Source organism: Bos indicus, chromosome 21 (assembly GCF_029378745.1).
Source record: "Bos indicus isolate NIAB-ARS_2022 breed Sahiwal x Tharparkar chromosome 21, NIAB-ARS_B.indTharparkar_mat_pri_1.0, whole genome shotgun sequence".
NCBI classification, from domain to species: domain Eukaryota; kingdom Metazoa; phylum Chordata; class Mammalia; order Artiodactyla; family Bovidae; genus Bos; species Bos indicus.
In genome coordinates, this window is record NC_091780.1 from 14,819,551 (window position 1) to 14,963,729 (window position 144,179).

A 144,179-nucleotide genomic window follows, 5' to 3' on the forward strand; every position below is an offset into this window, starting at 1 on the left:
TTTCTCTCTCGAGCTGGTCATGTTTCAGAAGAAGTCTCTTCTACCCTCTCACCTAGGGAGTGAGGCATGGTAGCCCATCTCTGGAGGGAAGCTGGAACAGTGGGTGGGGAGTCTCAGGACTGAGTGTGCACAGGGTCACTCAGTCCCTCCTCCTGTGCCTGCTCTTTGGTTTCATCTGCTTTAAGTTTAGGTGTGTGTGGAGCCATCATCCAGTTTCTTAGAGGGGAGAGGGAATTAGAGGGTCTAATCACTTCTTTAAGGGCTTTAAACAAATTTTCCTGTTTTTAGCCTCATCTCCATCTTTGCAACCCCACGGACTGTAGCCCACCAGGCTCCTCTGTCCATGGAATTCTCCAGGCAAGAATACTGGAGTGCATAGTCATTCCCTTCTCCAGGGGATCTTCCCAGTCCAGGGATCAAACATGGGTCTCCTACAAAGCAGGCTGATTCTTTACCACCTGAGCCACTAGGGAGGCCCAATCACTTCTTTATGGTCTTTTAACCAATTTTCCTGTTTTTAGCCTCATCTTCATACCCCAGTTTATGCACACCTATAGCCACCTTTCCCGCTGCCAGCTTACAGCTTAGCCAAGTTAGTTCCCATTCACCCATCTGCTTCTCATCTTTCCAATTTCTCTTTTTCTCTCCCATTCTGTAGGTGCCAACAAATTTGTATCCCTTTTAAAATATTTTAATATTGAAGCAGGTAGAGGTACATGGATGCTTTAAATCCCCATCTTGATGCAGACTTGTTCTCATAGTTTTTAAAAAGCTCCATTTCTAATTGGGACACCCACACCTGGAATTGTGCATGCGTCTTACTTCAAATTGTTTTTATTGGAACTTGGGACAGCTCTGTCCGAGTATCATTCAGGAAGCAGAAAAGGGCATTTTTACTCACGCTGTCTTTCTCCTCTTTAGCAAGGGTGATAAGCAGATTTTTTAGCTTTCTGTAACACTTTTTGTAGATGACAGAACATAGTTAATTTAAGGAAGCTTGGTGGAGTAGGGTCAATGTATGTGGACATGGGTTTTTCCTTTCTCATTATCCAGATCACAAATTCATCCACCTAATATGCCCTCAAGACCCAAAACATAGCTTGTGCTATAACTGGCAATATAAACCTTCAGAGTGTGAAGGAGAAGCACAGCATGGCTTTTTAAAAGTGCTTTTCATTTTATTTCTTAAATTTATTTTTAATTGGAGGATAATTGCTTTACAATATTGTGTTGGATCCTGCCATATATCAACATGAATCAGCCATAGGTATATGCATGTCCCCTCCTTCCTGAACCTCCCTCCCACCTCCCACTGCCATGTGGCTTTATTACAGACTTTTTCAACATAGAAGAGGCAGAGTGTCTCTTAAGGTTTTAAGAGTTTATTTAATGGTTTATTTAAAGCTTGATGAAAGCCCCCTTTGTTCTCTTTCTAGGGAGTAATAAAAGAGCTGATTTCCAGCACACGTAATTTAGCCAGTTCTTTTCTTTCTCTTGGGGGGTATGGCAGAATAGAGGGAGACGCTGGGGAGGGCTGGTGTATGTGGAACGCAGGGATACTATGTTGAAGCCATGGCCTGGACCGGGCTCTCATGGGCTTTACTTTGTCTCCAGTAGAAATGAGCCAGTATATGTGCTTTCAAAGGGAAGACAAGCAAGTGCTTTTCGCTTGGAAATTAGCTTCTGAACTCTGGTACCGTGTTTGGAAGATTATTGATGGTGGTGGTTTAGTCACTGAGTTGTATCTGACATTTGTGACCCCATGGACTGTAGCCCATCAGGCTCCTCTGTCCATGGGATTCTCCAGGCAAGAATGCTGGAGTGGGTTGCCATGTCCTTCTCCAGGGGTTTATCCTCGACCCAGGGATCCAACCCACATCTCCTGCATTGCAGGTGTATTCTTTACCACTGAGCCACCAGGGAAGTCCTTGGAAGATTATTAGGACTCAGTTAATTGACACTGCTTTTAAACCAACTCTGGGTACCAGTAAGTCATCTGGGGTCTAGCCCTTATAAACAGATTTACATACGAATGTTTGACATCTTCCTCTTCCCTGGTGTAGAGCTAAGGCCCTTCTGAGTTGAGCTCTGATGGGAGTCACCTGATGTAATGCATAGGAACCAGGGGCTGGAATTATGGGTCTGAAACAACATCCTCCACACCATCTAGGCCAGCCTTCTGCCTCTAGCACATCCAGGAGTAAAGGTTTGGTTGGACTCTAACCTATGGTTTAATGTTTCCCTGGGATGCCTCATTGTAATTCCATAATAGAAGTCATTGCTCTTAAGAGTCTGTCTCAGGATTGGCAAGGGTGATTGAGTAAGTCATAAACAGGCAGTGCCTGCTTTTCTTTGTGCCCCTGTTCTAGAAAAAAGTTAGATCCCCCTCATAGTGTGTCTTCTTTTTAAATAGGCTGAGTTGAGAGTTCCAAAGAATAGCAAGAACAGATAAGAAAGCCTTCTTCAGCGATCAATGCAAAGAAATAGAGGAAAACAACAGAATGGGAAAGATTAGAGATCTCTTCAAGAAAATTAGAGATACCAAGGGAACATTTCATGCAAAGATGGGCTCGATAAAGGACAGAAATGGTATGGACCTAACAGAAGCAGAAGCTATTAAGAAGAGATGGCAAGAATACACAGAAGAACTGTACAAAAAAGATCTTCACGACCCAGATAATCACGATGGTGTGATCACTGGAATGTGAAGTCAAGTGGACCCTAGAAAGCATCACTACGAACAAAGCTAGTGGAGGTGATGGAATTCCAGTTGAGCTATTTCAAACCCTAAAAGATGATGCTGTGAAAGTGCTGCACTCAATATGCCAGCAAATTTGGAAAACTCAGCAGTGGCCACAGGACTGGAAAAGATCAGTTTTCATTCCAATCCCAAAGGAAGGCAATGCCAAAGAATGCTCAAACTACCACACAATTGCACTTATCTCACACGCTAGTAAAGTAATGCTCAAAATTCTCCAAGCCAAGCTTCAGCAATATGTGAACCATGAACTTCCTGATGTTCAAGCTGGTTTTAGAAAAGGCAGAGGAACCAGAGGTCAAATTGCCAACATCTGCTGGATCATGGAAAAAGCAAGATAGTTCCAGAAAAACATCTATTTCTGCTTTATTGACTATGCCAAAGCCTTTGACTGTGTGGATCACAATAAACTGTGGAAAATTCTGAAAGAGATGGGAATACCAGACCACCTGATCTGCCTCTTGAGAAATTTGTATGCAGGTCAGGAAGCAACAGTTAGAACCAGACATGGAAAAACAGACTGGTTCCAAATAGGAAAAGGAGTACATCAAGGCTGTATATTGTCACCCTGCTTATTTAACTTATATGCAGAGTACCTCATGAGAAACGCTGGACTGGAAGAAGCACAAGCTGGAATCAAGATTGCCAGGAGAAATATCAATAACCTCAGATATGCAGATGACACCACCCTTATGGCAGAAAGTGAAGAGGAACTCAAAAGCCTCTTGATGAAAGTGAAAGAGGAGAGTGAAAAAGTTGGCTTCAAGCTCAACATTCAGAAAACGAAGATCATGGCATCCGGTCCCATCACTTCATGGGAAATAGATGGGGAAAGAGTGGAAACAGTGTCAGACTTTATTTTTTTGGGCTCCAAAATCACTGCAGATGGTGACTGCAGCCATGAAATTAAAAGATGCTTACTCCTTGGAAGGAAAGTTATGACCAACCTAGATAGCATATTGAAAAGCTGAGACATTACTTTGCCAACAAAGATTCATCTAGTCAAGGCTATGGTTTTTCCTGTGGTCATGTATGGATGTGAGAGTTGGACTGTGAAGAAGGCTGAGCACCAAAGAATTGATGCTTTTGAACTGTGGTGTTGGAGAACACTCTTGAGAGTCCCTTGGACTGCAAGGAGATCCAACCAGTCTATTCTGAAGGAGATCATGCCTGGGATTTCTTTGGAAGGAATGATGCTAAAGCTGAAACTCCAGTACTTTGGCCACCTCATGCAAAGAGTTGACTCATTGGAAAAGACTCTGATGCTTGGAGGGATTGGGGGCAGGAGGAGAAAGGGAGGACAGAGGATGAGATGGCTGGATGGCATCACTGACTCGATGGACGTGAGTCTGAGTGAACTTCGGGTGTTGGTGATGGACAGGGAGGCCTGGCGTGCTGGGATTCATGGGGTTGCAAAGAGTCGGACACAACTGAGCGACTGAACTGAACTAATAGGCAGGAGTGGAGTTGGTGTCTCGATTTTACCTTGCTTCTTCCAGCATCTTTTCATCAGTCTTATTGATTTTCCTGTCAATTTATAATAAATTCCCTACACATGAATGAATTCTGTTCTGAAAGTGTGTTAAGTCCAACAAAGTTAGCCTAGGTACCTAACTAACACCATTGGCTATATAGGACTGTACTGTAATAGGTTTATAATACTTTTTACACAAATAATACATTAAAAAAAAAACAAAAAAAAGAAAGAAAATATTATTATTCTTACAATTGTTGTTGTTCAGTCTCTAAGTCATGTCCAGTTCTTTGCAACTCCCTGGACTGCAGCACACTAGGTTTCCCTGTCCTTCACTATCTGGTGGAATTTGCTCAAATTCATGTCTGTTGAGTCAGTGATGCTATCTAACCACTCTATCCTCAGCTGCCTGCTTCTCCTTTTGCCATCAACCTTTCCCAGCATCAGGGTCTTTTCCAATAAGTTGGCTCTTCGCATCAGGTGGCCAAAGTATTGGAGCTTCAGCTTCAGCATCAGTCCTTCCAGTGAATATTAAGGGTTGATTTCCTTTAGGATTGACTGGTTGGATCTCCTTGCAATCCAAGGAACTCTCAAGAATCTTCTCCAGCACCACAGTTTGAAAGCATCAATTCTTTGGCACTCAGTCTTCTTTATGGTCCAACTATTCAATCTGTACATGACTACTAGAAAAACCATAGCTTCGACTATATGAACCTTTGTGGGCAAAGTGATGTCTTTGCTTTTTAATATGCTGTCTAGGTTTGTCATAGCTTTCCTTCCAAGGAGCAAGTATCTTTCAATTTTATGGCTGAAATCACCGTCTATGGTGATTTTGGAGCCCAAGAAAATAAAATCTGTCACTGCTTTCCCTTTCCTCTTTTCTATTTGCCATGAAGTGATGAGATTGGATGCTGTGATCTTAGTTTTTTGAATGTTGAGTTTTAAGCCAGCTTTTTCACTCTCCTTTTTTACCTTCATCAAGAGGTTCTTTAGCTCCTCTTCCCTTTTGGCCATTAGAGTGGTGTCATCTGCATATCTGAATTTGTTATTTCTCCTGGCAAGTTAGTACAATACCTTGGAAAGTACAGGAGTACAGCACAACAGCTGGCATGCAGGGGCTGGCATGCAGGGGCTGGCATTGAGTGAACAAGCAAGAAGAGTTGGTGATGGAGGAGGGAGGGGAGGTGGGAGATGGTAGAGACGAAGGGTCGTCAGCGATAGGAGACGGAGGGCAAGCTGTGATTTCACTCACACACACCTGGTGTTGATGGAATGCACAGTCACATCTTTGCAAGTTTGAGACTTGCAGGTGTATATGTAGCGGACTTACGGTGTTACCTTAAATGGCTTTGAGAAGCCACCACTTTGTAGAATGGGCTTCTCTTCTGTCCTCTACCCTCATCTCTAGGTATGATTCAGAGGAGACACTCCTGTTAGTTTTTCTGCTTTTCTTTTTAACTGAGAAAGCAAATTGCGAAGCACCCCACTATTTACCAAACTGCATTAATTCCTGCATTCATCTCTTCCTCTTGTAAGTGGAGTGGGGGCTTGGATTTAAGAGTATATATACTTCATGTCCATGGGCAGGGTAAGAATAATGCCTTTGTTCAGGATGGGAAATTGGAGATAAACTCATTTTAGTGATATCCTGACTGATGATATCATTAGGTGCTGAGACCCTGCTCCTCATCACCGAGAATGGTCTTTTTGTCTCTAGGGCAGAAGAAAAATTATAGGCACCTGCTAGCCCAGCTGAGTAATTTATGGAGCTGCCACTTCTTTCCCCCTCAAGTCCTCTTCTCTATCTAGTTTGGCTCCTGTTAGAAGGTGGCAGGAGAAGGCAATGGCACCCCACTCCAGTACTCTTGCTTGGAAAATCCCATGGAAGGAGGAGCCTGGTAGGCTGAAGTCCATGGGGTTGCTAAGAGTCAGACACAACTGAGCGACTTCATTTTCACTTTTCACTTTCCTGCACTGGAGAAGGAAATGGCAACCCATTCCAGTGTTCTAGCCTGGAGAATCCTGGAGACAGGGGAGCCTGGTGGGCTGCCGTCTATGGGGTTGCAGAGTCGGACACGACTGAAGCAACTTAGCAGTAGCAGGAGCAGCAGCAGAATGTGGCAGGAGACTTCTATCATCTCTGAAAAAGATCAGGAGATAGCCAAGTTGCACCTGAATGGCCTATGTAATTGCCAACAATCTTGGGAAACTCTAGTATTTCCTGAAAGACTGTACTGGTGACTCAGAGATTTTCAGAGGTCATCACAGACCTTCTGAAGAGGTGCCTTAGACGTTGAAGTAGGGGCTTATGGGGACTCCCTTATGTACCAGCTTGGAAGTTAACAATATCAAGTTGAAAGTGAGCAAACCTCAGACAACTAGGGATCAGCTGAAATTGAGAGAGGTGGGGTTCAGGATGGGGGGGCACATGTATACCTGTGGCTGATTCATGTTGATGTATGGCTAAAACCATCACAGAATTGTAAAATAATTATCCTTCAATTAAAATAAATAAATTAATTCTTAAAAAAGAAACTGGTAGAGGAGATGTGGACATCCAGCATCAGGACCATCTGAGGCAGAATATCACTGGAGGGAGGGAGACAAAGCTGCATGGAAATGCTATGAAATAAGACATGTAAACTGGCTCCTGAAGTAGGAGAAATTTATTCCTGGATAGTTTCTGAAGATACACTGCAAGAGAATAGTATAGGTTATGAAAGTTTGTGTCCTAAACATATGAGACAGGAGAATGTTGTAGAAAGAATGTGGGCTCAGAAATGAGATCAATTCTCACTTGTTGGTTGTATGTCCTTGGACAAATTACCTAACAAATCTGAGCTCCATTTCTTCATGTGGAAAATGTAGAATAGCTGTCTCTATCTTTCTATCTATATCTATCTCCACTAACAGAGTACTTGGAAAAATGTGGACACTTGGTGTGTTTGTTGTGGGAAACTAATATTCATCCCTATTTCCTTATAAAGTCTCTGCTGTATTTGTGGGGTTGGATTCTGAGAACTACATTTCCCAGCATCCCTCATCAGCAGGATTCTGATTTAGACTCAGAATGGGAGGCATTCAATGTGATTCAGAAGCAGAAAATAGAAAGCAGACGTCATTACTGCACCTGCAGATTTTTGGACAATCACATGAACTTCAGAAACAGTAGACATGAGCTTTTGCCAGGGTCTTCTCAGACCACCCCCTGAAGATGATATATTTTATGGCGATGAGCAGCATAGATCACCCATGGCCATTTTAAGGGTCTCTATACTTTCTTATTTCCTGAATGTTAGTTTTGGTTTTCCCTGACTTTATCATCTCCGTTTGTCCAATAGTATTGCAAACCTCTAACTCCCTGCATTAAATCTCTTCCTGCTCAAAATACCCAGAGAGGTTTCTGTTTTCCTGGCTCAATCTTACAAACATATCTGAGTTTGAAAAATACAGAAATATTGGTCAGAATGAATGATCTTATGTTTTCCTAATAAAAAGAGGAACATTTGAAACTCTGAAAGATAGATGCTTGGGAAATCTTGGCTCAGATTTAACCAGGAGGGCTTGAGGAAGAGAGGATGGGAAGTCAGGCATCTAGGTAAGAAGTGAAATTTTAAATTATTTCTCTGTCGCTGCCACTGGACAAGGAATTCTTGACAGCAGAATGATCTCAAGCAGAATGAATTGAACAAAGAAAAATGTAATCTAAGTGGCAAAATAATCTTCCTAATACTGATGTACATGAGACTGTAGGTGGAGAAGGGGAGGTTGAAATAAAGAGATTTACTCCATAATAGACAGAGATGCACCCACGTAACCTGTGGTGGGAGGAAGAAACCTATAATTGCAATGAAATGGTATCTCTTTAACGTTTTACTGGGCAAACTTCCTGGCCCTCTTTAAAGAAATGTCGTCTGCACCCCATTCAAATAGCCCTTTCAGAGTTTGGCTAAATGATAAGATTTGTCTTTCTATTATGTGAAGAAAAGCATGAGCCTTTCCTCCCAGGCAGACCACAAGGCACTTCACGGAGGGGATCTCAGGCTGTAACTTGGTGTAACAGAAAGCCTGTAATTTTGATGCATTCAGCAGTGAACGTGCGGTTGTCATTCTACTTGTGTGACTTCACTTCACGCTCTTCTTTCATGCAGTTTTTCAGTAAAGACAAAGGCTTATTTTTAATTGAAGTATAGTTGATTTACAATGCCATGTTAATTACCGCTGTACAGCACAGTGATTCAGTTATACATTTTTAATATTCTTTTCCATTATGGTTTATCATAGGATACTGAATATAGTTCTCTGTGCTATACAGTAGGATCTTATTGTTTATCCATTCTATATATAAAAGCTTGCATCTGCTAACCCCAGCCTCCCACATCATCACCCCCTCAACCACCTCCCTCTTGGCAACCACCCATCTGTTCCTACGTCCACGATTCTGTTTCACAGGTAGGTTCCTTGGTGTCATAGTTTAGATTCCACATATAATTGAAACCATATGGTATTTGTCTTTTTCTGACTTATCTCGCTTAGTATGATAATCTCTAGTTGTCCCCATGTTGCTGAAAGTGGCGTTATTTCATTCTTTTTTATGGCCGAGTAATATTCTATTATATTTATGTACCACATCTTCTTTATCCACTCATCTGTAAGTGGACATTTTGGCTATTTCCATGTCTTGGTTGTTGCAAATAGTACTGTTATGAGCTTAGCGTTGCATGTATCTTTTTTGAATTATAGTTTTGTCTGGATTCACGCCCAGGAGTGGGATTAGTGGATCATATGGTGACTCTATTTTTAGTGTTCTGAGGAATCTCCATGCTGTTTTCCACAGTGGCTGCACCAACCTACATTTCCACCAACAGTGTAGGAGGGTTCCCTAAGACAAAACCTTATTTTAAACTCTGAGTCTGTTATCTTATTTTCCACACACACAAAAATCAATTAAGATAAAGAAGCAAATATGAAGAGAGACTTCAACAAGTAACAGGAGTGTGTCTCTTCCATGATTTGTTCATGGCTCCCCATACCAGATTGGGGTTGAGAGAACAGTTTCAATATTTTGAATTGTCCGGGTGGCTCCTTTGATCTGAGCTTCCATTTTCCTCTGCAGCTTGAGTGCAATTTCCTCCAATGCTCACATCTGATTGGTTGAGAGTAGAGTACCTAAGGGTTAGGCCCAGGAATTTCCCATCTTTACGCACCTAACCCACCCAATGCTTCCCTTGTGGCTCAGCTGGTAAAGAATCTGCCTGCAATGCAGGAGACCTGGGCTCAATTCCTGGGTTGGGAAGATCCCCTGGAGAAGGGAAAGGCTACCGTCTCCAGTATTCTGGCCTAGAGAATTCCATGGACTATACAGTCCTTGGGGTCACAATGATTCGGACATGACTGAGCAACTTTCACTTTCACTTTAAGCCACCCAAAGGGACATTTCTTTGGAGAGAGTCACAGATGAGCCAGGGCGCTCAGTCATTCTGGGGTCCACTCAGTGTACCAGATGGAAGAGAGCCATAATGAATGGACACGAACTAGGGAGGATGAGGCTAGTCAAAGCCATAAGGAGTGGGAAATGGAGATGCTGTAGCTAGAGCCTGGGCACAGTGATGCCAGTGGCTCCTGACGTGACGGGGAGCAGACTCAGAGCTCATCTTGGACATAGTCAGAGGAGCTTGTGGTTGCTGGGTGGGGCATCTTTCATGTATAATTTTGAATTCCTATGCCAGAATGCATTAAGGTGTCTGGCTATTTCTCACTCCAACTTCTACCATTGGGTCGATGTGGTCAGATAATCTATTGCTTCGGAGGACACACATATATTAGGATAAGTAATGAACATGTTGATAATACTTGAACGTGTTGATGATAATTTCTTAAACTATTCAGGGTGTTTGTAAAGACTTAATATTGTCCACATATATACATGGATGTATTCTGCCCATTACCTGGATAGAATTAAAAGTGTTAAGTAAATCAGGACAGCAGATCCCCTACAGCAGGGACTGGGAGAAAGACGGGATTAGGAGGAGGGCGCCACAGTGCGTGGCCACAGTGAGGAGGCCAACAGCCCAGCTGACTGTTACTTGGGTAGAGCGGAGGGTGCAGCCAGGAACAGACTCAGCAGTCCCCTCTTCCCCCTCCTACCCCCAGCCCACTCCAGTTGTATGGTTAGAGGGTCTTCTGCAAGGCAAAGAATGGAGTCCTGCTCACCCCCTCCCCCAGCTCATGCAAGAGGTGCCATTACTTGTGTCTTTAGTGCCTCCTTTCTATCCACGTGACTCCCATTGGTGAGCAGCAAAGGACTGCCATCCTCCTCAGGAAAGACCCAGAGAGGATGGGGCTTCAGCAGCTTCTATGGTTAACTGCCACTCTGGGAAATGCTGTAGCATTTCCTCAAGGACTGGATGGGTGACAGGTTCTACGGTGAGAACAGCTGCAAACCAACCAAGGAAACCGTGACTAGAAGTGGAACGCTGAGGCCTTGGTAGCCATACCTCCGAGGAAGGCACCGTGGGAAGAGGACGAGGGCATGAAGAGTGGGCTTGGATTGCAACAAACAGGCTCACTGCCGATGGAGAGGGCAGCTGCCTGTCCTTCCTCTGCCTGGCTCGGCGGAGACCATTACCCACACACGATCGCGGATCTCACGGATCCAGGTGGTCTCTCCAGGGACAGCATCTGGGTCTAGAGGGGTGGCTGGACCAATGGTAGCACAGCTGGTGCCTCCGGTGGGTTTTGTGAACTGGCGGAAATTGGCAACAATATGGCAGGCGGCGGCTTGAGTCATCCCTTGTCCTTTGCTGTCACCAAGGAGGGTGACAACTTCCTAGAGTGGGTAGTCTTAGAGTCTGTCCATCTCTCAAAAATTCATTCAAGGCCCAGCTCATCCACCATCTCCTCTGTGAAACCTGCTTTAAATCCCCCCAGCTTGAATAGGTGGTTCCCTTTTATCTCATTCTGCCATTGCCTGGGCTTCCCAGGTGGCGCTCGTGGTAAAGGACCTGACTGCCAATGCAGGAGACAGAAGAGACGTGGGTTGGATCTCTGGGTCGGGAAGATCCCCTGCAGGGCACGGCAACCCACTCCGGTATTCTTGCCTGGGAGATCCCATGGACAGAGGAGCCTGCTGGGCTACAGTCCATGGGGTTGCAAAAAGTCAGACACAACTGAAGTGACTTAGCAGGCAGGCAGACCATTGGGTGTGCATAATTGTTCCGTTAGACTCGAGCCTCCAGGGGCGGGGGCTGGATCTCCCATCATGCCCAGAGCAGGGCAACTCCTTGCTGGTGCTCAGTGTGTTCCTGAAATTGAATGAATGACTGAAAGCAGACGTCCTTGGGCACACTGGAACCTACTTGCCTGTTCCTGTTTGCTCCATCTGTTGAGTGGCCCTTTGTTGGGGGCTGGGTACGGTGCATGTGGACTACACCCAACAGCCCCCCCAGGACTGGATGGTCACCAATCTTCGGGTATATGAGAGGGGAGGGACCAGAGTGAGTGAGTGTGTGTGTGTGTGTGTGTGTGTGTGTGTGTGTGTAGACGAAAGGGGAGCTGCCTTCAAAGGTATGTGGACTCAGTCCGTGGGGCTTCTTTCCAAGTTCCGCATCCCCTCAGTAGTAGAGGTTGTCACCGAGAACAGACAAGTTGAAGACGAAGAGGCGGATATGAGTGGACTAGAGACCTAGCCGCCAGAGCTCAGCTGAAGGGTTTATGCTGGCCATCCACCCGGGGGACCACAGGGACTAAGTGTCACCAGGAGAATTCAGAGCTACTCTGTGCCTCCTCAGAGGGCCAGGAAAGTGGTCACATTGTAGTCTGTTGCCAGCACCCCAAGAAGAGACATTCGCCATAACCCTGGAGGGTGGCCACTTCCGTTTTCCAGGGCACAAGAAACTGCTATGGAGAACAAGTGCCCACTGAACACTTTAGAAGGGTAGGCAGACAATAAACAAGGGAGCAAATAGCAAATGTGTCAGGGTTTCCCAACCCTGGCTGTGCACTAGAAGTTTTTGTGTGTGTTTTTTTTTTTTTAATACTGAGCCCCTCATTCATTTCTAGAGATACTGATTAAAATTGTCCCCACCATGGCCTTGGCAAGGGCGTCTTTTATGAATTTTCTCCAGGGTTGCATGCGTCGTGTTAAGTTGTTTCCATCGTGTCTGACTCTTTGTGACCCCATGGACTGTAGCCTGCCAAGGTCCCCTGTCCATGGGATTCTCCAGGCAAGAATACTGGAGTGGTTATTGCCATTTCCTCCTCTGGGGGAATCTTCCTGACCCAGGGATAGAACCCAGTCTCTTTTGTCTCCTGCATTGGCAGGCAGGTTCTTTACCACTAGTGCCACCTGGGAAGCCCTTGCCCAGGGTTGAGAACTACAAAATAAGTGAGATGATTCAGATGGTTTATAAGGACCGCTTAGCAGGACAATGTGTGTGTAATAGAGAGTGATTGACTCAGAGACCAGGGATGGACACTCTGGGAGGTAACATTCAATTTGAGACTTGAAAGACAAGGTAGAGGCATCCTGCAAGGATCTGGAGAACAAGTTTTGCAGGCAGAGGACACAGAATGTGCAAAGGTCCTGAGGCTGGAATGAGTGTGGCTAGGCAAGTTCTAGGAGAAGCAAAAAAGCCTGTGTGGCTGGAATGTAGTGAGCCAGAGGGGAGAGGAGCATTCAAGACTACATGAGCAATGAAAAGATGCTTTGAATTTTCTCCCCAGGGTGAAGGAAAGCCACTGACAGGTTTAAGCAGGGCAATTGCGTGAGCAGAATTCTGAAACTCAGAGCTGCATGCATTTCATTTGCTCCCATCTACCCTCACCGGACTTCTTTCTCTGCCTCATCCTTTATCTGCATTTTCACGATGACTCCTGCAAGGAGCTAGTTAGATGTAGTTAGATACCTTCTCCATTTTACAGCTGAGAAGGCACCAGTGTCGAGTGGCTCATCCATGTTCCCCGGGCTCTTGAACTGGATCCTCTGGTACCCATCCCAGAGCTCTTGCCCAGAGATACTCCTGAGCATGAGGAGCTGCCAACAGTTGCTACACTGAGTTACATGCGCTCCAACCCTGGTCGTCAGGATGTGAAAGCACAATATTGGCTTTCCTTGAGTGAAGCAGATCACCCCCAAATGGTCTTCTCTGCAACAGCCAGCTTCCTTTCAAAAGGTGCTGAGTCAGCCATCCCATCTCACAGGCAGCTCCAGTGTGACAACCTTGGTCTAGAAAATGATGGTGCTTTGAACTAAAACGAAGAGGTGTTTTGCAGCATCAATCTCACCCCGACTCACCTGGAATCTGCACTTCTCGTTGGCTGGGCCTGCCCTACCTGCTGCACACAGGACATGGGGCTATCTCCCAAGAGCCTGGCTGCTAGCTCCTCATAATCTATTACTTCCCAAAGGTCTGGCTGTGGACAGCTGGTGCTGGATCAGTTTTTGAGAAGCATGTTTAATATTTAACGCTGGATTCATCTTCATGGCTACAGTATTTGGGGTTTTCTTGACACACTTCTTGGAACCCCTTGGGAACCCCATTTCCCACCCCAGGTTCCAGGGGGACATGGGATGGATTGGCTGGGGAAGTGGCAAGGAAGACCAAGAAAGGCCACCAAGGGCCTTCAGTGTCCTTGTTGGGTGGTTCTGTTGAACTTTGCCTACAGATCTGGATGATCTGAGGTTTGGCAAGCTCGATGCACTGTATGTAGAAACTGGCCCCACCACCTAAGGATGGAAATAAGACTCCTACCCTCATCATGAGGCTCAAGGGCAACGAAAACATTGCTTCTCTACAGTAACCATGGAAACCTCCCATTGCTGTGGATGCCCTGCCCCCACAACCAGAACAGCTCATTGTTCAAGGGCATTGAGGGCCCCTCTGCCACCTCGATCCATTGCTCCAGGCCAGGCCTCAGGTTCCCAAAAAGAGCTGTAACTTGGCTCTCCAAGGTTCATCTTGATTTTGGTGGGTACCAAGGGAAAGAGCCCCGGAGAGGAGAAAAGAAAAGGATGGGGATAAAGATGGGAGGAGGTGATGACACCCAGCAGTGCTGACGAGAGCCGGGCGGGCTGGGGCAGGCCGTCAGTGTCACTGGGGATGCGGTGAGGGCATTCAGGAGGCAGCACGCGTGTCTGCAGCCCCATCTGACTGGCATCATTCACTCCCCTTCCTGTTCTATTCATCCTGGAAGAGGAGCCTGAATGAGGCATGAAGAGATTTATCACACAGCAGCCCCCTGGAGCTGGTAGTCTCTTCTGCCATCTGGACGGACAGTTTCTACCCTGTGACAGCAGCAGCGGGAATGATTTACGAGGTCCCACAGCTCCACCCCCTGGGCCTGGTAAAACCTGAAGGGCTCTTATCCTTTCCAAAGCAGAGCGGGATTTCGTCTGTGCTGAACACAAGCCGCGGTTCACACTGAGGTCTGCCTGACTCTCTGACTGACGCCCAGACTCACGAGAGCCAGGACTGTGCCTCAGATCGGTTTTCAGTTTACAGTGACTCAGCTGCACTGATTAACAGAAAAAGCCCTCAAGTGGGAACCAGAAGGCCTGGATGCAAATTCTTTTGGTGACCTATGTGGCTTCATGTGGTTTTTGCCTCAGTCTTATGATCTACACAGTGGGGATAATGATTTCTGTATCTTCTCAACTCACTGATTCTTTGGAGGTTCCTGTGGCATTATATGAGGCAAAATGATTTTCTTAATTATACAGCCCTTGATAGGCATTAAGGATTTAATCCAACAAACATTTATTGAGCAACTGCTGTGTGCTATGCACCACCCCCGGTGCCATGATGGACACAGATGGATAAAACACGGTCCCTGCCCTTGGCGAGCTTACAGTCTAAGACAGTCATAGGACAAGTGCACAGTAACTATAATACAAGGCAGAATGTGGTAAATGCCGTGAGAAAGGGACAAATAAAGTGCTATGGTGGTTCAGCGGATGGAGAGATCCCAGTGGCTGGTCGATCGCGGGAGCTTCATGGAAGATGTGGTTTCTGCATGGGCCTTGAAGGAAGCAGAAGAGAGTGTTCCAGGGGATGGGAACAGCAAGACCAAAGGCACAGAGACAGGAAGACTGGGCACCTTTTTGAGGAATGACGACTATTATAGATGGACCAGTGCAGGGTGTAAGGGAAGGATGGGGCCTTATTGGATGGCCTGTAACGTCAGGACAAAGACTTGCACATCATTTTAAAAGTTTGTGAACGGCTGGAGATTAAACAGATAAATCTCTATGGATGTTTAGGATAGATGGAGAACGTGCAAGCAGGCCCAGAGGAACCGGCGAGAGGAGACCGATGTTGAAATTGCCAGAGCAACCAGAAGGCAAGGATGGTGCAAGAGCAGCAAGGGGATGCGTAGAGAAGAAACCAAGATGACTTCAGGGTTTCAGAACTGGGTGGAGAGACTGTGGAAGAGGAGGAGGCAGAAGTGATAGATTTGGCTTCAGAGATGTTGAGTTTCTGGCGCCACCAGAACAGATGGGATGAATGACCAGTGAGCAGTGTACAATCGAGCCTGGAGCTTGAGGGAGGTGCCGAGCTGCAGGAAGTGGAGGATGACTTCACAGGAAGGCGGGGGGTACTAACAGAGCATGCAAAGCTGTGATGAAAGGGGCCCGAGGAGAGGACGCCGCGGTGCGGAAGGTCTGAGTGTGGGCCAAGGAGGAGAGAGGGATACAACAGTCAGGTCTACTATGGCTACTCTCTAGATTAAGGTGAGGGTGTCAATAAATAAGTCATAAATACATAAATAAATAAATACATAAATAAACACTGAAGGGGTAATGGGCAAGGGGAGGAAAATCATGAGAATGTGGCCTCTGGGCACCTTGGGGACAGGGAACGTCCAGGAGTCAGTGTGGAGCTGAGCAATGCAGAGAGCTTGGTGATGAGAAGGGGCTTTTGACCTGAAGTCTCTGGTCCCAGGAGCGTGGAGGCCAAGAGGGTGTTGAGAGGAAAGATGGCACCAGCACCAGAGAGCCCCTCCCGGGCCTGGGGATGAGGGGATGAGGCCATGGGGGTCAGGACGGGTGGCTGGGTGCCTGCTGGTGGACACAGAGCACAAAGCGGGTAGAGTGGCTAAGGACCAGCGAGGGGATGGATGTTCCCTCAGAAATGGGAGGAAGACAGTGAAAGGGGAGGACAGAGGTCAAGAGATCCGGAGTAGACACTGCATTTCAGATGGCTCCATCTCTGCGGCAAAGGAGGAGGCTGAGAGTGGGGCTCAGTTGGGGGCTTGAGGAGAATGCAGAAGGGCGGAGGGGCTTCAGGGTGGGTGAGGACGAGGGGACTGGGGATGACCGAGGGTCAGGGGGAGGTTGGTTGACTGCACCTGCTCCTGGAGGCCTGTGGCCACTGTCGTTACAAGGCATCGGATCAGGGTACCAGGTACCAGGTACAGACTGGGACTCCTTGGGGCTGCCCCAGGCTAGCCGGGCTGGGTCAGACGCTACAGTGGACTCTCAGGCAAACTGAGCTCTAAGCAGGAGGAGAAGACGGCTGCCTCCTGATCGTGGAAAGGTGGCTGTGGAGGGGAAGCCAAGGCCTTGGAGCTCCTGCCATCACGTAGCTGCTTTGGCAGCACAGGGCGTGCAGGTTGGGAGTGGTGACGTGTGGGCTGTCCTGGGCCCCCAGCACTCTTTAGAGAGAGCCCAGAGGCTGCTTTGGCAGCACAGGGCGTGCAGGTTGGGAGTGGTGACATGTGGGCTGTCCTGGGTCCCCAGCACTCTCTAGAGAGAGCCCAGAGGCAGATGGTCCCTGCCCCCTCAACTCTGTTAGTTTCAGTTTAAGGAACCAAGACCGAGAAGAGGCAGAAAGAAAGCCATGTTTTAAAAAGAGCTCTGGCCCTTTGATTCCCCTGCAGGGAGGGGCATTGACAGGTACATGGACGCAGGGCTGACTCCGGACCTGACATGAGGCGCCTCTCTGCACTCGCCACTGGAACCTCCTGGAACCCAAGGCCTTGGCTAATCCACTGAGCCTGGAAATTCTGCCTGTTTCCCAGGATGCTGGAGGCTTCAACAAGGGAACACCTTCCAGGGCCTCTGAGATCCTCAGGGTGAAAAGCCCCTTGGAGAAGTGTAAAATACGAGACGTTAATTTCCACTTCTTTCGAGAAGTCCAAACCACTCTGTTCCCACAGAGGCTGTGAGGGCTGTTGCTTTTTAAAATACTCACTTTACAGTGCAAATCCCAAATCTCAGACTTCAAGTGTCAACAAGAATAGCAACGAGGGAGGAAACACAGGGATGCAGATGTGGTTCGGAGCTGGAGCGTCCGCCTGTGGGTTTAAGAGGTTCCGAGCATCCTTCCACCGCCCCCACTGGCTTCCCATCAGGCATTCATTTCGAGCAAATGTCCTGCTCTGAATCATCATTGATTATGTCTGGCCTCCTAGGCTTGGAAACAGATCTTGATCCCTTTTCTTAACTCCCTTCACCTTCAAGACAATGTTGTTGTTGTTTTTAAACTTATCTTTTGAATAGATTTTAAAACACTTATTTATCAGGCAAGAGAATGAGCTAACAAATCAAGCTGGCTAACGCTCATCTACACATGACCTGTGATTCGAGCCCCACGTTATCCGCATGGAGCCCAGGTTTCCCCACAGAGATTATATCCAGTATTAGGATACTGCATTTGGATACTTGGGTTTAAAAAAAAAAGTCTGAACTCTTCATCTTCATAGGGTTTGTGTCAAATTCTAAAATCACTGCCTCTGTGAAAACAGGGAGGTGGGGATGGACGTTGAACCCTCTCCCCGGAGGGCTGAAAACCTCAATGTTGGAGCTCAGTGCTGGCTAGTGTGACCATCAGGATAAGAAAGTGACAAGAAAGTGACGCTGACACAGCAGTCTAGCTGCAGAGGCCCGAAGCACAGGGCAGAAAGCAAACGCAGGGGCTGCAGGCAAACGGAGCGCGGCCATGGAGACGCTTACCATTCTTCCCGGCCTCGCATTCTGGGGCTCCTGAGGCAACCAGAAAGGCAGTTTTAAAAGCATGACATTTATCTTTGCTGTGCCCTTTCAAGCTTTTGCGGCAGCTTCCCTGGTGGCCGAAGGGAACAGGACTGTCCCTCTGGGGACATTCTCACAGGGCAAGGAAGGAGGCTAACCCTGAGGATGAAAGCCCAGGCTCCCTTCCTCCATGACAGACTCAAGTTGCTTTAAAGAACCACCACCACACTTGGGACCCTCTTTTGCCTTATTCTGGGCCAGAGCACCAACTCTCTTGGTAGGAAGTTGTGACTTTTCAACAACACGCTTTGGGACACCCTAGCAATTGGGTGTCATCTGCCTGCTCCGTGCGAGGTTCCTGGGGGTTCTTGCAAAGCTGGACTATGACCTGTCCACCGTGTCTTCTCCAGCCTTCTCCTCAGATCTATGGAGGCCAGTCTGGGACAGGCGGGTCAACCATGGTTCATCCCGTGGGCAGTTCAACTCTAAGTTCACGGACCCAAGTACTCAGCTCTGACTTGGCCTCTGCTCCTCAGGGACCATGTGCTCCTTTGCTGGGCTGAACATTCCAACCTCCCTCTTCTCTAAGAACAGCATCATGTTAGACATGGGTCCAGTTGTCCCCTCTGGGTCTTGGCTCACCCAGAATCCACATTTCTCAGAGGCTCGAGGCAGCTGTCCACAGGTGGCTCTCCGATCACCCATGAGCCCAAAGACCTCTCCAATCCAGGAGGCAGCATGCCATCCCAAGTCGTGGGACTGGCTTCTTTTCACGTCGAGTCCTTCTGCCCCCAAAGATGCACCGAGTCTCAATCTGGTCCAGGTGGGTTCTCCACACCTTCTTCTTGTGGCTTATCTGCCTAATGCTAGATGAACACCACACAGTTATAAATACTCAGGTCAATATATATATGCAGGAATAGATATATATATTCTGGTCACTGTTTTACACTTGAACAAAGAAAACCACTAGCCTGCTTGTTCTAGAGTCTGTGCCACCCCGACTCCCATCTGCCTGTGGTGTAGCTGGCAGCAAATGTGAGCCACTGAGTCCCACCGGGCGCCCACCTTACGTGGCCCCGTCACACTGGCCGACAGTCAGTTTCAAAGCCCCCTGCTCGTGGAGGCTCTTCAGGGCCTTGAACTCCAGGGGCATGGTGTGGGGGCTGGCCTGGGAGGTGTAGCCATACTTGAGGCTGTCGTAATAGTGGTACTTGACAGGATTCTGGTTCTGATCTAGCGGAAAGGGCCAGAAGCCATAGAGGTAGATCTGGTTGCAGAAACGCGTGGCCAGGGTGTACATCAAGAGGCCCGTGGTGGGTCTTTTGATATGAACTTTGTTAGTCAGCCAGTATCTGGAGGAAAAAAGTGGAAAAAAAAAAGAAACAGACAAAAAATTAACATGAGTTTATGAATTATCCTTTACAGGAAGGAGGAGACTTTTATCTTGCTCCACAGCCTGCCTCTTGCCACTCCGGCAACTGTAGATACCAATCGAGTGGCCGATTCCAAGGTCCTTTCACAGAGGACTGACAGCCACCATTTAAATTAATATTTTAATTGGAGGATAATTACAATATTGTAGTGGTTTTTGCCATATATCAACATGAATTGGCCACAGGTATGCATGTGTTCCCCCCATTCTGAAACCCCTCTCCCGCCCTCCCCATCCCATCCTTCTGGGTTTGGGTGCCCTGCTTTATGCATCCAACTTGCACGGATCCTCTGTTTTACATATGGTAATATACGTGTTTCAGTGAGATTCTCTCAAACCATTCCACCCTCTCCTCCCACAGAGTTCAAAAGTCTGCTCTTTACATCTGTGTCTTCTTTGCCGCCATGTATGTAGGATTGTTAGTACTATCTTTCTAAATGCCACATATATATGTGCTAATATATAGTATTTGTCTTTCTCTTTCTGATTTACTTCACTCTGTATAATAGGCTCTAGGTTCATCCATCTCATTAGAACTAACTCAAATGTGTTCCTTTTTATAGCTGAGTAACATTCCATTGTGTATATGTGCCACAACTTCCTTATCCATCCATCTGCTGATGGACATCTAGGTTCCTTCCATGCTCTAGCTAATGTAAATAGTGACAGCCATCATTTATCAAGTACTGGAACTGCCCTTAGGCTCTGTGCTTTCATATATGTGATTGGATGTAAAGAACACAAGCCTGTGAATACATGCAGATGCAGACACGAGGTTCAGAGATGGAAGTGGCTTGCCCAAGGTCACCGAGGTAGAAAGGAAAGGACCTTGCCTCGAGCTCAGTGCATAGCAGTGTGTGTGTGCTCAGTCGTGTCCGACTCTTTGCGAGCCCATGGACTGTAGCCTGCCAGGCTCCTCTGTCTGTGGGATTTTCCCTGCAAGAATCCTGGAGAGGGCTGCCATTTCCTGCTCCAGGGGATCTTCCTGATCCAGGGACTGAACCCCAGTGTCTTGTGTCTCCTTTATTGGCAGCCAGATTCTTTACCACTAAGCCACCAGGGAAGCCCAGGCCTGTTGAAATCTAAAGCAGGGGCTGGCAAACCTTTTCTATAAAGGGCCAGGTGGCGCCACACTCCTGGCCTCTGCTGTCATAGCATTAAAAGCAGCCACAGACAATACACACAGGTATGGCCGATCTTGGTGCTCTGGCCAGCTCTGATAAGGGGCCGCCTCTTGCATGATCCCACTGCCTAGCGCCATGCCTGGGTTTGGCAGGGGTTGACGTCCTTGCCTCCTAAGCGTCATCAGATTTCCTTCCCATCCCTGCCCACCAGCCCCACGACCCTCTGATGTGAGCTGCCCATCTCTGAGCACATGTGGCTTCCCTGGAGGGCTGGAGGCCGGGGGAAGGCAGCAGCAAATAGTGGCCTGCCCTATGCGGCTGGGTCCCACAGAGGAGTCTGCCAGGAGTGTTAGAGGAGACACGGGCGGGGTGGGGAAGAGTGCTTGCTGTTGTCTAGTCTCTAAGTCGTGCCCGACTCTTTGCAATTCCATGGACTGTAGCCCACCGGGCTCCTTTGTCCATGGGATTTTTCAGGCAAGAATACTGGGGTGGGTTGCCATTTCCTTCTCCAGGGGATCCTCCTGACCCAGGGATCGAACCCACGTCTCCTGTATGGGGAAGAGTGGAGCCTTAGGCTAAGGGCTTCCTGTGAGTGAGGCACTGAGCTTCCTCCATACATAGAGGGCCTCAGTTTACCTGCACAAGAAAACAGAAAGGAAGAAACCACCTCCATTGCACCGACTAAGCGACAGAGATTGAAAGGGGGTTTCAGTGACAGTTCTGTCAACAGCCACCTGTGTGTCCTTGAGCAAGTCGCTTCTCCCTGCTGAACCCACTTTTCATGTTTATACAATGACGGGGCACAGACCGAGGGACCACCAAGACAGCCTCCAGGGGCTTCCCAGGTGGCTCAGTGGTAAAGAACCCACCTGCCAGTGCAGGAGACGCAGGTTCTATCCCTGGGCTGGGAAGACCCCCTGGAGAAGGAAATGGCAACCCACTCCAGTGTTCTTGCCTGGAGAATCCCATGGACAGAGGAGCCTGGCGGGCTACAGTCCATGGGGTCACAAAGAGTCAGACACGACTGAGCGACTAACAACAACAAAGACAGCCTCCAAGTTCCATATAATCCAGAGGTGGGAAAACGGCCACTCTGGTTGTCCTCACTTTTGTTTCCCATCATGGTTTTTCTCCTGCTTGGATTTAGAATGAGAGTGTGGTCCAACCTCTTTCTCTCTAGTAAAACCTTCCACTTACCCTATGCTGAGCCCCTTTATTTTTTTGATTTAAAAATATTTTTTGGCCACATCACATGGCATGCCGGATCTTCCTTGATCAGGTGTCAAACCCGTGCCCCCTGCACTGGAAGTGTGGAGTCTTAATTATTGGACGGTCAGGGATGTCCTGAAGCCCTGTAAGTGTAATGTGTGTGCTCAATGACACTGAGCTGAGCTTGGGGGGACCCTGTGGGGTGAAGGCAGGGCGAGTGCAAGGAGAAGAATCCACAAGAGAGCAGCTGGTCCCTGCTAAGTGCTTATCTACGTCGGCTTAACCACCTCTAGCAACAGCAGCTCATCCCCTCCTGAGCTAGTCCATTGCACTTTCAGCTTTAACTCAACGCTTCTCACCCTACGCTGCCCACTGGAATCGCCTGCAGCTTTAAGAGGACCGAGGCCTGGTTCCCACCATCCAGGTGCAGCCTGGACACTGAGATTTTTAAAACCTCCCCCAGTAAATTCAACTGTACAGCCAAGGCTAAGAAGCCCTGCTCTAACTGGCAGGCAGTTCTGCCACAAGAACCTAAGAAGGAGACTTGTTTAGAGAAAAGAGAGGGGTAAAAGTAAGCATGAGGCGTAGTCACAGAGCTTTAAAGACAACTGGGCCTGGGGACCTCATCCAGCTTAGCAACCTGGCAAGGGGATATAACTGAACGAGCTGGGACACGTATGGAGGGAAAACTGACACTGGCCTCTGTATTGCCAAGGCAACAGGGAGCAGCATGGTCTGTAGCATCTAATAGGGTGCCCGGTTTTACGGCTGTCCTGTGTGCTGGTGTCAAATTTTCTAATTTTTTCAAAGCTAACCGAAATCTGGATTTTCAAGCAATTTCTCCAAATTTTTAAATGTTGGCAACTAATTTAAAACATTAAAAAAAAAAAATCACGTGCGTCCCTCTTGAGTGAGTTAATAGACCACATCTGTGAGTAATCCACGGGTCTCCTGGATCGAACTCGTTTCCGTCTCTCAATTTACAGAGGAAAAAATGAGAATCCAGGGTGACCTGCCCGAGAAGAGGCAAACTTCTCACGCAGCTGGTCACATAGAGCTCGGATAAATGCGGCTTCCCGCCTCCTGTGTCCCGGGCTGTTTGCGCTCCATGGTGATTCTGCGGGGGAGGGTGTCAGGGCTGAAATGAGCTAGCTGCAGCCGCTGTTGATGGTATCCAGAGACACACGAACCACAGGCTGTGTCCCCACATGGGAGCATCTCACAGATTGCTCACTTTCTGAGATATTCAAGCCTAACAACAGCCACATGCCATATTCGGGATTTGTGGTTTGTTTATTTTCTGATCGCAAGGCTTTAGCAGGGTAAGACCTTTAGAAATTCCTTTTTTTTTTTCCCTGGCCATTGATGCTTTGCCCAGAGAGGGGCTGGGAAGAATGAAATCAGTGGGGAAATGTCCAAGTAGCTCCTAGGTGGGTCTGAGGTTACCCAGACCTGTGCTGTGCCCTCCTCATAGATACGCCTGTCCCCTACATGTCCTCTGGGTGAACCCTCCCTGCCGCCCCCAAACTAAGCTCATGAATCACATCTTCCTGGAAACGCTCCCTTTGTTCCCCTCTCTTCTCCTCTGCTCAAACTGAGTTCGTCATTCCCCTGTTATTACCATGAGTTTTATTTCCATGTTTCCTATTGTGCTTCTCAACCCGGGCTGATCCTTCATGACTGTCTGGGTTGGACTCCCACTACACTGTGATCTCCCCACGCCTTACCCTCCTTTGTGGGTGATCAGAGGCCCTTGGCTCGGTGTGTGCTGCAGCCAAGGCACCGTGGCAGAGACAGCATCACTCGACCAGTTCTCCGTGGGCTCGCCTAAGTCTCTCAGCATCCCTTGTCAAAGAGCTGGGGTCACGTGACCAGTTCTGGCCAATGGGCTGCAGCTGGAAATGCCCCCTGCTGGACTCAAGGTTCCTCCAGTGCTTTTTTTTCCTGCCTTGGATAACCTCAATGACTCCTGGAAAGATGTCAGCCTAAGATAGAAGAATCCTAGGTCCTTGAATCGCTGGTTGGAAGAGAGCCCCCACCAACCCACATCACACTTTGTGAGGATGGGAAACTTCCGTTGTGCGAAATCACAAGGGCTCCGGGGATTGTTATTGTAGCATAAACTAGAATTGATTATCCTGGTTTCCACGGTGCTCGGCAAGTGCTGGACTTAAATGGAATTGCAAAAGGGGAAGTGGTAGTAAAGGAGGCGGGTGGCTAGCAGTGCACGAAGCTTTGTGAGTCTGACCGGCTGGGACAGGAAGAGAAATGCCCAGCCTCTCAAATCTGCTGCACAGGATCGCTCAGCGAAAGGTATTAGGAGCAAAAGAGGCTCCACAGTGAACTGAGCTCAGCGGCAGGAGGGACCCTCTCATTTCCGATTCTGCCTCTCTGGGTAAACGAGAACTCCCGAGCGAGGTCTGACAGGGACATGGGGCCACCGTCTAACGAGCAGCTTGTTCTAGAAGCTGGTGGAGTTATGCAGGGACAAATCACTCTCCATTTCCTTTATCTCTCCTTAGCCACCCTGGCCAATTTAGAGACAGTGTGCATGGCCGACTTGTAGACGATTTCTTTTCCTTAGGATAACAGCTGGGTGTTGAAACACAAACTAATTAATTTTGCCTTCCCAAATGAGGTTAGCTGGGTGTATCTGGGATGCTGCATTGACAATGCACCTTTAAATATACCAGTCTGGAGGTTTTAATTAGAAGGCAAAGTAATCTCCAAGAAGGCAGTAATTATTTTTCAAAGCGGTTACCCCAATTGCCAAGACGATTAAGCACCATGTTTTACGAGCGTGGACGGCAATAAATGAGGAGGGCCAAAAATCATCGCCAAAGCGCCTTTTTTGTCTGTCTCCCTGGGTTCCTGTGCTGAGTACATGGCAAGCACGGTGGTTGCCACTTTCAGAAAAAGTGGCCAAGAGGGCTTTCTCTAAGCTGAAGGCACTTTATGGGATATGGCGCATATCATCCCTAAGGAACAGCAATGTGTCACAGGTGGTCGCTGAGGGACTCTTGGTGATGCTTTGCACAGATCAGCAGCAAAGCCAGGAGCAGGGCTCTCAGACAGCCTGGTCTCTCATCGTCTACATCGGCAGCCAGCGGTGGTCCAGGGACCCCACAGCTCATCACTGTCCTTTCTTTGGGAGTGCATGAGAGCTCTGGCATCTTGGGGGGATCTCAGGATGTGGCTTTCCAGGTTTGTGGAAGTGGAGATTGGAGATTTGTTTCAGAGGCTGGGGTAAACCTGCAGAGCTGGGCAAACCCTGGGGATTCTTGAGGCCAATGCCTGGTCCCCAGGCCTCCATGCTTACCCAAGTTGGTGCTCTCAGTGAGCCAGGCTAGCCTCAAGTCTGACCATGCCACCAGTAGAGCCCCCATGACTCCTGGGGTCCACAGGAGGACATCCAACACCCTCAGCCCGACTGGTGAAGTCCTTGAGATCTGGGCTTGAAATCCCTCCCACCATCTGGCATGCACAGCCACACTATTACCAGGGACTTCCGGCTTCTTCCAGGACACCACTACCTCCTACTTCTCCTGGCTGGCAACTCCTTCTGACAGTCTCAGCTTCAATGCCACTTCCTGCAGGAAGCCTTCCAGGACCTGCCTGGATGCTTCTGTGTCCTGTGTGCTGTTCTTTTCCTATCCTAGCACCGACCATGCTATAATGACTTGTTTACTTGTCTTTCTCCTCCCCTACCATTTAAATTTCTATGACAAGTGGGTTGACTTTCTGCTTCCATATTACCCCAGATCCAAGTATAGCTCATCTACAAAGTGGGTGCTTCACAATCTTTATTTAATGAAGCAATGAGTGAAGATGAGCAAGTAGAGGCTAGTGTTTGCCTTTGGGGGAACTGGCAGGAGAGGTGAAGGAGTCCAGCCTTACCCCAAACCCTTCTAGGCAGACACTGGATCCTCACGTGTGAAAGGTAGGCTTACAGCATCCTAGACAGTATGTTGCCCAAAGAAAGGAGGACAAACAAGATGCTGGTTACTTAAGGGGTTCTTCCTGCTACATACGGGTCGGGGAGCTCCCTGCTCAGGGAGTCAAAAGACAGCCACTCTCGCACAGATATTGCATCTGTCCTAGGGGCCATGCAAGGACCTGGCAAAACCGTTTCCTGGGGGTTTAAACCTTCTGGCTAGGGCTTTCCTGGTGGCTCAGTGGTAAAGAATCAGCCTGCCAATGCAGGAGATACAGGCTTGATTACTGTTTCGGGAAGATCTCACATGCCTTGGATCTCACAACTATACCCGTGTGCCACAACTACTGAGCCTGTGCTCTAGAGCCCCGTGAGCCGTGACTACTGAGCCCATATGCTGCAACTAGTGAAGCCCGTGCACCCTGGAGCCCGTGCTCCGCCACGGTGCGATGAGAAGCCCGCGCACCACAACTTGGGCGTAGCCCCACCCGCTGCAACTACAGAAAAGCCCATGCAGCAACAAAGACCCAGCACAACAAAAAACAAAACAAAACAAAACAAGAAACACCTTCAGGCTAGATTCTAGAATCTAAACTGCTGCTGCTGCTACTGCTAAGTCACTTCAGTCCTGTCCGACTCTGTGCGACCCCATAGATGGCAGCCTACCAGGCTCCCCTGTCCCTGGGCTTCTCCAGGCAAGAACACTGAAGTGGGTTGCCATTTCCTTCTGCAATGCCTGAAAGTGAAAAGTGAAAGTGAAGTTGCTCAGTCATGTCCGACCCTCAGCGACCCCATGGACTGCAGCCCACCAAGCTCCTCTGTCCATGGAATTTTCCAGGCAAGAGTACTGGAGTAGGGTGCCATCGCCTTCTCCAAGAATCTAAACTGATGCCACGCCAAACAGAAAATATATATTTATATATTTAACCTCATTCATAATGGAAGGAATCCAATTTCACACAACAATCAGATGTCATTTTTTCATCAAATTGGCAGAGATAGCAGGTATTAATAATATGTCATGTTGGCGAGGTTAAGGGAAAACAGGTATTTTCAATAATCATATGTGGGAGTGTAAATTGGTACCTACCTCTAGGTTGGGCAATTTGGCAATCTCCAGGAAAACTAACAATGTGTGTCTCAAAAACCATCTCTTTGTAGCAACGGCACATCTAAAAAGCAAGCCTACATACATATGTGTGTAGATGTCAGACTTGGATGATCTCTGTAATAATGATTATACCAGCAGAAGATTGGAAAAGACTGTGATGCCCACTGATGCCTTCTGCTTACAGAAATTATGGTCCAGATATGGTGGACTGTTAGGCAGCTGTGAAGGAGAATGAAGTGGTGCATGTCGATATGGAATAATTTTCAGAATTTAGCAAATGCAGTACTTAAAACATGCTCCCGAAGGTGTGCAAGTGGATATCTCTGGAAGGTTACACATAGAAAAACCAGTTTAACAGGCTGTCTCTGTGGAGAAGGGCTCATTTTTCACTTGAAATCCTTCTGTACTATTTGACTTTTTCTTTGGACTATGTACACTGCTATTAAAAAAAAAATGGAGATAATCCATTAAAAATGACCAAATACCATCTGTGATTTAACGCTCCAGTCCTTCTTCCCTTTCTTTAGGTGACACCACCATGAGCTTCCCTGGTGGCTCAGCTCGTAAAGAAACTGCCTGTAATGCAGGAGACCCAGGTTTGATTGCTGGGTTGGGAAGATCCACAGAAGGAAATGGCAGCTCATTCCAGTATTCTTGCCTGGGGAAATCCCATGGACAGAGAAGCCTGGCCGGCTACAGTCCAGACAGGGGTGGTAAGAGCTGGATACGACTTAGCAACTAAACCTCCACCATGGAACACACTTTCACATTCCATATCCGTGTTCGCTGGAGGAGACTGGGCAAACCACTACCACGTGCCTTGTGGCCAAAGAAAGCAAAACATAAAACAGAAACAGTATTGTAACAAATTCAGTACTTTTAAAAATGGTCCACATCAAAAAAAAAAAAAAAATCTTTAAAAAAATCTATAAAAAACCCCAAAACTCATTATGTTGAAGTCATATCTCCCAGTACTTCAGAATGTGACCTTTGGAGATAAAAGTCTTTACAGAGATAACCAAGTTAGAGTGAGGTTATGAGACTGAGTTCTAATCTAATCCAACTGATGTCCTTAAAGCTGGAGACAGACACACAGGGAGGATGATGAGGATGGCCATCTATAAGCCACAGAAAGACACGTGGAACAGATTCTTCCCCCAAAGCCCCCAGAAGAATTTCTAGCTTCCAAACTGTAGGGCAACACATTTCTGTTCTTTAGGTCACCTGCCCTGTGGTGCTGTTATAGGACCCCTTGCAAACTAACACACTCGCTGTATAATATGGATTTCCCTTTCCACTGCCCAGGAAGGGGCATGCCTTGGACACTGGACATCTCCAAGAATATGGAATTCATCCGTTCCTAAGAGGCAACCATCATTTCAGATGATCGTATTTGATGGAATGTTCTTCCCAGTGTCCATAGGAAACTGGACTCACTCTAGATCAGGAGTCCCCAACCTCCAGGTCACGGACTGGTACCTCCTGTCAGATCAGTGGCAGCCTTAGATTAAAGTGCACAATTAATGTAATGTTCTAGAATAAAACCATCCCCTACACTGGCCCATGAAAAAAGTTGTTTTCCATGAAATTGGTCCCTGGTGCCAAAAAGGTTGGGCTTCCCAGGTGGTGCTATTGGTAAATAACCAGCCTGCCAATGCAGGTAGACATAAGATACGTGGGTTTGATCCCTGGGTTGGGAAGATCTCCTGGAGGAGGGCATAACGACCTACTCCAGTATTCTTGCCTGGAGAGTCCCATGGACAGAGGAACCTGGCGGGCTACAGTCCATAAGGTCACACAGAGTCGGATCCGACTGAAGTGACTTAGCACGCATGCACACCAAAAAAGGTTGGGGACTGCTGCTATAGATTCTTTCCCAGAACTCATTCCACACCTGCAGCCTCACAGCCCAAATCAGTGACTCTTTCAAGGCAGCAGCCTTCATTTAATGATTTTTGTGTTTCCCCAGCACAGGCCTGGAAGCCTCAAGGTGTCTGTAAATATTTGCTGAATGAAGAAAGACTGCTGCCATGCTCTTTGGAGACTTCTTTTTCCAAATCCTTTCAACTTTTGAATTTCTTTGCCTCTGTGGCCCCTCTCCAGCCTGGTACCCAAAACTGAATGGGATTCTCCGAGTGGGATTTGACCAAGGTGTAACTGAACTCCCTGACTCTCAAAGATGTAATCCGTCCATCCATCGCTAAGGATGTGTACTGTTAAGATCACGTTATCCCTTTGAGCGACCACACCTCTGCTGATGGTTGGTACTGCTGATCCCTCTGTACCCATACAATCGTTTGGAACCTAAGTAGAGAGTCTTGAATTCATTCATTCATATGAAATGTCTTCCTCTTGGATTGGCTCATTGTTTCAGCCTGACAAGGGCTTCCCTCATGCTTAGATGGTAAAGAATTCTCCTGAGATGTGGGAGACCCAAGTTCGATCCCTGGGTTGGGAAGATCCCCTGGAGAAGGGAATGGCTACCCACTCCAGTGTTCTTGCCTGGAGATTTTCACCGACAGAGGAGCCTGGCTGGCTATAGTCCATGGGGTTGCAAAGAGTCGGACATGACTGAGTGACTAACACTTTCACTTCAGCCTGACAAGAGAAATTTGGATTCAACGCTGAGGACCCAAATATTGGGAATTCCCCCAAAGTCACACCACCTGTGAATTTGCTAATCAGACAACTGACGGCTTCATGTGCATCTGTGCTGCTGTTTAGTTGCTGGGTCTTGTCTGACTCTTTGCAACTCCATGGACTGTAGCCCGCCAGGCTCCTCTGTCCATGGAATTCTTCAGGCAAGAATACCAGAGTGGGTGGGTTTCCATGCCCTCCTCTAGGGGATCTTCCTGACCCAGGGATTGAACCTGCATCTCCTATGTCTCCCACATTGGCAGGGGGATTCTTTACCACTGAACCACCTGGGAAGCCCCTGCCTTCATGTAAGTCACAGGTAAAAAAAATGGGGACAGTTGGCAGGACAGGAGGCTGGTAGTCAATCAATCAGTGACCCTGGGGCATCAGTGGTCAACAGACAGAGATCAGTCTTTCTGTCAAGGACACGGGAACAGGGTGGTGGTGGGAGGAGCAGAGAGCTTGGAAACCTCTGTTGTGGATTCTGATTCCCCTCCTGCCCATCTGAGTGAGCTCGGGTGATTCTCTCTTAGCTTTCCTGAGCCTGTTTCCTTATGAGTAAAATGGGTCTGGAAATAGACTCTATCTCATACGTTTGTTCCAAGGCGTGCTGACCTTCCTGTTTGTTCTGCCTGGTGGGGAAGCTGCCCTGTGTTTGGGACAGTGGTGCTGTGCACATGGAGTCTTGATACGCTGCTCCCCACTGTGGTTTGCTAAGACCACCTGTGCAGTGCAGCAGCTCCCAGCCCCCTGAACTCATAGTGCGCCCCAATACAGAAGTGGGTGGGTGTGAATTTCTGCTGCATCTGGGACACTGCATTAAAGTGAGCCACCGTGGTTCAGGGGAGGGTTGTGACTCTCACTGGCTGGGTGACTTCATAGAAGTCACAAAACTTGTCTGGGCATCGGGTTCCTCATTTGTAGAACAGAGGCACAGGGTGTCTCAGAGTCAATTCCCACTCGACAGTCCCATCAGCAAGCACAGGGATGCCAATTTCCTCACACTTGTTATTTTTCACTGCTTTGATAACAGCCATCCTAGTGGGTGCGAAGTGGCAATGCGTTATGGTTTTGGATATTCCCCTAGAGATTAGTGATGTTGAGCACCTTTTCATGTGCTTATTGGTCCCCTGTATATCTTCTTTGGAGAAATGTCTATTGAAATCTTTGGCCGTTGTTGAAGTGGGTTGTTTGGTTTTTTTGTTGCTGAGTTATTGGAGTTCTCTATATATTCTGGATGTTAATCCCTTGGTAGATACATGATTTGCAAATATTTTCTCCTGTTCTATGGTTTGTTTTTTAACTCTCTTGATGTGCTCTTTTTTTGGCACACACAGAGTTTTAATTTTGACAAAGTCCATTTTTTTCTATTGTGTTGTTGTTGTTGCCTGTTCTTTTCAAGTCATAGTTAGGAAACCATTGCCAAACCCAAGATTATAGAGATTCGCATATTTTTTCTGTGATAGTGAATTTCTTCTAAATGAACTGTACACTTTAAAATGGTTAAAATGGGATACTCTCAAAAAAAAAAAATAACAAATGTTGGTAAGGATGTGGAGAAACTGGAACTCTTATACGCTGCTGGTGGACTGTAAAGTGGTGTGCCACTGTGGAAAACTACGGAGGGTCCTAAAAAAGTGAAAAATAGAACCACCGTATAATCCAAGAATTCCATTTCTGAGTGTATATCCAAGAGAACAGAAAGTAGGTTCTCAAAGAGATGTTTGCACACCCATCTTCATAGCAACACTATTGCCCAGAGTCAAGAGGTAAAAACAATCTAAATGTCCATTGATGGATGAAAGGACAAAGCATGACGTCTATACACAATAGAATGCTATCCAGCCTGCAGAACTGAGGGAATTCTGACACACATGGGTGGACCCTGAGGACATTACACTAAACGCAGCAGGCCAGTCACAGAGAAGAAGACGCTGTACTACTTTACTTATATGATGTGTCTTTTAGGGGAACTAATGGGCTCCCCTGGTGGCTCAGACGGTAAAGAATCTGCCTGCAATGCAGGAGACCCGAGTTCGATCCCGGGGTCGGGAAGATCCCCTAGAGAAGGAAGTGGCTACCCACTCCAATATTCTTGCCTGGAGAATTCCATGGACAGAGGAGCCTGGTGGATACAGTTCACGGGGTCACAAAGAGTCAGACACAACCGAGCAACTTACACATATGAGGTATCGAAAGTAGCCACATTTATAGACACTGAAGTAGAATGGTGGTTACCAGAGCTTGGATTTATGAGGAAAAGGGGACTTGTGTTTAATGCGTACAGAATTTTGGATTTGAAAGATTAAACAGTTCTGGAGATCTGTTTCACAACAATATGAATATGCTGGACACTACTGAACTGTACAGATAAAAATGGTTAAAATGGTAAATTTTATGTGGTGCATATTTTACCACAATAAGTAGTGTTTATCTGGTCCCACCTCATAAACAGGGGTGACACTGGATTAAAAACCTCATAAACAGATTTTTAATAAGGAAATGAGATTATTCTGCAAACTACAGCCCATCTTGGAACTTTGAAATGAAGAGCTCCTGACAGGTGAATTTGACTTGGTCCATTGTTCTTTAGGAACCTTTATCAAATGGAGCCTAAATGTACTTTCCTTTCTGTGGTTTCACCCTCTGATCCTGATTCTACCTCTTGAGGCTACAGAACAAGTCTGCTCCCTGGGCCGGTGGTTGGAGGCAGCTGCCGGGATCGCAGCAGCCATGGCTGCCTGCCTGCCTGTCTTCCCTGTGTTGGCACAGGACACCCTGTCTAGTGCTGATGACGGGACCTTCTATCATAGCTACTGCTCCCCAGTGGATACAGAGAGAAAGCGGGGCTTGCGGGACAAGCCACCTGGTCCAGCTTGTTACACAACTAAGGGAGCAACCGAGCTGGACGTGAACCCAGGTGTCCCTGCCTCCCAAAGCCACGTTTCTGATGCTAGGCCAGATCGCCTCTCAGCCAGCTTCCCCCTCAGCCTTCTCTATGGCCCCTTGGTTCCCCCTCAGCCTTCTTCTCTATGGCCCCTTGGTTCCCCCTCAGCCTTCTTCTCTATGACCCCTTGGTCTTTTCTGAGGTTTCTTTGTTCTGCGCCCCTTATCAGCCCATTCTTCTTCTTGCAGAAAACACCAGATAAGCTCCCATCAAGACAGAGGCAAGCCCTTCCTCTCAGTACAGACACTGTTCATCTTCCCAATGATCCCTACTGGACACAAACCTTCCAAGGCCCAGTGTCCCCAAAGAGGGAGGGGGTCCTTGGCAGAAATCAGTCCCAAGCCCCTGGAGCCCTCATCCCCCACCTCCTCCGCTTGCTAAAAGGAGAAGGCCTCCCCATTTGTCTCTCCTGGTGTATTTCCTCCTGGGAGTTCCCGCAAAGGAAGACGTGGCAATCTCAGGATTAACAGCCTGTTTGTTTAAAGGGTTTATTACTGGCTCTTAATGCTATTTTGACAGGTGAAAGTGAGTCAATTATAGCTGGAAATAGCTCTGGCTGCATCGTTTCTTCCAGGTGGTTGCCCACTCCCCAGCCAAGGGACTTTTTCTCTCTTTACCAAAAGGCAGTTCATCTCCTTCCCTTATATCCTCTGACCTCCAAATCACATAAAGACCTCTTTACAGGAAGAAATGACGTTCAAGGCATGGAGACTGAACCGGTGAGTTGGGGTTGCTGTGACAGCCCCGCTCTGGGAGGGGATGAGCTGAGCTGAAAGTTGCTCAGTCGTGTCTGGCCCATTGTGACCTCATGGACTGTTGCCTGCTAGGCTCCTTTGTCCATGGAATTCTCCGGGGAAGAATACCGGAGTGGGTTGCCATTCCCTTCTCCAGGGGATCTTCCTGACCTAGACATTGAACCTGGGCCTCCTGCATTGCACGATGATTCTTCACTGTCTGAGCCACCAGGGCAGCTGCCTGTAGGGGGGTGAAGTGGGAGCTAAAGGGAGGCTTGACAGGTCAGCCTCCAGGATGAGGGATGTGGCCTAGTGAGCCCTGGTCCATACAAGTATCACCCAGCTGCATCAGCCACGAGTGTCTCTCACTGCATGTTTTCCTGGGTCTTTCTTGGGGGCAATGTGCTTCTGCACTGATACATACTCTAATGAGACCAGTGTGGGTCACAGGCTTGGGTGCCTAGAGGGGTCACCTTTATGAGAATAGCACGAGTCCTTTCTGGGCGGCTCAGAGACCTTCCCAGGTCACACCAGGTTAGGCTGAGGCCCAAGTGAAGATCATTCCAGTGTCCCTCGGAAACTGTCCTACGACACCAGGGCAAGACTGGGAACTGCCAGGTGACTGGATGAGTCATTAGGTGCAGGACCAAGATGGGGGTCAGGACTGTGGTGGGTACATTTGTAACAGACATCTCATACTTAACATGTCCGAGAAAGACCTCTGCTTCTCAACATGCCAAAACACACACAAACTTCCCCCAAATTCTCCCATCGCAGAAAATGACACCACTGACCAAGCATCTGCTCTACCTCTAATCTTGACAGTCGCCTTGGGTTTTTCTCTTTCTCTCACCCCTTGAGGTCCTTAAACAGAACCCACTGGCAAGTCCTGCTGTGGCTACTCCAAATGGCTTCCCCGGCGGCTCAGAGAGCAAAGAATCTGCCTGCAATGCAGGAGACCCAGGCTGTATCCCTGGGTCGGTAAGATCCCCTGGAGAAGGGCATGGCAACCCACTCCAGTATTCTTGCCTAGGAAATCCCATGGGCAGAGGAGCCTGGCAGGCTACAGTCTGTGGCTTTCACAAAAGAGTTGGACATGACTGAGCCACTAACACTTAGATACTACTCCAAATGTTCTAGCAAATCTGGCCACACTGTGGCACATTCACGTCCACCATCCCAGTCTAAACTACTGTAAGTCCCACCCTGGACTCCTACAAGAGCTTCCCAACAAATATTCCTACTTCTATTCCTTCCCCCTTACGGTTCCTTCTCCGCTCAACAGCTGTCGGAGGATCATTCTCCACGCGGCTCTCTGGGCAAGCAATACCTTTCGGTCAACACCGGCATGCCACATGCTGCCCATCTGCCAACCCACTTCTCCAGGACACGAGGCTCAGAGAGGCCAGGCAACTTGCAGAATTAGACAACCAGTGAGTGGGGGCTGCAGACGCAGCTGGGAAAGGAGTACGCCCCCCGCCCCTCCTGCACCCCAGGCCGCTCACCCGCGGACGGCGTGCAGCAGGCGCAGAGAAGGGTAGGCGGTACGCACGTTGACGTGGTGCTTCAAGATGAGCTCGTTGACCCACTCGACCCGCTGCTTGCCGCCCCTGGCCATGAAGGCGGGAATCCACAGGATGCTGCCGTTGAGGCTGTGCAGCCGCTGCAGCAGCTTCTCCCGCCACGTGGCATTGACCAAGTCCTCGAAGGCCCGCTGGACGACGGAGGGGTTCATGGTCACCAGGTCAGTCTTAAGCCCCACATCCCGGGCATACTCCTGCACGGGCGCCAGGTTGCACCTGCCAGAGAAAAAGGCAGCAATGTATGATCCTTCGGGGAAAGCTGAGGCACCACTGCGTATCCTTAACTGTATCCATCCTTTACTCTCTTTGCTTCCTCCTCATCCCCAAACAAAGACCCAGGGCATCTTCCTGCACTTTCTGGTCCCTCTGGCATCCCTGTTCCTTCTTCTCCTGCTATGTATATTTATCGGGTCCTTAGCATATTCGTGGAGAAGGCAATGTCACCCCACTCCAGTACTCTTGCCTGGAAAATCCCATGGACAGAAGAGCCTTGTGGGCTGCAGTCTGTGGGGTCGCGAAGAGTCAGACACAACTGAGAGATTTCACTTTCACTTTTCACTTTCATGCATTGGAGAAGGGAATGGCAACCCACTCCAGTGTTCTTGCCTGGAAAATCCCAGGGACGGGGGAGCCTGGTGGCCTGCCGTCTATGGGGTCACACAGAGTCGGACACAACTGAAGTGACTTAGCAGCAGCAGTAGCAGCATATTCGTGGGCTTCCCACGTGGCTCAGCAGTGGAAGAGTCCTCCTGCCAATGCAGGAGACGCAGGAGATGTGAGTTTGATCCCTGGTTCGGGATCAAACATTTCCTCCCTGGAGGAGGAAATGGCAACCCACTCCAGTATTCTTGCCTGGAAAACCCCACAGACAGAGGGGCCTGGTAGGCCACAGTCCATGGGGTCACAAAGAATCAGACATGACTGAGCACTCTCTCTCTCTAGCACATTCATAGAGACTTGCTGGGCCCAGGAGTGGTAAGGTGCCTGCCTTCTGGTGCTCAGGATCTTGGAGAAGAGCCCTCAGCCCACATGGTGACCATGTTACAGGCAAGTGTGACCAGGTCACATCAGGTGACAGCGCGTGGACTCCAAAGACACACTCCTGGGTTCAGAATTCAGCTCTGATACTTTCTACCTGGGCTCCCCAGGTGGTGCTAGTGGTAAAGAACCTTCCTGCCAATGCAGGAGACACAAGAGATGCAGGTTCAGTCCCCGGGTCGGGAAGATCCCCTGCAGGAGGAAACGACAACCCACTCCAGTATTTTTGCCTGGAGAATCCATTGGATGGAGGAGCCGGGCGGGCTATGATCCACAAAGTCACCCAGAGTCAGATACGACTGAAGCGACTTAATATGTTCTACCTGTGTGACTCCAGGTAACCTGCTCAGCCTCTCTGCGCGTTCTGAGAGCTCCCCCGCTGGCTAAGGAACAGCCACAACAGCTTCTGTGATGGAGGTCACAGCAGGGCCCCCTCCCAGGGATGGAAGCAGTCCCCAGACACCCGCGGTACTTAGAAAGCTGCTGGATCACAGGGAGAGCTCAGTACATGTTCAGTTACCAGCATCCTCCCAGGGAGGAGGCGCTTCAGGTGGTCTTCCGGAGGGGGTAACCATGGCGGGAAGTCTAGGAGGATGGAAGAGCAGAAGGCTGTTTGTGGATGAGGCTCCTCAGGAGAGTGTTTCTCCAGCTTGCAAGAGCTGGAGAATCACCTCAGGCACTGGTTAAAAATACAGACTCCCCAGGTCCCTCACCTGGAGATCTGGATTCAGCAGGCGAGTTGAGGAATTGATAGCTATTTTTACAAGCTTTTCAGCTGAGTCTTGTAACCGGGCAGCTTAGAAAACATCACACTGCGGCAGTTTAGCCCCAGTGAATGTATTCCCGGAGCATAGAGGTGTGGACCCGTGCTGGTACGTAGGGGAAGGCTGGTGATCTGGTCTGAGAGGGGCATATTGTGCAGTGGGGATGAGGCTGGAGAGGCAAGCAGGGTGAGATGGCAAAGGGCCTGTGTGTCAGGGGTGCTGGCATCTGGCATCAAATGGGGGTGTGTACACAGCCGGGCAATCTGCCTTTTGTCCCTAAAGATCTCACAAGTCTGCCCCACAGACACGCAGATCTGCAAGAGCCAAGGAGTCAAGGTCAAAGGACAGCCACATGTTACTCCAAGTGGCTCCCTCTTTTCTAAGTGTGTGTAGACCTCTGTGGATGTGGGTCCCAGGACAGGCAAAGCAGGCTGTGGCCAAGCCTCTCCAAGTGTGGTCCACGCATCGGCACAAGGGCATTAGTCAGGCCTCATCCCAGCCCTGATGACCCTGCCTCTTGATAAGCTCAGATGGTTTATATGCTCGTTGAAGTTCAGAGACCACCAGCCGAAATACCCATTTTACAGATGATGAAACTGAGGCCCAGAAAGGGGAGTGACACACTCTGAGTCAAGTGACAACGGGTAGCAGAGCCAAGACCAGACTCCAGATGCCACGCTGCTCATCTCTCTGGGCAAGTGTCCAAAACAAACAAAATGTTGACTAGAACCTGCCGTGGCCTCTGAAAATCTTGGGGTCAGGCTGGGTGGAGCAAAGAAAGATCACCATGAAAATCAGGTCACCTCTGTCCTGGTCCCCAGGAGGTGACTGGACCCCCTGCATTTTTAATTTTCTTCCTACTGAGGCCTTCCCTGGTGGCTCAGGTGGTAAACACTCTGCCTGCAATGCAGGAGACCCAGGTTTGATCCCTGGGTCAGGAAGATCCCCTGGAGGAGGGCATGGCAACCCACTCCAGTATTCTTGCCTGGAGAATCCCATGGACAGAGGAGCCTGGTGGGCTACGGTCCATATAGGGTCAAAAAGAGTCGGACACAACTGAGTGACTAATATTTTCACCTACCCTCACCTCTTCTCTGGCTTCTAATCAGACAAACCTGCCACTTCCCTCCCCTTCTCCCCTCCGTCTCCAATCTTTAGACTCGAGGGCTTTGAAAAAAAGAGACTGGGCCACTGGGGACGCCAGGCACAGACAGAACCAGGCAAAGGATAGCAAATTAAAACATGGGTGGTTGCTGGGCTGTGGAGGCTTGTCCATCACAGTGGACACAGGAGTCAGTACACCATCTAGTCCCACGTCCTGAGGTCCAGGGAGCTCTGTGCTAAGGCCACTTCCCAAAGCCGAGGACAAGGCTCTCTCTGCATCAAGACGGTCCCAGTAGAAACGTGAGACGCGGTTCCGCCAGGGCCGGGGTGTGTTTGGGATGAAATTCGAGGCTCTGTGTGCCCTACTTTTGAACAGGGGACAGGGAGGCCTTGTTTCTGAGTCTGTCTGGGTTGGGAGGGGTCAGATGTCGCGCCAGTGTGTCCCCAGGTGACTGGAAAATGAGAGCTGACGCTTTGGAGAGAATAACGGTCAAGTACAAACCCAAGTTTCTCTGTTGCCCCCTCACTCCCCAGGTTTTGTCTAAAGGGTAATAAAGATACTAGTAGAATACACCTTAAAAGAGTTTTATAAACTTGGACCAAAAACTGGCCAAGACACCATTTTTTTTTTACCAACATTTTGTACTGGGCTCTATCCAGGGGTCAGCAAATTTTTCTGTAAAAGGCCAGATATTATTTTAGGCTTGTGGGCTGTATGCTCTCTCTTTTTGATTCTTCAACTCTGCCCAACTACTCCACTGCCACGAGAAAGCAGCCATTGAGGATACGAGAGTGAATGAGCTTGGCTGTTGTTTCAATAAAACTTTATTGATAACAACAGGCCGTGGGACAGAGTCTGCCTGCTTCTGTTCTAGATCAGTGATACTCATTCTTGGTTGTTCGTCAGAAGCCCTCAGGCTCCCTGGGCTCTGATCCTTCAGATGGATTTAAATGGTCTGGGGCACAGCCTGGACTTTGGGATTTTTCAAGGCTACCCAAGCAATTCTAATGCACAAGGATCTAAGCCAACCAGCCTTGTTTCAGCCTCTTGGGATAACTGGCAATGCCTGCCACTCTGGGTCCAGAGTACCTATTGCGGTTACCTGATGACAAAGCTGTGGGTATCAATCTCCTGCCCGCAGCCGCTGTTCAGCAAGACCCCGGAGTTGCCCACGATGGCACACGTCCCGAAGTGTTTGTTTTTCAGTGGAGACGTTCTGGGGAGAAGCTCATAGAGGTTCTGGGACACGTTCATTGTGCTGTCTCGGTCAAAGATGTAATGAATAATGTCTCCAGGTTTCAGGGTCCCCTTGAGGACAGAAATGTCCTTTTCAGCATCCAAGAACTTTAAGATTTGCTTCCTGCAAAAGCCAAACACACATGAGAAAAAAGTCTGCTGTTGCCAGCTGCCTTTTGCCCGCCTGGCTTTCCTCTTCTCGGTCACCCTGCAGAGCTGCCGCAGACCCGAACCCAGGTGAAGTGAGAGGTCAGATGCCCTCTGAGAACGGGTTCCAGGCAGACTGGCAAAATGGTCCCGAGGCCAATGTGGTGGCTGTGCTCACACCCCGTTTCTAAGAGACAAGACACCCGCCCTGGGAAATGACGTCCTTAGGACTCAATGCTAGTTCATCATGGAGGGACCTGGAAGGAAGGGTGACCCATTGAGCTGGTTTGCCTAGGAAAGCACGGTCTTAGACTGAAAGCTCTGTGCCCCAGGGGCAAACTGTGTCCCTGAATCTTGGGCAAACCCAGACTGTAGTCATCCTATGTCAAACCCCCTTCTCTGAGCGGGATTCAGGGTCACCATCTGACAAGCAGTCCTGAATTAGGAACAGGAAACTGAGATGACCCTTGTCCCTTCTTCCTCAGAGCCCATTTTCCTCCCTGGCAGCCTTGTCTGGCTACAGTGGGGGTGTGTCAATACTCCCCCTTGGTGGGCCCGAGGACACAGCCTGAAGTCTGTGCGCTGGTCCTTTCTGGGTTGTGTGGTTTATGGCCCTCCTCACCGCTATCTAGCTTGGAGTTTGTCAATTGTGATTTGCAAAGCCCAGAGAGGTCTGGTCCCATAGAGCAGCACTGCTTTGTGTTGAGGACAAAACAAAAGGACATCTCTCTTGGCTCCAGGGTGAGTTCTAGGGGGAAAGTTCCAGAATTATCTAGCAAAGCACATAAATGGGATGGGATGTGGTCAGAAAAGGGACCAGAATCCTTTCAGAATCCCCTGGGGAATTTTATCCCAAGAAGCTGGGGATCCTAACTGGAGGTTTTGTTGTAAGAACTGTATATGTCCCAAGGGCTTCCCTGGAGGTTCAGATGGTAAAGAGTCTGCCTGCAGTACAGGAGATCTGGGTTCAATCCCTGGGTCAGGAATATCCCCTGGAGAAGGGAATGGCTTCCCTTTCCAGTATTCTTGCCTGGAGAATCCCATGGACAGAGGAGCCTGGCAGGCTATACAGTCCATGGGGTTGCAAAGAGTCAGACATGACTGAGTGACTAACACACACACACACACACTGCCCCAAAGATTTTAAGAAATGATTCAAGTCATCAGGAGAAGGAAATCTGGTACTCAGATCAGCTGGAATTAACTTCACTTCCTGTAGCAAGCAAGCCCCCATATAGAACGGATAGGATGAGACTGTTCTTTTCCACCAAGCTCCAGAGGGACAGGACCATCACACATTTTGCAAATGTAAGGATTTGCAAGGTTGCTGCCCCATTGAACAGACGGTAACACTGATCCCTGACAGTCTGTGCGCTCTGAGATGGTCACAACCTGTGATGTATCCCGGTGGGGTGCACATTCAATCACTTGAGGAACCATAAACAATTCAGAAGGTCCAGGTTGATGCCTGAGAAATCCTGATTCTCAGCATGACCCGGGTCTCAGCCCGCTTTGACAGGCTCCACAGGGGACTCAGGTGGGTCCAGGTTTGGGAGCCTTTGGCATTGCCCAAGGGTGGCTAGAATGCTTGACAGGGCATGACGCTCTATTTCCACTGGTTTTGCCTTATTAATGACCTGAATCTTGCATTTTCATGCATGGGAAATCACCCTTGATGAATAATTTCTATCTCCTAATGGAAAACAGAGGCATTGTTTTTATTTACTGAACCTTTACCAAAGATGACGCAATTGACAAACTAATATGGCTTGGAAATCGCTGAAACCTTTGCAATTGCTTACCCCAGAGTATTTAAAAGCAAAGAGCCCCCAGAAAGCCCATAGAGAAACTCCTCTGTGCCTGAATTAATTTCTAACTAATTATGAGAAATTACTACCAATTATTAAACAGCATTCCAAATCACTCACAGAATCTTTATTATGAATAATGTTGGTGACTAATTGAAGGAAGATGAAGGAGATCCTTTTCCCCGCTGGGTGAAGGCACGTTGTTCCTGCCGAGGTGGCTGTGTGCTTGCAGGCTCCCCACGAAGGCCACAGTCTGTTCTTCTCCAAAGGGGTGGGGATATCCTTTTCTCTCCCCGGTGGTGGGAGAAAGGGCAAGTGGAGATCACAGGTGGGCTTGTTCTGGCAGAAAGTTTTCATTCACAGGTGGTACGCATGTGTGCTCAGCCACTCGGTCGTGCCCGACTCTTGAGACCCCGTGGACTGGAGCCTATCAGGTCCGTGGGATTTGCCAGGCAAGAATACTGGAGTGGGTTGCCATTTCCTTCTCCAGGGGATCTTTCCAACCCAGGAACCAAACCTGCATCTCCTGCATTGGCAGGCAGTTTCTTTACCACTGAGCCACCCTGCGGTGAATGAAAGTGAAAGAGTTGCTCAGTCATGTCTGACTCTGAGACCTCATGGACTGTAGCTCACCAGGCTCCTGTCCATGAGATTTTCCAGGCAAGGATACTGGAATGGATTGCCATTCCCTTCTCCAGGGGATCTTCCCCACCCAGGACTGGAATCCAGGTCTCCTCAACTGCAGGCAGATTCTTTATCATCTGAGCCACCAGGGAAGCCTGGGGTGAATAGGGGCTCCCCAAAATATATGGGGCTTCCCTGGTAGTTCAGCTGGTAAAGAATCCACCTGCAGTGCAGGAGACCCTGGTTTGATTCCTGGGTTGGGAAGTTCCGCTGGAGAAGGGCTAGGCTACCCACTCCAGTATTCTTGGACTTCCCTTGTGGCTTAGCTGGCAAAAAATCCGCCTGCAATGCACGAGGCCTGGGTTCAATATCTGGGTTGGGAAGATCCCATGAAGAAGGAAATGGCAACTCACTGCAGTATTCTTGCCTGGAAAATCCCCATGGACAGAGGAGCCTGGCAGGCTACAGTCCATGGGGCAGCAAAGAGTCAAACACAACTGAATGACTAAGCACAGCACAGCCCAGACCAAATATATGTCCACCTCCTAACTAGCTCAGTTGGTAAAGAATCCGGCTGCAATGTAGGAGACTCTGGTTTGATTCCTAGGTGGGAAAGATCTGCTGGAGAAGGGCTAGGCTACCCACTCCAGTGTTCTTGGTCTTCCCTTGTGGCTCAGCTGGCAAAAAAAATCCGCCTGCAATGTAGGAGACCTGGGTTCAATCCCTGGGTTGGGAAGATTGCCTGGAGAAGGGAAAGGCTACCCACTCCAGTGTTCTGGTCTAAAGAATTCTATGGACTGTATAGTCCATGGGGCCACAAAGAGTCGGACACGACTGAGCGACTTTCACTTCACTTTCACTTTTCTAACCCTTGGGAACTGCGAGGTGGTATATTTGGAAACAGCATCTTTGCAAATGTAATTAAATTAAGGATCTCGAGGTCATCTTGATTACCCCGCTGGGCCTAAATCCCATGACAAGTGCCCTTATCAGAGACAGGAGAGGGGACGCACGGACACAGAGGGAAAGGCTCTGCGAAGACGGGGCAGAGACGAGCGGCTCGGCCACACGATGGGGAGCGCCTGGAGTCAGCAGAAGCTGGAAGGGTGAAGACAGAGTCTCCCCTGGAGCCTTCAGAGGCCATGCTCACAATTCTGGCCCCCAGAACAGTAAGAGAATGCATTTTCTTTTGTCTGAAGCCATCAAGTTGGTGGAAATTTGTTACAGCAGCCTCAGGCCTAGTGCTCCCCAGGGCCGCTGACCAGGGGTCAGTAAGGGCAGGCTGGCAGCTGTTGGGGTGTAAGACGAAGGCTGGTGGCAGCTGCTGGGGTGTAAGACGAAGGCTGGGCCCCCCATCACGGGGACCTCAGAAGAGACCCTGAATGAGGGAAGCAGAAGGGAGGTGACAGGGGTCCACTCCTTCAGGCACTTTCTCAGCTGCCAGCCCTTCCAGCTAATCCTCCCTACTCCCCACACCTCCTCAGGTCCCAAAGCCAAGCTTCAAGAACCAGGGGGTGGGGGCACCTGAAGGGGGCAGCTCCCCACTTTTCGTGGTGGCCCTTCCGGTGGCTAAGGTCAAGGCTGATCACCGGGCCCCTGCCCCCTGTTCTCAGCCTTCTCCCTGTGATGTCAGAGCTTTCCCGCCTGGTCCTGGCTACCACACCAGCATCCCCTCCTCCCTTCGTCCCAAGGGGTGCTCCAGCAACGCTGAGCACAGACACCAGACTTCAGGCAGCAGCGTGGCATGCCTGGCAAACTCCTAAGTATCCCTCAAAACCCACTGCTCCTGGCAAGGTCTCTCCTGGCCGGCCCTCTTAGTCCCCTTACAAAATGAAGCGCTCAGCTCAGTAGGAGCTTTCCCTACCTATTTCTATGAGGTAACGCTGCCCATTGCCAGCATCTCACTGCCATGCTCTAGCTCTGTGACACTTGCGTCTCCTGCGAGCATGTCTGATTCACATCAGCTCCCAGCACAACATCTGCAGGGCAATGGTTGGGCTACACTGACCAGTCTGTGCCGGGTGTACCGCGGCTCTGTCAAGGCCAAGTGGCCACTGTGCTGACCTTGGAATCCCTCCCCCATAGCTCCCCATTCCCACCGCCCAACAGTGACCACACCGCTCTGGAAACATCGCTCCGTAAACATCAGGACAAGAGGGGCTTCCCTGGGGGCCCAGTGGTGGTGAATCCACAGGAGACACGGGTTTGATCCCAGATCTGGGACGACTCCTCATGCCAAGGGGCAGCTGAGCCTGCACCACGACTACTGAGCCCACACACGGCGACTACCGAGCCCACACACGGCGACTACTGAGCCCACACACGGCGACTACTGAGCTCACACACGGCGACTACCGAGCCCACACACGGCGACTACCGAGCCCACACACGGCGACTACTGAGCTCACACACGGCGACTACTGAGCCCACGTGGCCCTAGAGCCTGTGCTCTGCAACAAGAGAATCCACCGCAACGAGAAGCCCATGCACTGCAACCGGAGAAAAGTCTGCGCAGCGACGAAGACCCAGCACAGCCAAAAATAAATCAATGAATCAATTTTTTTTTTTTTTTTAAGATCAAGACAAGAGCTGCTCTTTGGTTAAACAGACCCTCCCTTTGTGGTTAGGTGTCCCGTCAGCTCCTGGGTCACCTGCTGCTGGGATGTGACTTTTTATTTTCATGTCATTTTATTTACATCATGTCATGTCCTTGCTGACCCAAGGACCATGGAGGGGACAACTCTCCAGAGGCAAACGGGAGGACCCTCGCCGCTGAAAGCTGGGGATGGATGATGGAAGCAGCAAGGACTGCTGCTTCAGGCTCCTCCGGAAGGAAGCCATCTGTGATCTCTGTGCCCACCCCCCTACCCCCGCCAGGCTTTCTCTGCTGCTGACCCAGAGCCTCGCTCCTTCCAAACCCAGGACCTCAGCTGGCTGCTCCTGCCCCCTCCCCACTCCAGTCGCTGCACACACATGTTAGGCTGCTGGGCTTGTCTCGGGTTTTTATTTCCAATTGATCGCTTAGAGATGAAACCTGCCTAGGCTGGAGGTAAACATTTTATTTCTATTCTGACTTGCTTAGGTGATGGAGAGTGGCAATTTGCTGGCTTGTGCCGAAGAAGGCCAAGTCTGTCTCTTGTCCTAGAGGTAATTACCACTACCTGATCCTCAGAGAGAGCGTCTGGTTGTGTCTCCATTTGGCCGAGGCTGGCTGGATGTTGTGCTTAATGCTTTCATTACTTCTGTCAACAACAGCTGGCGACGAGGAGCCATTTATCACAACTTCAGCTCTGGAAGTGGGGGGGAGAAAAAAAGGAGAAGAGGGGAGACATGATCTGTTAGCAAGCCAATGACAAGCCTAATCGTTTTGTTTTTGCACGAGCTTGAATGTAAACTTCTTCGGAGGAGCAAAATTGCAGTTATTACCTGGGAAGGGAAGGAAGTCTATTTATCTTTTAGAATGCACCAACTCTCTCCCTCAGGTATAACCTACATATATTCTGCGAGACAGGAAAGGGGGTAATAAACTATCTTTCTCCCTCTCCCACCCACAACGTTTCCTCTGAGTGAAACTTAGCAGTCACTGTCGGAACAGTAATCCTTCTTCAAGCCACTTTTGCAAAACTCTGCAGAGCACTTGCATTAACAACCTCGTATCATAAGACGGTTTGCAAACTTAATAAAGAGGAAAACAAAAACTCGTACTGGGGCAATGGGATGTAGCCTTATCTCATTATCCCTCGTTTGTAAGATGCCTCTTCAAACACCCGCCTTGTTCCAGAGTTATTCGTGTTCTGTTTCTCTCCCCTACTAGACTGGCGGCAGGGGACCTCCCTCACTCGTTTCTGCATTCTCCAATGGTCTAACATAGCAGATGCTCAATAAATAAGTGGTTGCTGAATTTGAATTTGACTCTAGGGGAGCCTGGATGGATGAAGTTGCTGGCTTGCTCTGAGTGCCTGAGGCCACTCATACATAATTCTGGGTGCATACCACCATCTTCCCACCTGACTCAGGCATTACAGGACCTGCTTGAATTCAGCTGCTGGAAATCTATGCTAGTGGGTTTCTAAGAAACCAGGTTACAATTACATCTCTAAAGGCAGCGCGGGAACCACGGTGATGCATGTGGGTCACATTGCAAGTTCCTTTTGTGTGTCCTGACAGCACATTCAGTTAGAATGACAAGTGGATTTGTGATGCCAAATTCTGGAGCTTGAAAGGATTCAAACCAAACATCTATGTCCTCTGCATTTACCTTGGAACAGCCATGCTAAAAGAGATGAAATCCTTTTAACAGGTCTAAACCCAGGGCTCTATTTTGCTTTTTGTAGGTAGAGAAGAAATTTATTTGGGGGACTCGCTTTTTCCCCACATACCTCCATTCCCAAAACTTCTGACTCCTCTGGCTGATACTACTTGTCAGAGATTAAAATACATGCAACTTTGGCAGAGAACATAAAATTCGAGGGTTTTGAGTATTCCTCCAGCTGACAGGCCTAAAGGGAGCTATCAAAGCAAACAGAAGACCTGACCCTTTGCAATTTTTGCTGTTTTCATAAACAGAGGCAGAGGGTGTAGTGGAAAGATTTCACAAGCTATGAGACTACAGGCAAATTACTTTATCACTCTGAGCCTCAGTTTTCCCATTTACAGAAAGAGGGTGTGGAAGAGGAAGATATTCTCTGAATCGGGTCTAGGCATGGTCCAACCATAGCCAGTGGCAAGCCTGGGTCTGTTGGCTTGTAAAGCATTTTCTCACTCTCCAGCATTAAGCTGTCCTCTGGCCAAAGACTGTCATTTGGGGAAACACTCTTTTAGATTTAGAGTGCACCTTCAATAATCATGGGCTTCCCTTGTGGCTCATCTGCTTGCAATGCAGGAAACCTGGGTTCAATCCCTGGGTTGGGAAGATCCCCTGAAGAAGGGAAAGGCTACCCACTCCAGTACTCTGACCTGGAGAATTCCATGGACTGAATAGTCCGTGGGGTCACAAACAGTGGGACATGACTGAGTGACTTTCACTTCACTTTCAATAATCAAGGTTAACAGTTCTGAGATGACTTCCTAAATATTTGTAAGAGGTCTCAACAAAGTTTCTGAGTGCTCTATTTTCCATCTTAATCTCTCCCCATGAAATGGGGTGGAAATCCTGATTCCTTTCAGAGTCTCCATTATTTGGCAAAAATTCAAGTTATGAATAAGCTCATTGGTGGCTCAAGTGCCTCCAAGCGGGTGGGCTCCTTTTCAGAAAGACTCTTACCCATCTGAATTTTCCATCTCTGCAGGCTCTAGACTGGGGCCATTTCCTGGGCTCTTCTATCAACAGCTCCCCGCCACCCCCCTACACACACTGATTAGAGAAATGCAAAGCCAAAGTGAAACGAAACAGATCTATTTGCTAAGTAAGAAAGGCACCATCCAGCAAAGAGGAGAAGCAGATTAATAGCTGCCTTACAGCAAAAACAAATGAACACAAAATCTAATTTACAAACCTATTAGATTTGCTATGTAAGCTGTTCACAGCTGATCTGATTGTACCTCTGCCTCCAGAATTCCTGCAAGACAAAGGAAATGCATTATTTATAAATCCAGCTCTTTTTTGCAAAGCCCTCTTCAGTTGCCGAGAGCTCCTGCAGCCCACCTTGAAGAAGTACAAAGGGAGGATGCATTTTCGCCGGGGCTTCTCCAGAATGGACAGCATCCTGATCTAGCCACAAATCCAAGCCTTTGAGGGGGAAGCTGACCTCAGGTCCTTTCCTGCCTCCCACTTGAGCACTGTTTCAATTCCCACCTAGGTTTCCACTTGAGAATTTCACCTGACTTCGAGACAGACTCCTCTGGGATTCATCCCCTCTGGTTAACCCCATAGGCTAGCATGCTTTAGCACGACTCAGCCCCTGCTGTAGCATGACTCAGCCTTAACTCTAGCCTGACTCAGCATCTGCCCTTCGTCTTTTGCTTTCACTTACCTTGATGAAAGTGAAAGAGGAGAGTGGAAAGGTTGGCCTAAAAATCAACTTTCAAAAAACAAAGATCGTGGCATCCAGTCCCATCACTTCATGGCAAACAGATGGGGGAAAAGTGTAAATAGTGGCAGATTGTTTTCTTGGGCTCGAAAGTCACTGCGGACAGTGACTTCAGCCAAGAAATTAAAAGACTCTTGCTCCTTGGAGGAAAAGATATGACAAAACCTGTACAGTGTATTAAAAAGCAGAGACATCAGTTTGCCTACAAAGGTTTGTATAGTCAAGGCTATGATTTTTCCAGCAGTCATGTGTAGATGTGAGAATTGGATCATGAAGAAGGCTGAGTGCCAAAGAAATGATGCTTTTGAGCTGTGGTGTTGGAGAAGACTCTTGAGAGTCCCTTGGACAGCAAGGAGATCAAACCAGTCCATTCTAAAGGAATTATGCCCTGAATATTCACTGGAAGGACTGATGCTGAAGCTCAAGCTCCAACACTTTGGCCACCTGATGCAAAGAGCCGACTCATTGGAAAAGACCCTGATGTTGGGAAAGATTGAAGGCGGGAGGAGAAGGGGACGACAGAGGAGGAGATGGTTGGATGGCATCACCGACTCAATGGACATGAGTCTGAGCAAGCTCCGGGAGTTGGTGATGGACAGGGAAGCCTGGTGTGCTGCAGTCCATGGGGTCACAAAGAGTCGGACACACCTGAATAATGTGACTGAACAGCAACAACAACTTGTGGTGAGATGTTGTCCACCACATTGTGTCCAAAGTTAAGATCTCAGAAGTTCAACAGAGGCAGCGAGACTGACGCCACCAGTGCCTCCAACCAAATGTGAAAATGATTTGCTTTTTGGTGGCAGGAAAAATAATAGCAGTGTCACTTTGTGGGGAGCAGGAGATGGGTAAGTATTAGTGTCCTCTGCTTCTTCCTCTGGAGGATAAGCTGTGGGCGTCAAAGCACTCTAAGGCCCTTTCCAGTCCCACCGACTCTTCAGTTCTGTCACATTCTGCTCTGGGTGGGGGCTATAGGGCCATGAAGTTTCACCCTCCTTTGCCAGTTACACTGGGTCAGGGGAGAGATAAATCTCTGCCTTGGTATTCAGCCCACTTTGTGCTCTGTGTGTGTTTTTAAAAGTTGTATGTGAGATTGAGGCAGGAGGCAGATGGACCTCCCCTACCCAGGACAAAGCTATGGGATTCATTCCCTCTTGACTGAAACTCCAAGATGAGAGTAGCAGGACAATTAAGAGAGGAGCCTGGGCCCTGCTCAGACCACAAGTTTCATTCCTGAAGTCAGGAGACCTTCCTGACCACACACGCACAGAAAAGGCTCCTTGGAGGCCAAAGGGGAGTCGTGTTAAGGGAGGTTCTACCCAGACGCCCTTTTGGTAGAATCCATCCTGGCTAAGAGATGCATGTTCACACATGGGAGAATCCTGAGGTGTATCAGATAGAGACTGTGAACCAGGCAAATCATAATGACTGGCCAAAGGAAACCCAGAAGAAATGTCCCATAGAAGTAATTCAAATTGCCACGAGGGTGTGACTCAGCAACTCTATTTCTCCCCGAGTCCACCCATGTGTCTATCCACATGTACCGTAATTCTTTGTCTTCTTAATATAATACTTGACTTGCTCCACTATTTTTGTCTTTGTGGGAGTTCTTTTCTGCAAAGCTGAAGGCCGGGGCCCTGGTCACTGACCACTGGTCTAGTGGCTAGGATCTGGTGCTTTCAGCACTGTGAGTGAGTGAGTGAGAGTTGCTCAGTCATGCCTGACTCTTTGCAACCCCATGGACTGTAGCCTGCCAGGCTCCTCTGTCCATGGAATTCTCCAGGCAAGATTACTGGAGTGGGTTGCCATTTCCTTCACCACCATGACCTGGCCTCAATCTCTGGCTGGGAACCCAGGCCGTTGCAGGGCAAGGCCACCCAAGATCAAGACTAATGGTTAAATAATTTCCCCCACTGATTTGTAGGATATGTGGTTTAAGGAGATGTTTTTCATACTTTTCTCATTTTTTAAAAGTTCCATCTAGACCTTCAGCCAAGGTGCTGGTATACTTCAAAGAAACAATTAAAATCACCGCAAAATCATTGTGTATTTAAAGAACACTGATTTAACAGGAACTCTGTGGGGGAAGCCAATGCCTATTTCCTCGCTGGTTTTAAGTTTGAAACGGGAAATCCTAAATTTCTTTAGGATTCACATACTTGTAGATATAACATTGTGTGTGTGTGTGTGTGTATATGTGCGTGCTTGTGTGTTTATGTTTTCCTGATAGATTGAAATGTCTTTTCGACACTGTTTGCAATAAGAATCATTCTGCCTCATAGCCGGATGAGCAGCAGCAGGAAGGGTGCTATGACTCACCCAGTGCCTCGTTCCAGGCCTCCCTTCAGGTCTCAGATTTCACCACACTCAGTCTAGTTTTTAATTGCACAGAGTATCATTGGTTCCTCACGTTGCAATCAATGCATAATATCTCTTTCTTGTCTCTCTTCATTTCCCCTTGGGATGGCAGAGCACTCGCACTTCTAATTCAAGGGTCTAGGACTACCTGGCCAGCTCCAGCCTGCAATCATAATTTATTATACTTAGGTCAGAGCCCAGGGGCTCTCCTGGGCATGCTGCTGTCTACAAGTCATTGACCTTTCACCATGCCCTGACCCTGACCCCCGTTTTCAAAATCAGCACTCCTTGTCGGGAGGGAAGGGTCACTGGGCCAAATGTTAAGTCAAGTATAGTAATTAAAAGTGTGGTCATAGCTCAAGATTAATGAAAGGTTAATGGAACGAAAAGATTGTCTAGAACTGATGTATTATTTTTTAAAAATTATTATCAATGAGAAATTCGATAAATGGTCTGAAGTAGTTGATTAATAATCTGGAGTTGAGTTGGAGGGAAATCAGGTTAAGTGTTCCCTGATTTAGAAATTTCAAGTGGATTTAACTAGTGTTTCTCAGACTGTAATAATGCTCCTATTCCTATCAGCAGTTTGCCATATTTTGTTTATCACCAATTCTACTATATACTCAAGTTTTCAAATTGACTCATCTTTTTAAAACTTCTTAACCTAAGCAACGCCCCAGGTTAAAATATGGGTTTCATATCATGAATATATACTCATTTGAAAAGAACACAAAACCATTACCCCCAAAAATATTTATCAATGGAATTCCTAGAATCATCTTACATTATCACCAAGAACTCTTGTAGCACCTCTGGAAAAGACTGAATTAAAGAGTTAAATATTTAAAGAAGGCGATCCATATGAAATTGGTATGAAGATGGAAGAGAATATTTATCAAATCTTGATGAGGTATGAGGAGCGAATGTGAAGGACTTCTAAAATTCAGAAGTGTAAGAAGAAACCCTAAGAGGGAATGCAGACAGATTTGACTTCATAAAAATTTAAAATTCTGCTTATACAAACAACAAAGCTCAACAAACTCTCTCCAGCGTCCTTTTTGGAATATGAGAGGGCTCCAGGTGAGGGGAACCCTGCATTTGGGTATCTGTCTGGTTTACTGTAACCAGGGGTTTGGAGAGGATGCAATGCTGAATACAACTGCCTCCTACCATCTTTCTCTTCTCTTGCCTCCAGGCCAGGTTATGAGAAGCACTCAGGCCACAAACCATGCACTTTTTCATTCTAAGAAAGTAAGTGAAAGTTGTTCAGTCGTGTCCGACTCTTTGTGACCCCATGGAGTATACAGTCCCTGGAATTCTCCAGTCCAGAATACTGGAGTGGGTAGCCTTTCCCTTCTCCGGGGTTTCATACTAAAACTTCCTCTAATCCTGGCTTTCCCCTACCTCAGCACTACTGATGTTTCAGGGTTGGTGTTGGGTGTCGGGGCAGCTAACTGTACGCTGTAGTATGTTTAGCTGAATCCCTGGCCTCTACCTGCTTTAAGGCAGGAGCAGCCCTCCCCACACCCCGAAAATTGTGGCAACCAAAAATGCCTCCAGTTGTCCCCTGGGGCAGGGAGGCAGAATTACCTCCACTTGAGAACCTCTGCTCAGACTCTTGTCTTCCACCTGGTGCCTCTGAGATGAATCCCGCCCCTGCTCTCCCTCACCAGCCAACCGTTCCACCACCTTCCCAAGCCCAACCCCATGCCAAACTCCAAGCTCAACACCTGTGCTTCTGCTCAAAACCCAATTTTCAATTCTCAGCCACCTTTCTCTTCTCCTCCCAAAGCGTTCCGCTACAGCATTTGTCACCTTTTTCATATTTAATTATTGTATGGGATCACAGATAGGGGACATGAAAGAAATGTTGTCATTTATCTAGTCTAAACTCCTCCTCTTATAGTTGAAGGAACCAAGGTCTTGAGATTTGGCTCGGGCTTCCGCTTCCTTGGCTGCTCGCCACACTAGAGTGGAAGCCCCTGGGTGGCGTGCACTAACCATGTCTTTTATTTTATCTAATGCTTTGACATCTGGGGGCTTGCTGACTTTGGAGGGGCAGCTTCTCTCAGGGTTAGCAGACTCCTAGAGATAGTAAACCACCGGCCTGGGAGGGCATCTCTCAAATGCAAACCAACCAATTTGGAGCCCAACCCCTCCCCTGCCCCATCACCTCCCTCTTTGGGATCTTACACCCTGGGTCACCATCCACCTGCCAAAATCAACCTAGAGCTAGGTACTGGACTTCTATGCATCTATCTGGTTTAATAAACCCAGGGATTACAGTTATCTCAGACACACAGGGTCAGCTCCTATGCCCCATGGTCAGCTGAAGTTATCAAAAACTCCAGTCCTAAGCTGCTCACCCAGCCTCACCCTTGCTTCCTCTGCAAACCACAATAAAGGCTTTTGTCCACAGCTCCCCCTTCCTCTGCCTCTTAAGGGAGCTGGGGCTACTCCCTGCAGCCTGCATGACGTGGCCTGCCACCTCTCTTGGGATCTGGGAGCACAAAAAACACCATTTTCAACAGCAGCCATTTCCCGATCTGTTGGCCTATTATTATTATTTTAAATAACAATAAACTATTATTGTAGATATTATCTAAATAATAGATATTGTTATATGTATTAATATATAATATATTAATAGATATTATTATCTATTATTATTAAATAATAATAAATCTTATAATAAAACAGGGAGAGCCTGTCTTGTTCACCTTCTTAGCCTTGCACAGTACCTTGTTCAACTGGGACTTTTCTTCGTAAGTCTTTCCAGTAGCTTGCATAGTGTGTTCCCACATATTATTTATACCTGTGCAAGACACCGTTCCACCTCTCAGATACCCAGAGAATGGGGCATACTGTCATTCAAAGAAACTCAGGCTGCAGATGTTTGGCTCAAAATGAACTGCATGAATTGGCAAGGGATTTTTTTTTTTCTAACTAGGTTTGGCCTCTATTGTTATTAAAATAAGCCTGCATCCCTTGTGACAGGGGAATGCTGAGACCTGCTTGGTTGAGTGACAGAAGAAGATGATCTGGTGAGAAAAATCTGCTAAAGATAATTAATCAACTTCTGAAATCATAGAGACAAAGAGGCTTAGATCATCCAAGTGAAAAAAATATATGGGAAAGCACTTTGCACACTATAAAGAACTCAATAAAACAACCACTGTCCAGGTGACCTGCCCAATATTCTCAGCCATAGTTACTATGGAGGTTGATTACTCCAAAGCGCTACATTTTGAGAAGTTAGTCTACTTTCCACCACAAACAAAATACTCTTTCCAAGCAGTAGCTAAGATAATAAATAAAAATAGCATGTTACAAGAGAATACCATGCATAGTTGGATTTGTTTTCAGTGAAAAGCAATGAGCAAACCTGAAAACTGTGTTTCTGTTTAGCCTCTTCATCCAAGCCCAGCTGTGTGTAGGTGAGGTCACGTTCTAGTGTGTTGGGGTCTCATTGCTGTATTAGAATCTCCCAGATCCTTGGTTTCTCACTGGAGAGTCAGGCTCGGTAAATGAACTTTCAAGAGCTGACAGCTTTAATTAAGAGTCTGGACCCAACTTAAACAGCTGATTAGTCCTGAGAATAGAAGATTAAACTGAAGCACAAGTCATGAATTTGCAGATGACTGCTTCCTCCCTCACAGTTTCGGAAGGATACTGAATGCTGTGCACAGAAACCACTGGGGCTCCTGCCTGCTGCTCCTCCAAGGACACACAGTGAGGAGGGAGTGAGGGAAAGGATGATTTAGCGCCAGTCACATGGAGTGAGAGCTCCCAACAGGCTCCAAGCGTGCTTTTTAAACTGGCTTTTTCTTTTTGTGGTGGTTGTTCAGTCTCTAAGTCATGTCTGACTCTTTGCAACCTTATGAACTGCAGCACACCAGGCTTCCCTGTCTTTCACTATCTTCTGGAGTTTGCTCAAGCTCATGTCCATTAAGTTGGTGATGCCATCCAAGGACACCTAAGTATGTGGTGCCCCGGACACATGGCGAGGCAAAAAGCAAGGAAAAGGATGATCTAGGGTCAGTCATGTCCAACCATCTCATCCTCTGTCACCCCCTTCTCCTCCTGCCTTCAATCTTTCCCAGAATCTGGGTCTTTTTCCAAATAGTAGGCTCTTTGCGTCAGGTAGAAAAAGTATTGGAGCTTCAGCTTCAGCATCAGTCCTTTCAATGAATATTCAGGGTTGATTTCCTTTAGGATTGACTGGTTTGATCTCCTTGCAGTCCAAGGGACTCTCAAGAGTCTTCTCCAGCACCACAATTCCAAAGCATCAATTCTTTAGCGCTCAGCCTTCTTTATGGTTCAACTCTCATATCTGTACATGACTAATGGAAAAGCCATAGCTTTGACTATACGGACCTTTGTGAGCAAAGCGATATCTCTGCTTTTTAATATGCTGCCTAGGTTTGTTACAGCTTTCCTTCCAGGGAGCAAGCATCTTTTAATTTCGTGGCTGCAGTCACCATCCACAATGATTTTAGAACCCAAGAAAATAAAAGTGTCACTGTTTCCACTTTTTCCCCATCTATTTGCCATGAGGTGATGGGACCAGATGCCATGATCTTAGTTTTCTGAATGTTGAGCTTTAAGCCAACTTTTTCACTCTCCTCTTTCATCCTCATCAAGAGGCTCTTTTTCTACCTTTAGAGTGCTATCACCTGCATATCTAAGGTTCTTGATATTTCTCCCAGCAATCTTGATTCCAGCTTGTGATTCATCCAGTCTGGGCATTTCACATGATGCACTCTGCATAGAAGTTAAATAAGCAGGCTGACAACATACAGCCTTGATGTACTCCTTTCCCAGTGTTGAACCACTTGTTCACATCTACGTCTAACTGTTGCTTCTTGGCCTGCATATAGTTTCTCTGGAGATAGGTAAGGTGGTCTGGTATTCTCATGTCTTTAAGAATTTTCCACAGTTGGTTGTGATCCACACAGTCAAAGGCTTTTTTGTGGGAAAATGTGCATAACACAAAATTTCCATTTTGTCCTTTTTAAGTGTACAGTTCAGGGGAATCCAGTCTGTTCTTAAGATCGTGCAGCTATCACCATCTCTAGGATTTTTTCATCCCTCCCAACAGAAACTCTGTCCCCTTGCTTCTTTCTAGTGAACTTATCAGACTGTGTTTCCTGAATGTCTCTCCTAAACTTACAGTCTATCCACCCTAACAGTGCTAGAGAACTTGTCATAAGGGGAAGCAAGTTAAGGGTACAAGCTCTGAGATAAGACTCCCAGGGTCTGCATTCTAACTGAACTAATCATTAGCTGTGTGATCTTTGACTACTGCTCCAGGCTTACGTTTGTTCATGGAGTGACTGTAGAGATTAAATGAGCTAATAAATGCAGAGATGTAGAACAGTGCATGACACGTTGTAAAGAACTTGATGTTATCCTTATTTTGACTTTTTGAAACCTTTTGAAAATGCAGGGACTTCCCTGGTGATCCAGGGGCTGGGACTCCGCACTCTCAGTGTGGGGGTGGGGGCCTGGATTTGATCCCTGGTTGCAATCCCCCATGCAACTAAAGATCCCCAGGACACAGCTAAAAAATCCCACAGCTGGGGATCCCACACGCTGCAATGAAGATCGAGGATCCTGAATGCAACAGCTGGGGCCCAGGACAGCCAAATATATAAATAAATAAGTGCTTGTTTTTAGAAAAAGTCAAGTCATCTTGACTTGAGAGGCACGTGATAATAGGTAGCTGCCCAGATTTGACCTGTGAGCTATGCTTTCCTATCTTGTTCTCTAGGATCAGTTCAGTTTAGTCACTCAGTCATGTCCGACTTTTTGCAATCCCATGGACTGCAGCACGCCAGGTTTCCCTGTCTGTCACCAACTCCTGGAGCTTACTCAAACACATGTCCATCGAGTCGGTGATGCCATCTAACCATCTCATCCTCTGTCGTCTCCTTCTCCTCCCACCTTCAATATTTCCCACCATCAGGGTCTTTTCCATGAGTCAGTTCTTTGTATCAGGTGACCGAAGTATTGGAGTTTCACCTTCAGCATCAGTCCTTCCAATGAACATTCAGGACTGATTTCCTGAATAGTCTTCTCTAGGATATTTGGAGCAAAATGCCCCTCCACGTAGCATCTTTGCCATATGTCTCCTGATGACATCCTTCTGGTGGAGATAAGCTTCTACTGCCAGAGGAAGGCTTTCCTGAAGTCACAGTTCCAATAGCAGGGACCACAATCTCCTGCAATGCCAGCTCCTTATGTGGATCACAGTGAAAGCTGGAACAGACCCATCACTTCTGGACTGCCAGCCAGGGTCCCGTGTGATGGTACAGGGGGCTCCCTCTCAGCAGCTTCAGCCTTGTTGTTCAGTCGATCAGTCGTGTCCGACTCTTTTCGACCCCATGGACTGCAGCACGCCAGGCTTCCCTGTCCTTTACTATCTCCCTGAGTTTGCTCAAATTCATGTCCATTGAGTTGGTGATGCCATCCAACCATCTCCTCCTCTGTTGTCCCCTTCTCCTCTTCAGCCTTACAGGCAGCAAATGACACTGCTGATAGTATGATGCTTGCACCAAATTTAGGTTTATTCCCAGTGCCACCCATGTCTGGCACCAATGTGGTTACCCTCCTCCAGGTCCATCCACTCCACTCCCGGCTTCTCAGGTCTAACAGTCTCACTCAACAGTCCCTGAGAGGCCTTTTGCTGTTCAGCAGGTCTGAGCATTGCCCCAGAGCCCTTGGACCTCACAGATACTGAAACACCACTGGGCACAGAGCTCTGAAGAGACCAGTGGTATCCTCGACAATGATGTTTCCATGATGACTGAGATCTCTCATTACTGGGTGTTGTAAGTGCCAATGGGATGTCATGTCAGCAAGTTCTCGGGCTTCTGTCTTCTTCTGCCCTCCCCTCGAACACTCAGCTCCTTCTTCTGCCATCCCCTCTCCCTTCATGCTTAATATGGTTTGATGTATCCGCTGGATGTGATTTCAGCAAACTTTTGTTTGTGAATCAGCTTCCATCAGCTGGAACAAAAAGACACCAGCTCACTCTTGGCTCTCCCCTCTGCTCAACCTCAGAAAACATCCGCAAGAACTGAAGGCTTTGATTCCAGCCAATTTCCCCAGTCTCTTATGCTAGTCATCCGAACATCAGAAAAGTAAACAACCAGTGGGATGCCAAGCGTTTCCCTAACACTTACTCCTGATCTTTCCTCTTCCTCATCATGAAACTGTCACCAACAACCAGAAGAGATACCAGAGAATTTGTCTCTCAGACCAGAACACTTAAGGAATAAACCGAGTCAACAACTGAGGCAGGAAAGGATGCAGGAATTGAGATGACCAGTTCATGCGGGAATTGTCCTCCTCCAATTTACACTCGTCTTATAAAGGAGACAGACCTTATAATACAAAGATTTTTAAGAGAATGCTGCACTACAAATCCAGATCATTCAAAATTCTAGAAACCAAGGCAGTTACAACTCAGAGGTGATACGTATCTCTGTAGTTGGTTGAGTTGGATACGTATCTATGTATGCAGTTGGAGCTGGTGAAAACTATCATTAAAGAAGATTTCTTCAGTAATTTGTTGTTGTTTAGTCCCTAAGTTGTGTCCTACTCTTTTGTGACCCCATGAACTGTAGCCCGCCAGGCTCCTCTGTCCATGGGATGTTCCAGGCAAGAGTACTGGAATGGGTTGCCATTTCCTTCTCTAGTGGGTCTCCAGTAAGTAACTCTTGGCTGTAGAGCCTTTTGTGAGTCCCTTGTCCCTCCCACCCATTCTGAAGACTGCTCTACAGTGAGTCTGTGTCCCTTTCCTGTCCTGGTATCGTGGTCACACCTACAGCAAGGTTTTCATTACACTCAGCTACCACCGCAGCTTCACCTAGCATGTGGCTTCACTGCCTAGACTGGGGGCAAGCCTGGGACAAGGTCCTGCTCATCTCTGTATTGCCATGGAGCGGGGGAGGTCATGTGTCTCCTGCAGATTCAACGTGCTTCTGAAGATGACCACTGGATGAATAAATGAGGCAAGAAAGCCAAGGCCATTCCTTCTCTGGAGAGAAAAGGGTTCAGCCCCCATGGTAGCATGGCTTGGGGAAGAAGAAGGGAAACCCCAGCCTCACTCCCACCCCTGTTACCCACCTACCCAGAGCTGCCAAGGGTGCTCCAGACCCAGGGCCTCTGCACTGGCTGTTCTCCTCCGGGGAAAGTTTTTCCAACAGATACTCCATGGCTCCCTCCTCCCTTTCTCTTTTTTCAAGTCTTGATCAAATCTGACCTTCTCAGAGTGGTCTTCCCTGCCCGTCCCATTCAACACTGCATCTGCTATCCCCCTCCTCCATGGAGGTCCTCCTCTCTCCCCTCTCCTTTTATCTTTACATCACTTGTTCAGTCACTCAGTCATGTCCAACTCTTTGTGACCCCATGAACTGCAGCACGCCAGGCCTCCCTGTCCTTCACTATCTCCCGGAGTTTTCTCAAACTCATGTCCATTGAGTTGATGATGCCATCCAACCATCTCATCCTCTGTCATCCGCTTCTCCTCCTGCCTTCAATCTTTCCCAGCATCAGGGTCTTTTCAAATGAGTTGGCTCTTTGCATCAGGTGGCTGAAGTATTGGAGCTTCAGCATCAGTCCTTCCAGTGAATATTCAGGTTTGATATCCTTTAGGATTGACTGGTTTGATCTCCTTGCTGTCCAACGGACTCTCAAGAGTCTTCTCCAGCACCACAGTTCAAAAGAATCAATTCTTCAGTGCTCAGCCTTCTTTATGGTCCAGCTTTCACATCCATAAATGACTGCTGGAAAAACTACAGCTGCTTCCTTGATGGCTCAGACAGTAAAGAATCTGCCTGCAATGCAGGAGACCCTAGTTTGATCCCCCAGGAGAAGGGAATGACTCCCCAGTCTAGTATTCTTGCCTGGAGAATTCTTTGGACAAAAGAGCCTGGCAGGCTACAGTCCATATTGCTGCAGAGAGTTGACATGACTGGGTGACTAACACTTTCATCACTATATCACGTACTATGAGCACGGTCTTCCTTTGCCACAGGACTGCAAGCTCCATGACAGAAGCACTGCGCCTGTCTCATTGACTGCTATGCCTCTAGTGCCTGGACATCATGAAAGGTCTGTGAATATTTACAAATAGAAGGAACCTGCCTCCTCCCATCCTTTGTTACAACAGAGAAGGCAGCTGTCCTCTTCCCCAAACCCGATACCTCCACCTGTGCTCTGAAATGCATCCCTTCCAGTCTTCCGTGATTATTACTCTATCAACTATTTCTTCTCTCTTCCTCATCTTTTTACAGCTTCCTTTCAGCTGCCTAATAATTCTGGTCTTTATCTCGGTCTTTATATATGTCAGACTCCATTCTGCAAATTTTGTATTAGTTCATGTAAGCCTCACAGTAGCCTGAGGATGAGGAAATGATGATGCATTTCTACATGAGAACAAACGGAGGCACAGAAAGCGGGGAGATCCTGCCTGGGGCCACACAACCACCAAGCAGGGGTGCCATGGTTTGAACCCAGCAGGCTGGCTCAAACCAGCGCCTGGTCGTGCCGCCACGCGGTTGGCTCATCCCCACTCGCATTTATGTACTTTTGCTTGTCTCACCTCCAGTAAACAACCCGACCCTCCTTCCATAAACCCCTCGGCTACTTCTCTGTCTCTCGCCAGCACTTTGTAGACTTCTACACTATCTGTGACTCCTCGCTTTGCCATCTCCCCCTACCATTCCATTCTGGTTCATGTCCCCATCATGCTATCAAAAGTGCTCTTGTATGAACAACTTGTGATGAGCAAGTCTGTCTCCATCTTATTTGAACTCTGCCAACTTTTGATGATGGTGGCATGTCCCCCTTCCTGGGTTAGTAAAGTCAGGGCTTCCTGGGTCTGGCCACAGAGTGGGCCTGGACAAACCTTCTTCCCCTGGAGGAAATAAGCTACTGGGAAGAGACATGATAAACGGCCCCAAGTGGAGAGAAAGGTTAAGAGTCCTCGGGGCATCTTTCAGATTCCTTCTGGCTCTGGAAATCCATTATTTTAAATCATCTCTCAAACACTTTAAGGTTCTACTAATCATGACACAAAATTCCTCCTTGATTCTGGTCCCCTGACAGAGGGCACCCTCCCCAATTAAAATCTCAATTTTTCTCTATATTTACACCCAACAAGATTGTGTCCAGCACTGCTTTCTTTCAAAATACAGAAAATATTTTTCTTTCAAAATATATTAGTTTTACAAAATTTTCAAATACTAAATATGGTTGAATTTTTTTTCAACAGCTTCCTGGCCCCCTCTCCACCAGAATTTACTCCCCAAGGGCGATGGCTTCACCGTTCCAGGGGACAATCCCAGTGGCAAACAGACATGTTAACAAAACCCATCCTTAGGACGCGGATGTAGATTCCAAGAGAGCAGTGAAAATGATGAATAACTTCCTTTGCTTGAGCTTCACCCTGTGCCAGGCACTGTACTAGTGGCAAGTTAATTTGCATATTTTGGTTTTATAAATAGAACACACAGGCTCAAAAAGGTTAAGCAATTTGCCCAGGGTCAACCCTAGCAAATAAACTGGCAGAGCAGGGATTTGAGTTGCATATGGTCAAACCACATGTGCCTGCAGAACACTGGCCCCTATACCCTGCCCTTTGCCTACTGCACATAAGGATTTAATATACAGTCAGGGAGATGCTTGAGACTTAAGAGGAAGCAAAGGTTATTCAGGGCTTCCCCAGTGGCTCAGTGGTAAAGAATCTGTCTGCAAAGTAGGAGCCACAGGAGATATAGCTTCAATCCCTGGGTTGGGAAGATCCCCTAGAGGAGGCCATAGCAACCCACTCCAGTATTCTTGCCTCGAGGATCCCATGGACAGAGGAGACTGGTGGGCTACAGTCCATGGGGTCACAAAAGAGTCAGCACAATTGAAGCAACCTAGCACACACACATGCAAAGGTTATTCAATAAGTAGTTTCGAGACATGTGATGAGCTAACTGGGAAAATATTCAAGTCAGATTCTCCACTGGCACCACACCAATAAGGATAAAATATGATCTAGCCATGAAGAGTTATGCTTAGGAGCAGTTTTATATGAAAATTCATTCAACCGTATTTTAGTCCATTTGGGCAGCCAGAACGTAATGCCATAGCTTGGGAGGCTTATAAACAACACCGGTTGATTGCTCAGCATTCTGGAGGCTGGAGGTCTGAGACCAGGGTGCCAGTGTGGCCAGATGAGGGCCCCCTCCTGGGTCACAGGCATCTTGTATCCTCACAAGGCAGATGGGGTGAGGGGTCTTTGGAGCCTCTTCCATAAGGGCACTAACCTTATTCATGAGGGCTCCACCCTTATGACCTAACTACCTCAAAGGCCCCATCTCCTAATAACCATCACATTGGGCATTAGGATTCCAATGTGTGAATCTGGCAGGGACAAAAATAGTCAAGCCATCGCACTTCCATGTGTGTGCACTACTGACGGTGCCTTTGCCTCTTGCAAAACCTTAATGGAGAGGTTTGGCAGCCCTGAAAGCTTCTCACTTCATTCATGTCACATGGTGTGGACAAATCCGTGCTCTTTAAAGAGAAGCAGAACGCCCATCCCACATGCTGTGCTCTTGAACCCACCTCGTTGGGACTTGAAAGGCCTCTGCCTTAAGCCAGCCTTTCTTCCCTCTCTTTTGTTCACTTCCTGACGGACCAGCATTCAGAGGCCATGTCCCTATTAACACAGTTGCAGCCTTTCCCGAGAAAATCCCTGGAGGGCCCCCGGGTTGGGGAGGACTTTAAAGTCACTTTCCTTCCAGATGTTTGATGTGCTCCCTTCCCCACTCTGCTGGTCCCAACCAGCAGTCATCGCTCACGGAAACGTGCTGTCGTCTGGAAGGGGGACAGTGGGACTATCAACTAGGGGGCTGGAGTTCTGACTCCCATCAGGCTCTAGCTTTGCAGTCTTTGGCCTCTTGAGGTCTTGACGTCCTTCCTTCTCTGCAAAGCAGGGTCCTACGGTGGGATCACAGCGAGAAGCCCCGGGCAGACGTGAGTTGTAATATTGTTATTGAAGGTGATGGCTGGTGCCTTGGGAATCAGAATAAACCACCGCCGCAGGTCACTGACCCCCTTGGAACAGCTGTCCTCAGGGAGGTTGTCTTCCACCAAGTGCGGTCCATTAGGGAGAAATAAAGCACAGTGGATGGAAGAAAAGGATTTCCCAGGTGGCGCTAGTGGTAAAGAATCACCCTGCCAATGTAGGAGACATAAGATACAGGGTTCGATCCCTGGGTCAGGAAGATCTCCTTGGGGAGGGCATGGCAACCCACTCCAGTATTCTTGCTTGGAGAATCCCATGGACAGAGAAGCCTGGCTCAGAGTTAGCACACATGCACATATGGACAGAAGAAAACGGGATGCAGAACCGTGATTCCCGCTGCCACTGCTGCGCTGTCTGATGTCTCTGAGGCCGTCCAGAGGGGAGCCCTGCCCGGGAGTAAAATAATGCCCTTTCTTTTCTTCAGCAAGACGTGCTCAGCTAAATTGCACAAGAGGCATGTCTGACAGTCATGTTGCAGAGGCCTGGGTGTGGCCTGTCCAACAGCCACGAGGCTGTGCTGGGTGGAGCCCCTGTGGGACCTGCAGAGCATGGCCTGGCCCCTGGGTGGGTTGACTACGTATCATTTCTCCTGAATGGACCCAGAAGTGTCCCGTAGGTCCTAGATCCCCTCCTCCTTCATCATGTGTCAACACCTTCGGGTTTTCTTTGATACTTTTCTCAGTTGCTCCTCCCAGCCCTTCCTTCTCAGCCACTCCCCTACGTATCCCAGTTGCTCAGAGCCCACGCTTAGGCCTTGTGAAGCCCCTTCTTCCATCGTTCATCTACATGCCCACAACTCCCAAAGCACCTTCAGGCATGGTGCACTCCAGGCGCCAGAATAACAGAAAAGCCCAGACACCATCCCCACAGACCTCAGACCTGACCGGCACTCACACCCCAACCTGCTCTCTCCCAGGGTTCTCTCAGTCCCACTGCTTTCAAAATGAGTCAGCACAGATCCTTAGCACAGCGCAGGAGACCCTTTCCGAGCTGGCCCTCTCGGTCCTCAGCTTCACCTTCTCACACACCCACCAGCTGCCTCCACGGAGCAACAGGCAGTTTCTGGAACGTGTCGGGTCACAAGATCGTGCCTTTGAACATTATCCTCTCTCCCCAAAATCCTTTATTCTGTTTTCCAAGTTTACTTAAGTTAGCATTTATGAATTGCCAGCCCAAGGTTGTATCTGGCATAAATATGTATTTGGTGGGGGCAGGGGGACTTGTATAATGTTGTCTTTTATAATTAAAATGCCATTGGTAAAAACTCAGGGGAATAGCCATTATAAAATATAAAACATTGGGCTGGCCAAAAACTTTGTTTTAAAAACTTTTTATTATATATTGGAGTACAGCAGATGAACCATGCTGTGATAGCTGAAAGTAAGAAGCAAAGGGGCTCGGGCATACATGTATGTATTCATTCTCCCCTAAACCCCCTCTCCCATCCAGGGTGGTGGATGGGAGATAGATAACACTGAGCAGAGTTCCCTGGGCTATACAGTAGGTCCTTGCTGGCTATCCATTCTAAACACAGCAGTGTGTGCATGCCAGTGTGAACTGTTACACTGTATGGAAAAATCCAGATGAATTTTTTGGCTAACTGAGTATCAAGTTTTGGCTTCTTTTGAACAATGAGAAGTGCTGGCAGCCCTGACTCATATGAATTGGTGGAGCCGGGCCTCATTGGGAGTCCACACCACTCCCTATTGTCTTACACTGAGCTGTTTCACTTATTTATGTGACCTGCCTAAACCTTGATGGCATCTGAGTTTGAGATCGCCAGACCCACTACTCCTCAGGTAGCAAAGTCAGCTCATGTCACCTTCCCCATGACCGTTCCTGACCCAGAAGCCTCACTTACGCCAGGTACAGCAAGCCTACAGGACCCAAGGGTGTGTAGCAAGTGGTGTGTGTTCATGCTCAGTCATGTCCAACTCTGCAAGCCCCTGGACAGTAGCCCGCTAGGCTCCTCTGTTCATGGGATTCTCTAGGCAAGACTACTGGAGTGGGTTGCTGTGCCCTCCTCCAGGGGATCTTCTTGACTCAGGGATCGAACCTGCATCTCTTGCATCTCCTGCACTGGCAGGCAGGTTCTTTACCATCGAGCCACCAGGGAAGCCCAACAGGAAGTGGCCAGGGATTAGTCACTAGTTCTCTTTCAATGACAACTGACAAGATGCTGACTGATAAAATCAATCACAGCAGAAGAGGACCACCCAGGGGCGCTGTCCTCCCCACCCCACATGCAATATTCTGAAGACAGAAGTTCTGGAGGTAAAAATTTGGGAGCTCCTTTCTCTCTGTGAAGTGGCATGAGGCTGCCTTCTGGGACTTGCTGATTGAGTCACCGACCGACAGACTAGTGAGGAAGCGGGCCTGGGGTCTGGAAGGATCCTCAGCCCTAAAGTCTCAGGGCTCAGCTGTGATCTCCACCCACATCCCCACCCCGTGTTCCACAAGACTCCAAGGGTCTGGACAGGAACTGGGGACGGAATCTGTCCTTCAGGTCCTCTCTGTGAGCTCCTTTCGGATTGCTTTGCAGCAAAGCCCAGACAGCAAAGCCCAGGGCCAGAGTTGAGGGTGGAGAAAATAAACTCCAGCCCTGGTGCTTAAGGGCAGGGAAACTGACTTTACCCCCCCAAAAACCCACTGCATATGGTAGCAGGTAGGAGGTGGGTGCAGGTGGGCGTAGGGAAGATGGTGGCACCCAAGGCTGTGCCCAGGTTGATGCTGAATCAGGTGTCTGAATGGGGGCTTGAGAAGGACTCTGCTTGGGTGGACAGTAGAGGAGTGACCATCACGGAGTTAACACTGCCTGGGCACTTACCACGGGGCAGACACAGACCAAGTTCTCACTGTGGATTTTTCTCCTTTTGTCCCTATTGCAGCCCCGAGAGGTGGGCCTTTTTATGATCCCTATTTTGCCTAGAGATGTTACGCATCCTATCCAAGAGTTGCAGGATTTGACCCTAACTCTGTCTGATGGATCATCACCAAATCAGGAACTACTGCAAAAGGTGGGAGTGGGGGTAGAGGTGAAAGCCTGAGCTCAGTCACAGCTGGGGCTCACTGTAACAGGAGCAAACCCTGAAGAGAAGCCAGAGAGCAGGGCCAGGCGGTCCTTCTACCTGGGACACCATACCTGACTCCAGAAACGCTCACAACATCACCTGCCTGCAACATCCCCTGCCACCTCCCACCACCTGCCGCAGCTACGAGAAAGTGGTGTGAAGCCACACGGGGAGTGTGCAAGGGACCTGGGGTCACCCCATCAGACTTGATGCCTACCCCCTCAATCCAGGAGACTTTGGCCCTAATACTTGGAATGTTTTCAGCAGCTTCAGACAGGATGTTCAGGCTGTGCAGAAGGCTGGGAAACTGGTTTCTGTTCTAAACAAGCACAAGGGAGAGGAACAAAGGTGGGTTAACAGGGTACCGCCTCCTTTGCTTTTCTTTTTGCCCTGAGCATTGGTCCTGACGTCCAGGGTGGGCTGGGGCCCAAGACGGCATCACAGATACAGGCTCCCTACCTCCAGGGTCTGGGCTGGTAGCTTTGGGTGGTGCCCAGGGGACAGTGGCCCAAGTTCTCACTGAGGGCTCCGTATCTGGGGGCTCCCTCAGCGCCTCATCCTCTTTCCATTTCTCCTGCTATCACATTCCTGTAGGAAATGCTGGGGGAGAAGGCCAGGGTGAAGTGGGGGACACCCTGGCCCCTCCCTGGGGCTTAGAATAATCAAGATGCAAAGAGAAGGGACTTCCCTGGTGGGCCAGGGGTTGAGAGTCTGCCTGCCAAAGCAGGAGACTCGAATTTGATCCCTGGTCCTGGAGGATTCCCCATGCCACGTGCAGGGCCCCTGGGCCCGTGTGCCCAACCACTGAGTCTGTACTCTAGAGCCTGTGCTCCGCAGCAAGAGAAGCCGCTGCACTGAGAGGCCTCCGCACCGCAACTGGAGAAAGCGCACGCGCAGTGGCGACGACCCAGTGAGGCCGGAAGTAAATAAAAAAGATGCAAAGAAAATTCTTTACTTGCAGACTTCCCAGTGGACTGTCCGCAGTGGAGTGACAAGTGGATGGGAAATGTAATCCTTTTTTCCTACCTAGTAAAACACCCGCACGTGAACACTTCGCATGGGCACATTCAAAGCGTGATGCTGCCGGCGAGAACGGGCCTACCTAGCACCTGGCCTCAGGGACCAGAGAACGAGATCTAGCCTCTAGTTCTCTTGATGGAAATGCCTCTTTGACCCAAAACTGTTAGAAAATGAGGCTGCCAGAAAGAACACAGGTTTTGATAAGATCTCTAACTCTCCCTTCAGTATCGGACTCTTTAAAATGGAGCTTCCTCACCCCTTAAAATGAGTAAACTGGTTAGAGTAAAAGAGATGAGGAGTATGTGTAAACAACTTGGCAGATCCTGCTTTTATTTAATTTTCATTGTTGTTCCCGGTAAACCTTTTTGAGAAGAGGCCTTCTCTTCTTTTTCTTCCAGTAAGTCTGTGTTCATGGAGCCCCTACTTTGTAATGGGCCCCAGGCTGGGCTCTGGGCTCATGGTGGGGGATGGAGACAGTCTCCACTCTGAAGGTGCTTAAAATTGAAATTTGGAGACAAGAAGCACACATTCACATACGCATACACAGGAAACACCCCAACAAAGGAACATAATCACAGCCACTCAGCCATATGTGGGGTGACGCTAAGAAGGAGGCAGGAGAAGCAGTGATTCAAGACTGAGGGTGTATGTGGGAGTGGGCAGGGAAGAGCTCATTGGGGGGTGGCATTTTGTCAGAACCCTAAAATACAAGGGAGGCAGCCTCAGAAGGGCTATGGGAAGAGCATCAGGCAGAAGGGTGTGCACAAGCCAGGGTCCCAAAGCAAGAGGAGCCTGATGTGTTAATGCATCCCAGTTTTCCCTACTGAAAATTTATGTTGTTTCTGGGACCTCCTCACCCCCTAAGATGGCCTGTGAATCTTCATCCTCACCTGTTTATTGGTCCCATTTTTGCCTCAAGGTTGTGGCATTTTCCTACAACCTCCCACTTGCCTTCTCTTCCCTCGTTGTTTCTTTACCTTATGTTTACAAATACGCTTTTTTATTTGTCAAACATTCTCCTTCTGACTCTTCTCTGCCCCTGACCTGCTGCTTCTCTTTGCTTCTCAACCCTCTGGCAAGGCCGGACTGTAATCACGGCCTGCTTTGATCAGGGAGCTCTCTGAAATTTCGCATCACTTCACCACACCGAGGAAAGGAATCACTCACACGGCACCAGTTCAGTTCAGTCGCTCAGTTGCTTCCGACTCTGCGACTCGATGGACTGCAGCACACCAGGCCTCCCTGGCCATCACCAACTCCTGGAGCTTGCTCAAACTCATGTCCATTGGGTCGGTGATGCCATCCCCCCATCTTATCCTCTGTTGTCCCCTTCTCCTCCTGGTGCCAGGAGCCCGCTGATGCCCCGGCCGGTGGCCCTGGAGCACCCTCGCCCCAGGCACACTCCTGCAGGGGGTGTTCGTGCCCACCCTGCACCACCTGCGCGACTGCTTTGGTCTCTTGGTTCTCGCACTTCTTGGTCCTTCACCATGGCCTTTCTCCTTTTGTTCCTGCTTCCAACTCTCGTAGCTTAATCCTGGGATCTCAGCAACATTAAGAATGGCTACACTCATGGCTTCAATTGTCTCCCTCCAGCTGGCTTGCAATCTCCATCTCAGCTCTGATCTCTCTACTACATATTATTCCTTACATATCGATCACAGTTATCTACCATCTAGCGGACCTTAGAGAAGTCCATCCCCATCTTGGGTTGTTATTGTCATGCCTGGAAAATACTGGGAAAATGGGCTGGTTGGCTTCTTTTGTCCCTAAGCTCCAATAATTAGTGACTCAATGATTTTTAAATGTCTTCATTCCCACATAGATGAACTCTGTCCTCTTAAAATCATCATGTTTAAAGTTAAACTCCTCATTAAGGCACAGCTACCCCTCTGGATTCTGACACACGCAGTGGGCTCAGCCATCCTGGATGATCCCAGAGTGTTTTCATTTTGTCTCTGTAACCAAGACTCCCTAATTCTCTCTTCCTTTCCATTCGCAGCCCACTGCCCCCCAGCCCTCCCTCCATGCTGCTCCTAGAGATGACCCAGGTGGTCCCCTGCAGATTCTGCCCCTTTCAGCAACACACAATCTGCACATTCAAAACATTTCAAGGGTCCCAATTGTTCATAGCAGCTCCTCTTCAGCTTTGTGGTTTCCCTGGAGAATCCTTTAAAATGTATGGATCCTCCATCCACAAAAATGCCTAAAACTTCAAGAGGTCCATGGGCTTCCCTGTGGCTCAGATGGTAAAGAATCTGCCTGCAATGCAAGAGACCCAGGTTCGATTCCTGGGTCGGGAAGATCCCCTGGAGAAGGGAATGGCAACCCACTCCAGTATTCTTACTTGGGAAATCCCATGGACAGGGGAGCCTGGCGGGCCACAGTCCATGGGATCACAAAGAGTTGGACTTGACTGAGCGACTATGGATCTCCCGAAATGTATCACAGGCTCTTTAGAGATCTTTCAACCCCAACTTAGACCAAAGCAGCCCCTCAAAGAATCTCATTTTTTGAGTTCTGGAGCCCCTGACAACTTGACTCTGCACCCTCTGTTCTATCCTGTTTTCCTCTAGCCTCAGATCCTCCTGAAGCCCCCACTCCAGCCAAGCCCCAAAGGTAGCATCAGTTCCTTGATGGGCACGTGAACCTTCTTTGGCTCAGGCCATTCTCCCCATCTGAATCATCAACTTCTTTCTTCTTGCAGCTAAGTCTTGGACCATTCCTTCAAGTCCCACACCAATCCCACCTTCTCCAGAAAAGGTCTCTCTTGCTCCCTGCCCTGTGTGGGCTTCCTCTCTGGAGCTCCTGTAGGTCTGAGTCATCAGCCATCAGCACCATATGGTCAATTTTTGTTCTACGACATGGCAAGGCTCACCCCTGAGACCAGGGACTGTCACTAGGCTGAAATGCTTGCTGGCGATAATGAATCTTCCTGATTATGACTGAAGGAAGAAGGCTTCCAAAATGCTCCAGCTGGGCTCTGAGTGAAGCCAGCTTTTCTATATTTTATTACACACACCCACATGTTTTCTAAAACATAGTATAAAAGTGAAAGTTAGTTGCTCAGTTATGTCTGACTCTTGGTGACCCCATGGACTATAGCCTGCCAGGCTTCTCTGTCCATGGGATTCTCCAGGCAAGAAAAAGACACATGTATCCCAATATTCATTGCAGCACTACTTACAATAGCTAGAACATGGAAGCAACCTAGATGTCCACTTACATATGAATGGCTAAAGAAGCTGTGGTACATATATACAATGGAATATTATTCAGCCATAAAAGGAACACATTTGAGTTCTAATGAGGTGGATGAACCTAGAGCCTATTATACAGAGTGAAGTCAGAAAGAGAAAGGTAAGTCAGAAAGAGAAAGATAAGTATCATATACTAACGCATATATATGGAATCTAGAAAGATGGTACTGATGAATTTATTCACACGGCAGCAATGGAGAAACTAGAGAACAGACTTATGGACACGGGAAGAGCGGAGGAGAGGGTGAGATGTATGGAGCGAGTAACATGGAAATTTACATGACCATATGTAAAATAGATAGCCAATGGGGATTTCCTGTATGACTCAGGGAATTCAAACAGGGGCTCTGTAACAGTCTATCACAGTGGGATGGGGAGGGAAATGGGAGGGAGGTTAAGGAAGGAGGAGACATGGGCATACCTATGGCTGATTCTTGTCAATCTGTGATAGAAAAACAAGAAAATTCTGCAAAGCAACTAACCTTCAATTTAAAAAATAAATAAATTAATTAAAAAGAAAAAAGAATACCAGAGTGGGTAACTATTTCTTTCTCCAGGGGATCTTCCTGACCCAGGGATCAAACACAGGTCTCCTGCATTGTAGGCAGATTCTTTACCATCAGGGAAGCGTGGTATACTGAGCATGCTTTATCTGGAACACCAATCCTGCTGTAACAGGATGATGCTCCAAGTGGTACTGAGATGTGGGCAATAAGCATGCTGTGAGTTCATCTTGCCTGCTCATCAAGAGGCTTCACTGAGATGTGAGAACACCCACTGAGATGCTGGGCATGTGGAAGACCCTCCGTGTGTACGTCTGCCTTCCTCCACCTTCAGAGTGACTTTTTTTCCTTTTAAATGTAGAGCAGGTGGTAGGTGAAAATAGCTCAGCACCTATTTATTATCCTGCTCTAGCATTTCAGGGCAAGGAATTTAGAGGCATAGCAAAAGGATTAGATGTTTCCAGCGAGTCTGAACTCACTCAACAGGGAGGGTATCCAGTGGTGATGCTGGGGAGCTGAAGATCATTGGTTTCTGGAACCTCATTTACAGACGAGGAAATTGAGGTCCTCGGAGCTCCAGGCCTGCCCTTGAGGTGGCAGCTCTCCCAACTCTTAACTCACCTGTGATGATGACATGTTTCTCATCATCACACAAGAATTCTCTCCTCCATCAGATCACAAACTCCTCAAGCACTTTTTCTGTGCTGAGTTCATCTTTGCTTTCTCTGCGATCCAACAAATGTTGGTAATCAACCCTGAATATTCCTTGGAAGGACTGATGCAAAAGCTCCAATACTTTGGCCACTGGATGCAAAGAGCCGACTCATTGGAAAAGACCCTGATGCTGGGAACCATTGAAGGCAAAAGGAGAAGGGGATGACAGAGGATGAGATGGCATCACTGACTCAATGGCCATGAATTTGAGCAAACTCTGGTAGATGATGAAGGACAGGGGAGCCTGGCATGCTGCAGTCCATGGGGTCGTGAAGAGTTGAACATGACTTAGTGACTAAACAACAACATCTTTGCATGTCACCAGCATCTTGCATAGGGTTTGTGAGCCCTGCATGTGACAAATCAGATGTTTTGTGATGACTACACAAGGCTCATGGTGACAGGTACCAGTGAGCCTTCCTGAGGTTTTCTCCAGGGTCTTTGGATGCCGTGTAAGGCTGCTGTTTCTGCACCAAATCGGGAACAGACTGACTCTTCCAGCAGACATTGCCCACGGCACAGAGTGTGCTGGTTACGCTGAAACACTGTATTTGAGATTTAGTCCTTGAGCATTTACCAGGTGACATGCCCTGGGTATATAGAGATGAACAAGATGGAATGGATCTTTCCCTCATGAAGAATCATCTTGTGCAAGAGGAAGAAAAAGAAGAACAAAAGCAAATATATCATCATCTGATCCTGGCAGAACAACACTCTCCAGTGGCTAATCTCTGCCTATTTTCAAGACAGAAAATAAAAACAACACCGCACAATGGAACTCTGATGAAGACCCCAAATCCAAAAAATTCAACACATTTTACTTTATTTTATCTCAATTGATCTCAACTCTCAAATGCTCCAGCTTCAGAAGGTTTAAGATTAGGTACCATTAAGCTGGCTAGACCAGCATTGATTGAAAAACCCTCCTGGATACTATAGGATGGAGGAGGTTGCAGACCCTTATTAATCTCCTTGTTATCAGCATGATCTCAGCCTGCCAGGAGCCAGCTTACTAGATTCCCAATTCTGGCCACATCCACATCCCCCTGGCTTCTGCGTACCAGGCCATGGAGCTTGTATAGTACCATGAATTACCCTGCTAAGAAAACTTTACCAGTGAGCAGGTCTTTGTCCATGGAATCAAGGAAAAAGGAAAAGTAGGTTTCCTCTATAAACCAGACGGACCTCAATGGGTCTCAAATCAGACAGTTACACAGGAGCCCATATAACCCACTATATTTTCTCTTCTTTGACCATGGAAAGGAATAAATAAATGATTGTGGAATGCGGGTGGCAGGGGCTGTTCTGAGCATTTCTCTGGAACTGACTCCCTCTTCCCGCTCTCCCTCTTTACTTTCTTTGTTCTCCAAACCAGCACTTACTCTCTGCCAGGCACTGTGCAAGAGGCTGAAAGTACTGAACCAACGCAGCACAGATCTGAAATGGTCCTAGCCCTCCTAAAGCTACAGTCTAGCAGGCAGGAAAGGCACCATGCAAGAAACGTGAATTGTGAAAAACGGCTTCCCAGGTGGGGCTAGCTGTAAAGAACCCACTTGCCAATACAGGAGACATAAGGGACGTGGGTTCTACCCCTGGATCAGGAAGATCCCCTGGAGGAGGAAATCGCAACCCACTCCAGTATTCTTGCCTGGGAAACCCCATGGACAGAAGAGCCTGGTGGGCTACAGTCCATGGGGTCTACAAAGAGTTGGACACGACTCAAGCAACCGAGCAGCAACAGCAGAGGATGCTGGGAGCCTGGGGGGCCGGGACGGGGTGGAGGGGGTCTCACCTAGTAGTGCTGCTGGGGGCTGGGCAGGAGCTCAACCGTCCTTGCTTTTGAGTCATCCACAATACTGTTTCACTGGAGGATTCTTTTTTTTGTGCACTGGGCAATTTCCCAGATACAGTGAGACATTGTATCTGGAACTAGGTACTTTTTTGGAAGATTCACTCACCCTCTGTAGAAGTTCTACAAGGACTTGTCACGGCTCTGCTGCCAAGGGGGCAGATAATGGTCCCAAAGAGAAGTCAAGCAAGCACAACATCACGGCATCAACTTCAGTCATTTTTGGGTCTACCTCCATGTGTTTTGCTGATCCCACTTTACTGACAGTATTTTCTTTAAACTGACTCACTTAAAAACATAAATGAGTTTATCATCAAAGGAATCCTTAATATCACTGCCATAAATAGAATACCAATATCCCTTGCCCTATATAGAAGTTAACGGCAAAAATAAATAAAATTAAATTCCTGGCTTCCAGCCTGTCTCGAGGCTGTCTTTATCTGAAGTAGCAGATTGGTTTTAAAAGGCTCCCCTCTACTGGCCTTCGATCACCCCTAGAGGCCTCCCTCATCAATTCCTCTGCTTTTTATAACTGAGAATGGAGTTTGGAATTGGATTGCTGGCTGGGCAGGCCACCAAAACCACTCAGGAACCCCAAGAACTCTAGGGAACTGTTACTGCGTGTGCCAACTGTGAAGTGGGGCCGTCAGCTGTGTGAATGATCACATCCAGGCCAAATGCACGAAGGGGTTTAATGACACAGGCCAGGTGGCTGAGCAGTTTTCTCTGGAAATTTCTATCACTTGCCCCAGCCGTGGATCAAGGTTATTCTGGTACAGACATTGCAGCCTCCTTAAGCTCACTTAAAACGTCAATTCAACACTTGTTTAAGATTTCTTCTTGCCTTACTTCACGGCCAGGGCCTCACTTTGGGAGGGGAAAGAAAGAGAAGCAGGTTAATCCACAGGGCTAAACCCTGACACTCTGGAAATGACCAGCTAGACCCTGATGAAATTCAGTTCTTTTTTTGTGTTGATTAAGCAGTTACTTTACACGAGTCTGTTTACTCATCCATAAAATGGTTTCTTTCCAGGGTTTTAATGTGTGTATGTTTTTTTAGGTCTTGCCATGTGGCAGGTGGGGTCTGAGTTTCTCAACCAGGGATCGAACCTGTGCCCCCCTGCATGGAAAGCTGAGTCTTAACCACTGACCCACCAGGGAAGTCTTGTCCAGGGTTTTATAATACATGTGTGAAATAGCATATGCAAACTCCTGGTGTGCACACAGGCATCTGGCTGTAATAATAACCATTATTGATTTTTCTGACATCCATCTAAGGGTGAAGGCCAACTCTGATGGGCAACAGGGATCCTCAGACAACCTTCCCCTGGTTTGACGGGTCAAGGTCTTTGCCTTGGGCTGGGGCTCTGCTGAAAGGCCAGGAGACCAATTATTCCCACCAATGCAAGGAGCGTGTATACAATTTGCCTGGGGTCTTGTTCCGATGCAGATTCAATTTCATCAGGTGTGGGTTCCAGGGGGAGGCCTGAGGTTTTGCTTGTCTACCCAAACCCCAGATGAGGCCCCTGTTGCTGGGCCAAGGATAACACTTTGACAAGGCTTTAGCTCAATGGTTCTCCCAGTAGGGGTTCTCGGAGGAAGGGGCCAAAGGTATCAGCATCTCTTGCAACTTGTTAGTGAGGCCAGTTCTCAGGCTCCACCTGCTGAATCAGAAGCTGCGGGGTGGGGCCAGCACTGTTTGTAACAACCTCCAGCTCTGGCACTTCCTGCCCTTGGAAAGCACAGCACTAGCTCAGGTCTGTGGTTGTATAGGCGTTGTCTGGCCTGAGCCTGAAAGGGGATAGACAGCTGCCTCTCAGCAAGTCCCAGTCCAGCAGGATGATCTCTGGGGATGAGCATTCTGGGTCTCTGTTCAGACTCACCCTTGAGCCACAGACACTGACAAAAGCTACTCACACACAGGTGGTAAGGAAAAGGGCCTCTGGGAACCTGGTCTGGGACTGGGGGCGATCTGGGTTGTCTGCCTAGATCGTGGGCCTCCCCTTCCTTCCCCCCGCTCCCCTTCCCCACCACTCCGTGACTTCCATGCAGTTTAGACTTTTACCAGGCCATATGGGTCCCTCCACTGAAGTTAGACAGGAAGGCAGGCCAATGAGTATTTACAGTGTCCACAAAAAGTGTGTGTTTGCACATACACTTACGTGTACATACACAGTCCTAAATCCCAGGCGTTGGGAATTTGCCCTCCCCCTCTGGCAAGCGTATCCAAATATACTCATAACAAAGTAATGGTTCACATTGATGTTTCTCTAATTCTAGTACTAGTTCTTTCCTCTTTTTCTCCCTCTGCTCCTTCCCCATATGCTTTTTGGTACTACATTATTTTATGAATTAAATAGCCATGGAATTAAAGACGCTTGCTCCTTGGAAGAAAAGCTATGACAAACCTAGACAGCATATTAAAAAGCAGAGACATCACTTTGCTGACAAAGGTCCATCTAGTCTATGGTTTTTCCAGTAGTCATGTATGGATGTGAGAGTTGCACCATAAAGAAAGCTGAGCGCCAAAGAATTGATGCTTTCAAACTGTGGTGCTGGAGAAGACTCTTGAGAGTCCGTTGGACTGCAAGGAGATCAAGTCAATCCTAAAGGAAATCAGTCCTGAATATTCATTGGAAGGACTGATGCTGAAGCTGGAGCTCCAATACTGTGGCCCCCTGATGCGAAGAGCTGACTCATTGGAAAAGACCCTGATGCTGGGAAAGATTGAAAGAGGGATGAGAAGGGGATGATAGAGGATGAGATGGTTGGATGGCATCACTGACTTGTTGGACATGAGTCTGAGCAAACTCAGAGAGACAGTGAAGGACAGGGAAGTTTGGCGTGCTGCAGTTCATGAAGTCACAACGAGGTGGACATGACTTGGTGACTGAATAACAGCAGCATTCCTTTCTTGCGTATATACCACATTCTGCTTATCCAGTCATCCACTGATGACACTTTTTGGTTACTGAAAATGATAGTGCTATAAACACAAGTGTACAAATACCTGTTCAGATCCTTGCTTTTGATTCTTTGCAGTATGTACCCAGCCGTGGAATTGCTGGGTCAGATGGTACTTCTATTTTTAATTTTATGAGGAACCACCCTACTGTTTTCCACAGCAGCTGCACCATTTTACATTCCCATCAGTTATATTTTACTGATGCCTCAGAACACTATGAATAGGATACTATTAACTCCTTTAGAAAGTTTAGGAAACTGAGGCTCAGAAAAGTGAAGCCACCTGCCTTGAGGTCACACAGGTAATAAGTATGTCATCAGTGATCAGTGCCTTAGTCTTCCCGTAGCAGCTCCCAGGGGCTCCAAAGGTGCGGTCCAGTGTCTCAAAGCATGAACATTGAGTCTGGCTCGTAAGGAAGACTTGCCAGTTCTTGTGTGGGTGCCAGTCACTCAGTCGACTCTTTACAACCCCCTGGACTGTAGCCCACCAGGCTCCTCTGTTCATGGGATCTCCAGGCAAGAACATTGGAATGGGTAGCCATTCCCTTCTCCAGGGGATCTTCCTGACTTGGGCCTCCTGCATTGCAGGCAGATTCTTTACCATCTGAGCCACCAGGGAAGCCCCAGTTCTTACAGACAGGAGAAAAGGAAGGCCCTAGGCTGGCAGCTGGGAGAGATTTACAATGAAGATCTGAGGGAGTCATATTCTAACGATGCTGGAGAGCAGAGCTTTGGCCTGGGTGCCCATAGGCTGGGGATGGGGCTGTGACACCTTGGGCTGGCTCCATCCCCAAGGCTGGCTGTTCTTTAAGGAGCTACTTGTCAGAGGGCTGCTGCCCTGCTGCTCCGGTGGAAGAGGCTCCCAGCTCCGGCCAGGACCCTCACACCACTGTGGGTTCCTCTCCCGCCCTTCTCTTTACCTCTCCTTCGAACAAAGCCTATGGACTGGGGTGTAGTTTGTACATAAGGCAGAGTCCACTTAAAATTCAGCTCCCAAACCTCAGGAGCCTCAGAGTGCAGTGGGAGAGGGTTTGCTGCTTATAGGAGAAGAGCAAATGCAGGTCACCTGCCCGATCAGTTTACCAGCTCATTTTCTCTGGGTGTCTTAGCCTCCCCGCTCCATTATTTAAGCCACTCTGGCATTTACTAAGCAAGAAGATGTGAATTAATCCTGCGGATCACTCCTCCGAGCGCGGCCGATATTCTTGTGCTTGAAACTGGAGATGGGAAACCTAACGGCAAGCACCCACGCATCACTGGGCTGTCCAAGGGTGTGTGCCTCTTCTCAACAGGAGCTGAAATGCTGCACCCAAGTATGGGGTTGCCATGGTGTTCAGGAGGCTCATCTGACCATCCGTGAGCCCTTGCTGAAGTCCCAGTGTTTCCAGTTTCCCTTTGCAAACTGTCTTTGTGGTACAGGAAATGGTCCAGGGCACAAGGCGGGAGGCAGGGGGAACAGGCGCAGGCAGCCCAGTGATTCCGGGACACAGAAGTGACTACGAAGGGCATGGTGATGCAGTTGGGCAAAGCTGGTTGGCATCTCATTTCCTTGTTACTGGCTGTGTGACCTCAGCAAGACTTGGTCCCTCTCTGGGCCTCCAGTCCCTCATCTGTAGATGAACCAACTTGGCAGCTCCGAGTACAATATAAGCCCCTAGGAAAGAGACTCCCTGGGCCCCTACAACCTCCCTGCAGAAGTCTCCTCCCCACCTGCTTCCTTCCTTCCTTGCCAGGATCCAGGAAGCTGACCACCCTAGCCCTTCTGTCTTTCCCCAGAAAAAAATTCTTCCAGGCTTTAATCATTTGTGTTGTTTTTTCTCTTCCATCAGTGTGTGTGTGTGTGTGTGTGTGTGTGTGTCTCCTATAGTGAGCTGATCAAACAAACATGCTGCAGAGCCACTCTGATGAGACCTGGTGGGGGCAAGGAGGGGGCTGGGGGAGAGGGAAGGAGGGAAGGTGGCATGGGGAGCACCATCCAAAACAAGATGCCGTGGAGCCGGCCACCCTGATTCGCCTCCATCTCCCGGGCTGCCATATTCCATTACAGCCCCGCCTCTAGCGTCCTGTCTCCAGAGCTCTCCTCGAGCGTGGCTGTTCCCTGGGTTTCTCTTTTTCCTGCAGACCTCTCTCTTTCCCAGCTTTATCCTTTGGGGGAATAAGCATGTATATTTCCCTCACTGGATGTCATTTCATACATCAGTTATAGATTGTTCTCCTGATTTACTGGAACCTGGGTTCACACCCCAGCTCTGCCACTGACTGGCTGTGTGACTCTGGTCAAGTTGCTTAACTGTTCTGCCTCAGGTTGATCATCATCATAACAGAGGTAATAACAACATGGACCTCATAGGACTGCTGGGAATATTACAGGTGCGAACAGAGCTTAGGCTGTCATATGCACGTGACAGATACACCAATAAATAAATAAATAAGACCATTGTTATTCTTTGCTGCCGTCAGCCTCCACTGAGAAAAGAAGTGTGAGGAGTGAGCCCCTGTTTCTAGAAGCAATGCCTCTGTTTACTCTTCAAGGTAAACTCAGATCCCAAACTATAGATTTCACCCATCAATAACATTTCCAAAAACATTGGGGCTGAGGGACTTCCAGGATGGTCCCGTGGTTAAGATACCATGTTTCCAGCACAGGTGTCTTGTGTTTGATCCCTGGGTGGGGAACTAAGATCCCCCACTGCACTGGTCCAAAAACACAGGCTGGGGCTAAGTTTAGGAAAAATGTAACACTACTATCTACCATCACCCTCTTTCAGGAAAGAAAGGACATTAACACCCAAAAGAAGAACATCATCTCAGAAGATAGCTGAGTTCTCAGAAAATGACAGGTTGAAAACTTGAAACTAACAGAATCGTCATGGCTACATTGTATCTCTTATTTTCTCTTTCCTTTTTCCTTCTGGGTCACCGCCCATCTGCAGATCAGCATTGGGAACCGCTGACTTCAGGGTCATTTCAGCCTCCCACCATCAACTAAGAGGCAAAGGAGAAACTGCAGCCCTGAGCCTTTAAAGGGGACCAGGAACCAGAGCTGTGTGCCTCCCTGCTCCTGCAATAATGATAGCCAAATGCTGGAGAACTCTGTGACAGAGCAGAGAGCTTCTTTCTCAAAGAGCAATTTCCGAACTCAAACACACACCCACACAGGGACTCCGGGTTTCCCGGAGCAGCCAACCAGGATTCCAAGTGCTAGAAGTGTCTGGGAGGAGCCCACTCCCTGCCACCATGGAATACAGACACCTCTGGAGCAGTTCCCTTTGCCACTGCAAAGTCTGCGACAGCTGAAGCTAAGAAATGCTAGGACAAACAGGTCCCGTCAGGACACTGGGCAGTTTCCTAGCCAAGTGACGAATTGCAGGAGACTGGGGAGAATTTAAAACCAGCCCAGCTGCCGCCCAGGAAAGTGACTAATCTCAGCACTTAAGGACAAGCCCCAGACCAGCAGTCCCTCAGACACAGGGGATGGTTTCCCTGCTTGCACATGGCACCCCAGTGTCTCACCCTGGGGCTTCTCCTGGAGACATGGATCTGTGCCCATCTCCTCACGGGAGACTGCCACCTGACCAGCCCCCCGCCCCCAGTGGCATTCATGTTCCTGCCCACCCCCATTCTTTGTATTTATTTACTGGCTGTGCCGAGTCTGGGGTGCTATGCAGGCTTTCCTCTAGTTGTGCCGAGTGGGGGCCACTCTCTAGTTGAGGCGCGTGGGCTTCTCATTGCAGTGGCTTCTCTTGTTGCAGAGCACAGACTTCAAAAGTTGTGGCACACGGGCTTAGTTGGCCCCGCAAAATGTGAGATCTTCCCTGAGCAGGGATCGAACCCGTATCCCCGGCACTGGCAGGCGGATACCTAACCACTGTTTCACCAGGGAAGGGCACCCCCACCCCCCCAACTCTCTTCACTGTATCTTTCCACCTGCCTCATGAAGTCATTTTTGCTTGAGGCAGCTGAAAGGTGCAAGGCTCCTGAATCCCACTGAGGGTTCTCGCAGCTGCTTAGAAGTCTTGGCCGAACCATCAGGATTCCCTGGTTTGACCAGTGTTAATCAAAACACAACTTAAAGGTGCTTCATAGAGAAAATCTTTGAGATGATGCACATCAATCAGTGGCCATGAACTTGGGCAAAGTCCAGGAGACGGTGAGGGACAGGGAAGCCTGGTGTCCTACAGTCCATGGGGTTGTGAAGAGTCGTACACAACTTGGCATCAATGCATCAATCTGACCTCTTATTTCTTTCTCCTTCAATGTTTCAAACACACAGCACATCCTTTCTGTTCAGCATCCTTTCCGGGGGCCAGCCAATGGAAGGAAACAGCTGGCCTCAAGTCTGCTCTCACTGCCAGTGTGGAGGCCATTATGGTGATAAAGATGGGCAGAGCGGGCACTTCCTTTCCAGGCAAGAGGAGGACGGTGGGGGCGCTGGCATTATAGGCAGTGGCAGAGCTAGAAAGAGCTTCTCTGGAGAAAAAAAAAAACTGGACAGGGTCTTGGAAGTGGAGCTTTACATCTTTGCTTTGTTATCTAAACTGGCAGCAGAAGCCTTACCACTGGGTCCCCCTCTTTTACAAACTAGAAAGTTCCTTTCATTCCCATGGCCCACTCCCCAACATTTGAGATGACAAAACTGTGCCCTCAACTGGGCTCTGACCTCCATGTTGGATACACATATAGTGAAAAGCAAGGGGCTTTCTGAGCAAGTGGAGGGTATTTAATTGCTTTACAATTGAGTGGACCTTTGGTGGGGAGAGCTTCCCTGGTGGCTGAGATGGTAAAGAATTCGTCTGCAATGCAAAAGACCTGGTTTCAATCCCTGGGGTCGCAAAGATCCCCTGGAGTAGAATACAGCAACCCACTCCAATATTCTTGCCTGGAGAATCCCATGGATAGAGGAGCCTGGCGGGCTGCAGTCCATGGGTTGTCAAAGAGTCAGACATAACTGAGCAACTAACACACACAGACCTTTGGGAGCAGAAGGGTGAATGCTCGTATTTCCCACGTGCTTGGCCCAAGACCAGTCCATCATAAAGGAAATCAGTCCTAAATATCCATTGGAAGGACTGATACTGAAGCTGAAGCTCCAATACTTTGGCCACCTGCGAAGAACTGACTCATTGGAAAAGACCCTGATGCTGGGAAAGACTGAAGGCAGGAGGAGAAGGGGACGACAGAGGATGAGACGGTTGGATGGCGTCACCAACTGGATGGACATGAGTTTGAGCAAGCTCCAGGAGTTGGTGATGGACTGGAAAGCCTGGTGTGCTGCAGTCCATGGGGTCACAAAGAGTTGGACATGACTGAGCAACTGGACTGAACTGAGGCCCAAGTTTGTTCATTCTAAAAATACTTTATGGGTTCTATTTACTAAACCATATACTTATCACCATGTGGCTCCGTGGTAAAGACTCTGCCTGCCAATGCAGGAGATGTGGGTTTGACCCCTGGGTCAGGACAATTCCCTGGAGGAGGGCATGGCAACCCACTCCAGTATTCTTGCTTGGAGAATTCCATGAAAAGAGGAGCCTGGTGGGCTACAGTCTGGAGTTGCAAAGAGTTGGACATGACTTAGCAACTAAATGGCAATACTTATCACCAGGGGCCAGGGAAGCGGGGAAAACATAATCATTGAGTCCATCTCCATAGGATACTGGGATGCTAAGGGTATACAGAGAAGGAGCAGCTACACCAGACGGTCCAAGGAAGGTCTGGGGTCCCGGAATGCTTTGCAGAGGAGGTGATACTAGCTCTGAGCCTTAAAGGAGGAGTCAGAGGAAGGCAGGATGGATGGGTGAGGTCAGGAAGAATAGTGTGTGCAAGAAGGTTGTTCCAGAAAGCAGTAAGTGCACGTGCAAAGGCACAGTTGCCTGAAGTCATGGTATGTTCCACTGAACTGTGAGCCATACAGAATGGCTGGAGCCCAGGAAGACTGAAGAGAGAGGCAGGGGCCAGATTACGTATTATCTTGTATGCCACACTAAAAGCAATGGGAGCCTTTATAGAATTCCACTCTCTCTGAGAAGTATTTATAATTTGTAATCTACAACATCCCCAATTTGTAAAACCTAAGCAATTTTAAAACCTAGCAACCCTGCTTTACAAGGGGAAAGAGGCCCTGAGTGGCGAATTGGTTTCTAAGAAGGATATCTATTTACAATTTAAATTTGATGCTAGGAACAGTTGGCAACAAGGACTTGGAGCAAGTCAGTTAAAAACCAGACTTTCTTTCTGTCCTATTTTATCCTCCAAACATGTTTATACTTGAGCAAAGTACACGAGGAGTGGGGTGAAGATTGGGCTAAAAAAAAAACAAAACATTGCCTCATCTTGTACAGGTATGTGTGTTTCTTACAGAGTGCCTGGACGGCAACTGTCCAAAGTCATTTCCTTTTGTCCCCACCCGGACTCATCCACCAAAAGGTGCACCTCACTCATCCTTGGCTTACGGCAGTAGTTGCCAGCTCAGGGGTTTGACGATCAGAGCTGGTTCATTCATTACCTTCCCAGACAGCGTCTGATGTCTGACTGGGGTGCACCAGGACCCTGGCCATGATGTACTAGACGGCATCAGTTCTGACCAATCAGATGTCCGTTCTAAGAGGGCGGTGCCCTAGAGGGACCAGTTGTTAAGCATCTGTACTGTCAGCCCTAGTCCAGATGTCCAATCACATGGTGTGTAGAAGTGAGGAAGGTACATTCAGCTGACATCAGAATCAGAGTTGCAATGGAATGGGAGTTTTCCTCCTTCAGAAGCTTCAGTCCCAGGCCCCACCCGAGAGTCTGGGATGCTCAAGCTCATGGCTAGTGAACTTGTCTGCTAACCAGGGGACATTGCCACACTGAACCTGACCGGACCGGGGGCACTTTTGGGAGACGAGCCCCAAGTCCTTCTCAGTCTTCATCACTCACCTGTCCTCATTCTAAACTGCTGGCGCAGGGGTGGTTACTACTAAGTCAGACCACATCCTTAGGGAAACTGGACCTTTGGAAGAACTCAGTGGAATGAGTTAGGAAGGCCAGTTCTGAGACCTATTCTGTAATGCCACTACAGGAGGCAAAGAATTCAGAGAAAGGGCAGTCTAGGATGTCAATCAAGACAGAGACTTTGGCTTCTCATAGAATTAGGGTCACTGGCTTTATCATGAACAAGTTATACAGTCTTTCAGAGCTTCGGTGTCTTCACTGATGACCTAAAGGTAGCCACAGTACCTAGCTAGTTCCAAGAAGTGTGGTGAGGACTGAGTGAACTAACATTTTATTTATTTAAAAAGTCATTTACTGATTTCATTTTTTTAATTTATTTTTTGATCTTCCTATGCCAAAAATAATCCTGGGGGCATGTGAGATCTTAGTTCCCCAACCAGGGATCAAACCTTCACCCCCTACAGTGGAAGCACGGAGTCTTAACCACTGGATTGACAGGGAAGTCCCTGAACCAGTGCTTTAAAGCAGTAAGTATGGTGTCTGGCACTATTTGTGCTCAACAAATAGTAGCTCTTGGGGCCACTTAGTAGGGGACCATTGGGTTTCCACAAGGATGACGTGTTAACATCTACAAAACCCTTGGAATAGCTCTTGCTTCAAGCACTCAATAAATCAATAAACATTAATGACCATCATCGTCTTCATCTGTGCCACTGCCATGCTTTCTATTATTATTATTACTGTTATTACTAGCTACATCCTCTTTGGGGCTTCCCAGTGGTAAAGAACCCAGGTGCCAATGCAGGAGACATTAAGAGATGCGGGTCAATCCCGGGTCAGGAAGATCCCCTGGAGGAGGGCATGGCAACCCACTCCAGTACTCTTGCCTGGAGAACTCCATGGACAGAAAAGCTGGTGGGCTACAGTACCTGGGGTCGAGAAGAGTCGGACACGACTGAAGCGACTTAGCATGCGTGCACATCAGCATGCGTACACATCCTGTTTGTCCAGAGTTCTGTTATTCTTTTATGATTAGAGAACTCACTTGGGGACTGGGCATGGGGTTATAAATGAGGAGACCAGCTCAAACGAGCAGGCTTGCTCTGTCCTCAACCAGCCAGGGTGTAATCTTTGGTAAGTGATGCTACTTCTCTGGGTCAAATTTACCCCAATTACAAAAAGAGAGGGGGTTTCTTAAGTGGAACCCTACACCCCCTTTTTGTTCCAAGACTGAGTTGTTAGCCTTCCCTAAAGATGCCGTGCATGTCCATCACTGGGCCAGACCCTAGGGGATATTTATCCAACAGATGCTTACTGAATGCCTTCTGTGTGTCAGCTTCTGAGCCCACCATGGTGGGCACAACAGCCATGCTCACAACTCTCTCTTGAAGGTTACACTCAAGACTAAAGCTCAGGGGATGATCAGAAAAAGTTTGGCTTATGACTTTGTCCAGTGGACTCTAAAATTTGGGGGTGCTGCCTGAGTTGATGGGAGCTTTTACCAAAGTTTCACCCAATCTCTGATTGAGAATTTGAATTCACTCTTCGAAATCTTTGCAAAGAACCCATCTTTTTACATTTTCTTTTCCCATTCAACCCCAGGGAGGCATTTCCACAAGCAAGTAAGTTAGAAACGGAACTGTGAAAATCATTACTTAGCAAGAGATGTGTCTCTAGGGAAATAGCCCCTGGAAGAAAGCCGTGCCCTTCGCAACCCTTTAGACGATTCCTTGGGCAGGACAGAACTTCTAAGAACACCACATCAAAAGGCTTAATACTAAAAGGAATCAAGAGCTTAGCAAAAATGTATCTCAGTTTTGTTCCTCTAGATAACACACATGAAATCGTCTTTCCTCTTTTACTTCTCATTTGTAATCCTTGGAAAATTTACTCCAAAAGAGATATTTTTTTTCCCCTTCCTTCCTAACAGATCACAGGGTCCTACCATTGTCTTCCAGAAACAGTCATCCTTTAACAGAACCTCTATTTTCTCCCAGGGACCAGCACTGGCGGGTGATTTGCAATCTTTCGAAGCACAGGTCAATATAAACTTGGGGAAGGGCAGGCAGGGTTGGCGCCATAGCCCCATGATCTGAAGTTGGATTCCGGGTCTCCCAGGAAGGCAAGGCATAGGTTGAGGAAGACAGGAGTCCAATGCCTGGTGCCCTTCACTGGCTACTGTGCCAGGGCACTTACTGCACTGAGCCCCCGCTGGCTGTCCAAAGTTGGGGTGCTCCCAAAGATTAAATAAGTGACTGAGCTTGCAACTTGGCTTGTAAGCTTGGATTCCGGTCCTCTGCTCCATGTTCTTCCTCCCCGAGTCATGGCAAATCCCAGATGAGTGAACCCTGTGTAGGGCAGACTGGGGGTGGCACTGGAGGAGGGCTGAGGGAGAGGAAGCCAGGGCTCAGCCTGAGGACAGGGGCACTGGAGCTGGGGGGCGGGGTGGGTAGTGCCACACGAGATAACACATTTGACTTGTTTGACAATTTTCCCCACGGTGGGCCCAAGCAGGAATGCGCCCCTTTCCCAATCCCAGTGAAACAGATCTAAGGAAACACCCACAGCGGAGGAGCCCTGGCTTTTGAGCATATGGTAAATGCCCTTCTTAGCTCCCATTTTGGAGCTTATTTCCGGATACCCTATTGAAACAACCTAAGGTGGGGAGTGGGTTTACAAGGTATTTGGCAGGAAAGTACAGCATTATATGCAAAGTGATTTCCTGATCGCGTTTAAAAAAATTAAAAGTCACTGGCTTCTAGAAGAAATTGGGTAAAAGTTCAGTGGAGGGACAAGCGAGCAAGGCCTGACAGCGCCCAGCTCTTAAGTTTTCCTAGCACAATGGGCAGCCGCTGTTCCTTCCCTCGCGGGTCAAGGTCAGCAAGTGGCCTGGGCCACGCAGAGCCCACATCTTGGGGGAGAATGGGTGTGTGTGTAAGTGGGGGTGGGGGGGCGCCGAGAGGAAGGCCCTCCCAACCGCGTCCTCCTTCACCCCGACTTGTCCTGCCGGATTTTCTTTCCGATCCAGTTTTGAGACGAACAGCTACCGAAAGGAGCGTTTCTCTAATCTCCGCGTAGGAGCCTGTCGTGTATTACGTGAACGGTATTTGGGAAAGTTTTCTGAGCTCTTGGAGAAATCGAGGAGGAGGAGGAGGGAGAGGAAGAGAGCGGGGTTCTTGAAGAGCAGTGGAGTTCCCAGAAGAAATTCTGGGGTTGCCAACCCGGGCAGGGGCGAGGAGCAAAGGCGAGAACAGGCAGTGGCGACCGCCCCGGGTTTCGGTCCTTAGGGCCTTGGCATTCTGGGCCAGGGCTGGCATTTCCCTTCGGAGGAACCTGTCGGCTCGGCCGGCCCTCAACTAGCGCCGAGAGTGAATGAAATACCCAGCGGGACAATGGAGGGGCGCGCGCGGCGCGGGACCAGCGGGAGGGAGCCTGCCCGAAGCTAGCCCCACGGAAGAAGGGACTTTCTGCCCACTCTGTGACCTCACGTTCTCTCTGCCCTGGGCCAGGAAGCTCTCCAAAGGGCCTCTCAGAACCCTGGATGGCCCCCTCCCCACACTTGCCCACCGCGGGGTGGAGGTTCTTTGTGGAAAAGGGCTGGCCAGCGTGCGGGCGGCCGCGGGGCGGGGCGCGAGCCTCAGCCTCCCCGACCCACAGCGGGTGCGTCCCGCGCTGCGAGTGCGCACTCCTCGAAGTCCTGTGCCAGGACTGGGGCTCGCGGTCCCGCCCTCAGAGAGATCGGGAGAAAAGCGAGGGCAGGACCGTGTGCCTGGGAACCCCTCGCCCCCGCCCCGCCCCAATCCCCAGCCAGGACAAGCGGGGGGCGGTACAGACTTTGCCCAAAGGTCTCGTGTCCGCGACCAGAGCGCACAGGAACCCGGGGGCGCAGGGGGCGCGGCGGAATTAGCTGAACGTCCAAAACCAGGTGAGGGTGGGGAAGGGATGACAGCTAACCCCTGCGCGCTCCTACCAGCCCGCGCCCCAGTGCTGGGCTCCCGGGCAGGCGGGAGGCGCGTGTGCGTATCTGGGTGTCCTGGGGACCCTCGCCTTCCTGGGAGCCCGTGGAGAGCCCCCGCCCTTCGCCCTGGCCCCGGGGATCCCCTCCCCCAGCACAGAGATCCCCGCGCGCCCCCTGCCCACTTTGCTAAGGCGAGAAAGCGGCCGAGCCGGAGACAAAGAAACTCCAACCTCCTCCACTCTCGGCCTCTCCGCCCGCCCCAGACACTCCCCGGCGCCCTCCCTCGACCCCGGCGACAACGCGCGCGGACAGGCCGAGGAAGGGAGGCAGGGTGGGCGAGTCTGCTCCCCTACGCGGGCCAGCTGGAGGCTGCCAGTCCTCCCGGCCCGGTCACTTCCCGCGGCAGCCGCGCCCCCGCCTTCCGCTGCGCAGACAGTCCCGGGCCCCCGGCACCGCCACCCCGGGTCCAAATCATTCCCCACCTCTCCCGCCGAGCGACAGGGGGGCGCGGCGCGCAAACAAAGCGGGTGCAAGGGTGGATACAGAGTGCAGGGGTGTGGAAGAGATCCCGCCCGGGCTCGGCACGGGCCCCGGCGCAGCTATTTATTTACCCGATTTCTTCTTCGATCTCCGAGATGTCTGCGAAGATGAGGAAGACCACGAGCAGCGTGAGCGCAGCCAGCATCCAGCTCCGGAACTGCAGCTGCATGGTGGGTTCGCGCCCACCGGGACCCGCGCGGGCCGGCGAGAAGAGCTGGAGCTGGGGGGCGCAGCGGCAGGCGCCAGAGCCTCGGCGCGCAGCCGGGCAGACACGCTGCGCTCCGGGCGAGTCCGGGCCAGCGGCGGCGGCGGCGGCAGCAGCAGACAAGGGTTGCTCAGGCGCGGCGAGCCCGCTCGCTCGCTCTCAGCTCGCGTCCGCCCCTCCTCTCCACTCCCCTCCCCTCCCTTCCCCCGCCCCGCACGGGGCTCCGCGCGCAGTTTGACAGCTTCGCTCCGCGCCCCTGCTCTCCTCCTCCCACTCTAGACAACTCCAGTGTCCAGCCTTCGGCCTTTGCTTCTCCCGCCTGCCTTCTTTTCGTTCCCGAGGGCGCAGGAATGTGGCCGGAGCCAGCCACTCCCCGCTTAGGGAGGCTGGGCTCGGAGCACCGCGTGCGTCCGGGTACCAAGCGGAGCCCGAGGGAAGAGCGCGCGCCGCTCGGCGTGCCCCGCCGCCTGGCAAACGCCCCCCCCCCCCTCTCAATCTTTGTCCAGCGCCCTCGGTTTCTCGCAAAGTTTTCCCAACACAAAGACCAACACCTGGAAACAGCCCCCGGCGCGCGGCGAGGAGCTGGTTTCAGCCAGGCAGATGTTTCAGCAGTTGACGAATTAGGAGGGGTGGTGGGGGAAGGGGAGGGGAGAAGACATCCGAGACAGGCCAACTTCGGCGGGGACGCTGATTGCAATTTGTGGGTGAGGTGCTCGCCCCGCCCCCCACCCCACCGAGAGAAATCAGCCCCGCCAGGCGGTCCTCTTGGTCTCCACTGACAGACCCACGGAGACTGGGTCCAGAGAGGGCTCGCTGAGTTGCTTGAGCTATTGGAGCCTTGGCTAGATCCCCGACTCCTACCGGAGTGGCTCCTCTGTCCACAGTGGCAGACACAGCGCTCACCCTGCCTGGGCCCTACGGGTGCTAGTTCTGAGCTGGGCTTCATCTTCCCAGCTCTTGCCCTCTTCTGGCAAAATCAATACCCCCCCGGGGTGGGGTGGGGAATCCTACCTTGATCTAAAGGTCTGCTAGAAAATTTGCCTCCACAAGGGGTAATATCCCCCTCTCCCGCTGAATAGTTACACTTCCCCAGCCTTAGACCGCTTAACTCAAATTACATTTTGCATCACCCATTAGCCTGGGGTGGGAAGGGCCCCATTAAGTTTTACAGGAATTAGATAATTACCCAACTTTGCTTCTTCTTGTGCTAATGGTAACAATCCTGAAATCAGAAAACTTCCCAGAAATGATCAGCTGGCTAGGAAAGGGAGGCTACATGCCAGGGCCTCCCTGGAAAGCACTGGAGAATGAATGGGAGAGGCAGCTCGGCTCGCCCACACCGAGCCAGGTCCCGGAGGGGCTTGGAGCAGAGGTGACTGTGGCGAACCCCTTCGGAAGAGCCCTGGGGTGGTACGAATTGACCTTTTTGATTTCTTCTCCAAAGCATTGGCTGTGCTGAGTCCTTCTGCCTCCTTGAGTGTAGGAGTTGTATTTGATATCATTTAACCTTGTTTTTTCTGAGATAAATGGTTCGGATATTGGAAGAGGAGCGGACAGAATGGGAGGCAACTGTTATGCTGCTCCATGTTTCAGTCACTCCCCCATTCACTCCATCATTTGGCAATATTTACTGAACGCCTACTCTGTGCCAGGCTCTGTGCTAGGGGCTAGAGATGGCCTACAAAGAGGCACATGTTTTCTGCCCCCTAGTGGTTCACGGTTCAGGAGGAAGACACATTTGTAGTAATGGAGACTACAGAAAGAGGCAGGATCCATCCCTGGGTCGGAAAGATCCACTGGAGAAGGGCATGGCAACCCGCTCCAGTATTCTTACTGGAGAATTCTATGGACAGAAGAGTCTGGCAGGCTACAGTCTATGGGGTCGCAAGGAGTCAGACATGACTGAAGCAACTTAGCACGCATACACAGGGGATGTGAGCTACAATGCAGCTATGGTCTCTTGAATGGCTTACAATTGATCAATGGGATCAGCCCTCTCCCCCCAAAGAAAGAAGAAACTGGCTGGCCTTAACCCTCTGCTTCTCTACAAATTACATTCTTACTGTGCTGAACATCATGGAGAGGTTGCCACTATCCTTAATTCATCCCAGGTCAGGTAAACGTCACTGTTACAAGCACTGCTACAACAGTCTATTTCCATTATCTATTAGGTGACCTGTGTTATCATTCCAGTGTCAGATGCTGCCTTTCTTGGACTCACTTGAGGAGTCATTATAAGTGGCCAGGAGGAATAGAAACTTGGTGAACAGTTCCATCCCTTATAGCTTCCGGGATCTAATGCTTGATGATCTGAGGTGGAACTGATGTAAAAATAATAGAAATAAAATGCACAATAAATGTTTTACACTTGAATCGTCCTGAAACCATCACCCCCCACCCCCGCTGCCCTGTCCATGGATAAACTGTCTTCCACAAAACTGGTTCTTGGTGCCAGAAAGGTTGGACACTGCTCTCTTATAGAGAAATCTTGTAACCAGTCCCACAGAGCAACAATCTTCAAGTATATCTGCTGGGAAGTAGCACTAGCTTTGTAACCGGGAGGCTGTCCTTGCACTGAGAGCCATTGAGATGAGATTTTACTCTGAGAGTTGTAGGGAACCCTTGTGATAGTTGATTGTGGGATGCTGTCCCTAAGCACTTAGGTTTGAATCCTCATCAGCCAGCTGCTTTTACAGTGATCTGTGTACATTCCCTGCCCCTTGCAGCTCTCTCTGAAAACTGAGTTTGTTCCTGGGATCTGGAGGAGGAAGAATGATTGGATAGGAAGAGTCAAGTCTGCTGATGCTGGGTAGTGTGTGTGGGCACACGCTTGGCACTAGCCTCCTTTCTTTCTGAAACTTCTGTTTACACACGTTACTTTTTCCTGCCTTGGTTTGTTGGAGAAACTAGAAGGTCCCAAAGTAATCATTTCTTTAAGCTAAGTCATTGACTGTTTGGGTTAAAATATAGGAGTTTATGGGAGTGGCAGCAAGTCAAAAGTCATTACCAACCAGTAACATTTTAACTCAAATTAATAGTGTCTTTTGAGCTTCCCAGGAGGCCCAGAGGTAAAGAATCCACCTGCCAATGCCGGAAATGCAGGAGACAAGGGTTTGATCCCTGGGTGGGGAAGATCCCCTGCAGTAGGAAATGGCACCCCACTCCAGGATTCTTGTCTGGAAAATTCCATGGACAGAGGAGCCTGGTGGCCTACAGTCCATGGGGTCGCAAAGGGATTGAATGACTGAGCACTCATGCATATCAAATCTATTAGCTATTCAGGCACCTCATCAGGTCCCCAGAAATATTTAATATGAGGAAAAGAGGAGCAGGAAGCAGAGCCCCAGAGGGGCCAGACAGAGTTATACCCAGTCATGGGACAGCCCCTTCTCATCCCGACACTAGCTAAGGGCTTGGCTCCCCTTTCAGGGACCAGGAGTGGGACCTGGCACCCAGAGCTGAAATTCAGGGAAACTCAAAACTGCAAGTATCATTTACACATTTAACTACCCCCCGCCCCCAAGGTATGTATGTAAACTTTCACAGAACTGCTTCTCAGGTTCTCAGAAGAATCGTCTTGGCAGTCCTTTCACATGGGTCCCCACCTTCTACATTTGAAGAATCTGAGGCTCAAAGGAGCGAAACTGCCCACAATGGTTCACCCATCAGAGAGGAACTTTTAATTCAGTCCGTCTCCCCTGAGCCTCAGCAACTTCTGGGATCGGATTGCCAAGGGTCCCTCCAGCACCCCGGGCATTACTAAATGGATTTTGTAAGCCTGCATTGCCTTTGAGTCTTGCCATATTCCCTTAGTTCTGGGATGTCAAGATAAAAGGAACCAATTTATCTTCACTCCCTGCACACTCTTCATCAGTAGAAACACCATGATCATAAATCTCAATTTTTGTCTTTCCGCATGGAAGAGTGTAGGCCTTTCAGTCAATCCAAATTTGTTTTTTAAAACTCAGTAATATATGATAATTTTCCCATTCAAAACTCTGACCTGGTACCTAACAGCTTTGAACTCTCTGAAAGCAGTTTAGAGTATTAAGAATCTGCCAAGTAGTAATGATCTGACTTCTTCGTCATCTCTGAAGCAGAAGCTGTGAACAGCTATACCTGAGGCAGAGTGAGGTAGGGGTGTGTGTGTGTGTGTGTGTGTGAAGAGTTGGAATATTATAGCAAGAACAGACAACAGACTAGACAGAGGAGCCTGGTGGGCTACAGTCCCTGGGCTCACAAAGTGTTGGCCACGACTGAGTGCACACACACACAACAACAACAGGACAAGGTAAAGGGGCACATTTGCATTTCATTTGCAGCTTTTGTAAATGGCAACATTGTACCTTAGTCAAAGTAAGGAAGGAAATGTATCCAGGCAATTGCTTTAACTTTTTCTGGGATTATCAGCAGGAGATCTTGCAAGGGCCTTGGGAACTGCTCCCCAGGGAACTGGAGATTTTAGCGGAGAGTGGGGAAATGGATCATTTTTGTTAGGAATTTTCTAACCCTTCAAATGGTATTAAGGGCGGTTTTGTCTTATATGAAAGACTAGAGAACTCATGTATCAAAAATGTTAGCAGCTTTTAATATTGGAAGAAAATGAAATGGAACATTTAAGCTTTGGGTGACTGACTTTCAGTGTAGAAATCTGTAACCATTCAACTACTGACAAAATGTTGAAATTATAAACATTTAGGGGCTAGGAATCATAATAGTTACTTATCATAAAGCATCTCTTGCTTAAATTCTTGACAATGTGTTCCTGTGAAATAAGCAAATAATTTCCTAACTAGATAAAACTAAAAACCGAATCTGAAAAGATACATGCACTCCAGTGTTCCTTACAATACAATTTACAACAGCCAAGACATGGCAACAACCTAAATGTCCACTGACAGAGGAATGGGTGAAGAAGATATGGTGTGTGTGTGCCAAGTCACTTCAGTCGTGCAACCCTATGGACTGTAGCCCACCAGGCTACTCTGTCCATGAGATTCTCCAGGTGAAAACGGGTTGGGTTACTGTGCCCACCTCCAGGGGATCTTCCTGACTCAGGGATCCAACCCATATCTCTTCCATCTCCTGCATTGGCATGTGGATTCTTTACACTAGCACCAGCTAGGAAACCCAAAGAAGATATGGTACATATATACAATGGAATATTACCCAACCATAAGAAAGAATGAAATAATGCCTTTTGCAGCAACATGGATGGAGCTAGAGACTGTCATACTTAAAGTGAAGTAAGTCAGAGAAAGATAAATATATGATATTTCTCATGCGTGGGGTCTAATTCTGAAAAACGATACAAATGAACCTATTTACAAAACAGAAATAGATTTGCTGATATTGGAAAAAAAAAAGCGCTTATGTTTACCAAAGGAAAACACGTGGGAAGAGGACAAATCAGGAGCTTGGGATGAATATACACACTATATATAATATATACTACTATATATAATGTATAAGGATCTGCTGTATAGCACAGAGGACTCGACTCAATACTTGGTGATAACCTATATGAGAAAAGAATCTAGAAATGAATGAATACGTGCATAACTGAGTCACTTTGTGGCACATCTGAAACCAAGACAACATTGTAAGTCAACTGTGGCCTGAGTCGGCCACCGCAGCCCTCAATCTTGTGTCACTTCTCTTAGCCACTACCCTTTTAAAGAAAAACAACAGGGGAATAAAAGGACTAAAAGTTTTAAAAACAGGCCACATCTGTCTGTGTCTGTCTAAAACTGCCTTCTGTGTCTGTCCAGTTTGTTCTGAATATGGTCACGTGGCCACACCTAGCTGCAAGGGAAGCGTGAAACAAATCTTTATTCTGGTTTTTACTAGTGCTCTAGTAAAATTACAAAAAAAAAAAAAAAAAAAAAAAGGTGGTTTTGATCCAAAGCGTGAAGTCAGGTACCAGATGGAGAAGATAAACCAGAAAGGATGCCTTCACTTTGCTGTATATTTGAAACTAAAACAACTTTGTAAATCAACTATACTTCAATAAAAATGGGTTTAACCAAAAAAAAAAAAATCATACAATTGAGAATAAAGGCATCCATGATAACAGTCCTTTGTCAGATACACATGCTAAAAATATTTTCTCAGGGTCAAAACAAAAGAATACCCCTTCTCTGTTCTGACCAGCGCTTCAGCGAAATTATCACTGAGGTCACAGAATCAGCTTTCTCTGAGTCAGCTCACCCAACTGTGCTCAGAGTCCGGCGTGACCCTCTCACCCCTGACACCCCGGAGTCATCCAAGGAAACTGGCCTGGGTCAGTCACCCCTGGCCCTCAGTCTTGTGTCACTTCTGTTGGCCTCAATTTGGATCATGGGCCTCCATTTTTTCAGAGCTGGAAGAGTGGGTACAGGCAGTGCCTGGCCATTTATTTACTTAACAAGTGTTGCTGCATCACTTACCAAGTGTCTGGAGCTCTGCCAGAGGACTGGGATGCAGTGGGGATCTGTAGGCACAGTTTCAGATCTTGTGCAGCTTGGAGTCCTGGGTGGGAGGCCACTTACAGGTGGAAAACCCTGGGACCCAGAGTCCAGGAGACTTGACCACAGCCCCACTGCTAATTTCAGAACTGGAACAGAATCCAGCCCCCGTCTCCTAGTTGAGTTCAGCGCTAGCTCTCCTGCACGTAACCAATTTTAAGTAGTTTTTCATGACATTTCAATGAGACTGTAAATTCTTGTGGGCAGCAGATTTTTGTTTCTCGTCTGGTCCCATGTTATCCATCGTGGTAGAAACCAACTCAATACCTGTCTCAGCCATGGCCAATCTCAAGCCACAACCATCACCTCACTGAAGGCAAGGTTGAGAAGAGTTGATATAGTATTTCTATCAGAGACCACACATGAAATAGTCTCAAGAACATAGGAAAAAGGTGGAGAATAAAATTAGGAAGTGGTGCCTTGTGAGTATGTTGTCTTTGTTTTTAATATAGTTAATTTAATGCAAGTTTATGTACTTTTGGAGCTTCCCTGGTGGCTCAGGTCGTAAGGAATCTGCCTGCAATGTGAGAGACCCAGGTTTAATCCCTGGGTCAGGAAGATCCCCTGGAAAAGACAATGGCAACCCACTCCAGTATTCTTGCCTGGAGAATTCCATGGACCGAGGAGCCTGGTGGCCTACAGTCCATGGGGTCGCAAAGACTTGGACACAACTCAGTGACTTTCACCTTATATACTTCAGCGTTTAATGATGGCCTTGTTTAACAGCCATTTCCAGCTCAATATGGTGACCAGTGGCAGCAGGAAGCTGCACAGTCACACCCACCTGGTGAGCAGACTGGTGAAACACCAGTTCTGACGTGCAGATGAGAGTCTCCAAAGCCATGGCAGCATTCATTGTAATATCCACCTGCTGAGATCTCCTCACAAAACACTGGTTAAAGGGGAGTGGCCCATGGCCCCAAGTGGGTTTCTTGTACAGCATCCTATTAGGAGTCCTATTCTGCTGCTGCTACTGCTGCTGCTAAGTTGCTTCAGTAGTGTCTGACTCTGTGTGACCCCATAGACGGAAGCCCACCAGATCACCCATCCCTGGGATTCTCCAGGCAAGAACACTGGAGTGGGTTGCCATTTCCTTCTCCAATGCATGAAAGTGAAAAGTGAAAGGGAAGTCGCTCAGTTGTGTCTGACTCTTAGCGATCCCATGGACTGCAGCCCACCAGGCTCCTCCGTCCATGGGATTTTCCAGGCAAGAGTACTGGAGTGGGGTGCCATTGCCTTCTCCAAGTCCTCTTCTACTTCTCCTCAAACGTATTCTTTGTGGTTGGACACCTTCTCTTCGCAGTCCCCCCCAGGACAGGTTTGGTGAAGCAGATTGGGAAAGTTTCAGAAGGATCAAGAGACCAGTGGTTCTGCAAGTATCTGAGTTTGGATGAAGTTTAGCTGCACACAACAGTAAACCCCAAATGCCAATGGCTTGTTTAAAACAAGCCCCCTGCACCCTGCCTCATGTGTAAGTCTCCAGGCAGATAGCCAGGGCTGGTTTGTCCACAAGGTCTCCAAGGTCCTTAGGGACTCAGGTCCTCCCAACTTTCCTCTCTCCCACCCTACAGTGAGGCCCTTTCCTCATGATCCATCACACCTAGGTTGCAGGCAACAAAGTGGAGGAAGAGATAAACACAAAAAGAAAGTTCTTCAAATGTATGGATACCAAGATGGGGAAAGGGGTACTGGGAGGAACTGGGAGACCGGGATTGACATATGTCCATTATTGACATTAGGTATGAAATGGATAATTACTGAGAACTTGCTGTACAGCACCAGGAACTCTCCTCAGTGCTCTGTGGTGACCTAAACGGGGAAGAAACCAAAAAAGAGGGGATATATTATACGAGTGGCTGATTCACTTTGCTGTACAGCAGAAACTAACACAACATTGTAAAGTGACTATGCTCCAGCAAATATTGATTTAAAAAGATGAAAATGTGGGTCTCAACAGGTGAAGATTTGCAGCAAGACTCCTGGCAGGGCTTTTGGAAGAGAGTACACCATGTCAGTACTGATTTCTAGGATACTGTGGTCTGCTTTTCTCTGGGGGTATTTTCTAGGGTTACTGAAATAAAGAGAGTAAATGGTGGGGGGAAAATAAATAAAACTACCCTTTTAAAGAAGAACAACAGGAAAAAAAAAGGACTAAAAATTTTAAAAACTGGCCATGTTTGTCTGTGTCTATCTAAAACTGGCTTCTCCATCTGTCCACTTTGTTCTGAATACGGTCATGTGGCCACACCTAGCTGCAAGGGAAGCGTGGAGCAAATCTTTATCCTGGCCTTCTGTGTGCTCAGCTAAGTCTGTTATGAGCGAAGGGAAGGACAGATGTGAGGGACAACCGGCAGGCTCTGCCACAATGGGGATGCAAAAGATCTTGGCAGGTTTTTTTTCCCCCACCTCCGAATTTGCACACAAGCCCTCATCCAGCCCGCCTTCAATGATTGTGTGAAACAGGACTTGCCAGAAGCTGCTGACCATGTGTGTGGGGGCAGCAGAGTGTTTCTGTAGCTGTTTCATATTGTTGCACTTTCTATCTCTTAGCAGCTAATTTTCCTACCTTTATTTCATTGTTATCACCCTAGAAGGCAACGCAAATTGTTTGTCTTAAGCAGATATTTTGATTTTAATACTTTGACATCTGAGTCCTTCCTGACCCTGGAGAGGCTGCCCTGCCCAAGGTAGTCAGTCCCTAGAGATGGCAAAGGATTTGCCTTTCACGAGCAAGTGGAACAATCCAGGGTCCACACCCCAGCCACCTCTTAATGGTGCGCTCATGGTCTGGGCCACTAACCCCTTGTCCTAAGCATCTTAAGGCCAGTACCAGACACCAGGGTCAGCCCCTATGCCCCAGCGCCCATTGGAATGATGCAAACCCGAGAATTCTAAGTCTGCTTATCCTGCTTCACCTGTTCCTTTCCACGGAAACCACAACAACGGCTCTTGCCCACATTTTCCTCCTACGCCTTCTGCCTCCCGACTGACCCCGTTGCTTCCCTCGGTGGCCCTGCACAGCATGTTGTGCCCCCTCCTCTTGGAACTGTGAGTAACAAACCATGTTTTCAGTGGTCCTCTTGATCCGTTTGGCTCACCATAGCTGAACAATAAATAATAACACCTACATTTAAAAACATGGTTTAAGTGGTTTAGAGCAGTGCTCCTCAAAGTATTCTTGGTGCAAGACCAGGGTTTTCATTCATTTCAAATTTCTCACTGATTGCAGACCAGTGCACGACCACCTGGGTAACTAGAACGCAGTTCACACCATGACTCACTGTGTGTGTCGGGGGTCCCCAAATCTCTTCATCCAGAGGAGCCCCTGATGTTGCAAATGTGAAATTGCTACAGACGTTACTTAGTGCTTGTCTTTACTTTTCTGTACTTGTCTCGGCAGGGATCCGTAACAGACAGTCAACACACTGGCTCTGGTCCATGGACCACACTTTGAGTAGTTCTGGTTTAGAGTTGATTTCGAGGTGAATTGCTGTTCAGAACTCACCTTTTTGTGTGATCTCAATTCAAGTTTCAGTCTCCAAAATATGAAATGAAGAAAATATCAATACTTAACTCAAGAATTTCAGTGAGAACAAATTAAGATAATATATCTAAAGTACATGGAATCCTAGCCTAAAGTGCTCATCCCATATGGACTTTGATTTATCACTTAGGATAATACAAAAAAAGAAAGACTATATATAACGTGAGGAGGGGTTATCGCTGGATGGTGAAACTTAGGTTGATCTGTATTTTTCTACATACTTTTTTCTGTTTTATAAATTTTCTACAATGATCGTAAATGACTCTATAATCAAGAAAAATGTCATTAAAATTTGTTGTGCCTATTTTCTCTGCACTGAATTTTTTTTTCTGCCAGAGTTTAATATTCTTTCTCAATAACCCAATATAAACACACATATTAAGTAAAGAAATTGGTTTTGCAAACAATTTCCAATCTTTCTTTGATGTTTTGTAAGCATCTACCTAATATTCACGTTGCAATTTCCAGTGAAGGAAAGCACAGCCTACAAAAACTTGCCCCACTAATCCCGGGAGCCCTGGGACGCTTCTCACTCCTGTCTTCTCACCTGATGTCACTGATCATCCCTTAACCTGGACTTCTCTGTTGATTGTTTTGTGTCACGGCCCAGCCCCAGCTTCTGGGGCACAGGGGCGATTCAGAGAGCCACTTGCAGGGAGAGGAGGGGGTGCCACAAATCTTGTAACTCCCAGGGGCCGAGGGGCCACTTCCTGTTGGCCTTGTGCCTGCGTGTGTGCTGAGTCACTTCAGTTATGTCTGACTCTTCTCGACCCTATGGACTGTAGCCAGCCAAGCTCCTCCGTCCATGGGATTCCCCAGGCAGGAATAATGGAGTGGGTTGCCAGGCCCTCCTCCGGGGGATCTTCCCGACCCAGGGAACACACCTGCATCTCTTAGGTCTCCCGCACTGGCAGGCGGGTTCCTTACCACTCATGCCGCCTGGGAAGCCCCCTCCCCCCAGCCATTGCTCAAATTCTGCTGACGATGGTCCGATGCTGGCAACAGCACTGCCGATCTGTTAAAATGAGGGGTGGAGGGTGAAAGAAACGTGAAGATTATAAAGGCATCCTTTCTTTTCACATCTTCACGAATAAAGTTCTTGGCCAGGTCTTCAAGGTATCCTTTGGTGTACTGCTCTCTCTGAGAAGAATCCTCACCTGAAATGCACCTATGTGATGACTACACATTTTGAAATATCTTCCATTTTTTTTGCTAGGAGGAAATTTATTGATATGAGAAAGAAAGCAGTAATTTAAGTTTCCCCAGACAACATTTTTTTTTAAGAAATTTATTAAATCCAAATTGTCTCAAACTCTTCACACTCCAAAAGGGCATTATTACTACTCAACATTTATATGGTGAATGATTGTTTGAGATTATCTCTACCACTAGGTAGAGTTGCATGTTTTTATGTTACATACATTCTTCATGGCACTTTGGAATCCCACATATATTGAAGCCTAGACTAAAAGTTTACCAACAGGGAGATAATTTTGACAATTCAGAATGATTATGGAGAGTGGTAGCAGGTTCCTTCCTTTATAGCAACATATCTTTGGTGATAGTTGGTGGCTTAGATGGTAAAGAATCTCCTTGCAATGCAGGAGACCCAGGTGTGAACCCTGGGTCGGGAAGATGCCCTGGAGTAGGCAATGAGAACCCACTCCAGTATTCTTGCCTGGAGAATTCCATGGACAGAGGAGCCTGGTGGGCTATAGTCCATGGGGTTGTAAAGAGTCAGACACGACTGAGTGACTAACACACACACACACACACACACACAAGTCTAGCAACAGAATCCCAGTTGTAATCTTAAGCCAATGGGGGAAAATAGTCCATTCTTGGGTTTCTGGAAATTCCCCGAGGTGACTGATGAGAACTGGATCACTCTTCTGACTGAAAGCCATTTCCTAAGCTTTCCTGAGTGGCCCTGGGAGCAGCCCCCAGCCCCCTGACGTCACTGAGAGTAGCCTGGGCTCATAGCAGCTGCCTCAGCCGAGCACTTCAGTTACCCACACACTGAGTTGGAGAAATGCTGTGTGGTCTACCCAATATAGCAGTGCATGGGTCTGGGAGAGATTAAGAAGGACAAATTCCTCATTCAGTTTTCTTCCAAAAGGAAAAACTGGGATCTCAGATCCAGAAGGGCCCGTTGTGGGTTATTTTATCTCTGGTAGGGTCCATGAGGTCCTTGGCCACACTCACTGATTCAGCTGTTTGTGGGGCTCCTGCTTCCTGAGCCTAGGAGGAAGGGGAGGAGAGAGAAAGGAGAGGAAAGGGAGGGAGGGGAGGAAGGGGAGGGAGGGGAGGAAGGGGAGGGGAGAGAAAGGAGAGGGAGGGGAGGAAGGAGAGGGAGGGGAGGAAGGAGAGGGAGGGGAGGAAGGAGAGGGAGGGGAGGAAGGAGAGGGAGGGGAGGAAGGAGAGGGAGGGGAGGAAGGAGAGGGAGGGAAGGAAGGGGAGGAGGAAAGTGAGGGAGGGGAGGAAGGGGAGGGGAGAGAAAGGAGAGGGAGGGGAGGAAGGAGAGGGAGGGGAGGAAAGAGAGGGAGGGGAGGAAGGGGAGGGAGGGGAGGAAGGGGAGGGAGGGGAGGGGAGAGAAAGGAGAGGAAGGGGAGAGAGGGGAGGGAGGGGAGGGAGTCCTGAGGCAGCTGGAGAACTCAGGAAGACTTTCTATACATGTCCTTCCTTTTCACTTTTCCTCTGTGTGCATAATCCCCATTTGGGGCATTTGGGATGAGTTTTATAACTCTTGTTTTGTGTTTTTAGATGATTTGTATTGGAGTATAGTTGATTTACGATGCTGTATTAATTTCTGCTACATAGCAAAGTGACTCAGCTATACGTATGCATATGCATATATCCACTCTTTTTTCAGATTCATCTCCCATAGAGGCCATTACAGAGTACCGAGTAGAGTCCTCTATGCGATTCAGTAGGTCCTTCTTAGGTATCTATTTTATATACAATAGTGTATATCTGTTAAAGCCAATCTTCCAATTTATCCCTTCCTCCCTTCAGTTCAGTTCAGTTCAGTCACTCAGTCGTGTCCGACTCTTTGCGACCCCATGAATCGCAGCAAGCCAGGCCTCCCTGTGCATCACCAACTCCCAGAGTTCACCCAGACTCACGTCCATCGAGTCAGTGATGCCATCCAGCCATCTCATCCTCTGTCGTCCCCTTCTCCTCCTGCCCCCACTCCCTCCCAGCATCAGAGTCTTTTCCAATGAGTCAACTCTTTGCATGAGGTGGCCAAAGTACTGGAGTTTCAGCTTTAGCATCATTCCTTCCAAAGAACACCCAGGGCTGATCTCCTTTAGAATGGACTGGTTGGATCTCCTTGCAGTCCAAGGGACTCTCAAGAGTCTTCTCCAACACCACAGTTCAAAAGCATCAGTTCTTCGGTTCTCAGCTTTCTTCACAGTCCAACTCTCACATCCATACATGACCACTGAAAAAACCAGAGCCTTGACTAGACAGACCTTTGTTGGCAAAGTAATGTCTCTGCTTTTGAATATGCTGTCTAGGTTGGTCATAACTTTCCTTCCAAGGAGTAAGCGTCTTTTAATTTCATGGCTGCAATCACCATCTGCAGTGATTTTGGAGCCCCAAAAAATAAAGTCTGACACTGTTTCCACTGTTTCCCCATCTATTTCCCATGAAGTAATGGGACTGGATGCCATTATCTTCGTTTTCTGAATGTTGAGCTTTAAGCCAACTTTTTCACTCTCCTCTTTCACTTTCATCAAGAGGCTTTTTAGTTCCTTTTCACTTTCTGCCATAAGGGTGGTGTCATCTGCATATCTGAGGTTATTGATATTTCTCCTAGCAATCTTGATTCCAGCTTGTGCTTCTTCCAGCCCAGCGTTTCTCATGATGTATTCTGCATATAAGTTAAATAAGCAGGGTGACAATATACAGCCTTGATGTACTCCTTTCCCTATTTGGAACCAGTCTGTTGTTCCATGTCCAGTTCTAACTGTTGCTTCCTGACCAGCATATAGGTTTCTCAAGAGACAGGTCAGGTAGTCTGGTATTCCCATCTCTTAAAGAATTTTCCACAGTTTATTGTGATCCACACAACCAAAGGCTTTGGCATAGTCAATAAAGCAGAAATAGATGTTTTTCTGGAACTCTCTTGCTTTTTAAATGATCCAGTGGATGTTGGCAATTTGATCTCTGGTTTCTCTACCTTTTCTCAAACCAGCTTGAACATTTGGAAGTTCACAGTTCACCTACTGCTGAAGCCTGGCTTGGAGAATTTTGAGCATTACTTTAGTAGCGTGTGAGATGAGTGCAATTTGTGCGATATTTTGAGCAGTCTTTGACATTGCCTTTCTTTGGGGTTGGAATGAAAACTGACCTTTCCCAGTCCTGTGGCCACTGCTGAGTTTTCCAAATTTGCTGGCATATTGAGTGCAGCACTTTCACAGCATCGTCTTTTAGGATTTGAAATAGCTCAACTGGAATTCCATCACCTCCACTAGCTTTGTTCATAGTGATGCTTCCTAAGGCCCACTTGACTTCACATTCCAGGATGTCTGGCTCTAGGTGAGTGATCACACCATTGTGATTATCTTGGTCGTGAAGATTTTTTTTGTACAGTTCTTCTGTGTATTCTTGCCACCTCTTCCTGATATCTTCTGCTTCTGTTAGGTCCATACCATTTCTGTCCTTTATCGAGCCCATCTTTGCATGAAATGTTCCCTTGGTATCTTTAATTTTCTTGAAGAGATCTCTAGTTTTTCCCGTTCTGTTGTTTCCCCCTCTATTTCTTTGCATTGATCGCTGAGGAAGGCTTTCTTATCTCTCCTTGCTATTCTTTGGAACTCTGCATTCAGATGTTTTTATCTTTCCTTTTCTCCTTGCCTTTTCGCTTCTCTGCTTTTCACAGCTATTTGTAAGGCCTCCCCAGACAGCCATTTTGCTTTTTTGCATTTCTTTTCCATGGGGATGGTCTTGATCCCTGTCTCCTGTACAATGTCACGAACCTCATTCCATAGTTCATCAGGCACTCTATCTATCAGATCTAGTCCCTTAAATCTATTTCTCACTTCCACTGTATAATCATAAGGGATTTGATTTAGGTCCTACCTGAATGGTCTAGTGGTTTTCCCTACTTTCTTCAATTTCAGTCTGAATTTGGCAATAAGGAGTTCATGGTCTGAGCCACAGTCAGCTCCCAGTCTTGTTTTTGCTGACTGTATAGAGCTTCTCCATCTTTGGCTGCAAAGAATATAATCAGTCTGATTTCAGTGTTGACCATCTGGTGATGTCCATGTGTAGAGTCTTCTCTTGTGTTGTTCGAAGAGGGTGTTTGCTATGACCAGTGCGTTCTCTTGGCAAAACTCTGTTAGCCTTTGCCCTGCTTCATTCTGTATTCCAAGGCCAATTTGCCTGTTACTCCAGGTGTTTCTTGACTTCCTACTTTTGCATTCCAGTCCCCTATAATGAAAAGGACATCTTTTTTGGGTGTTAGTTCTAAAAGGTCTTGTAGGTCTTCATAGAACTGTTCAACTTCAGCTTCTTCAGCATTACTGGTTGGGGCATAGACTTGGATTACTGTGATATTGAATACTTTGCCTTGGAAACAAACAGAGATCATTCTGTCATTTTTGAGACTGCATCCAAGTACTGCATTTCAGACTCTTTTGTTGACCATGACAGCTACTCCATTTTTTCTAAGGGATTCCTGCCTGCAGTAGTAGATATAATGGTCATCTGAGTTAAATTCACCCATTCCAGTCCATTTTAGTTCGCTGATTCCTAGAATGTCGACATTCACTCTTGCCATCTCCTGTTTGACCACTTCCAATTTGCCTTGATTCATGGACCTAACATTCCACGTTCCTATGCAATATTGCTCTTTACAGCATCGGACCTTGCTTCTATCACCAGTCACATCCACAAGTGGGTATTATTTTTGCTTTGGCTCCATCCCTTCATTCTTTCTGGAGTTATTTCTCTACTGATCTCCAGTAGCATATTGGGCACCTACTGACGTGGGGAGTTCCTCTTTCAGTATCCTATCATTTTGCCTTTTCATACTGTTGATGGGGTTCCTCCCTTACCCCCTTCCTCCCTTACCCCCTGGTAACCTAAATTTTATTTGCTACATCTGTGACTGTCTGTCTTATTTTGTAGTTTTTACGACACGAGTGGGTTCCTCTGGCCTTTTATAGTAGCCCTCTCACCGCCACATTCCCGGCAACGTCACCCTGCTTTTCTACCTGAATTGCTAACTTGTTGGGTCCTATGTCTTTTATAAGCCTTTCCCCCTGTAGTTCAGCTCCAGGCCCAGCCAAGGGAATTGCATCCCCCCCACTCCCCCTTACCTTCTGCTTGTCAGGCACTGGGAGGGGCAGCTAGCCTTCATGCAGAATGAGTGCCCCAGGCTTAGACCACAGCTGGCCTCCAGCAGAGGTGTGCTGACAGAGGCAGAAAACGAAAGCAAAGCTGCCTTCATTTCAAGCTCCATTAGGGGCTTGTGTTGGGCGAGGAAATCAATGGGATAGATGAGGCTGGTGGTAAAGATCTTCTTTTCCTCCAATTCTAGAATGGCATTGACCACAAATAACTATGAAGCAGAAATCACTAAGCAGCACCTATATTTTAAAATAGAGAAATTTAAAAATCACACTGACAAACATTTTCAGTTATTTCCAAAGCGCAGCTAAAGGGGAAAAAAAAAGATAAATGTTAAAAAGCTTACTGCCACTTGGTCCTTTTTTCTTTCACGTGGGGAAATATCAGCCAGGACCCAGGACGACAGTACTGAGCTAGCCATTGTGAGAAGGAGAGGCTTTGTATGAAGCAGGAATTTTCGTTCTGAGGTCGCTGCAGCTGTTTGAAAGGATAAACTCTGAAGTGTCAATAATATTGATGATTCATCATAATTTGCTAGATAATAGAAAACCATTTACAGTTTTGCTTTCAGAAGGCTATAAAGAGAGGACTTCCATAGAGAGTGGTTAACCACTCCAAAGGCATCCTCATTCACTAACAAAGTACAGTATAAAAGGTGTTTTCAAAAGATGTGGATAGGAATATAGTTTTGATGTTTGTAAACTAGTCCCTACAGAATCAATTCTTACTCTGCATTCATACAACTCGTGAATTTATGACCATTCCACAAAAGGAGGAATCTTTTTCTATCAGTCATTTGATTTCTTTCATGCAGTGGTCCTCAAAGCTTTGTTTCCATTCGTTTGATGAGCTGCCCCTGCCGCTGGGCTGCTTTTGTGGTCCTGCTGTAATAGCAGAGGGGAACCACCAGGTGGCACTGTGCAAGATGGTTCAGTTCAGTTCAGTCGCTCAGTCGTGTCTGATTCTTTGTGACTGCATGAACCGCAGCATGCCAGGCCTCCCTGTCCATCACCAACTCCCAGAGTTTACTCAAACTCATGTCTATTGAGTCGGTGATGGCATCCAACCATCTCATCCTCTGTTGTCCCCTTCTCCTCCTGCCCTCAATCTTTCCCAGCATCAGGGTCTTTTCAAATGAGTAAGTTATTCACATTAGGTGGCCAAAGTATTGGAGTTTCAGCTTCAACATCAGTCCTTCCAATGAATGAATATTCAGGACTGATTTCCTCTAGGATGGATTGGTTGGATCTCCTTGCAGTCCAAAGGACTCTCAAGAGTCTTCTCCAACACCACAGCTCAAAAGCATCAATTCTTCAAGATTGAAGCGCGTGCAAGATTGCAGGGGGGTGATGCCCAAAATGAAGTGGCATCTCTAAGCTGAGGCAGTACCAGGGCCAGGGAGAGTCAAAAGGGAAATTGGGAGAATGGGAATATAGGAACATAGTGAGGAGGAGACAATCTCCTAAAGGAGCAAGAATCCTACATCTTGCTCATTGAGCTGTCTCAATAGCTAGTTTCAGTCACAGCGTTAACTGCAGGATTCCCCTGGTGGTCCAGTGGTTGAGAATCCACCTGCCAAAGCAGAGGACACAGGTTCAATCCCTGGTCAGGGAACTAGGATCCCACATGCCCCAGGCAACTAAGCGCCTGTGCCACGACTGCTGAGCCCCAGCACCTAGAGCCCGTGCTCCACGGCAAGAGAAGCCGCCACAATGAGAAGCCTGTGCCTGGCAAGGAAGAGTAGCCCACCCACCCCTCCCTGTCCCCTCCCTCCTTCGCCAGACTCAGAGAAAGCCTCCTTGTAGCAACAAAGACCCAGCAGCAAACAAACAAATGAAACAATGTAACTGCAATTGAGATGAAAAAGTAGATACAGTAGTATCTCTGGAAATCAGTATTCCAAGGCAAACAGACCAAGGGGAGACAGACATGGATCATCAAAAACTGGTTGGAAAATCCCAAGTTATTTCTTCAGAGGAGTCCTTTTCTTAATGCCCCCTCTAGGTCTGGTGAAGAAATTAAATTTGAGCAGTTCTTCAAAGAATCAAATAACACAAAAATCAGTAATAGAACGACACCTTACACCCTCAGTGAAAATCAATACTCAGTCAGCATCTGACCCTCTCCCTGACTCGGCACAACCACAGGAAGACATGCCCTTTCCAGCTTTTTAAATAAAAAAGCCAAAAATAGGGAACGTCCCCACATCCCCCAGACACCCGGACAATACAATTAGACATGGAATCAGAGGCTTTCTCTTGACAACTCTTCCCCTCCCCAGAGAAAAGGAGGGGAAACAGCAAACCGGATTCCTTGACGGAGGAGGAAAAGGGACCTATCCATACAGTATTCGTGTTCTCACAGTTCACACACCTGCCATCGGGTCCTAGTAAAACCTTCCCCTTATGTGCCCAGCTGTGTGCCCAGCGCTCTGCTTTTCAAGAAATGGAAAGCAGAACTTTTCCCTCAGAGTCTTTGCAGAAGGTTCCTGATTCAATTAGGGGGTGATGCTTGTCACATGTTGCACAGATATAGCTGCGCCCAACCCCTCATTAACTTAATGGATTCTTACAGTCAGTCCTCCAGGGATGTGGAGTGAAGCTGCTGAGGTTCACGACAAGTGTGGGTGTATTTATAAATGTATCTGCCATCACTCCCAGGTTCTGAAAGTGAGAGAGCTCCGCGCCTGTAGCAGGTAAGGAGGAAGGGAGCGCAGAAAAGCAGTCACCGTTTGTTCATTCACTTATGTTTTCATATGACACCTACTTTTGCTTCCCAAGAAGAGAATGCTTATTAATTTTCGAGCCCTTTGTCCATCTTGGAGTTCCTGCCAGCCCATTTCATCTGACATTTTTGGAGTAAAGACTGTAGGGCCAGCTGTATGAGGCAGTTGGCTTTGCTTAGGGAATGCTTCTTTTCATGTTCAGAGGCAATAATTATTTTTCAACAAGTATCTTTCAAGTATAAACCATGGATCATAAACTCACAGCCCATGTTTAATCTGAGTCACAGAAATATTTTCTTGGGCCAGAAAAGTGTTTAAAGTCTAAAGGCCCTTAGTGGGCCACAGACTTTTCAGCTCTCAATAGGCTCTACCAGTGCCTGCTGTTGTTTTAAGTAATTAATTTTTTATTGAAGGATAGTTGCTTTACAGAATTTTGTTGTTTTCTGTCAAACCTCAACATGCCTGTTGTTTTAACATCTAGTCGGATTCACACACGTATGATCTGTGCCTGACTCCAGGGTCATCCAAGAACTGGAGCCACGTGAAACTCAGATCGTTGTTTGAAAAACGAGTGCAGTTTATTGAGGAGGGGTCAGTACCGTCTCACATAACAGATACTAAATACAGGGAATTAATTCCATATACTGTTCACAGGAGGGTAATTTGGAGCAGCTTCTGTGGAGGGCAATTTAGTGTCATAATGGAAGTCAGGTTAGCAGCGGTCCCCAACGTTTTTGGCGCCGGGGACTGGTTTTGTGGAAGACAGGTTTTCTAAGGAGGGGATGGTTTCAGGATGATTCAAGTGCATCACGTTTGTTGGGCACCTTATTTCTATTATTATTACGTCAGCTCCACCTCAGATCATCAGGTGGTAGATCCCAGACACTGGGGACCCCTGTATTATGGGACACCTCTTTTCTAGGGTGAGCTGATGGTCCGTGAGAACGAAAGTATGCAGGCCCACCAGGAGGAGCAGGACTTCCTCACAGCCAAATGACTTACAGAGAGGAATAAAGGCCTTTGGTTAACTGAAGTCCCTTGAATGGAGATTAATTAAAAACATTTCATAATATAACAAAGATAGCATTCTTAACATATTTGAGGGCTGCAAGTCACTTAGATGTGATACTGACAACCTTTTATATTTTATTCTGATGAAAAATGTGAGATTTTGACACTGTCATTGAATAAACAGAAGGGAGACTTAACAGTTTACAGTGTACTTGGCTGATTTCATATACTTATGACAGAACCATTATGTCTCTGAGGTATGGTCTCTATTTATGATGGGAGTGTGACTTGGGGTGACCTTAATTCACTTAATTTTCCTCTTTGTTGCGATTTGTGTTCTCAGGGGGCAGGCACTAAAACAGAGCTTAGGTTACAAGGTATTTGTTTGGGCTGCCGTCTATGGGGTCACACAGAGTCGGACATGACTGACGCGACTTAGCAGCAGCAGCAGTAGCAGCAACAGCAACACCCATGAAGGGAGAGGGAGGAGAGGGACTGCGTAGAAAGAGACAGTGAACAACTGTGCAGGTCTGGTAAAGACTCATCCACCCAGAGGGGAACTTTGCAGCCAATATTTTCTATCAGATGTGTCTTGAATGGGGTCAGAATGGTTGTGCTATGAACTGGAGCCACGTAAAACTCAGATGGTTGTTTGGAAAAGAACACAGAATGTGTGCAATGTTGAGGAGGGGTCAGCACCTTCTCACTTAACAGATACTAAATACAGGGAATTAATTCCATATACTGTTCACAGGAGGGTAACGTGGAGCAGCTTCTGCGGAGGGTTACCTCTGTAGCCCTGTTGCTCAGCCACTGAACGAAGGCTGCTCCAAAAAGGCCGTGACCTCTGACTCCCCCCGCAGATCTGGAAAAGCCGGCAGGGAGAGACAGCCTGCAGACCGCACCTCCAACCCCGGACAGCACGCCCTCCTTCTGGCCTCTTGAGCAGTTCTTCCTGCGTGGACCGCAGAGAAGATGGAAGGAAAGCAAGGCTGGGCTGAGGGGGAGTTGCTATGGGGACCTACCCAAAGCTCAGCCGACCACGCAGGGAACACTTGCCCATCAGAGTTACCCACACTGGGTGGAAAAGGCCAGATTTATCTTCCCCACAGTGGGCAGTCGGATGTGTTAGCCTAGGAAGGGCAGGCCGTTGGGCGAGGTCACCCTACAGCTGAGGCCAACCCTGCAGTGCTGACAGCCGGGAGCTGTCCGCATGCAGTACCGTGGGAGCAGGACTTCCACAGCTGTTGCGGAGGGTGTCTGTGCCCGCAGTCGGCTATTCGCACCACTCAGAGCCGCTTCTTCATTCGCATTCTCCAGCAGCTTCCCCAGGATGCCCGTGAGCTCCTCCCTTCCTGGGAGAAACTTAGGAGAGCGAGAGGAGAAGCAACTAACAGCAGCTGGTCTTGGGTCCCCACCTAGGGCTCCGTGTTCTCTGCACCACCACCCCGTCTAGATTCCTCTCACTCTCTGCTAACACTCCTGCTGGTCTCAGGGGCTCACCTGTTCAAATACCCAGGGATGCTGCATTTATTCATTTACCTTCACAGTTGGCCCGGAAGGACCGAAAGACAGACCTGGAGCTCTGCCTTCTCGGTTTCAGGGACAATTACCGCTGTCTAGATCAAGACTCCTCACTTCCCCTCTTGGTCCCTGGACCTAAAGAGTTTGACAAGACCAGATAGCAGCCATAGCTTCTAATTCAGTGGGACTCTTGCTTTGGTTCTGGCAATAGCGTACCCCATTGGGAAACAGGACCTGTAGCTCTGGAAAATCCAGCTTTGGAAAGATGAGAAGCCTAGTGTTCTTCCCTGGGACACTGGGAGGGATGTTAAATATGGCCATTCCTGTTTCTACCTCTTGGCTCCTAGACCCATGCAGTACTCCTACTGTGCATTCAATACTGTACAAAGGTCTTTAACTCAATGGGGTCACTGCATCCTGGAGTGTGGCACCCATCCTCATGGAGTATTGCATCCAAGTTGGTGCTTCAACAGAGCCTTCAGAAAGCTCTTCCATTGCTCTATGAGGCTGGCAGCTTCTGGGCGGCTTCATAAGTGATCTGTCCAAGTGGTTCCATGTGGGCCAACTTCTATACCTCCTTTGCTACAAGATGTGTTTCCTATGATGGCTTTCCTCGTGGTTCAGATGGTAAAGAATCTGCCTGCAATGCAAGAGACATGGGTTTGATCCCTGGATTGGGAAGACCCTTTGGAGAAGGAAATGACATCCCACCCCAGTATTCTTGCCTCGGAAATCCCATGGACAGAGGAGCCTGGTGGGCTACAGTCCACGGGGTTGCAAAGAGTTGGACATGACTTAGTGACAATAACCGTGGCTCATGTGTTCCCTGTCATAACAATGTTCTGTAAGGTCCATGTTGGTGGGACATATTAAGTTGGTGGGACTCAAACATATTTGGTCCTTGGATAGACTGAGGCCATAGCTTCAATTATGGGTAGGAAAGGCAAACCCATAATTGGAATATGTCTATTCTTCTTACAAGGAATTTCTAGCTCTTCAGGATGGAAGGATTGAGCTGCCAGTTGTAGTTCTGAGGTATGTTGTTATATCAGCACTCAGCGTGGTCTCTGGGGCTGGCAGATGAACACTGCTACCCTATGGACTGTAGCTTACTAGACTCCTCTGTCCATGGGATTCTCCAGGCAAGAATACTGGATTGGGTTGTCATTTCCTTCTCCAAGGGATCTTCCTGACCCAGGGATCAAACCTGGGTCTCCTGCATTGCAGGCAGATTCTTTACTGTTTGAAACACCAGGGAAGCCAATCTAAACCTCATCACCTCCCAAAGGCCCCTTCTCCTAATATCATCACCTTGAGGGTGGGTACTTCAATGTATGAAATTTTGGGGGACATAAATATTCAGCCCATTACACTGACCCATCTGTAAACCAAGCTTGGGTTTTTCCTCCAGCTGGTCATACTGGCTCCTGTACAGGATGAGCTGAGAGTGAATTCATGAGGATCTAGGCTATCCTGCTTGCATGCAGCCTGCTTGCATTCTCTGGGCCAGATGCTGTTCAATCTCATCCCACTCATTTTTGTCGGGCTGCTGCTGGGCCAGCCCAACTTGAGGGCATGATGACAGGCTAAGACCATCATCGAACATTCTGGATTCATGGTCACTTGGTGCTCCATGGTGCTCCATCTCTACCAGAGGCTGTTTTCTAAAGGTCTATCATTCTACACTGCAAATGCTGTGGCCTTGTGGTGATTGCCCTGTTCTTTACCATTTGCTTTTTTTGCCCACCACCAGCATCAAGTCAATAACATAGGTTCTGCTGGGTCGTACAGTGCAAGAGGCAAGGCTGCTTGCTCTGCTCCTTAGACTTGCTGCAAACTCCTTCGTGGCTCTGTCTCTACTCAAGATACACAGTACTTCATTTCATCCAGTCTATGAGCTAGAATACTACTGCAAAATATGGAACATGATGCTTCCAGAACTTGACAAAATCTACCAGTGTTTTGTCAAGCTCTGGGCTTCCTTCCTTCCTTCTCCATGGCTGGAGGTATAAGATGCAGTTGTTTATCTTTTGCTTGGGAGGAGATATCTTGGCATGCCCTTGACCGCTGTACCTCTAACACTTGTATCGATATGGCAAACTCCGATTTTTCCTTTCACCCTCAGGAGCATATGTGTCATACCAAAGCATCCACTGTGCTAGCCAATTCTTTATCTAACCCAACTTATCACAATATCATCAATGCCAAGGGAAGATCGAATGTGCTGGTCTTTGGGATGTTCTCTTTTGTGTGTGAGGGGGTAGGTTCATACATCCCTGAGACAAAGCTATGGATGCATATTGTTGCCTGTTCCATGTGAGTGCAAACTGTTTCAGATCCTCTTTTCTGGTAGGAGTATAAAGGAATTCATTTATCAAATCAATGGCCACATATCATGTGCCTGAGGCCATGTTAATTTCCACTAACAAAATCAATGCATCTGGCATGACAGCTGCAACTGGGGCTACTGCTTGGTCGAGTTTGTGGTGGTTTATTGTCATGCTTCAGGATCCATCTGGTTTCTTCCAAGGATCAGACTGCATCATTTATGGAGATCGCATACTCTGACATCTTTAGATCAGGATGCAGCAAACCTTTTCTGCAAAAGGCCAAATAGTAAATATTTTAGGCTTTGTGTCCATACAGTCTCTGTTATAACTACTCAACTATGCTGCTGTAGTACAAAGACAGCCATAGACAATATGTAAACAAATGAGTGGCTGTATTTCAATAAAACTTTATTTACACTGGTGGCCCAGATTTTGGCATGTGGTCTGTAATTTACCAACTCCTGCTTTAAGTCTTTGAGAGTAGCAGCGATTCCTGCCATCCTTTTCAGGATGTTTTTGATTTGTTCTCTTGTTTAGCTGGGGAAGGGTGTGTCAGGCCAAGCAACCAGACAATTAATAAGGTTTGTTTTCTGCACTTCCATACGTTTGGTAAGAGGACAATGGGGCAAAATGTATTTAGACAGTCTATAAGTCATAGTGCAAAATGTTTGCATGGATTCTCACTGCCCCCCAAGCTCCATGTGGTGATGAGTGGACTTAGTGGATGCTACACACACATGTCTATGTCATAGGCAATGAACACTGAGCTTCAGTTCAGTTCAGTCGCTCAGTGGTGTCCGACTCTTTGCGACCCCACGAATCACAGCATGCCAGGCCTCCCTGTCCATCACCAACTCCAAGAGTTCATTCAAACTCACATCCATCGAGTTGGTGATGCCTTCCAGCCATCTCGTCCTCTGTCGTCCCCTTCTCCTCCTGCCCCCAATCCCTCCCAGCATCAGAGTCTTTTCCAGTGAGTCAACTCTTCGCATGAGGTCGCCAAAGTATTGGAGTTTCAGCTTCAGCATCAGTCCTTCCAATGAACACCCAGGACTGATCTCCTTTAGGATGGACTGGTTGGATCTCCTTGCAGTCCAAGGGACTCTCAAGAGTCTTCTCCAACACCACAGTTCAAAAGCATCAATTCTTCAGTGCTCAGCTTTCTTCACAGTCCAACTCTCACATCCATACATGACTGATCACTCACCTAGAGCCAGACATCCTGGAATGTGAATGTCAAATGGGCCTTAGAAAGCATCACTAGGAACAAAGCTAGTGGAGGTGATGGAATTCCAGTTGATCTATTTCAAATCCTGAAAGATGATGCTGTGAAAGTGCTGCACTTTATATGCCAGCAAATTTGGAAAACTCAGCAGTGGCCACAGGACTGGAAAAGGTCAGTTTTCATTCCAATCCCAAAGAAAGGCAATGCCAAAGAATGCTCAAACACTGAGCTTAGGAGACCCTAAATCCTATATGAGGCTGCTGGCTAACACATCCATCTTCCTCTTCAGAGAAAGATTAAGCTTATTATTCTAGAAGGTAATAAAATCTTCTGGGAAGAGAGAGATTTTATCATCCTGAAATATGACTGAGGGTCTCTATCTTGGAGACACTATTTTTAGTTACTAAGATTGTCTGATACAGAAACAGTCTTGCAGGGTGCTTGGCTCAGAAGAGGATCAGAAATGCCGTAATTATGAAGAATCACCTCCAAACAAGGATACAGTTCTACGGCTTCCCCTTGGCCTTCCCCACTATGATAGTTCCCACCCCACTGGTCAAGATTCCTATATGGGGATTGCACCCATATAGGTGCAAAACTACCAAATATACATTTGGAGCTCCAGAAGTGACCACTAAGTGGGTTCATGGATGCAGTGTATCCGACATAAGTCAGATCTTGGCCAGGACTCCACTTATTACATGACCCCATGTCCCCTCTGGGCTTCCCTGGTGGCTCAGATGGTAAAGAATCTGCCTGTAATTCAGGAGACCCAGGCTTGAACCCTGAGTCAGGAAGATCCCCTGGAGAAGCGAATGGCTACCCACTCTGGTATTCTTACCTGGAGAATTCCTTGGACAGAGGAGCCAGGTGGGCTACAGTCCATGTGGTCGCAAAGAGTAGGACACTACTGAGCAACTAACACATGTACCCTCCACTCTAACAGAGAGGGAAGGGTAATGATGCTTCAGGTTTCTGAGATCAGTGTTCGCTCAGATTTGTGTCCAAGAGTCATCCAAATGTTTAACTATCCCCCTTCTCTTGGTGTATAGCTACCCAAGTAAATGGCTGTAGGTCCCTTTAAGAAAGGACTGTGGGAGTCATTACTGTGTGTATTTGCCATGGTGGCGTTGGCTCCTTCCTCCTGAAGGAGGTGGCAAACCACCTCTTCAGCTGATTGGTCTGAGTCTGAAAACTGGCTCAAACCAAGCATACAGGTAAGAGGGTGTGCTGTTTTATTGGGGTGACTGCCTTCAGCCTCCTGCTCATCTGTCCTTGCTTTCCTCTGGTGGTGCACGCCTGAAGTTACCATTGTTGGATGCCCATCTATCTCACCTCTAGTGACATTCCGTTCTGTTGTCTGCATAACAGGAATTTTCTGTGAGTCTAGCCCCTTAGATGCCATTCCTATCACAATAGCCCTGTCATCATCACAATAACTGTGTCCACCTAGTTTTATTTTCCAGGGCCCCTTTATCCCCATTGCCCTCAGCTGTGCCTAGCTCTGCATCAGCCACCACCAGCCCTGGCTTACAGGAGAGAGCCAGCCCTCAACTTGTTAGTGGTGCTGGTGCTCTCCAAACACTGACATTAGAAGATGGTATCTTTTCTGAGACTTCCTTGAAACATGTGTTGAAATTTCTGGCTTTACCTCTTCTCGGAGACTTTTAATCCCTTTCTCCAGCATCCATGTCCACCTCACTGGTAAAATGTAATTCCTCATTTTATTCGCCTATGATGTTCATGTATTATTTTTCTAACTAAATTAATAAAAAATAAAATAAGACATTTATTTTTTATTTCAAGATGAGATTCAGTTTACATCAGCTTTTCCTAGTTTATTTGTTTTGACCAATTTGATTATAATTTCTAGGGTGTAATGTAGCATATATGATCACGATTCCAAACATCTACTTAGAAAGGGGTAAATTCAGTAGATCAGTTGATGAGTAGATAATTTTAACACCTTCGTGGAACCCACTACTGGCGCTTGGACTCTCTTGGGTTGACTACATAAAGGGCATTTGGCATCCACACAGAATGAATTCAGATTTCACAGCCACCGGATGGCCCAGGCCTTGGGAAGTAATACCATCGAATGTCCTTGGGAAGACGGTGAGTGACAGGTGGATCGTAACCTCAAGCCAGTCTGGCTTTAACTTTTCCGGGTATACTCATTTTGGGACTTCTTTTTATCTGAGTCTGGCTTAGATTCATGTGGCCATTAGAGTCAATCCATTTGCACAAATACTGATTTATTAACCTGAAACAATCAAAGGGAGGGAGTGTCTATCTTTCTTCTCCTCGTTATCTCTTTGAAGGTTCTCTGTCTGTGAAAGTGCTTGTGGGAGTGAATTAGTAGAAGTCCTTTGCTTTTGAAGATACGAAGACCTGCCTGGGGCCTCATCCCTGCTTCTGTCTAATAAGATTTCTTTTCTAATGAGAAAAGTTACCTCCTGACAAGAGGCTTTGACGAGTAAGTAGGGAATTTAGTTTCTTTCCAGTAACTATGGGAAAACAAACCCAGAGGAAAAAACCTGAGAAACTGGAGGATCTGTCTGGGCGAGGGAAGATAACATAGGATTTAGTGACAGTCAGGGTCAGAGGTCAAGGTTTAAATACCACTCATCTGTATGAGACTTTGGTCAAATCATATAAACTCTCTGAAATTCAGTTTCTTCCTGTAAATAATCAAGAATCTGGTAGTGGCCCATTTCTCTGTCCCTTTTCATAGCAAATGTCCCTGAAAGGGCTGTCAGTTCTCTGTATCCCTTACTTTTATGCTTTCTCTCTCTTCATCCAATTCCCCAAAATGCTCTGCCCCACCGTTCTGCTAAAGTGACTCAGCATCCTCACCGAGGGCCTCCAGGTTTGGATGGCTCATCAGCATCTCCAACAGATTCTTATTTTACCCCACCTTGCTGAGGAACCCAACATCCGCCTCCCCTTTGAGCTTTGCTCCCATTGCAGGGGCTGGGAATCTGGCAGCTCCATCTCCCCAGATCCCTGATAATGGCTTCTCAGTTTAGATTCCACCAACAGGAAGCCTTCGTATGAGATTTGGAGGAAAGAGAAGCAGAAACCAAATAATTGCTCCTCATGGATTTTAGCAAATGAAAGGTTTTTGCAGTGGCCTCCAGCATTTTCCTGTGAATCATCTACTTCTGAAGTTAAAACTCGTGCAAGAGGTTTCCTGAACTTCCACAGCTTTCTGGCTCTCTGTAAGCTGGAGGTAAACCAAGCTACCAGGGACACCAACCTTCCCAGATCTGTGTTCCTTCTCCCTTTCAAGGGTTTTGTAAGTACCAACCACCTTAAATCCTTTTCTGCTTAATACCTTAAATTCTTTCACTTTTGGTATGTTCTCTGAATCACCAGCCCTCACACACTAACATGCATCGAAATACCTGGACATCTTGTTAAAATAGACTTGTGGGTCCATCATACAGGTTTTTTTTTTTTTTTAATTAAGATTAAAAAAAATTATTGGAGTATGATTGCTTTATTTATTTTTTTTTAATTTTAAAAACATATTTTATTTAAATCAATAACTCAAAATATCGAAAATATTATTTCAACATGCAACCAACAAGAATCTTAATACACTATTTTACATTTTCTTCTTTGTATGTCAGTTAAGTTCACTTCAGTCACTCAGTTGTGTCCGACTCTTTGCAACCCCATGAACCGCAGCACGCCAGGCCTCCCCTTCCATCACAAATTCCCGGAGTCCACCCAAACCCATGTCCATTGAGTCAGTGATGCCATTCAACCACTTAGCCTCTGTCATTCCCTTATCCTCCTGCCCTCAATCTTTCCCACAATCAGGGTCTTTTCAAATGAATAAGTTCTTTTGCATCAGGTGGCCAAAGTATAGGAGTTTCAGCTTCAACATCAGTCCTTCCAATGAACACCCAGGACTGATCTCCTTTAGGATGGACTGGTTGGATCTCCTTGCAGTCCAAGGGATTCTCAAGAGTCTTCTCCAGCACCACAGTTCAAAAGCATCAATTCTTCGGTGTTCAGCTTTCTTTATGGTCCAATTCTCACATCCATACATGACCACAGGAAAAACCATAGCCTTGACTAGACGGACATTTGTTGACAAAGTAATGTCTCTGTTTTTTAATATGCTGTCTAGGTTGGTCATAACTTTCCTTCCAAGGAGTAAGGGTCTTTTAATTTCATGGCTGCAATCACCATCTGCAGTGATTCTGGAGCCCAAAAAAATAAAGTCTGACACTGTTTTCCACTGTTTCTCCATCTATTTGCCATTAAGTGATGGGACCGGATACCATGATCTTAGTTTTCTGAATGTTGAGCTTAAGCCAGCTTTTTCACTCTCCTCTTTCACTTTCACCAAGAGGCTCTTTAGTTCTTCTTTACTTTCTGCCATAAGGGTGGTGTGATCTGCATATCTGAGGACTGATATTTTTCCCAGCAATCTTGATTCCAGCTTGTGCTTCCTCCAGCCCAGCGTTTCTCATGATGTACTCTGCATGTAAGTTAAATAAACAGGCTGACTGTATACGGCCTTGACGAACTCCTTTTCCTATTTGGAACCAATCTGTTGTTCCATGTCCAGTTCTTTTTTTTTTTTTTTTCTTTTTTATGCTGTACAACAGAGTGAATCAGCTACATGTATACATTTATCCCTTCCTCTTGAGCCTCCTCCCACCCCCTATCTCCCCTCTAGGTCATCACAGGGTGCGGAGTTGAGCTCCCTGTGACATACAGCAGCTTCCCACTAGCTAGATATTCGGTCTTTCTGATTCAGTAGGTCAGGGGTGGGAGGGAGATGATGCTCATACTGCCGCTCTGCGGCCCACTTGACTTTTGAACTTTGAACCATTGAACTTTGCTATCTGAGTTAATGGTACCACCATCTGTACTACTGCTTAGGCCAAATAAGTTATTTGGGAGTTGTTATTGATTCCTCTCTTTCCTCTATGGCTATGGCCATGATCTTGGTTATGAAGATGAAGACCCTGAATTTCAGGGTGTTTATGCTGACCAAGGTCTTATGCTGATATGCGGCATTTAAACTCGTTTTCCTCTGAGGCTGACTATTGCCAGAGCCTATGTTATCTTCCTCGCCCCGCCCATGGTAGACCTATCGCAGTTTTTTAAATTGGGGAAACAGTTTGTATCTGCATCTCTTTCTCCATGAAGACAGAAGAACGGTCTCCAGCTGAAAGAATTCAAAGGTTTAAGAAGTGAGTATGATGTGATCATTGGACTAGGAAAGAGTGGTTGAATTGTTAAGCCTTCTTGGGGTGCATTTTCAGATCTGAGGTTAAATTTTTATTTTTCACAGAATTATATTTAATTTATAATATTGTGTTAGTCTTTTCCATTATAGGTTACTATAAGATACTGAATATAGTTCCCTGTGCTATACAGTAAATCCTTATTGTTTTTCTCCTTTATAAGCATAAACGTATCTGTTATATACATCTTATACATATGTTGCTGCTGCTGCTGCTAAGTCGCTTCAGTCGTGTCCAACTCTGTGCGACCCCGTAGACAGAAGCCCACCAGGCTCCCCCATCCCTGGGATTCTCTGGGTAACACTGGAGTGGGTTACCATTTCCTTCTCCAATGCATGAAGGTGAAAAGTGAAAGTGAAGTCGCTCAGTCGTGTCCGACTCATAGCGACCCCGTGGACTGCAGCCCACCAGGCTCCTCCATCCATGGGATTTTCCAGGCAAGAGTGCTGGAGTGGGGTGCCATTGGCTTCTCCGTCTTATACATATATGTATCTGTTAATCCCAAACTCTTAATTTATCCCTCCCCTCCCCTTTCCCCTTTGGTAACCAGCAGTGTGTTTTCTGCATCTGTGAATCTGTTTCTGTTTTGTAAATAATTTCATTTATATTATTTTTAGATTCGCATATAGGAGGTACAATCTCTGTCTTTCTCCATCTTAGTTCATATGGGATGAGGTACACCCATGCTGCTGCAAATGGCATGATTTCATCCTTCTTTATGGTTGAGTAGTATTTCATTGTGTACTATATATATTTCATTATATATATATCTTAAAGAATTCATTTGTTGATGGACACTTGGCTTGCTTCCACATCCTGGCAATTGTAAATAATGCTGCTATAAACATTGGGGTACTCGTATCTTTTCAAATAAGAGTTTTCATCCTTTTCAGATACATGCTCAGAAGTGGGATTGTGGGATCATATGGAAACTCTGTGTTTAGTTAGGAACTTCCATACAGTTTTCCATAGTGGCTGCACCAACTTGCATTCTCAACAGTGTAGAATGGCTCCCTTTTCTCCACACTAGAGGTGAATCCAGTGAGACAAGTCTGCATAAGCATGGAATTTTCTCCAGCAATGTTTCCATGGGCCACCGTGGTCCTAGGAGCAGAATTGCTTAATCAAGGATCATATACACTTTACCTTGTGGGGGTATTGCCAAAGGCTATGCAAGTATTTTCTCCCATCAAAACGTTCTCCACTCCTGCTAATGCAGCGTTGCATCAAACTTGTGGCTCTTTGCCAATTGCTAGGTGAAAATTTTTATTTTGCCGTTTTAAGTGCAAATTATTTCATTATATGTGAGAATGAGTATCTTTTTGTACGCTGCTTCTGTGAACTGCCTACTCATGATGGGCACTAGTTATGAATTTGGGGATGGTCACCTTAAAAGAAAAACACATTGTCCAAGCTACCAGGAAAATTTATTATTGTCCAGTTGCTAAGTTGTGTCCAGCTCTTTGCAATGCTATGGACTGCAGCATGTCAGGCTCCTCTGTACTCCACTATTTCCCTGGAGTTTGTTCAAATTCATGTCCATTGAGCTGGTGATGCTATCTAACCATCTCATCCTCTGCCATCCCTTTCTCCTTTTGTCTTCAATCTTTCCCAGCATCAGGGTCTTTTCCAATGAGTCAATTCTTCTCCTCATGTGGTCAACCTATTGTAGCATCAGCATCAGCCCTTCCAATGCATATTCAGGGTTGATTTCTTTTAGGATTGACTGGTTTGATCTCCTTGCAATCTAAGGGGCTATCAAGAGTCTTTTCCAGCATCATAATTTGAAAGCATCAATTTTTTGGTGTTCAGCCTTCTTTATGGACCAACTCTCACATCTGTACATGACTACTGGAAAAATCATTGCTTTGCTATACATACCTTTGTCAGCAAGGTGATGTCTCTACTTTGGAATACATTGTCTAGATTTGTCATATCTTTCCTTCCAAGGAACAAGAGTTTTAAAATTTTATTTCAATTTCTATCAAAATATTAAGGAGGAGGTCCCAATACCTTGGGGCTAAGGTTTAGACACTGGCATCAGAGGTGTGACTTTTTCTAGAAAGTAGGCTTCCTTTGTCCTGGCCAGTATCATTTTGGCTGGGGCCACAACCCTCCTGAAAAACATCATCCTACCCAAGTGTAGGTACCAGCCGACAAGAGACTGGTACCTTGATTCCCAGCTCCCAGCTCTGTAACCTGATCACAGGTGAAATTTTGCCCATGATACAGCCCTAGGGAAGCACTGAGAGGGAAGAAAAAGCAATGAATAAAATGAAACAATAAAATAAATCCTCTTGCTTATAGGTTTAGTGGGAACCGGGAGTCAGAATTATGCATTTGGCAGCATAGAAACGATGCTAATGAATGCAAAAGTTATGATCATACACTTTTTAACCCACTGTAAAGCTCCTTAAGAGAAAATAAGTCTCCTAAATCAGTAAGTTTGTCTAAACTGAGCCCGGTGGTGCATACACATACTGTGCTGTTCCAATTTTTTAACCTGGAGTATGAAGGAAATAAATCTTTTGGATTTCTTCTCCTATTTTTGTCAGAGGAGAGCGATGCATAGATTCTGTTGAAAAGGGGCTGAGATTGCCCTAAACCCAGGCTTGGAGACAGGGGCATGGTGCTGACATCAGTTAGAGAAAGAACCCAGGGTGTGGGGATAAGATGCTGGTGAGGTAGACATCTGTCCTGAGGGTGTGGTGGTCCCCAGGAGTCCAGACTGGAAAGAGTTCCCTATGTTTGGGAATGTCCAGGAGTCTGCTATAATGTACATATGGTAAAGGGAGGGGAGAGAGAATGAGACAAGCCCAGAGAGGGAGGCATCCTGACAAAGGGATGCTGCTAGGGAAAGGAAAGTTGGATGAATGATCTCCATGTCACCATCCCAAGTATTCAGGTGCAGGGAGATGAGGAAGGCAGGGAGCAGTGAGTGCGTGCATGCTAAGTCACTTCCCTCGTGTCTGACTCTTTGTGACCCTCTGGACTGTAGCCTAACAGGTTCCTCTGTCCATGGGATTCTCCAGGCAAGACTACTGGAATGGGTTGCCATGCCCTCCTCCAAGGGATCTTTCCGACCCAGGGATCAAACCCATGTCTCTTACGTCTCCTGCATTGGCAGGTGGGTTCTTTACCACTAACACCACCTGGGAAGCTCAGGGAGCGGTGAAAAATACCTACAAAGGTAGAGTTTTACTGCCAAAGGGAGTGAGGCATGTGGGCTCCCCGGATGCTATGGCAGGTGGGCACAAAGCTAATTAACTATATCCTGGATGATTCTACTCCTGGCTGTGTTAAACCTCTTCCTTACTGGAGGCTTCCTTACTGGGAGCCCAGTCCATGGAAAACATAGGGAATGATGGAGTTAGTGGCTTGCTGCTGCTAAGACACTTCAGTCGTGTCTGACTCTGTGCGACCCCATAGACGGCAGCCCACCAGGCTCCCCCGTCCCTGGGATTCGCCAGGCAAGAACATTGGAGTGGGTTGCCATTTCCTTCTCCAAAGGAAGAAGTGGAGAAGTGGCTTAGCCGCAACCAAACGATTACTTTTTCTAGAACTGCACAAGTCTTCACCAGAGCATTTCACAAGCACACTGCTGGGAACTAACCCCAGGTAAATGTCTGGGCTTCCTTCAAGCTCTCTGACTACAGCAGCGCTCCTCCGGGACCACTCTCTGCTGCTGCTGCTACTGCTGCTAAGTCGCTTCTGTCATGTCCGACTCTGTGCAACCCCATAGACGGCAGCCCAACAGGCTCCCCCGTCCCTGGGATTCTCCAGGCAAGAACACTGGAGTGGGTTGCCACTACCCTCTCCAATGGATGAAAGTGAAAAGTGAAAGTGAAGTCGCTCAGTCGTGCCTGACTCTTAGCGACCCCCTGGACTGCAGCCCAGCAGGCTCCCCCGTCCCTGGGATTTTCCAGGCAAGAGCACTGGAGTGGGGTGCCATCGTCACTCTCAGGCCTGTGTAATCCCAGACTCACCAAGGGCAGAGCAGAAAGGGTGTGGTTGTCCCCAGAATCCCTCTCCTAGATGAGAGAACTGGGGCCAAAAGAAGTGATTTATTCAAGGAAACTCAGGGAGTCGGAGGCAGAGCTGGGACCAGACCCCAAATGGGGGCTGAGGAATTCGTCCTAACACTGAGCCAGGGTCTCTGCACCTGATCTGGGTGGGCAGAGCTGGTGCTGTTTCCTCCCTGGCGTTTCCACTTGGGCTGAGTTAACAGGAATGCGGTCTCAAGGACAAGGGATTGGCTTTTATTCCTCTCACGGCCACAGTGGGAGCACTGAGGGATATTCTGGGGGAGCCCAGATTTAAGGAGTACACCTAAAATATCTAGAATGCGTTCAAAGAGTGAAACCAGATGGCAAGTGGAAGTGACAGCCAGGCACGTGGGCGCAGGTCGGTGCAGTGTTCAGAGGAGCTGGGAACCGGCCATGCAGAACATGATGACGCTGTTGTTGTTTAGTCGCTAAGTCGTGTCCAACTCTTTGTGACCCCGTGACGTTAGACCGCCAGGCTCCTCTGTCTGTGGGATTTCCCAGGCAAGAATACTGGGGTGGGTTGCCATTTTCTTCTCCAGGGGACCTTCCAAATCCAGGGATCGAACCCGTGTCTCCTGCATTGGCAGGCATATTTTTTACCACTGAGCCACCAGGAAAGCTCACAGAACGTGATAACTAAGTCCAAATATATGAAGCATTGATGTGAGCAAATAATGTACTTTGCTTTGTTTTTGTTATTTTCTCTATCATTAATTGATTATCCTATTGCCATGGAGCTACTTCTCAGGTTTTATTCCAAACATGGAGGGCTGTAACTCCTGCACACCCTGCTGGGGGGGACCTGACTCATCCTACTGAAAGAAGTATCCCAGCCCTAAATGCACGTTTTAGAGGCATTGCCTTTCCCATACTCCACCCCAGAAGTCTTTTATTTAATTCATCTGGGATGTGGCCCTGTGGTTATCCATTTTAAATACAGCAGTGTGTACATATCAATCCCAGACTCCCTAACTATCCCTTCCCCGCATCACGCCTCACTTTGAACTCTTGGCTGTTCAGTCTGGATGCCAGTCAGGTCCCTTGGACTTGAAGTTGAGATTGCTCTCGCCTGAATGGGAAGCTCACTTTTTCTTGCAGACTCTGATTGGGCTCCAACCTCTAGCCTAGCTTAGTACTTGGTCATATCTGGGAAACAACCTTGATTCAGGCTCCCTCCTCCCCAGTAATTCAATCAGAATCTCTGGGGTGGGACAGAGGTGTCAGAATTTCAAACTCTCCCCAGGGGCCTCCAAAGGACAGCTGGGGATGCAAGAGACAACCTCTGTCGGAAACCACCCACCTCGTAGCCCCCACCCCTACCCCATCCCCTGAAGCTTTGGTTAACCACCCTCCCACCCCCCATCAGGATGCTAGTTTCTTCTAGGAAATTTTAACATAGTAACCATGTCTCCAGCAATACAAGAGCTCTTTTAAATGTCAGTCCCAAACTGGTCTTTCCCTTCCCCACCCTTGAGGAGTAGAAGGTTTGAAATATGCCCCCAATCATCAGGTTGCTGGCTGAGTACAGAGGCAGCTGGCCAAGGAAAACGGAGCGCTCAGATGAGAGCAACATAGACAGAAAGCTGCAGGGCCGTGCAAAATAGGAAGGGAAGCCATTCCCCGTAATGAGTAACCGGCGGCAGGCGCTTTACAGAGCAATCCAGTTGATAAATACTCTGTACTTAAAGTGAACTTTGAACAAATGCATAATCAGAGATTGAATGTTTCCTGCAAATAGAAGCAAGCAAAAGCTTCATACGAAGAAGCCATGGCCCAGCACAGACTGAAGTGAGACAAGAAGACTCGGCAGAAATAAAGTAGCCAAACCTAGATGGTAAAATAACTTCAAAACACCCAGATAAATTAGAGGGCAGGCAGGCTTCTTAATGATGGTAAAGAGGGGTTGCACGAGTTTTGTAGGGAGAAGAAAGTGTAAACGCTTATCAGAATCTCAGGCTTCCCTGGTGGCTCAGTAGTAAAGAATTCACCTGCCAATGCAGGAGACGCAGGTTCCTTCCTTGGTTTGGGAAGATCCCCTGGAGAAGGGAATGGCTACCCACTCCAGTATTCTTGCCTGGGAAATCCCACGGTACAGAGGAGCCTGGCAGGCTATAGTCCACAAGGTCACAAAAGAGTCAGATACAACTTAGTGACTAAACAACAACGATCAGAATCTCACTGTATGTATTTAGTTTGCTGTATGAGGAAATGGCAACCCACTCCAGTGTTCTTGCCTGGAGAATCCCAGGGACGGGGGAGCCTGGTGGGCTGCCATCTATGTGGTCGCACAGAGTCGGACACAACTGAAGCGACTTAGCAGCAGCAGCAGCAGCAGCAGCATGCTGACTGTATAGTAAGTGGTTTATCATTTTTCTTTCTACAAGGTGGGCTCATAGTTTTCCATCCATTCTTTTGTTGTCTTCATGAAGGTCAGACAAAGGAATCCCAATGGGTTCTTTATAGAAACCTACCTGGACAGAGGGGTTTGGATGGCCAGCCTGGGGGCAGACCACATAAATAGCTCCCCTTAGAGAATGGGCCCTCAGCATTCTGACTTCTCTCTGGGATGCTGAGAGTTATGTTAGCACCATCAGCTTCCAGAATAGAGGATAATCAGAGGCTGTGACAATGGCACCCCACTCCAGTACTCTTGCCTGGAAAATCCCATGGATGGAGGAGCCTGGGGGGCTGCAGTCCATGGGGTCACTAAGAGTGGGACACGAGTGAGCGACTTCACTTTGACTTTTCACTTTCATGCGTTGGAGAAGGAAATGGCAACCCACTCCAGTGTTCTTGCCTGGAGAATCCCTGGGATGGGGGAGCCTGGTGGGCTGCCGTCTATGGGGTCGCACAGAGTTGGACACGACTGAAGCGCCTTAGCAGCAGCAGCAGTGACAAAAGAAGAATGTTTAAGTCCCAGGAACAATGTGGTTGGGATTGGCTTCAGTGAGACAGGAAGCCAGAAAGACCTGGGAGGGTACTCGGACTGGAGAGGTTGAGAGAGTCAACCAGAGTGTTTTTCCAAGCAGTCATGCCTGCCTTTCATTAAGATGGAAAGCCAGGTACATCTTTTCCTTGTGCAATACCAGCCATTGTCAGCAAGGTGGCCCATAAGTTCTAACAGTTATGAATCAGTGAGAAGGGGACCCGACTCCTTTGTCTGCCAGGACTGGGTATTGATTTGAGTTTCTGATGGAAATAAACAGGATTCGCTTTCCTCGGTGATTTAAACAGACATAATTGAACAAGAAACATCAGGGCTGAAAGTAAAGTGCCGTGAACGGATCTATTATTTCAGCTTTGCCTTCATTCCTGCTCCTCGAGAGAGGCACCCCTTATCTCCCCCATGGCTGGGGACTCGCTGAGCTTTTGGAAACTCAGCAGAAGAGAGGGTTAAACGACATTGTGGCTGAAAACAGATTAAGGGCGAGTGATAACACGAGAGCTGGGCTGCAGCCGAACGCTGCCCTGGCAGTCTGCTCTTGATAGCTGCACACGGTTACGTGGATGGTCCCCTTGGCCTTTCACAGAAAAGGGCAGATTGTCAGCAAACAAAGGGATAAAAAACCCAAACCTTAAACAGCTAGAGAGAAGCCAGGTGGGAGAAACAGCCCTTGCCGGGTCCTGTCTCTTGGAGCCTTATGAGGCTAAATCCCATTTCACAGCAGATTTAATGCAGAATTCTTCTGAAAGTCAGGATCTGCCCACCGCCTTTGAACATCTTCCTTTAATATAGTGTTAATGAGTTTGACTCCTTCTGCAGGACCAAGGCCCCTGTTGCTGCCCTGGTACCTGGATGGAGATCCAGTTTCACCCCTGATTTTCCTTTTTTATATTCCTTTATCTGAGAAGAAAAGAATATTTAGACATTTAATTGGCATGTAACGAGATAACTATAACAAGTTAATTAGTTCTCAATTAAGTCGCATTTACTATACCTCCTGAATGTGTTCACAGCAATTAGGGGTGTCTAATGAACTTGAAGAAGCTGCCTGCTTCCCACAGGCAGCAGTACCATGACAGCATTGCTCCTGGGGTCTAATGCACCATGGCATCGTTTTCTCAAAAGCTAGCATCAGTCTATACATCCAAGCTGTTTTAGGATCCAGTGGATGAAATAGCTGGTCAGTTGTGGAAAAAAAAAAAGCTGGAGCAGCTCTGTGAAAATGGAAACAAAGAGCTGTGGAATTCATGTGATATAAAGAACACTGGCTGTGGAATCCAAGGGATATGGGTTCAGGTCTTGACCACTACTTTCTAGTAATGTGACTTTGGGCAAGTCAGTCAGTTCAGTCACTCAGTCATGTCCAACTTTGCGACCCCATGGACTGCAGCACGCCAGGCTTCCCTGTCCATCACCAACTCCTGAAGCTTGCTCAAACTCATGTCCATTGAGTCGGTGATGCCATCCAACCATCTCATCCTCTGTCGTCCCCTTCTCCTCCTGCCCTCAATCTTTCCCAGCTTCAGGGTCTTTTCCAATGAGTCAGTTCTTTGATCAGGTGGCCAAAGTATTGGAATTTCAGCTTCAGCGTCAGTCCTTCCAATGAATATTCAGGACTGATTTCCTTTAGGATGGACTGGTTTGATCGCCTTGCAGTCCAAGGGACTCTCAAGAGTCTACTCCAACACCACAGCTCAAAAGTATCAATTCTTGCCTGCTCAGCTTTCTTTATAGTCCAACTCTAACATCCATACATGACTACTGGAAAAATCATAGCAAGTATCTCCCCAAATCTCTGTGCCTCAGTTTCCCCATTCCTATGCCAGGCATAAAAGTAGGGAGTTTACTAAGGTTTCTGGGTAGACTGGTCAGAGAGTGAGGGCAAAGCCTTACAGGTCCTGTATACACTAAACATTTTGTTAGTTCATACATGTCTTTCTGTAGGCTCTGTGGTTTTGTTGGATTTGGGCAAAGAGGTTACCTGGCCAAACACATGAGAGGGGTTAATCACCATTTTAAGTTATTGCAGGAGCCCTTGGTCACATTTCAATGTCCTGTTAGTGGAGAAAGCTCCCTAAAAGCATTATCAACATATGATGGGATGGCTAGGGGCTGTAGGTACATCCTAAGTCGCTTCAGTCCAACTCTGTGCGACCCTTGGAATGTCACCTGCCAGACTCCTCTGTCCATGGGATTCTCCAGGCAAGAATACTGGAGTGGGTTGCCATGGCCTCCTCCAGGGTATCTTCCTGAACCAGGGATAAAACCAGCATCTCCTGCATTGGCAGGCGGGTTCTTTACCACTAGCAATACCTGGGAAGCCCTGGGGGGTTTAGGTGGATAGTTCAGTTCAGTTCAGTGGCTCAGTCGTGTCTGACTCTTTGCGACTCCATGAACTGCAGCGCGCCAGGCCTCCCTGTCCATCACCAACTCCTGGAGTCCACCGAAACCCATGTCCATTGAGTTGGTGATGCCATCCAACCATCTCATCCTCTGTCATCCCCTTCTCCTCCTGCCCTCAATCTTTCCCAGCATCAGGGTCTTTTCAAATGAGTCAGTTCTTCGAATCAGGTGGCCAAAGTATTGGAGTTTCAGCTTTAGCCTCATTCCTTCCAATGAACACCCAGGACTTTTCTCCTTTAGGATGGACTGGTTGGATCTCCTTGCAGTTCAAGTGACTCTCAAGAGTCTTCTCCAACACCACAGTCCAAAAGCATCAATTCTTCTGCACTCAGCTTTCTTTATAGTCCAACTCTCACATCCATACATGACCACTGGAAAAACCATAGCCTTAGCTGGATAAGGTTACTTATTCATTTTATCCTGGAGTTTCCCTTAAGATGCAGTGAGATAGAGATAAAAATGATGGGGTTTATCATTAAACACTAGCACTGGGGAGCAATCATGAAACTAATCCCCTCTGGGGAGAGTGGTGGAGGAGGGGAAGCAGGGGGCATAGGGGTAAAGCTCTCAGGGAAGCAGCATTATGTCTCAGTGAGTGTCCAGTGTTCTGTCTCTCCCTCTCTTTTCCTTTCTAGCCATGGGTTCACCTCTCCTTCAGCACAAGCTATGATTTAAAAACCATGCTAAGGAATCATCAGAAGGAGGGAAAAAAATTTACAAACTCATTTGCATTTTAATGAATTTTTAATTGAACCAAAATCTGTTGTTTCTGTTTAAAGATGCAGCGCTGACTTTGTGGTCTCTGCTGCTGTGGGCCAGGCGGGAACTTAATGTGATAAAAACAATGATAATGCTAAGCTTAATTAGGTTTGAAATCTTGTCTAGAAAGGCTGCTCGGAATCTGGGAATGGCAAGCATTTGCCAGCAGCAGGCTGAGAAGCCAGAGTGTATTGGTAGATACCTTCTTTCTAAAACCACCAAGAAGGCACCTAGATCAGCCAGACTGGGCCAGGAGGACACCCTCAAACACCCTCTCCATCATAGTGCTTTGGGGGTTTTAAGTGTGAAAGCCAGACAAGCCCAGCTAGTGGGAGGTAGACACTAGATTTCCGCCCTGTTTTTTTTTTTTTTTTAATCATCATCAGCTTCACTCTTCCTTTATATCACTTAGCAGGGTCCCACTGAGATGCAGAGATGCTGGTCAAGGTGATCTGTGTACCCTTTGGGACAAGGCATTGAAAGGCCACCACTGAAAAGAGTTGCTAATGGTCTGGGATTTTATACTGCTGCTGCTGCTGCTGCTGCTGAGTCGCTTCAGTCGTGTCTGACTCTGTGCGACCCCATAGATGGCAGCCCACCAGGCTCCCCTGTCCCTGGGATTCTCCAGGCAAGAACACTGGAGTGGGTTGCCATTTCCTTCTCCAATGCATGAAAGTGAAAAGTGAAAGTGAAGTCGCTCAGTCGTGCCCGACTCTTAGCAACACCATGGATTGCAGCCCACCAGGCTCCTCCGTCCATGGGATTTTCCAGGCAAGAGTACTGGAGTGGGGTGCCATTGCCTTCTCCGGGATTTTATACTACTTATAAGCTAACATATCATGTTTCCATGGATGCTGGCAGAAGGCATGACACTCCTGGGTCAGAGACAAAGGACTTTATCACTCATAGAAAAATCTGTAGCCAGAGCTTCATGTTTGTACCAGTTGTCTGTGACCTGTGATTCTGAGCTTCATGTCTGTACTGGTTCTCCGTGACCTGCAGTCCCATGGAGGTAAGGGGAAGTGACACAGGTGGGCTTGAATGGCTGTTTCACAGACACTGAAGTATGTTACACTTTGTGCCTGGAGGACTTGTCCCTTTTACAGGGAGGGGAAGAAAACTGGGTTTGGGGAGTGCGATGCTACCTCATCCCTTAAGGTTACTGGCTGCAGACACAGCCCTGGGAAGTAACCCAGGTCAGAGCACTCAGGGCCTTGCACTCCTGGTGCCTTTAGCAAGAACATGCAGTGATGCTCAGGGTTGTGGCTTGCAATTCCAGCCACCATGCCTATGTGCTACTTCTACAGTCTACAGCAATGTCTCAGTGGATTTGAAGGCAGTGGGTATAGTAGGTATATTGGGAAGAGGTTTGCTTCTTTACTGGAAAGGAAGGAGGTGTTTGTTGAAATTATTACCCAGGCAGTCCCCTGTTTGTGTATGTGTGTATGTGTTTTGTATTTTTGCAGTACAGAAAATTCTGGAGTTTTAACTGATGAGTACCTCTCCACTCCAAATTTCTCCATTTGCTCCAAACATCCTGCTTGCTTTCTCTCCTCCCTTCCTCACCAGTTCTGCACCCCTCAGCCCCAGCAGTCAGATGTAAGCCCGGTTCACCCCAAAGTGATGAGCCTAGGAGAGCCAGAGGAAAAGACATCACATATTTGGCTTTAAAGACTAAAAAGCCACTGCCCCAGAGGTGGCAGGAAAATTTTGGAAGGATGTTTGTTTGCCAAGCATCTGTTTCTTCTCCAAACACAGACTACACAACAACTCCGTAGACTGAGGTGAGGAGAGAATAATCAGAGAAGAATAAATAGGTGTGGGGCCCTTAGGAACTGTCCCTCAAGTTGAGTAGGGGATGCCTACTCAATAGAACCTTCCAATAAATTTAGGATTAAGCTATAAAAGGTAGTTTCCATTCTAATCCCAAAGAAAGGCAATGCCAAAGAATATTCAAACTACTGCACAATTGCACTCATCTCACATGCTAGTATGGAGAAGGCAATGGCAACCCACTCTAGTGTTCTTGCCTGGAGAATCTCAGGGACAGTGGAGCCTTGTGGGTTGCCGTCTATGGAGTAGAGCAGAGTCAGATATGACTGAAGCAATTTAGCAGCTGCAGCAGCACACACTAGTAAAGTAATGCTCAAAATGCTCCAAGCCAGGCTTCAACAGTACATGAACTGAGAACTTCCAGATGTTCAAGCTGGATTTAGAAAAGGCAGAAGAACCAGAGATCAAATTGCCAACATCCTACAGATCATCAAAAAAGCAAGAGAATGACAGAAAAACATCTACTTCTGCTTTACTGACTATGCCAAAGCCTTTGAGTCTGTGGATCACAACAAACTGTGGAAAGTTCTTCAAGAGGTGGGAATACCAGACCACCTGACCTGCCTCCTGAGAAATTTGTATGCAGGTCAGGAAGCAACAGTTAGACCTGGACATGAAACTTGTTCCAAATAGGGCAAGGAGTATGTCAAGGTTGTAAATTATCCACCTGCGTATTTAACTTATATGCAGAGTAGATCATGCAAAATACTGGGCTGGATGAAGCACAAGCTAGAATCAAGATTTCCAGGAGAAATATCAATAACCTCAGATGTGCAGATGACACCACTCTTATGGCAGAAAGTGAAGAGGGACTAAAAAGCCTCTTGATGAAATTGAAAGAGGAGAGTTAAAAAGTTGGCTTAAAACTCAACATTCAGAAAACGAAGATCATGGCATCTGGTCCCATCACTTCATGGGAAATAGATGGGGAAACAATGGAAACAGTGAGAGACTTTATTTTGGGGACCTCCAAAATCACTGCAGATGGTGACTGCAGCCATGAAATTAAAAGACGCTTGCTCCTTGGAGGAAAAGCTATGATCAACCTAGACAGCATATTAAAAACCAGAGACATTCCTTTGCCAACAAAGGTCCATCTAGTCAAAGCTATGGTTTTTCCAGTGGTCATGTATGGATGTGAGAGTTGGACTATAAAGAAAGCTGAGCGTAGAAGAATTGATGCTTTTGAACTGTGATGTTGAAGAAGACTCTTGAGAGTCCCTTGGACTGCAAGGAGATCAAATCAGTCCATCCTAAAGGAAATCAAACTTGAATATTCACTGGAAGGACTGATGTTGAAGCTCAAATACTTTGACCACCTGATGCAAAGAGCCGACTGATTGGGAAAGACCCTGAAGCTGGGTAAGATTGAAGGCAGGAAGAGAAGGGGATGACAGAGGATGAGATGGTTGGATGGCCTCACCGACTTGATGGACATGAGTTTGAGCAAGCTTCGGGAGTTGGTGATGGACAGGGAAGCCTGGCGTGCTGCAGTCCATGGGGTCACAAAGAGTTGGGGACAACACTGAGTGACTGAACTGTGACTGAGTGATTGATCTGTAACAATGGGAGCAAAATGGTGTTCTGAAAAGTAATGAGAAACTCACAACATTTTTTAAGGTGTGCTGGGAGAGCTGAATTTTCCCCATGGCCTAAAGTCAGCTTCCACAGGTGGCCCGATCATCAAGGTTGACAGAGGATTTAGTCCAGCCTGTGAGTTTCAACTTGTCCTTGCTGTCCCTCATATTATGTCCATCTTCCCTGAGTGACTACCAGTTCTGAGGACTTCAAGTACAGTGTCAGAAAACAGCCTCACAGGACTGCTTACAGGTGCATAAGGTCAAATCCCTGCTGGAGCTCACCTGCCACCTACCCATCCATGTGACTCATCTACCCACCTGCCTACCCATTCACCCATCCATCTACCCATCCATCGTCCACCTACCCACCCACTCAACCATCCAACCACCTACATACTCACCTATCTACCCATTCATCCACCCATCTACCCATCCTTCCATCCACCTATCCACCCTCCCAGCCATCCAACCACACACCTATCCACCCACTCAGCCATCCAACCACCCAGATACTCATCTACCTACCCATTCACGCACTCACCTACCCCCTCATCTACCCATCCATCATCTACGTATACATGCACCCAACCATCTAACCACCCACCCATTCGTCTAACCATCTACCTACCCACCCACCCAGCCAGCTACCCACCCACTCATCCATCCAAATGGTTCAGCCTGTCTGTGATTTATTTAGGTCCCTCTGGTTCCATATAAAAAGGAACACCTGGAAAAAGGTGGGCCTGTGAGCATGGAGAGGAGAGAAGGAATTTAAGAGTAGTTTCTTTTCCACGTGTCCTCTAATTACTAAACTCTCTTGCCCCAAATCCTTTGAACACATACGTCCTCTTATCCTGTAGAAGCTCTAGGACAGAAGAGGGAAACCAGGTCATTTTCACTGTTGCCCAGACTGGGAAGCAGGACCATGTCTCAGACAGAGGAGTCAGAGCAGCCCTCCTGATCTGACAGCTCTTCAAATGCATCCCTTACAATACTGAATCCAACCAGAGAATCAATGACTCACACCAAATAAGCCTAGTTATTTTCAGTACCTCTCTTTTTATAAGGTGGAAGTATAAATCTTTGTAATTTTCTGGTGGTCTATGGGAATTTTCAAAGATAGGTGTAGAAAGTATTCTGAACATTTTATTTTATTTCTTTCTAAATTAGGATACAATCTAGGGAAGGCAAAAATATAAAGAGTTGTCAGAGGAGATACTTGATTAAGATATTATCACTGGATGCTTGAAAAATAATAATTAGCTACGTATTTATCAAGGTGACTATGAAATATTTTAGAACAACAGGCTTATAAAGCATCTGAGCTCTTTTTATGTGATGAACCTCTGTTGTTTTATAATCAAGGACATAATAAAGTAAACATAAATCTCAGACAGAGGCATAGAAAATGATTCTGCTAAAACAAAGAACTTTCACTATCTAGGAAGACTGAACAGAAGATAAAGAATATTCTTTTATATTGTGATAATGACATTGGTCAGTAAATCAAGGAGGTCAGCTCTTTAAAGTCAAGAGAACTTTTACAAAATTTGGCATTTTTGTGGTTTATTTTTAGAGTCAGGTCATTAGGTTGATGCAAACGTAACTGAGGTTTTGTATTGTTGAACTTTACCATTTGATATTGGAATATGTGGGCTTCTCTGGTGGCTCCCAGTGGTAAAGAATCCACCTGCAATGCAGGAGACTCAGGAGATGTGGGTTTGATTCCTGGGTCAGGAAGATCCCCTGAAGGAACGCATGGCAAAACACTCCAATATTCTTGCCTGGAGAATTCCATGGACAGAGGAGCCTGGTGGATGACAGTCCATAAGGTTGCAAAGAGTCAGACATGACTGAAGCAACTGAGCATGAATACATTCTTAAATAAATGTGGCTATTGATATACATTATTTTAATGCACATTTCTCATTTTGTTTTTTATTATTTTTTGCTAATGACTTATTACTTGCTGTTTATTTTATATCTATTTTAGACTGGGGAAATGATGTTAGACAAAAAGAAAATTTGAGTGATTTTTTTTTTTTTTTTAGTAGTCTTTCCCTTCTCTAAGGGATCTTCCCAACCCCCAGGGATCGAACCCAGGTCTCCCGCATTGTAGGCGGATTCTTTACCAGCTAAGCCACAAAGGAAGCCCTTCCAGTTCGAAATAGGTTGTAAAATAGCAGAGACAACTTGAAACATCAATAATGGCATTTGACCTCCAAAGTGCTAATGAATGTACAGTGCAGTGGTGGTTTGAAGTTTTGCAAAGGCAATGAGAGCCTTGAAGATGAGGAGCACAGTGGCCAGCTGTCAGACGGTGACAACGACCAACTGAGAGCATTATCAAATCTGATCCCCTTGAAATTACACGAGAGGTTGCCCAGGAACTCAACACTAGCCATTCTGTGGTCATTTGGCATGTGAAACAAATTGGAAAGGTGAAAAAGCTCAGTAAGTGGGTGCCTCAGGAGCTGACCGAAAATTTAAAAGATCGTCACTTTGAAGGGTCACCTTCTCTTATTCTGCGCAATAATAATGACTGGGTGACTCGCGCTTTTGCTCTTTGGTGGTCTGCTGCCCGTCTGATCCAGTACAACTTTCTGAATCCCAGCAAAACCATTACTGAGAAGTATGCTTGGCGTGTTCATGAAATGCCCTGAAAACTGCAACACCTGCAGCGGGCGCTGGTTACCAAGGGCCCAATCCTTCTCTGCAACGATACCCGACTGCATGTTGCACAACCACTGCTTGAAAAGTTGAACGAATCGGGCCATGCAGTTTTGCCTCATCTGACTTATTCACCTACATTGAAGCTGCACTGAAAGTCGCTCAGTGGTGTCCTACTCTGCGACCCATGGACTGTACAGTCTATGGAATTCTCCAGGCCAGAATACTGGGGTGGAATCTTCTCCAGGGGAATCTTCCCAACCCAGGGATTGAAGCCAGGTCCCCTGCAATGCAGGCAGATTCTCTCCCAACTGAGCTATCTGGAAGCCATATTCACCTGACCTCTCGCCAACCGACTACCACTTCTTCAAGCACCTTAACAATTTTTTGCAGGGAAAATGTTTCCACAGCCAGCAAGAGGCAAAAAATGCTTTCCAAGAGTTTGTTGAATCCCGAAGCATGGATTTTTACACTACAGAAATAAACAAACTTGTTTCGTGTTGGCAAAACTGTGTTGATTGCAATGGTTCCTATTTTAATTAATAAAGACGTATTTGGGCCCAATTATAATGATTTAAAATTCATGGTCTGAAGCTGCATTTGCGTTTGCACCAGCCTAAATATAAACCAAGGCAAACAGATCTCACTTTCCAAGTTGTGTCCTTCTCTTACCGTCATTTATATCTTAGAAATGAAAGCAAATAGGCACTTTCATTTCTGTCTCTATGGCTCCAAGTATAGTCTCAACCATCCATATTAATTATGATTTCTAACTAAAGTAACTAACTTTTATTTCACAGGGAAAATAATGGGGTAGATTATCTGAGGACTGTCAGTCATATCCAAGCACTTTAGCAGGCTAACAGAACTTGTGATACGTGCAACACAATTTTATTAGCCACAGACGCCACTTGTACAATTTAAAATGAACATGTTTATTAACATGACCCAAAGATTTAGCTGTATAGCTTATAAAAATGAGGAGCAAAAGCATATAAACTTTAAATCATAGTTTATAACCGAGTCTCATCATTCTATATTACTTATTTGAAATTATCTAGATATCTAAGAGTTATCCATTAATTAGTGCACTGTGATATGTGTCTAAAGTTTTAATTCACCCAAAGATGCTGGAAATTATGTTTAAACTGGTTTAATACAAAATATAATTACTGTTGATAGGAAGAGTTGGTCAGATAATCACTCAGTTTAGTTGAATGCAAATTCACATTTTTCATAATCTTAAACCTCATTGGGAATAATGCTAGATTATTTGATTAGTAACCTACATAAATTTAGGAGACTCAGATTTTTTTGTTGAAAAAACAAACCCAAGTAAAATAAAACGTCCTGTTACATTCACTTAACACTGATCAATCAGAGAAAAGGCCTAGCCAGTGTTTCTTGCGATTTTCCAAAGTTTACTGTAATTATGTGAGTTTGGGTCCCTAAAAAGTTTCTGAGCTAACAATTTATGTAAGATGGATTTTCTCAGCTCTAGCACGTTGAAGTATCAGAAATTCAGTGTTTCTATTTCCTGAGAACTTTAGGAATATTCCACATATGCAATGATTTGTGTTTATAACAAGCACTCCTATAACCTAAAAAACATAATTCATATCCTCCAAAAGTAGGAAAATATTTTATACTCTTGCAAATGAAAAGTCAAGGCCTTTGTCATGGATGGTCATATATAGAGTATTTGTAGCTCCAGCTCTACAACTTAAGCTACAAGTCAAAAGTAAATGTAGGAACACAAAAATCTGGATCACTGGTCCAGATTTAAAAGAACTGGTCTCCTCCCTTATGGGCTGAAATTCTTAATTGATCAGAGCTTCAAATAGACAAATAGAGCAACGAAGTAGGTAGAAACAAGTCTTCTGTTTCTTCCAGTAGAGATTTCATCATCCCTCTCCAGAGATTACACATGGTCAAGTCATAAAACCCAAATTCCAATCATTACTGCCACCCCAGGGATTCACTTATTGGTGCCAAGTGAACCAGAGACAAGACAAAGTATCAGATAGGTTGAAAGGAAAAGCTTCCTCTGTCTGCATTTCCTCTGGACTGACCCACGTGTTCAGAACAAGGTTCTGCTGCCATGACCTAGGCACACAGGCAGACTGGGAGTGGGTCGTTTGTGATGTAAGGCAACACAAGTGGTGTGTTGATCTCAGTGTGATGCTCTTAGAGTGAGATCCCATGCTACCCTGGGAGCCAGTTGACACATGCCTGAGGCAATGGGTTCACATGGGGGCTTCCTAGGTGCCTTAGTGGGTAAAGAATCTGCCAGTAATGCAGGAGACACAGGAGACACAGGTTTGATCCCTGAGTCGGGAAGGTCCCCTGGAGGAGGGCATGGCAACCCATTCCAGTGTTCTAGCCTGGAGAATCCCATGGACAGAGGAGCCTGATGGCCTACAGTCCATAGGGTCACAAAGAGTCAGACATGACTGAAGCGACTGAACACGCATGCATGCATGCTAAGCCAGTATAGAAGGAGGATTTCCCCATGGACTTAGAGTTGGTAGGGAGCTTAGGCATCTTCCTACCCAATGTTGTCATCTGAAGGAGGGGAAACTTTGTCCCTAAGAGGCCAAGACTCTTGTTCAGGGTCCCACACCGAGTTACAGATAGTTTTAAGACCAGAAAATGGAGACCTTCTGTCTTCTAACCTTCATAGTCAGTGATGTTCATAGTAAGTTACGTCATGTAGCCAAGTTATTTTTCTGGTGCTGAAAACCCCTAAAATCCTCACAGGTATTCAACATCCTGGCCAGTTATTTTCACTGCTTTTGTCATTATCGGGGTCTTTTTAAGAGGAAAATCAGGTACTGTGTGCTCAGAAATGGATTAAAGCTATCTTTAGATTAAAGATAATTATAATAATAGAAATTCCATTCACTGAGTCCTTTCTGTAGGCTTGATATTCTACTATGGGCTTTACATTGGTTCTCTCGTGCAATCCTTTACAATAATCCTTCAAGGAAGGCACAGTCATTGCCATTTATAGATAAGAAACCTGTGGCACAGAATAGGAGGGTAATTAAGGCCAAGGTTTCACAGGATTAAATGGCGGTGTTAGGATTAGAACTGGGATCTGATTCTTGAGCCTGAACTCTTGAGCCTGAATATTTTCAAGAATATTAAGTCAAGGTTCTGGAAAGTTTTGCATGTCGAGTTATTCAGTCTGGGTATTATCTTCTAGGCAGACCTTTTCCAAAACTTGTTCTGTAAGATCACCTTGAGATTTTAGTAGATGTTACAGAGGGCAAAGAAAGTACATTTCTGTAGCCCAAATCATTTACAAGACCCCCTCACACAGGGAATCAGGTCTGTGTACTCCCTTTAATACGCCACTGTACATGGCGAAACAGAGAGGATCTGATTTGTAGCCTCTTCCCCAAACTCACTTGCCCACATTTCCATGTTCGGAATATCATCTGTGGACAGACTGTGGTCCGGAAAGTCTTAGATAATTTCTGAGCAGAAACATAGTCAGATCTGTGTTTATGAAGGCATCTGACGCAGTGGATTCAAGAATGGACACAGTGGCATCCAGCCTACGGAAGGCCAGTTAGGAAGTAGCTGATTCTACTGAGAGAGAAAGAAAGGAAAAATAACTTCACTCATTCACCTGCTAATGGCAAGACTGGGCTCCAGGAACCCAGAATACCATCATCTTCAAAATCCTCATTCAGGTAAAAAGCCATCCTGTTTGAGACAGCACTTTGAAAACCATGGAGAGCTCTACACACATACACACACACAGTTAGCAAAGACTAGACATCAGAGACACTGAGTGAACACACAGGCAGACGCCAGCCTGTAGCCCGCTCTCTCTGTGTTGATCCCAGTTGCAAACATGCCCAGTGCAGGAACACAAGCTCCCGTGCATCAATCCAGCCACCGGGCTCACCATGGACACTCATCTGCCTTGTCGTTTACAGCTCCCTTGTATACCGAGGCCAAGCCTGTTCATCTGGGGGTGCCATCCATTGGCAAAGCATATCCTTGGCACCATCCCATTCTCCACCCACATGGAAGCACCCGAGGCAGTGAGTGGTTGTCACAGGTCTTTTCTTGCTTCTCTGGCAGGTACAGGTGTGTGTTTGGTTCTTTGCATGTCCTTACCCCTCCCATCATCACAGACCTTGCTGGATTGTCTGGATTGTGGGTGAGTTCTACTGAAAGCAAGTCTAATTGGGAATATGTGAGTATTTGGACTATTATTTTTGTGATTTCCTTCTAGGGGTCTGTTAAAACAAACCATAGCAGTGTATAAGGGGAACACTTGGGCTCATGGTGGAGGGGCCAGACTAACTGCTATAGAACCAGATATAATGTATGGGATTTCCAACTCCAAGTCCTGATACCCATGGACCTTGGGCAAATTACCAACCTGACTTGATGGACATGAGTTTGAGCAAGCTCTGGGAGTTGGTGATGGATAGGGAAGTCTGGTGTGCTGCAGTCCATGGGGTCGCAAAGAGTTGAACATAACTGAGCAACTCAGAGAAGGCAATGGCACCCCACTCAAATACTCTTGACTGGAAAATCTCATGGACGGAGGAGCCTGGTAGGCTGCAGTCCATGGGGTTGCTAGGAGTCGGACATGACTGAGCGACTTCACTTTCACTTTTCACTTTCCTGCATTGTAGAAGGAAATGGCAACCCATTCCAGTGTTCTTGCCCTGAGAATCCCAGGGACAGGGGATCCTGGTGGGCTGCCATCTCTGGGGTCGCACAGAGTTGGACACGACTGAAGCGACTTAGCAGCAGCAGCAGCAGAGCAACTGGATTGGACTGAACTGAACTCTAAACTCCAGTTTCCAAACATCAAAAACGGGAATGCTGGCATTCTTTCTACAGTGGGTTTAAGGATTAAAAGAGGGTACACCACTCAGTAAACGACAAGGACCAATGTTTCTCTGATGGCTCAGACAGTAAAGAATCTGCCTGCAATGAGGGAGTCCTGGGTTTGATCCCTGGGTTGGGAATCCCCTGGAGAAGGGAATGGCTTCCTCAGTATCCAAGGCTTCCCAGGTGGCTTCAGTGGTAAAGAATCTGCCTGTGATGCAGGAGATGCAGGTTTGATTCCTGGACCAGGAAGATCCCCTGGAGGAGGACATGACAACCCACTCCAGTACTCTTGCCTGGAGAATTCCATGGACAGAAGCAGGCTACAGTCCATGGGGTTGCAAAGAGTTGGTCACAACTGAACAACCAACACTTTCAGCGTCTGTTCACAGAAAGGACTTGGTACTGAGTCCAATTGGCTTCTGCTTTTGGCACAAATTTCTTTCTTATTTCACTTTGCTTTTGCCTGTCAGTTAGTCCCCATTCAGGTCCAGTGGTTCTGATGGCCAGGAAACTGCCTTGGCTAACTTATCCAGATGCTCTAGCATCTGGATATAGTTCTAGCCATATCTGACTCGTATCTCCACTTCAGGGACTTAAATGAAAATTGCTGTGAGTGTCAGCTCCATCAAGTCTGGGAATTGCTGGGCTCCAAACTCTTCCTCCAGGGAGGCTTTTAGCAAGACAACTTAGGTTATCACACAGCTAATGTTTAGTGAACACCTGCTATGCACTAGGCATTATGCGCTGTGCGTTCACAAGTTATTTCACTAATGTTACAGAAAATGACAATTCTATGGCACCATCAATAGCTTGAGGTAGCATTTATACATATGTGTCCCATCTTAGTTGGGTAAAACTTCTCTTTTCCACTTTTAGGTGTAATATTCAATATATTTATCAATGTACACAGCTTGGGAACCAATCAGAACGAGGCACCGGAGGGTGTCACTTGGGAGGGTGGACTTGAGGAGAGCAGTTATTTACTAGCTGGAATAAAAAGATTTTAGCAATTCAGTCTTCAATACTTTAACAATTGATATGGCTAATCTGGGTCAGCCTGGAAGAATATTAACCCCATCATTCTTCCCAATGGCTCCAATACTGGAGAGATGGTAAAATATTTCTTTACCTCCTTCACTTGCTGTTAGGGGAAAAATGCAGAAAATACTACCCTTGGGGGGCTTCCCTGATAGCTCAGCTGGTAAAGAATCTGCCTGCAATGCAGGAGACCCCGGTTCAATTCCTGGGTTGGGAAGATCCCCTGGAGAAGGAATAAGCTACCCACTCCAGTATTCTTGGGCTTCCCTGGTGCCTCAGTTGGTTAAGAATCCACCTGCAATGTGGGAGACCTGGCTTTGATCCCTGGGTTGGGAAGAGCCCCTGGAGAAGATAAAGGCTACCCACTCCAGTATTCTTGCCCAGAGAATTCCATGGACAGAGGCGCCTGGCAGGCTATAGTCAATGGGGTCGCAAGGAGTCAGACACGACTGAGTGACTAGACACACACGCACACACACTACCCTTGGGGCTCCAGGGAGAGAGAATGAAAATGAGATTCATGGTTTCTGGACTTAGGAGTCGGAAGCTGGGTGGCCTAGTTGAGGCTGAGCGTACAGTGGCTAGGGGCTTCCCAGGTGGCTCAGTGGAAGAAGAATCTTCCTGCCAGTGCAGGAGGTGCAGGAGACTCAAGTTCAGTGCCTGGGTCAGGAAGATCCCCTGGAAGAGGAAATGGCAACCCACTCTAGTATTCTTACCTTTAGAATTCCATGGACAGAGGAGCCTGATGGGCTACGTTCATAGGATCACACAGAGTCTGACATGTCTGAAGCGACTTAGCTCTCGTGCACACATGCACACACGCACACATGTACACATGCATGCATGCACACATGCATACAGTGACTACTGCCTCAGGCTCTGGATCACACGGACCTGGGTTGGAGGCCTCCCTCCATCACTTACTATCTGTGTGATTCCCAAGAATCAAAGGGTAGCCCGTTTCCCCTCAGCGAACCCCAGTGCAGGAAGCCAGTGAGGAGATGAGAGGAGCCACCCTAGCAGGAGGACTCAGGGGATGGTGGGACCCCTCCTCACTGCTGTGAGGCTATGCCAGCTCCCCTCTGCCCTCAGTGCCAGTTTGGGAGGGAGAAGAGGGAAGGGGAACCCCTTGAAAGAAGAGTTGGGGAAGAGCTAAGAAATTGCCACCTTTATAGATGGTGACATAACTTCCCTGGTGGTCCAGTGGTTGAGAGTCTGCCTGCCAATGATGCGGATTTGATCTCTGATCCTGGAAGATCCCACATCCTGTGGGGCAGCTAAGCTGGTGCGCCACAGCTGCTGGTGCCAGCGTCTCCTAGAGCCCACGCTCTGCAGCGAGAGAAGCTGCCTTGGTGAGAAGCCTGCACACCCCAACTAGAAGGGAGCCCCCACTCACCGCAGCTAAAGTCCACACACAGCCACGAAAACCCCCTGCAGCCAAAAACAAACAGATGATGACACATTTCCCTCCTCCCCACCCCTGCGGTCTCTAAAATGGGGGCTCAGCTGAAGCAGTTACAGACGTTAACTCTGTGTTATATAAATTTGGATAGTTATTATACTATTAATATTATACAGAATATTAGTTGTTTATATACAGAAACAACGATGTTTTTGATGTAATTGCTAATATACAGAAACAACGATGTGTGGTGGCAATGGTCACGGGTGAGGCGAGGACAGCTCATAAATGGGGCCTTGATAAGTCCCATAAGGAGAGAGCCTCTTGAGCACCCCATCGCATCCCTCTAAGGGGGCCCACTGGCAACCCCCTTCCCCAAAACCTCAGTGACCACAGCCTAGCTCCTCTGTCTTTCAGCTTCTGGCTCCACCCCTTTACCTGGACCTGTTTGGAATGGTGACCTGAATTCACACTCCCTTCCCTGGCCCGCCGGACACTTCCTCCCAGTGTATCTCAGGTTTGCTTCTATGGGAATCCATCTCTGAAATCAACATTTCAGACATCCCATTCTCTAATCATAACCCTGCCCCTGGCTCACGTTTGTCACCAATCACGTGCATCCTCCGTCCGACAGCCTGTCACTTGACCTCTCTACTTTTCTCTGTCCATCAGCAACTCCCGTCCTTCCTGCCTGGAGTCTGGGATCCATGCTGAGTGTCAACTACTGTCTTGGTAGCATCCTCATCTCAAGCCCCTTCATCTCCCCCTTCTGACAAAACCCCAACTATGGACCACTTCACCTCTTGGCCCCTTCTGCTGCATTGTAAAGAAAAAAAAAACCAAAAAGACACAGCATGCAAATTGGGGCCAAGATAAATTCCCAGTAATCAACAAGAAGTGGAGCTGACGCTGCTCCAGACGACTTCTCTTTCTCCTGATCACTCTCTGCCCCCAGTCTTCGCAGTGGCTTTGGCTTTTTATTTTCTTTTACACATTCCTCCTCCTGTTATATTTATTTATATTACTTATTTATGGTGGCAATGGGTCTTTGTTGCCGTGCGAAGGCTTTCTCTAGTAGCCGTGAGTGGCAGCGACTGTCTGGTTGTGGTGTGCAGGCTTCTCATTGCGGGGTTGCTCGTGTTGCAGAGCGTGGGCTCTAGGCACGTGGGCTTCAGTAGCTGTGGCTCGTGTGCTTAGTCGCCCCGCAGCATGTGGAATCTTCCCTGACCAGAGATCGAACCCACGTCTCCTGCATTGGCAGGCGGATTCTTTACCACTGGACCACCAGGGAAGTCCCACAGTGGTTTTAACTGATCACACCTATACCCACCCTGTCTCAGCAGGTGATCTTTCTTACACTCTACCTCCAGAGGAAGTACCCCCACAGGCCAGAGTCCTCAAAACGTCCTCAGACTCGCTCACACCTTCTCACGGATTTATCCCTCAATGGACCACTTCTGCTTTCCTCTGCATCCCAGGCTGCACCATTTCCTGTACCTTGGCCTTCATCCCCTTTGCCTCCTCCACTTTCTTGCTCTGTCCCCACTGTGGCCCCACACCTTCAACGTCTTCTCTCCTGCCTCTGCCCCTTTAGGTGCAAAGATTCCGAAATCATCCCCACTCTAAAAACAGAAATAAATAGAAAACAGCCTCTCTTGGCTCTGCATCTCCCCTCTAGCTGCTTGTCCTATCCTCCTCCTTTCTTTTCTTGAAACAGTGTTTTTTCACTCTTTGCTTCTATTTCCTTATTTTCACCCACTCCTGGAGCTCTGCAGTGCGTTATAATCCCACCACTCCTTTGACAGGGCTGCTGCTTAATCACTTCGGTCGTGTCCTACTCTGTGCAACCCTATAGACCATAGCCCACCCAGGCTCCTTTGTCCATGGGGATTGTCCAGGCAAGAATACTGGAGTGGGTTGCCATACCCTCCTCCAGGGGATTTTCCCAACCCAGTGATCAAACCTGCATCTCTTATGTCTCTTGCATAGGCAGGTGGGTTCTTTACCACTAGCATAAGTATCTCCGGTGTCTTTGAACATCCCTCCACCTCCATTTATGTGTTCAAATCCAGGTTCCACCGTCTCCTGCCTGAGCCACACAGTAATCCCTTAAGTGAGCCCTGTTTGCCCTCTTGCTACCCTCCAGCCCCTTTCCCACAAGGCAGAGTAATTCACCCCAAACGTTGATGCTGTTCCCCTCCTCCACCTTCTCCCTGTCTTCCTGTGGTTTCCAGGTAAAGCCCATTCTCTTGGTCCTGGCTTTGAGATTCCCCTCTGGCCTGCACCTACCTCCCAGCGCAGTGCATGTCTATCCAGCTACACGACCCTTGTTCCCTGCTCATCTGTGCCAGTCTCTGTGATCTCAGAGCCTTGCTGCACTCCTTCTTCTGCCTGGAACATCCTTGACACCCACACAGCCCCTGTTGGGTCCCTGGGATAGCTTTCCTTGACTACCTGTGCTTCTTCAATCATAGATCCAGCACAGCCCAGTTGTAATGGAGGTTTAATTTTCTGTTTCCCCAAGTAGACTGTAAGCTTCAGGAAAGCCAGGCCTGATTTGGTGTTGTTCCCTTTTTAGATATTGAACACAGTGCTGTCTCAGCAGGCAACAAGCAATATTTATTGGGCTGAATTGCCATGACCCTCCCCTAACCCACTGTGCTGTAGGGTCTCAGGGACACCATCTGGACTATTTAGACATCACTAGCATGCAAGGAAAAATCAGTTCCTATTCACAGAAGCCCCAGGTGCTTGTTTTTCGTATCTTTGGTGGGGCTCATCCTTGGGGGTATTCTCTCTCCCTCACATGGCTTTGGGAGAAATCAAACTGGCACAATACTGGTTTTCTCTGAGTGGCTGGAGAATGATCCTACCTCTCTCCTGGATCTAGTTCCCATGCTTTCATCCAAGCCCTTGAGCTGGGCCAGACCCTGCAGAGCCCACGACCATGAACTCAAACAGTGTTGTATCTACAAGACCCAGACCTTATGCTCCTGGCAGCTCCCTGCCTGCCGCCTTTC

The 144,179-nt window shown here is 47.6% G+C and overlaps 1 protein-coding gene across 1 annotated transcript; it reads right to left on the reverse strand.

The window, feature by feature from the left end:
* Window positions 1-14,965: 14,965 nt before the first annotated feature.
* On the reverse strand, window positions 14,966-87,316 carry ST8SIA2 (ST8 alpha-N-acetyl-neuraminide alpha-2,8-sialyltransferase 2). Its single transcript, XM_019983823.2, has 6 exons — window positions 86,993-87,316; window positions 47,136-47,198; window positions 44,802-44,930; window positions 38,928-39,185; window positions 34,841-35,134; window positions 14,966-19,559 (listed from the first exon to the last, which is right to left on the reverse strand). The coding sequence occupies exons 1-6, from the start codon at window positions 87,088-87,090 to the stop codon at window positions 19,274-19,276; spliced, it is 1,128 nt and encodes a 375-aa protein (XP_019839382.1). The 5' UTR covers window positions 87,091-87,316; the 3' UTR covers window positions 14,966-19,273.
* Between the last annotated feature and the right edge of the window lie 56,863 nt (window positions 87,317-144,179).

Bases quoted from the DNA above. Each gene is read 5' to 3' on its own strand.
- ST8SIA2 (XM_019983823.2), bottom strand. From the start codon at position 87,090: ATGCAGCTGCAGTTCCGGAGCTGGATGCTGGCTGCGCTCACGCTGCTC. The intron at 44,931-47,135 runs GTTTGTAAATTA...CCCCACTTCCAG, and splicing joins TTACATAGCAAATCTAATAG to AGCTGAAGTTGTGATAAATG. The intron at 35,135-38,927 runs GTAACCGCAATA...TTTCTCTGGCAG, and splicing joins ACCCACAGCTTTGTCATCAG to GTGCAACCTGGCGCCCGTGC.